Genomic DNA, 123,338 nt, shown 5'->3' on the forward strand with positions numbered 1-123,338 from the left:
ATATTAATCCCTCTGATATATTTATAAAGAGCAAGCATATCCCCCCTCAACCTTCTTTTGGGTAGGCTAAACAAGCCAAGCTCTTTGAGTCTCCTTTCATAAGGCAGGTTTTCCATTCCTCGGATCATCCTAGTAGCTCATCTCTGAACCTGTTCCAGTTTGAATTCATCCTTCTTAAACATGAAGTTTAACTCTGGTGGCGTTCCAGTGTCAACGGGGAGCGTGTTTGGGGATCGGTATATCGTGTCTCAGAATAGATTTATTGGGGATATATCAATCCTCGATAAATCGATCGCTACCCGCTGACACGGCGGGTAGTCTGGATGTACCCTAAATAGCTCTGAAGCTGCTAATAAAATCCCTATGTCAAGATAGAACAACTATCGAGAAAAATCGCAGCAATCATCCAAAGAGGGCACTTAAAACATTCTTCACGTATGTATTTCTGGTGCTCATGTGTTAGGTGCATTAAAAACATTTAGGCAACTGGAGGGTTCAAAATTTGCTAATATGTTCTTCCATGTATGCACTGCATCTCTGATATGTGATGCCATAGTAGGCCCCTGTAATTAACAGGAAATAACCACTGGATCTCTGCTATCATGGTATGGCAATTGTTGCTACATGCTGAAATTTAAAATGGCAACTGTTGTGTAGGAACACGTGAAATGTGATGGTTCTTCTGTATCCATATTCCATGCCTCTTATGGGGCACACGCTTGTGCAGGGTTTGTGTTTTTACAAGCAGCTGCTGATATAGACTCGCAGAGGATGGGGAATCTGGCAGGTGACTATAAGGGACACATAGCATATATGAGGGTGTGTGCATTGTTGGCTTTGAATATAAAGCCACTAAAGGAAAATAAATCACTTTAACAAGAATTTAAGGGCAATGTGCACTATGGGGGTGTGATTTCTAAAACACACTAATATATTGCTCATTAATTTGTCTCTGTAGACCTGCTGGTATGCACTAAATGTTCTCTAGTGTGTGTTAACATAGTGCTTTTTGAAACAGTGCTATGCTGAAGTGCATTAGGGAATATTTAGTAAGCATCAGCAGGATCTACATGGACCAACTAAGGGCAGATCTACCCTACTGCTTAAATCAATCTAACTTGTGTCACTCAGGGGTGTGAAAAGAGATTCCACTGAGTGACACAAGTTACTGTGACCTAAGCGCTGTCCGCACCGGCACTATGTCAGTGAAAGACGTTCTCCCACTGACATAGCTTCCACCTCTCATGGAGGTGGAGTAATTATGTCAACAGGAGAGCGCTCTCCTGTCGACATAGAGTGTCTTCACCAGATGCACTACAGCACTGGTGCAGCTATGCAGATTTAGTGCTTAGACCTGGCCTAATGTGCAGCACATTAGTATGCTTTGAAAATCACATAGTGAGCATTATCACACAGTGGAGACATACCTTCAGGGAAGAGAGAATGTTCCCTGAATATCCAAAGCACTTCTCCCTCAAACCTTCTCAACTCACTTAACACATCCAGCAATTGCACCCAGGTGCCATAATGATGGGTGAATTAGATAAGATAGAATAGAAGAAATGAAATACTCTAGCACTAGATGCATCAGAATACTCCTCTTGGTCCATTGGTTCTGGCAGCATCTGAAAGCTGCTGGCTTTCTTAATTATGGGTGGAACACAGTTCAAAATGTATACAAGAGGGATATATTTATAGAGCATGTCTAAATGGACGTGGATAAATTAAATCAGTTATAGAGGTGTTCAGTGTCTTATCCTCTCACAAAAATAAACAACTCCCTTCACTTCCATGAACAGATCAGCACCCAATCAACAGAGTTTTTGGAGCCAGACAATTGAAGTTCTTATTAGCCGTAGCAAACCATTAGGGAATCATATTTCAGCATGCAGCACATGTCAAAATCTACCCAGTGCTGTTCAAAATGAGCAATTAATTACACATAGTGTGCTGTACCTGAAAGACTTTCACCATCTCTAGAGGGATAAAGGAATCCCATCGAAAGGTGAGAATATATCCTTTGGCTTCCCAGTTCACTGCTCATTTTTTGAAAACTGATAGAAAAATATGTTGTTATTGTTATTTATGAATAATAAATCTGACATTGCAGTTACATACGGTAGCTTTTATCTGAGGAGATCGGCGATTTACAAACATCTAATGCCCACAACAATCCTGCATAAAGTGTCTTGTGGGTTGATGGTTTCTGTTTTAATCAGGAAAGAGAGAGGAGGAGTAAGAAGAAAAGATGGAGACTCTGAACCCTAACCTTTCCTTCTCCACTCCCCTCACTTCATGTTTCCCTCATCTATTCCCTTCTTTCTTTTCCAGTGCTCTCACAGAGTGTAGCAGTGGCTCTGCCTGGATGGCGAGTGAGAAGGATACATCTAGTTTGGTTCACGAGATGGTGGAGGGCGCACAGTAAGTATCACATGCACTTTAGCACTGAGGTTAAATTGCTCAATAAGCCAGTCTGAGAGCATTCAATGAACCCCTTGCAGCTAAGGGCCACCACAAATCCCACCATGTTTTGGTGCAAGTGTAAAGTAATCGCCTTTGACCTTGCCTTTCCTAACATAAATAGCAACATGGATGTTAGACAACCAACTCCCCCAAAACTCACCTTACTCAAACATGATACTCCCCTGCGCTCACACATCTGGCGCTGAGAGAACAAACACAGGACAGAGGTTAGTCATGTTGCTTAATGAACTATGGGAATTCACTCAGATACTACAGTGACGAATGTGGTGTAACAACTTGCGCAGAGTAGAACAGAATAGCTGAGGTCTTTCCGTCTCCTGCATCATCACCATCCATGCAGGTCCTGAAGGGGAATCTGTGCTTGTTGTTCTAACTGTGCAGCCCCATTGCCTGTGTGAAGTCGGTTACCATGGTGATGTATGTAGCATGAAAGCCTAGCTCGAGAGGAAGGGCGGCCTTGCGGTTAAGGCGCAGGGCTGGAGAGCTGGGTTCATTTCCTGGTTTTGCCACAGATTGCTGTGTGACCTTGGGTAAACTGCTTAGTCTCTCTCTGCCTCAGTCCTCCATCTGCAAAAGGGGGAGTAATGGCATTTATTTCACACACCCCAAGACATACACACCATTCCCTTTGTCTGTGTTGTGTATTTAGTTTATAAGCTCTTTCATGCATGGACTGTCTCTTACTATGTATTTGTACAGTGGAGCCCTGCCCTCGGCTGGGGACTCTAGGTGCTACTTTAATACAAGTAAATCATCATCATAAAATTCAAATGGGTTAGAGCAGTGGTAACTAATAGCAACCTAGTGGGCAATGCTTCTGGTGATGTAGGTGGAGGGCTAGAACGCAGTTTAGTCTTCCTCAGCTATGTTGGATCTATGGGGCTAATAGGAGTAAAAAGAAGAGACTATTTTAGTCACTTAAGGGCTTGATCCTGCCTCCATGGAAGTAAATGACAAAACTCTCATGGGGTTCAGTGGTATAGGACTGTGCCTTTAGGGCCTGATTCAAAGCCCAGTGAAGTCCATGATTGGTTACACTTGGCTTTGAATTGGGGACTAAATAAACACAGGGAACAGCTGTGTGGAGAAAGGAGGTGCCACTTTCACCTAAAGTGTATCCAGATTATAACCTCGCTTGAGCAGTGTACAACATTGCAAGGTGCCCAGACTAAACAGTACTGTAAATGCACGCTGTAGCTTGTAACTGATGTTTCAAACTTGTTTCCATCATTCATGTTTCACTTGCGATCCTTTGTCTGTTTGTTGCAGATCCTCAACGCTGAAGTTTGGGACTTGTCCGTATTTCAGCTCCTATGGACTATTTACTACCAGAGCTGTGGAGTGTGACAATGGTGTTTGTGTCCAATCTATCAAACGCCATTATCACACTAAATAGCTACTGTTAGATAAGCCATCAGGTCACAGAAGGAAGAGAGCTTTAAGCAATAAATTTTCTGGCTGTGATGAGGAATAAAGCAGGTTTGTTCTTGTATGTCACGATGACTGTGATCTTTTATGAGCAATGCTAAAATAATTTACAATAAACAAATACTCTGCTGTACGGCTTCCAGTTGTAAAACTCCTTTTTAAAGTACACATTGTAATGAACTTAATGCTGTCCATTTGCTCTTACCGAGTCATGTTTATATTCATGGATTTTAATGTTTTTATTCAGCAATGCAAGTGGCTGTGAATTCTTCCCTTATTTAGATTTCTGTTTAGTTATAGCTGGCAACCTGCCACCCCTATTTAAGCAGTGTTGTCAGTATTTAATGCATTTAATTAACATGTTTTGGTCTGGAACATATTCTTCAATGATCTCATTGAATTATCTCACAAAGACCATTGTGGCAATGAAATAAATTTGTTTGGAGGTCAGTTGTACAAATACAACACAGTGGAATCATGATGAAAGAAAATGAATCAGGAGTATTGCTGCCAAATCATCAAACTAACATGATGTTGTCAGAAAAGAAACCCAAGGCCCAGTCCTGCAACCCTTATGCAAATAGTGTTTGGGCATGTGGAAGTCATGGAAGTCAATGAAAGCTCTGGGTGCTCATATCTTTAAACATGTAGGGTCAGATTATGAGCCCCTTACTCGTGAATAGTCCCTACAAATAGTCCTGTTGAAGCTAACTTGGGAAAGACTGTGCTAACTCGCATGACTAATGGTGTCACAATCTGGCCCTTATTTAAGTGCCTATTTGTAAGTACCCGAGTTTGAAACATTTGGCTTAGATGCCCAACTTAGCACTTTACGCACCTAGGTTTGACTTTTTGGCCCTAAGTAAAATGAATGCAGGAAAGAGCAGATAATGATAATCACTGCTTCTGTATTGTAGTATTAGGTTAGCAAGTGGTGACCTAAGTAGAGCAATTGCCTTTCATTCATAGCATCTATATAGTTCTCCTTATTAAGGCATGGAAAAATTGTATTTAACACTTGACTTACCTTTTATATAAACACAACATAAATCTGCCACTGCAGCTGCACTACACATCCTTGGACAGAGACAGCTTTGTTCCTGTGTTGGACAAGTAAGAAAAATAAATCGCGATGATGCTAGTTTATCTCTTGGTGGATGTTTCCCCCTTTTTAAAGAAAACACCAGCAAGAAAAATTAGGTTGGGCTCATCAGATAACACAGAATGCCAGTAGTGTTCCATCCCAGATATGATTGCATGTTGGTGTTTACAGGCTAGATCAGTTGTGCATGGTCTGTAAAGATCCTTGCAAGAAAAGCATCCTGCAAGGTCATGAGTGAATATGAATGCAGCATCAGGCTTCCCACAAATAGAGGAAAGGAAACTTTACTCACAGCCCTATACTATCAGTGTGTCATTTCTTCTTGCAGACTTCCCAGCCATTGCTTTTTAGCTGTTTTTGCAGTTGTTCGTTCACCCTACTACCAATGCCAAATGACTTCTGATAGCTCAGAGGAGCATGCTGGAACTGTAACACAAAGCAGAAATGGGTCTAGAATGGAAATATTTATTGTTCATGGATACACAATCTGACTGATTAATTGAAAGTGACAAGAACCCAGAAGAGCTTGCAAACAAATATAGCCTGTGTTTTATTTCACACATCTTCAAAAGGCTGAACCTGTGTTAAGGAAGTTTGTCCATTAGGTTACCCATAAACAAATGACAGTAGCCCACAAATGGTCCATCTAATCTATGGTGCAAAAATTGTGTTGGATAAACATGCTTAGTGTATTCGAAAAGAAAGAAAGGTAAAAATGGTTTTACTTCCTCAAGTTTCTCTCTGATCTCAGTACACCCCTTCTACCTACATATCTATCTGTTCCTGTTCCAGTCCGATTGGCTGACGGTCAGGGTCTGCAAAATCCCCTCTTTCCCTTGTCTTGGTGAGAGAGAACATTACACAGATATATAAAGCTAAAAAAAAAGTCAGTGCTGAGGCATGTTGAGCCTGCAGCCATAGCATTTGGTGGAGTCTGAATTCTCCCCTTCTTCATTACGGTAACTATAGAGTTGTCTGTTGAGAACTACTGGGCTAGGTTAAGAATTAAGTGTTGGGATTTTGAAAGGTACCTGAGGGAGTTAGGGACACAAATCTCATTGGGTCCAATTTTGAAAAACTCTTAAGTGACTTAGGAGCTGAAGTCCCATTGAAAGTCATTGGAACTTTGGCTCCTAAGTCACTCAGGGTATGTCTACACTGCAATTAAACACCAGTGGCTGGCCTGAGTCAGCTGACTTGGGCTCATGGGGCTTGGGCTGCAGGCTGCAAAAGAGCAGTGTAAATGTTTGGGCTTGGGCTGGCACCTAATCTCTGGGACTCCACGAGGGGGATGGATCTGAGAAACTGGGCCCCACCCTGAGCCCAAACATCTACACAGCAACTTTACAGCCCCACAGCCTGAGCCCTACAAGGGTATTATTTGCAGTCTAGACATACGCCTAGGCACTTTTGACAATTTTGCTCATTAACTTGCAATGAGAATTGGGCACCTAATTTCCCTGATGCTCTTTTAAAAATTCCTCCCTACAATGATTTTTAAGATCAAGTGATCACACATTTGTACTGGTAAAAAGAGTGCTTCATGCAGTTGTCTTTCACACTGAAGTGTAGCATTATCTCTGGAAGAAATTATAGATCAACATTTGTGATTTATCATATAGAAATTACATTGTATTTGCATCTGCAACCATTTCTATTGTTCATCCTCTCTGAACAGAGCATTTTTTACGAGCGCCTGAAAATTTTGCATTGAAAATTTTTGCATTAAAAATGCAGTCGTCGTCCCCGGGATGTATTCCCATAAAAATTATTAATGACAATATATTGGATTGGTTTGCGATGTAAAGAGAGATATACAACCTCATATTAACATTCAGTTTTAGGGTATATCTACACTCCGAAGTTGTTGACAAAACTTTTGTCTTTCGCAGGTACTTAAAAAATACTCCCTTGTGAAAGACAAAAGTTTTGCTGATGCAAGTGCGCTCTCCTACCAACAAAGCTAATGCTGCTCGCGGGGCTGGAAGTATTTAGTTGGCAAAGTGCCAACAAAGTACCGAGAAAGAGCATTTACACATGCTGACTTTTAGTGACAAGGCTGTGTTGACGCAGCCCTGTTGCTAAAAACTGCGTGGTATAGACAAGCCCTTAGTTTAGGCCAGGGGTAGGCAATATATGGTACGCGTGCCAAACGTGGCACACGAACTGGTTTTCAGTGGCACTCACACTGCCCGGGTCCTGGCCACTAGTCCGGTGGGCTCTGCATTTTAATATAATTTTAAATGAAGCTTCTTAAACATTTTAAAAACCTTATTTACCTTACATACAACAATAGTTTAGTTATATATTATAGAAAGAGACCATCTAAAAATGTTAAAATGTATTATTGGCATGCAAAACCTTACATTAGAATGAATAAATGAAGACTCGGCACCCAACTTCTGAAAGGTTGTTGACCCCTGGTTTAGGCACTTGGTAAAAAGAATTTTCCAGACTTCAAACTAGCTGATAATCCTTAATAGTCCCACCACAGGTTGCTCCCCAAGGGACCCTTTAATATCAGCACTACCCACAGATTTATGCTTTTCCTCATCAGAACTGCCTGTTCAAAAGCCTTTCCACTTATTGATTTCTTTTGCATTCTGGAAACTTTCAGAGCCACCTGGTGCAGACTGTATTAGAGGCAGCAGTTAGAAGTTGATGAGTCTGATCAACAGTGATCCAGCTTCTACCTCAAATTGGGAACAGCTCTTGCAGAGAAGTGGGGAGAAAGCTGTGGGATAAGTACAGTCAGTAAAGGTGGCGAAGTGAGCAATTTGAAGCGAGGCAAATGTTCTTGAATCACAGAATCATGGGAGTTACAAATGGAAAGGACCTACAACCTTGTTCCCTAGAGTACATTCTCGAAGTGCTTTTTCCAGGCCGCTTTTAAATGGTTTAAAAATTAATGGCGATTTGTATTTTGGAAAAAAAGTGCTATCCAGGCACCTATTTTAAGCTTTCCTTCTAGTTTAAATTAGTTACAATGTCTTAGATGCAGTCGATGATGGCTTCAAGTTTATGGATGTGTGAGGCAGTATAAATGCCTAGCTAGATGCAAATTGTGACCTGAAGAACTCTGTGTAAGCTCGAAAGCTTGTCTCTCACCAACAGACGTTGGTCCAATAACATACATTACCTCACCCACCTTGTCTAGCTAGTTGCAAAGTCTATATAGCATCTATTGCTGTGGAACTTCATACAAAAATGAAAAACCTGAATTGATAAACGATCCCAGAGTTAGTAGCGTTACCCCATTTGACCTGAGCAGTTAGCTAAATTTGGGGTGTGGGAGTTGTTCCAGTTACGAGGAGAAATCTATGACCGAGCCAGCTATTTCCTTTGATGCAGCCGTGTTTATTTACAAGTGTTATAAGATTATCCTGTTTCTCTGACACAGGAAGACTCAAATGGCCTGAGACAGTTTTTGTTCGCTGTCCCAAAACTGCCTTTCCAGCCAGCACTCTGTGCCCAAAACACCTTCTTTCTTTGCTTTCTCTCAAGACCACATTATAAGACTGCTGTTACTGTCTGACTGCTTGGTTCTCTGGTTGCCTCTGCCTCTGTGTGACCCTCTCCTTGTTCTGTGTCTCTCACACAGGTAAGAAGAATCTGGGTCAGAGCCTCTGGTTTTGAAATCCCTTGGGCCACATGGTTCAGTGTCTATTCCCGTTTTTCATGTGCTGGTGTTTGGGTGCTACTGCTGTTTCAGCCACTTCTTTACAATGGCTTCTTTACATTTCTCTTGAATGAAAGGCATTGGTGATTTCTGGCTCACTATACTAAGGTATAACATAAACTGACCCATAACCCTCGTATTATCAAAAAAACCAATCCCCTCCCCACAACCCTGCTATTGGTAAAACCACCTCAGGCTGTGAGTGATTTGCTAGAGCAGTAACCAGAGATCATGTCTCTTGGAGGTGTTAAACTGGCATTGTCAGCCCTAGCTTAGGTCTGGCATAACCAAGCCACAGGTGGGGCCAGCGCTAGATCCCTCCTGCTGAGGCAGTGCAGGATGGCTCAAGGTGGTTAGGGAATGCACATCACGCCTGGAGCTAGCAGACCACACCTCCTCTGGGGCCTGGCATATGGTGCAGGCAGGGGCACCCCAGGACTTTTTCACATGGTATGTACAACTGAACCACACTCACTTTAGGGGGTCACAGCGTCATTCAAGTTTGGCCTAATGACCCCCTCTGTTGTAATGGAGAGGTCACCAGGTCACATTTCAGTGAGTGCATTGTGACCTGGTATGTGAGGTTGCAGGGCCAGTCAGGTCTGGGGTCCCTTCTTCCCATGGGTGGCGCTGCTCCTGCCAATGGTATGCAATAGGTATAAGGTACGTATGCCTGTGAGTGCCACTGGATACAGGGCAGAATTGCTCTGGGCTGCTGGGGAACATCTGGTAGGTGTGCGTTGTGACTCCCTATCCCCTGCATAACAAGACCAGGGGGCCAGGTGACAGTCAGGGCCTCAACTTACTATTCTTTAGAATGCAGTGTTGCAATCCTGGCTGGCCCTGTGGACGAAGGGAAGATGTGGGGGACGGGGGGGTTCTCTCTGGCTTCAGTCACATAGCCATGCAGTAGAAGGGGCAGGGTTTTGTCATTATCTTTTAGGTTAGCATGCACAGCAACAGGATCAGGCCTGACTTTTCTGACTAACCGGTAAATTCCCTCTGCATTGTCTCTATTTCTTCATTATGGAAAACAACTGTCTTATTGCAGCTGTCCTTTGGATCATAGACAAAAGGCCTGACTGAGTCTCCTGCTTTCAGAGTCGTCAAAGATTTTTCAGTGTGCAGCTTCCTCCCACAGTTCTCTGTTTTTTTCATTCCATTCTCTGAATCACTCTCAGTAGCATCCAGTTCTTGAAATCTATAAATATCTTTGATTCCGCAGCGCTTTTGCTACCTGTCCTCTCAGGGCCGTCCTTAGGATTTATGGTGCCCTAGGTGGGATTATTAAACTGGTGCCCCTGTGCCTGTCTTGCTTTTGGCAACACAAACATAAGCTTACAGTATTGGAAAACTTGCCACGTGCATGTTATTAAAACCAGTTTAACGTAGTTAAGCACACTGTAATGCTGATAGACTAGCACTAAAGAAGCAGCACTGTAGAAAAAATTCTGATTTGACAGAATGATGCAAATAATACAATTTTTTAAATTTGTCAACATTTTATTGGAAATTTCTATGAAGAGGTATTGAAACAAGGATTTGTTTTTAATTAAAAGCAATTTTGCTGGCTTTTTTGGCTGCAAAATCATTAATAATGTTCATCGTTCATGACAAAGATAAAAGTTGATGTCTTGTTCGATTGCAGAACTCAGCAAGACCAGATCAGTGTTTCCGATCCCTTGTAGAGCGGAGATATTTTTTTTAGAGAGTTTAGTTTTGAGAAACTCCGTTTCCCTGATGCTCTGATTACAGGAATGTCAGTAGATCCGAGTCAGGCATGTAACATTGGATATAAATGTCAACAAGTTTGCTGGTGAATGAGGTAATACTGTACAAATGTCCATTTATCGATTTTGCATGTGGCCAAATCACATTGACAGTATGGCGAATTCTTACTATACGTTTCAAGGTCCACTTTTAAATCAAACAATTGGCTGTGCTTTCGAAGGCAGGCTTCATAGAGTACCAGGGGTTCCCATACGCAGTGCCCGTGGGTGCCATGGCGCCCACAGGGGCTCTCAGTGCACTGTTGTACTGGGCCGACAGACATAGCATTGCCCTGAATATTCCGTGAAATTCAGCGAGGCGATTTCGGCGGCAATATGCCTCTGGATTGACGCTCGCTTGTTGCTTGATCAGCCAGCAGTCATCTCAGATGTGTCGCAGCTGAAAATGTCCGCCTCGAAATTTTTGCAGCATTTTTGGCGGATGCCCATCCACTGGTCACGGTTCCTTTGTCTGTTGGGCGCCAGACGAAAGAAGGTCTGGGACCACTGCTCTAGGTTCTTGCCCTTGTCATTAGTTGCCTCTTGTTTTCTATTTCGTTTGATATTTTAGTTCTGCTCAGCCAGCCTACAGCTGAGTCGAATGGAACCCGGCCCAATAGCAGGTAAGTGGCTCAAGCCGGGGTCTCAGCCATGGCCTGCCAGACCCGTTGCCAGCCTGGGGTTCCTTGGGGGTCCCAGGCAGCAGTGTTAGTGCTGAATGGGGCCATATAGGTGGCCGACCTCCGGTGGCAATTGGGCGCTACCGGAACCCCAGAGCAGTAGTGGTTCAGCTTGCTGCTGCCGCTGCCATTCAAAGCATCATTGCTCGCGTGCCACTTTGAGCCACATGTGCCGTAGGTGCCAACCCCTATCTTCAGTATACATTTATAGGCAGATTGAGCATATTACAATATGTTGGAGGGCTCTATTTAGCAGCTTACAGGGCTATAGGAAAGTGCAGTCGAAGCATTTTGTTTCTCTGATGCAAACTGCCCACTCCCTTCCCCATATCAAACTCGTCACAAATTAATTGTCAACAGACTTATTTTCTGTTTTTGGCTAAGATATTGAGGGGTTTTTTTAAAAAATATATTGTCCCAATTGGAATTTCAGGATTGCTTAGTCAGCATTTTTGGGGACCAAAATTTGTTAATGACATTAAATGGAAACACAGAGTACTCTTTCATGCTTGGACTCACCCCCTAGCCTAGCTGGTCTAAACAGCTGCGTAGAGGAGGAAAAAAAAAAGAGATAGGCTGGAAAAATTGCAAGGACCCCAAATCACCTCTGGGATGCAGTAGTGCACAGCATGCAGCAAACCCTCAGGTTCCTCATACATGCGCAATGGGCCACGCCGCCAGCCGCAACTGACCAAGATGAGTTAGCACGCATGACTCCAGGGAGGAGGCCACCATGAGCCACAGCAGCTCATCCTGCCCTGTGCAGCTCCCCTCAGATGAGATGGATCACTGCCAGCCCGGGGGAGAGATGCGCTCCCCAGCTAGAGTGACCAGATCCAGATGTCCTGATTTTATAGGGCCAGTCCCGATATTTGGGGCTTTGTCTTATATTGGTACCAATTACCCCACCTAGGATGACCAGACAGCAAGTATGAAAAACCGGGACGGGGTTGGGGGGAATAGGAGCCTATATAAGAAAAAGACCCAAAAATCAGGACTGTCCCTATAAAAGCGGGACATCTGGTCACCCTACAGGTGAGTTCCTTCCCCCACTCCTTCCCAGAGACCCCAGCAGCCAAACCCCTCTCTGACTGTGCTGCATTCATCTCTCTCTAGGACCCAGCAGCCCTGCTCTTACTTGCTCCACTGCTTCCCGTCTGTCCAGGTTCCCAGCAGAGCGGTGCCCCCAGACCTAGTGGTGCCCTAGGCGGCTGCCTGTTCTGCCTATGGCTAAGGACGGCCCTGCATCCTCTCTCGCTGCTGGACGCTTCTCGAAACTTGGCCATCCACTGCCCTCCAGTTCCCCTCTTGAGCTATGCAGCCAGCACACATTACCTTCACCTCCTCCTATCTCCTGCAGTCTTTGCACCCTGACTTCGATGGACATTTTGCCTGAGCAAGGGCTATGGAATAAGTTTCCTGATTGACCATCAAGTGCCACAGACAGTGATGGATGGATAGATGCTCTGCTGTGATTCCTCCTCTGTCCCTGAGAGCATTTCCTCTGTGCTTGAGAACAGCTACCCTTGTTTCTAACTCGGTGATAGAAACATTTAGCAACACCACTAATCCACAAGGGACCTGATTCTGTTACATAACAGCAACCTCAGCTCACTTGAAGATAAATTGCTTGCATGCAGCAGCCACCACTGCAGAGCACAAAGATTCTCCTGTCTCCTAAGACTCACTAATCACAATAATTTCACACCCACAATATTGTACAGCAAAACCTCGAAGCTGAATCATAGTAGCTGCTACTAATTATGGTTTATTTTTCAAAAAGCCTTTTATGAGAGCAAACTGGTGATGGGGAGGGAAAGATTTCTAGAGGCTAGTCTGGGGACAATCCTGCTCTCTCTCCTTGCCCCTGCTCTGAGTGAGTGTAGTGGTGCCTTCCCTTCTGCAAAGCCCTGAGGGTGATGCCTTCAGCAGCAGCTGCTTGGCTTCTCCCCCTTTAAGAAGAGAGTAGAAAAGAGCATCCCAACCTCCATTCCTGCAGTGCTGTCTAGGGAGTTAATGGCAATGTTGCTTGCCCTCGCCTCATTATAGATAAGATGATTTTTCTTTGTGCAAAGAACATTTTATGCTATTTTTCTCCTTCTGCTCCCAGATCCCAGTGTGATGTCTGCCAGAACATGATAGCCCTACGATAACAACAGTACTAGCAGGATAGCCCTACGATAACAACAGTACCAGCAGGAAACTAAAAGCCTGTCATCCTGGAATAGTCCTCGTAGTCACAACATGTCCTTGCCCACTCCAGTACGGTGGGGTGCAAATAGGGGGCACCAATGCCTGAGTTTTGGGGATGCAAGGGCTGTATTGGCTTCCCCCTGCAGCCTTAATAAAGGAAAAGCATCACACACACACACACACACACACACACACACGGTTCTCCACCCCTGTGGTGCTTCATGGCAGAATGATAGCTGTGTAGATTAAATTTTCAGTTTTGTTACTTTAGCGCACTGAGAACTCCAGATGAAAAGTCATTTATTGAGGCTTTTATTGTAGAGCTGCGTGACCTTTGCAACACCCACACAACTGTTACATATGCTGAAGTTTCTTGAAGAGTGAAAAAGAATTGAGGAGGACTGGGGCAGGGGGAGGAATAATAGATCTCAGAGCCTAGCAGATCATTCTTAAGTCATGGGAGGCTGAGCAGTGGGAGCTCTCTTAAGAAGTCTCCCAATATCAAATAAATACAAAAAAGAACGTAATCAAAAGCGCATTTTCTTTGGTTAAGTGGTACATGAGGAATGTTCTAGAAAACATGCTGTCTATTTCTTAATGGCATTACTTCTCTTGCAGCCTCTCTAAAAGAATGGAAAAGAAACAGAACAGTGGCATTCCAAGCAGAGCAGCTGAGGTTTTTTGGGGCCACCACTTTACCTTCCTGAGCTTCCATCCATATTTCTACAGAATGATTGAGTGACTTGCAAAGTAGGTTAGCAGGATTGTAGGGAATAGGACCTGGTATCTGGCACTCAACTAGCCTAGTGCTAGAGATCAACTTGGCCCTGGAAACCTGAAACTCCTATTTCCCCTCCTTGAAATCTGAATTTGAATGGTAGTATCTGAATGTTTCAATTACAGCCTATCCCTGTAATGAGCAAAGTCCTTTTTTCAAATGCCCACTCAGGCACCTACGTCCAGGGGTGGCTCTAGCTTTTTTGCTGCCCCAAGCATGGCAGGCAGGCTGCCTTCAGTGGCATGCCTGTGGGAGGTCCGCCGGTCCCGTGGCTTTGGCGTACCCGCCGCCGAATTGCCACCAAATCCGCAGGACTGGTGGACCTCCTGCAGGCAAGCCGCCAAAAGCTGCCTGACTGCTGCCCTCGCAGGAAGTGGCAGGGCACCCCCCGTGGCTTGCTGCCCCAGGCACGCGCTTGGAGCGCTGGTGCCTGGAACCGCCACTGCCTATGCCCCATTGGCTTTCAAGTAGTTTAGACCTTGAAAGCCCAAATCCTCAAAAGTAGATAGGTGCCTAACTCCCAGTGAAACCAGTGGGAGTTAAGTATCTAACTATCTTCACGGATCTGGGCCTACGTGTCTGGGTCTTAAGGAGCTTTTGAAAACTAACTAAAACATTGCAAACTTTGGCTCCTTTTAATCATGTCCACTCTATTCTTAAAAACTATGTAGGAAGTGGACTGGAAAAAACATAGGTTAAGAATAGGTATCTGCTTAGAAGATACATATATATCCCTAAATTCAATACTGTATCCTGGCCATGTGATTGATTACTTTTTGAATAAAAAAAGGAAACATCTAGTAGTGGCCTTATTGATCATCCATGCCTAAATGTTTTATCATTCTTAATATCTGTAATAAGAATGTAAATCATGAAACAATAGTGCCTCAACCTAAATTACAGCTACGATCATGGTGGATTCTCCATCATGGACCATTTTAAAATCAAGAGTGGATGTTTTTCTAGAAGTTACATGCTAAGAATTATTTTGGGGAAGTTCTACGGCCTCTATTATGCAGGAGGTCAAACTAGTTGATCACAATGGTCGCTTCTGGCCTTGGAATCTATGAAGAGGCAAATAAGCATAACGTTACAAAACCAGTCACAGAGTACAGTGTGCTCATTGTGCCCGAGTCTGAGGATGTTGATGAGTGTAACAATGGGTGCCTGCTGTTAGCACAGGGATTCTCAAACTGGAGGTCGGGACCCCTCAATGTGTCATGAGGTTATTACCTGGGTGGTGGCGAGCTGTCAGCATCCACCCCAAACCCTACTTTGCTGCCAGCATTTATAATGGTGTTAAATTAAAAACACTTTTTTATATATTTATGGGGGTCACACTGACAGGCTTGCTATGTGAAAGGGGTCACCAGTACAAAAGTTTGAGAACCACTGTGTTAGCAGATACAAAAGTGCTTCTTTTGACTGCTTTGCAGATCTAAGGAGTTAATCTTGGGAGTGGTCACTGATGAGATTTTACCTGACTTTAACACCATTCGGAAAGAGCATTCTTTTGCATGGGATGTATTTGCTGGGATTAGAAAACCGATATCTATGTGCGCATCAAATATATTTGCATTTTGCTTCTGTGATATGAAAGCTGGGGGTGCAACCAAGCAGCCAGTATGTGTTGGCATTCCACGGTGGGACTTTTCTGGTGACCCTTTCGGTTTCTGCAGAATTTAAATTCATATTTAAAAATGACAATGTAAGCAAAATGTTCATTCTGAAGCCTACTAGGAGACCTACAATATCAGCATTGTTAATGGTTTTACTGCTGATTATTTTAGCATTTGCAGTACCCTGGGATTGTGGGGAGATGTTAAGTAGAGTGTTACCGCTTCTTTCCCCTAATGTGACCCTGTGGTGAAAATTATTAGCCCATGCACAGTGTGTTTAGTTGATATTCAATGAATGAAAATTTTAATATAAATAAAAACTTTACTAACCTTTATAGTCATGGGAACCAATGCACAGTCTTCTGGAGCATTCAGAAACTGACTAAAGAAAGGTATGTACTATTCCCATTCATCTCAATAAGGTGTTAACGCTGAAGCCTAACGATGATACATTCTTTGACAACTGTGTTCACTATTTCACTGATGATCATGAAACCTCCAACTGTGATACACTGGGAGGGACTATGAGTGGATTTGGAGCAAAGCTGGCTATCGTAGGCAGGGCCGGCTCCAGGCACCAGCAAAGGAAGCAGGTGCCTGGGGCAGCCAATAGAAAGGGGTGGCACTCTGTATGTTACTGAGGCGGCACACCCCAGTCTGCGGTGGCAATTCGGCGGCGGGTCCTTCGGTCCCTCTCTTCCTCTTTGGTGGCACTTCGGCTGCAACTCAATAGCTCCACTTCTAGTCCTTGGTAGCAGGTCGATTGCTCCGCTTTTGGCGGCAGCTCAATCGACTTTTTCTCTTTTTTTCCTCTTTTTTTTTTTTTCCCACCACTTGGAGTGGCAAAAAAGCTGGAGCCAACCCTGATTGTGGGTGCAATCCTGGCTCCACTGGATTAATAGCTAAACTCCCATTGACTTCAGTGGGACCAAATTTCACCCCATAGCTGTACTTTCCCCCTCACTCCAGACTGACTCCTTCCAGTCTCACTCCTCAGCCCAGGCCAGTAAACTAAACTGAGATAAAATGCACTCTTTCCTCAGCTTTTCACGTATGCTGGGTTATGTTTACTGGTCCAGACTGGCAAACCATATAGTGCAGAGTAATCACTTGTCAGCCTATGAAGGAAAGGACTTTAGATCTGCAGGAGATCAGAACAGGATCCTTAGTGATTATTTGAAATAGTCTCTTTGCCCATTTTCTCTCTCTCTCGTGTGTGTAACCAATGCATTCTCTTGGTCATTCACTCACACTGAACGTCTTTGGTACTCCGTTGGTGCAGGTCATAGGTTCACGATTTTTAATGTTGCTATTTGTATTATGCTAATGCCTAGGAACCTCAATCAAAGAATGGGGTCCCATTGTGCTAGACATTGTACAGACAAACTAATAACAGAAAAGACCGTGAGTGCGAAATGCCTCAGAGTAGCTCATAATCTGCATAACAGTAAATAGGTGGATGAAACAGACAAGCAGGTTTGGGGTGGGGCAGAAGGCTCAGATCGTAAGAGCATAGAGTTTAGTAGAAAAGCAGAAGTCTCTGCTCACCAGATGGTAGTGATGGGAATGATTTGTAGGCATCGTGGCAGAGATACTTTTAAACTAATCAGAATGGTTTTCAGCTAAGATAAAGTTAAGAAAACTGTTTTTTTCTCTGTGGCAAACTGTCAAGGTGTAATTATTTCAGTGCAGTTGCACTTCAAAGTGGATCCAAATGCCACAGAGATTTAAAAAAATCTTTTAGGAAACAGTCGTTGATTTTAACTTTTTAGTTCTGTTGCAGGCAGATCATTGTATAAAACTAGTTTTCCTGTCCTAAGCCGGAAAAAAAGAACTAATGGGCACACTACAAATACATTTAAGATTTGCTACGGGTGTTACATTGTGAATGTATTAGTGGTGCATTGTATCTTTAATGTGCTTATTGATCGGGAAGAATGGTAAAAATCAATGAAATCTTGGGCAGTGGAAAAGCAAAACCTTTTAATAGTGTGAAGGAAGTCCACATTCACTTAACCTTCATATGGATAGCTGTTGTTACACAGTGCTTCACAGGCACTTCTGTTCTGAAAAATCAACAAGAAGAAAATCACACTTAGCCTTTGAGTAGTGATGATAGTACTTGGGCCTGATATTTTTCAGTTGCCTGTTCATCCATCAAAATACCCCTACCCAGCCAGAACATGCCCTGACTCTATAGAGTCACTGATTAACCATCCATCAATGGACTTTGATAATGGCAAACCCCCATAGGAGCGAATATTTCATAAGACTCCCTTCTGATCATTTCTGGTGAGGAAAATGTGCTTTTCTTCTTTGGAAAAAAGCATCTTTCCCAAAGAGCCTTTCAAAGTGTTGTGTTCCATAAGCACATCTCAATCAAACCAATCCCTAAGCCGGATTTGTGGTTCCAGCCCGTTCCACTTATTGATCAATAGGTTTGAATAGAGTTTTTGATTAATGAATAAGGAAAACAATATTATTATTGGTTTGTATTATTGTAACACCTATGAGCCCGAGTCATCGGCCAGGACCTCACTGTGGAAGGTGCTGCACAAACACAGAACACAAAGACAAAGATAATCCCTGCCCCAAAGAGCTTAGGGCAAATCCTGCAAGCAATGCCACAGGGATGGAACCATGGAGCCCATCCATATGGCATCATTTGCAGGATCCGTTCCCTCTATGTTCTCTCATCAGTAGTGAACTCACCAGATAAGTACAATGGGGAAGTGAAAGTCTTCAGGAGGGTACCAAGTGTCAATAAAACTAAGTATTTTTTTTTCTTTCCCAATTCTATACCTCCTTGAGATGTGAGGTGACAGAGAGTGGGCAGCCTATTACTAACAAGGGAAAACGAGAGGGATGCAAATATCCTGCTGAAACATACAAGATATAAAGGGACAAATTCTAGTCACCTAGAGAAATACCTGGCAGTTGTTGGCTGTTCAAAATCTTCCTGGTCCAGAAAGACCAAATAAATCACTCTGCCGCTCCTACACAAAGGGGTATAAGAGGGCATGACCTTTGCAGAAGTGAGTGTGTCCTGCATGTATATGCACCTAAACATACTCAACATCTGGATCAAGCAATATTCCCTGAGCAAGGCTTCCTCACTTAGCAGGACTGAGGGAGAATCCAGACACAGTGATCATAGCAAGCCTTACAAGACAACACTTAAGAACATAAGAACGGCCATACTGGATCAGACCTATGGTCCACCTAGCCCAATATCCTGTTTTCCAAAAGTGTCCGGTGCCAGGTGCTTCAAAGGGAATGAATGTAATAAGGCAATTTTTGAGTGATTCATCCAGTCCCAGTTTCTGGCAGTCAGAGGTTTATGGACATGTAGAGCATGGAGTTGCATTCTTGAACATCTTGGCTAATAGTCATTGATAGACCTATCCTTTGTGAACTTACTGAATTCTTTTTTAACCCATTTATACTTTTGGCCTTCACATCATCCTCTGGCAATGAGTTCCACAGGTTGATGTGCATTCTGAGAAGAAGTACCTCCTTATGTTGGTTTTAAACCAGCTGCCTAATAATTTCATTGTGTGACTCCTGGTTCTTGTGGTATGTGAAGGGTAAAACACCACTTCCTTGTTCCCTTTCTTTACACATTCATGATATTATACACCTCCATCATATCCCACCATAGTCATCTCTTTTCTGAACTGAACAGTTCTAGTCTCTTTAATCTCTTCTTGAATGGAAGCTCTTCCATACCCCTAATCATTTTAGTTGCCCTTCTCTGTACCTTTTCCAATTCTAATATAACTTTTTTGAGATGAAACAATCAGAACTGCCTGCAGTATTTAAGGTGTGTACATACCATAGGTTTATATAGTGGCATTATGATATTTTCTGTCTTATCCCTTTTCTAATGGTTCCTAACTTGTTATTTTTATGTCTGCTGCTGCACATTAAGTGGATGTTTTCAGAGAATTATCCACAATGACTCCAAGATCTTTCTTGAGTGGTAACAGCTAATTTAGACCATTTTGGATGTATAGTTGGGATTATTTTTTTCTGATATGCATTACTCAGTGTTGAATTTCATCTGCCCAGTCACCCAGCTCTGTGAATTCCCTTTGTAACTCTTCACCGTCAGCTTTGGATTTAACTGTCTAGAGTTATTTTATATCATCACCAGCCAGGCCAAGTGGTCGGTAACATATTCCTACTGCTATGGTCTTACTATTCAAGCATGGAATTGCTATCCATAGAGATTCCATGGCACTGTTTGGCTCATGTAAGATTTTTACTATATTCGATTCTATGCTTTCTTTCACATATAGTGCCACTCCCCCACCAGCATAATCTATTCTGTCATTCCTACATATTTTCTTACCCTGGTATTACCATATCCCATTGATTATCAATGTTCCACCAAGTTTCTGTGACACCTATTATATCAACATCCTTATTTAATACCAGGAACACAAATCCATCCATCTGCTCCTCTGCACCTGTCAGCTTTCCCTCAGCCCTTAGTTTAAAAAATGCTCTGTGATCTTTTTAAATTTACATGGCAGCAATCTGGCCTATAATCTTCCCCTTCTGTTCTGTTCAGGTTCTTACCCTGCTCCAATCACTGTGGTATCTTAGCACCTGAGAAAGTGGTATTTGATATACAGAGCCAGATTCTCCAGCCCGTTTAGACCACTTCGCATCATATCAGTAGCCTGAAAACAACTGGAGGTAGCTGGTGGAGAATTCCCCTTGGATAGGGGCACTTTTTTCTGGTGGAAAATGGGCAGAAACTCACTTCTAGCTCTTCCTCTCCCCGCATAAAGAGAGGAAGGGGGCATGTCGGGGCAGTCTGCAGGTAGGTGTGGATACAAGGATGTATGGTGAAGCATAGCTCCACTATGCCTGGTCTTCCACCAATAAGATATGGCCCTTATGCCAGTGGCAGAAGTTGGAGCAGGCCCCATGGGTGGTTGAAATTCAGGGAACCACACCTGGATCCCTGTGGTGGCCAATCTCCACAATATGCTGCACCGCTTATACATAGTGGAGAATCGAGGTCACCACAATAATTTCCTGTTCTAAGTATGTCAGTTACTGTTGTCTGGGAACTCTGGGTCAATGTGGACTGTCATGATGACTCCCCGTTGTATTAGGCACACTTGACTCTAAGCTATTCCTTCAGAAACTCAGACAGTCCCTGTGAAGACAAAAATTATTGTACCTTTGTTGTCATGGGTGCCAAATTATTGTACTCACCACATGTGGTGCCTCCTCCTGGTGGCTCTAGGGATTAGCTTTTGCTAGGCATTGCCCTCCTCTGGCGTTGTCTCTGCCCATCATCTCTTTCACCCTATGGCCCTGCTTACTCCAGGAGTTGTAGCTTCCTGTTGATGACTTGGCCCTCCAGCCAGGTCACTAAAGTTCTCCCCTTCTGGGGAATTCAAAGTCCTTCTGGACCAACTGTCTGTCTGCATCTCCAACATCCTGCACCACTTCCCAGTGACTGGTAGGGGAACCCAGGCCCACCCACTCTACTGGGTTCCAGCTTCCAGCCCAGGGATCCTCTAACAAGCAGCCAAGGTCTCTACAGTTCTGCTCCTTGCTTCTGTCTTCCTATCTGTTTGGCTCTGCACCACGGGTTTGCCAGGCCTAGCTCCCTCCTCCCAGGGAGTGACTGCAGACTACTTCCTTGCAGCCTCTTGCTGCTCACTGCTCCTGGGCTTTATACAGGCCCCTCCTCTTCCTGCCCAGCTGAACCCATTTCCTGCTCCCTGCCACCTTCAGGTGCAGCCTGGGCAGTTAATTGGCCAGCCTAGCTCTTTAACCCCTCCAGGCCTTGTGTGGGGTCTGCACTGCATCACACGTTGTCAATTAGGTCTCAGTCCTGCAAGGGGCTGAATATCCTTAACTCCCAATGACTTCAGTATGAGTTGTGTTCAACACACTGCAACTTGGGCCCTCGGGCCCCAGTCCTGCAGCAGGATCTGGGTGGGAGCAAGATGGGTCCAACTGCAGGATCAGAGCCTCAGGGAGAAAACAAATTCTGTGAATAAGAAAGTCTCAGGTGTTGCCCAGTTTTAGGATTTTTCCAACTGGGTGTCCGAACTTTACGAGGAAAGCTACATAGGTGGCAGCTAAATCTTGAGCTTGTTCAGAGAACAGGTGTGTATAATGATCCAAATACCCACATGGCTTATGCTTGTTTTAAAAGGAATTTAATTGGCAAAAGTACAAGGAATATGAGTACAGTAAGGATTAAAATTGTGCAAAGAATTAGGAAATAAAGCAATTATTTTCATACATCCTTGACCCCAGTGCCAGTATCGAGCTCTACTCCAAAACCTTTACTAAGTGGTGGCTTAAGTAGTTTTATTTTTACATAGCTGCTGAATTCCACAGTGTCGCTGGTGTAGAGATCTGGGAGCTGCCAAATGGAGGACAGAAATGCTCCAGTCACCCCTCTCCTGCACAAAGACCAAGACACAGAGTGTGCAAATACACAAATATACGCTGACGTGACGTATGTAAAAATACTTGAAAGTTAATTGAGGCAGATAGCTTTGTTTGGCTTTGAAAACTTTTCATCGCTTTTGAATTGTAGCCTGCTAGGCCACAGACGCAGCTGGTTTCCTGGTTGCTGTTATCAAAGAACAGCTTCAAAATGGGGGTATAATGCAGAAGGCTCAGTCTAACTCCGCCGTCATGTCCTTCGGTACCTGTGCATTTCTGGAGAGGAGTTTGTGCGAAGTGGTGCAGTGTTACTGGATGCTTTGAAGACAGGACGTTTATGTTGTCTTGGTTGCCTGTGTGCTGGCCACTTTCTTCTGTACATTCAGTGACTTTGGAGGGACTTTGCTTTTTGTGGCTGTTGGTTTCCTCTGTTTTTGATGACTGCCTGGGAGGGATTTCAACCCTAACATCTCACAGTACTTATTGCACTGGTGGAGGGCTTTAAACTGATCAATGAAGGAAATGGCACAGTTGCCTTTAAACCCTTTGTATCTGCAGCAGTGAAGAAAAACAAAAAAGGGATTTCAACATTTGTTTTTCAAGGCACGTCTATGGTGTGACTTTGGATTCATAAGTAACACTACGACATTTAATAAGCCTCTTTGAAGGAGAGAAGTATTATTCCAATTTTATAGATGGTAAAATGAGGCACCAAAAGATTAAATGACTCACCCAAGGCCAATCAGTGAGTCAGCTGCAGAGCAGAAAACAGGGCTCAGGAGGCTGGCTGTCAGCCCTGTGTTCCAACTATTCCTCTTCCATCTATAATTTCAATTTGTGGCTAATACAATTGTCAGTTAACAAACTTCTGAGTTAGATAAATTTATAAACAAAGAAAAATTCCACAGTATAATCTTTATAAAGTGCTTGGGGCATCTCAGATAGAAGAAGGCTACAGAAGTGGTAAGTGTGATCTTATTACTCTGAAGGAGTGTCCCTGATGCTCACACACAGAGCTAGTGTGCAGGGGACACAGGCTGTCAAGCTGCCCAGCGTTTTCTCGTTCCCTTGTGCTCTCTCCATCTCTTTGTATCCATCTGTTGTTGCTTGGCTTAGATTATAAGCTCCGGGGGGCAGGGACTGTCGTTTTGTTTTGTTTGTAATCAGAGCAGGAGTGTGAGCTATGTCCTGTTGGGATCTGTGCGTGAACAAGTTTATCTGGTAGCATCAAAATGAAAATATCTGAGCTGCAATCTAATATACAGTCCTAATACATTCTGAGCATTTCATTTCTCTCCCAGGCAGCCTGCCTAGTGCTAATAAAGATGTTGTCGGCTCCAAGAAGGAAAGCCCAATCTCCATATGATGGATGGGCCTGTCAGTTCTAACATGCTTTGTAGAATAAAATTCACCAAAGGAGATAAGCAGGTGGCACAGACACCAAAAACTATCTTTTAAGGCAGCATGACAGTATCTTTCTCGGCTTACCTCTAACAGCTTCATTTTGCATCTCTATTGTTCCTTTAAGGTGACAGAATAGGGAGGTTGAAATGTCATGCTATCTGCTTTTCTAGCATCAGTAATCTCACATGAAATGAAAAGGCCACCTGGGAACTCCCATGTGTCAGATCATGATGGATCACACAGTTCCACAGTAAGGTGGAAAAAACTTTGATGGATCACACAAATCCTACGGTTTCTCAAACATACCCCAAAAGTAAGTCATGCTTTTCTGCATACCCGCACTTCATATTTCAGGCTCCATTGCTTCCTTACACACACAGACTTTGTTGCTTTGTTTAAACACATGCACACACACAATCTTGTCTTAAATGATTTTAAACAAATCATTGTAGCCTTGAACGTATGTGGAAAGAAGATAACAAACCCTTATTATCTTGTAATGGAAATTATTGGTGTCCTTTATGGAGATCGGCTTCAATAGGAGAGGGAAGTTCTGAATTCAGCCTTTTAATTTTTGATATTTTTGGCCATTTTTGTCTTATTGTGGTGACCTTACAATCTCATCCCCTTCCTCAAAGTTGGAGCTGGTTGAAATTAAAAAAAAAAAAAAAAAAACTTTTTGCGGGAATTTTAGTGAATAAAAACATTACACTGAGGTTGCTATTGTGTGTGTGTGGTGTGAATATACGCATGCCAGACAGCCAGGGGAGGATTTATCTACCTGACAAGTGAATCTGGTGGACCTGCCCTGCTCTAGCGATGATACCCAGCTTGTCTGGTAGAAGTAGAGAAATCTCCCACTTGACTCATTTAGGGCCAAGAGTAAGAGTTTATTCCTATCCCTGAGTAGGCACTGGCATATAGCTGTGCTGCTCCAGGAGGAGCTCCCTAAAGGAAATGCAACTCAGACTCGCTCTCGAGTTACAATTGCTCCACGATGCCTGTTTGCATACTAAGGAGTATGTTGCATTTGCCCATGAACTGATCCAGCATATATAATCCACTGGTCTGTATGTATCTGCACCCAATCCAAAGAGGACGTGACTCTATTTCAGTTCTTAGCTGCAGCTTCAGCTCATGCTGTAGACTCATGATTCTAGGTTTGGAGGCCTCTAGTTCAATCCAGATCAAGGTGATGAACATCATGTGTACTTCACCCCACCCTCACCACTGCCAGCCAGTCCTGGCTTTCCTTGTCCCTTTGCCGGCTCCCAGCATGATTATCAGGCACAGAGTCTGTGCTCTCCCCCTACACCCTGACTCAGGTTTATAGAAGCTTGCACCTGGTGTCCCCACTCCTTCACACTCCCTGGCTCTGCAGGTTGCACTCACAGTCTAGCCCTATGGGAGATTATAAACAGAAAGGCAAAGTAGCTTGGGGCTCTGTGAGGGAATGATGAAATGTTCTCCCACTCCTGGGGGGCGGGAAGAGAGCCAGGAGACTCCTAGACCAAGCCCTGCTCTAGAAGCATGAAGACCCTGATGCAGTCACATCAGAGGATGGTTCTTTTCACAAGCAAGCCTACCTGACATTGACAAGAGCTGCTCCTTTGGATCAAGTTGAGGATAGCCCTGGGCTTGATTGTGGAAATTGGCCAGGGCAGAGCAGCGCCTCATCAGAGGCAATGTTTTATTTCCCCTTTTGTTGTGTTTGTGTCTGAAGGCCAGCCTTAATCCCCATTCCAACAGGGGTTTAATCATGAATATTCAACCTAGCACTGGCCATTTGTGGAAATAAAGGCCAAATTCACAGGGCCTATTAGTCAACAACAAATAATTCAAGGAGTTTGAGTTAAAATCCCTTCGCACTACAGTGGTTTTGAATTACTCTCCTGCATGCTGCAGCGCTGTACATGTCAGAGATTCAGGTGTCAGTGTCTGAGAGGATAAAGAGCCTCTGTGATGGAGAGAGCCTTTTGGAGAGCATCTGCTTGTTTTAATATTTAAAATATCTTGTTTCCGCTGCAGGACTGAAAGAGAGGCCACATTTCTCTTCTATTGAGCAGGACTGGCTTCTCCGGTGGTGATTTAAAGGGCCCAGGGCTCCAGCCGCTGCGGGGAGCCCCAGGCCCTTTAAATCACTGCCAGAGCTCTGGCAGCCGGGCTTGGGAGGGGATTTAAAGGGCCTGGTACTCCTGCAACTACAGGGAGCCCCAGGCCCTTTAAATCACCACCTAAGCCCTGCTGCCCTGGGGTAGCAGTGGCAGGGCTCCCGCAGTGATTTAAAAAGCTTAGAGCTCCGCAGCGGCCAGTTTCCCGGGTCCTTTAATTTGCCCTGGAGCTTCCAGCCACCTCTGCAGCTAGTAGCTCTGGGGTGATTTAAAGGCCCTGGGGCTCACAGCCACAGCCAGAGCCCCAGGGCCTTTAAATTTTGAACGGCCCTGCCTTGTTCAGTTGAGGCCATGCCCCTGCTCAGGACTCCAACATACTGGTAAATCCTTTAAGTTACTTACACCCCTGCAGTTGGGCATCCAGAAACTCAGGGACTGCAGATGAGTGTCCAGTTTTGTGAAGGTTGGCTATAGTTAATTAGTTTCTGGCTAATAGGAGAATGAGTTCAAAAGAAAATCCAGTTTAATGAATTCGGACTATTTTCCTATTCATATTTTGTTTCTGTGACTCACTATGCTCCTTTTAAAGAGCAGATCATCCAATCAGGGACCAAAAACAATAGAATATGATCAATTTCATGCCACGAATAGCAGATGATTGAAGTGAACAATTTGTGAAAACTTCACAAACAAGCCACAGTCTCAGAGTTCTTCAGCTGAAATAGTCAGCACATACTGAATACATTCACAGCAAACGGGACTAGGCCTTTAATGGCTCAGGAATGAAAAACGAGGCCAGCATTTTGTAGAGTTTAAAAAGGTGATTAATACTATTCTACCAGCTTTATTCAAAAATCAAATAACACCCATTTCCCTTCTTTTATCACAATTGGCTTTTGTTTGCTCTTGTAACTAGAGACGGGACAAAATCAACCCTGCTCCTCTGATCCAAACACCACCACATTTTGGAGGTTGAGAGGCTTCAAAATCTTGGGCTGGATCTGAATTTTGTAAATGGCTCCTATCTTTACAATGGGTTATTGAGAGCTACCTATTTATCCCTTTATACCGCACCCATCACTGCAGCACGTGAGAATTAAATCCTTGCATCTACACCCCCAGCCTTTGGGGTATTCAAAAATCCAGATCCAAGTTTTGTGGTTCATAACTCAGTGCTTCTATAGAGCCCTCCATCACTTACACATCTAGAATGTATCATTTGTTCTGCAAAGTCTTAATGACTGTAGTCTAGCTGCAGCTTGGCAGGACTAGTGACGCTAATTCAAACATTCTGCTGCTATTATAGCTTGTGGGTACATGTAATGGGGGAGGAGGTCTGTGTCAGCGAATGGCTTCTAAATTGGAAATGTCCTTATGTTGCTTTCATATGAATTGCGTTCGAGAGCACTGAATGACCTTTCCAAGCTCCTGAAAGAATGTTTAATCTGTTGTTTGTCATGCCAGGTGTTATTAATTAACTAGCTAGATCAGTGATGAATGCAGTTTATGACAAAATCCCCTCATGTTTAGGGAGAAGCCCAAACCAAAACTCCTGAAATCTAGAGGAGTTAGCATTTGGATCCAGATTCAAACTTTGTGGTGCTTTCTCTCTCCACAGTAGGCTACTCCAAAGGTCTCCATGCTCAAAAACATGGAGGAATTTTTAGATTCTACATTTGGCAGCTGAAGCCTTTTAAATCATAATGGCTATGGGTGTACAAAAGCAGATCTCATTTCCTTTGTGTTTTTTATAAACTATGGCTATTCCTAAATTGGTACTTTAACATCTAATCTAAAATGTTGGTTAGTAGTCACGAAGCTGCTAGAAATCAGATCATTGTATTTTACTTTCTCTGTTTAAACCTAAGAAAGAATTAAGCCAATATCATATTTACAAGAGTTAAGTTGCTGACTTTGGTGCTCCCCAATTGTTAAATGATAAATGTTTTCATGTTTGCTTTTTTTATTTCCAGGAAAACTTTGCCCTCTAGTGGTAAAAAAAAAAAAAAAAATTATCACAGCCATTTCTATTACACTTCAAATAATACATTTGTGCTTTTGTGCCTTTTTACTCCGCTGATGAAACAGACATGAGAGGTACGCAAAGCAATTACTAATCAGAAATGTGTTTAAATGTTGCAAGCATCTAGTCTCTTCATAACCACTACCAAAGCCGGGGAGATAGAGAGGAGAGCAGACAAATAAATAAATTCTGGACAGTGCAATTCATTGTGGTTCAGACTCTAACTGCTTGGAATTTCCGGTTTATAAAAAGATTAATGGCACTGGGCAATGCTAGAAATGTTATGCAGAATATTAATCTGGGATGTCTCTTGCTAGATGTATTGTATGCTTATTTTAAAAGTAATACTAGGGGAAATTAAATTAACATAAATAATTCCCAGTGTTTGCCCTATCAGCTTTTCTAAATTCATCAGTAACCATTTACAGTATGACATGATAGTATTTTTCAACTTAATTATGTAAGAAATACAGTGTAGGTTTTATTTTTTTGCTAATCATAGTCATAGTGGTGTCAGAGTGAATTTGGGTTTTTATTTACTTGCTGAATTGAACAGAAACTCCATGAATAGTCTCCACTCAGCCATGATTCTGGTAAAATTTCCCAAAGTTCAATATAGGTTCAAAGGAATTAAATATGACACTTATTCAATCAATGAGTGCATCTCCCCTGCAAAGGCAGGTTAGAGCCTATAACAGAATTTGCGTCATTGTCAGAATTATAACCTAGTATGACTGTGTATGCTCTCACAGACATATTGGATTTACTATCTGACTTGTTTGTTTACATTGTATTGCCATTAGCACTAAGCTGTGATGTGGATGAATTCTACCTATTTGTTTTCCCCTGTACATCCCAACATGTTTTAAAATCACTCTGGCAAAAATTAACTGAGAGGCATCCTTCTGGGTAAATGTTGAACAATGTGGAGAAAATACAGCAAAAAATCTGTTGCCTTGTAGAAATAACATGAGTCAAACAAAAGGACACTAGAAATTTAAATTGCTTAAGACAATAAGTGTCTGTTTGGGGTGATCCTTAGTTCAGATTTCACTGTACATTCTTTGTCTGACTTCATCTTCCTGTCTCTTTGTCTCAGATGGGTTTTCATCAGCATAATTTCCCATAATATGTTGTATAATAACATTCATTAAAGTCTTCCTATAAATCATCACGTTCCAGAGCACAGCATAACGTAATTAAAACTTTTATTTCTTCATTTTCTAGATGGATGATGAGAGACTAATTCAAATGATTTCACTCTGGAGCCAATGGAAAAAAAAATCAATTTAAATTCTGAAAAAGCGCCAGGCTAGAAGTGTGAAGGGTTTTCCTAGAATATGCTAGGATAGTAGAAAGGAGGGTGGGTGGAAAGCATTGTTTTTTTCTGTGTCTCTGGCATATAGAGAACCACATAGCCAATAAAGAGATTTCTCTTTGTACCTATTGCTGTGATAAGTTCTATATTTTGTACAGATTACTTAAGGAAGAATATAATGTAAAGTGGACGTCACAACCATCTACCCAAGGAAAATGCAAGGGAACAGAACTGTGACAACACATACAACAAAGTTAGAGAAAAGAATAGTATGCATTAGTTGAGGAAACAAAGGGCTTGTTAAAATAATGTTGGAAAGAGTGTTGTTCTCTGTCTTTCTGGTGCAAAATTTCACAGCAGTTATTGTTGGTCAGCAGATGAATGACATTTAAAAACTGATAAAAGGAAATTTGTGATTTCCCCATGTATAGTTAATCTGTAGAACTCTCTGCAAGATATTTGCTTTCAGGTCTTAGCAGATTTTAAACGGCCTAGCAGGGCTTAAATAAAGGTTAGACATTTATGTGAATAATAATAATAATATCACTCAGTCATATTTGCTGGTGTAAATGTGTATGAGGGATAACGGCACCCAGGCTTCCGGAGGAGAGTCAGCAACTAACTGTCTGGGATAGTTCCCTATGTTGTCCATTATGTGGCTTTTACACTTTCTTGTGAAGCATCTGGTCTCTGCCAATGTCTGAGATAGGATACTGGATTCGATGGACCATGGGTCTAACCTGGTACGACTGCTTCTGTTAGGGTGACTAGACAGAAAATGTGAAAAAAAAACAGGACAGGGGTTGGGGGGGAATAGGAGCCTATATAAGCAAAAGACCCCAAAATCAGGACTGTCCCTATAAAATAGGGACATCTGGTAACCCTAGTTTCAGTGCTCCATGATATAATCTAGAGAGGACAGAAGGCAAAGTCCTGCAACACTGGAATGCTCCTAAACTACTGTCACAAGCTGGCTGCCCTTTAAGGCAACCCAGGCTTGGCCTTGCCTGTGACCAGACAGCTATCTCCAGCTGAGGCTGATGGAGACTTAATTATATAATGATTCACCTCAGATGCCAGGAGCAGAGAGAGGATTACTTAAACAGAGCTGTGAACTTAGTCTGGGGAGGAGTCCCAGGAGAGAGGAGGAGCATGGGAAGGTCTGAGGAAGTGAGGCTGGAAGAGACCCACAGGCAGCAGGTTAGGATCTTGTGGAGAGGCTGTGAGGTAGGGCCTCTTGTCATAAACAGATAGCTAAGGGTTAATGTTTCTTTCACCTGTAAAGGGTTAACAAAGAGAACCAAACACCTGACAAGAGGACCAATCAGTAAACCAGTTTTTTCAAAGCTTAAGGGAGGGAATTTGTGGGTTTTTCTTGGTCTTGGGTCTTTGTTCTGTTCTGTGCTCTCTCAGCTATGAGAGGGTCTATTTCCAGTCCTTCTAATCTTCTGTTTCCCAGTTGTAAGTACAAAGTTAGCAAACGTATAGTCTTTTAAATTGTTTTGCTGTATTTGCATCTGTGTATCTGGCTGGTGGAGTCTTTAATGTGTATTTGGCTATAAATACTTTAATTGTATTGTTTTTGGAAGGCTGTTATCCCTTTTCTATTGTTTATTCATTTTCTATAAGTTTGAAACCCCTGTATCATACCATCTAAGTTACAGAGAACTGTTATTCTAATTCCTTTCTTTCTTTTTTTATTAAAAGTTTTGCTTTTTAAGACCTGTTGGTTTTTTGTTTCTAGTAGACCACCAGGAAATTGGTGGGAGAAAGGAAAGACAGGGGGAGGGAAAAGCTGCTTTCGTGTTTAAGTCTCCTAGTGTCCCAGGGCGGGAAGAAGCTAAGGGGAAGAGAGAGAGAATCTTTCGTTTTCCTTGTCTTTTGGGGTTGTCTCTTTGGTGGAAGAGAGGAGACATGCTTCTTGGTATTGTGATGTAAAGAGGATGCATCAGTAACTTCAGGTTAGCTCAGAGAGGAAATTCTGGGTGGGAGAAGGTGGGGGGAATGGTTTATTTCCCTTGTTGTGAGACTCAGAGCCTCTGAGTCTTGGGGTCCCGCAGGGAAGGTTTTGGGGAGACCAGAGGGAGCCAAAACCCTGGAATTTTTGGCTGGTGGCAGCGAGATCAGATCTAAGCTGATAATTAAGCTTAGAGGGGTTCATGCTAGCTTCTCACGTTATGAACGCTAAGGTTCAGTTCTGAGTAGGAAAGCTATGATACCTCTAATGACCAGGGAGATCTCTGAGGGAAGCTGTGAGAGTCCCTGGGGAGGGGACAACAATGGGGGAAAACCTGCTGGGAGGAAACAGCAACAGAGAAGCTCTGCAGGGCCCAGGGATAGTAGCTAAGAAGTGGAGAATGTCAGTGTAGCCTGAGGGGGCAGAGGAATTATTCAACTGGATTTATTGAGATTCACAGTTGGGACTGAATTCAAAAGACTTTGAAAGAGACAGGTCATTGTGGGGTAATGAAGTGGGCACTAGAGGTGAAGTCCTCTGCAACATCATGACTTCGCACGAAGGGGTACTAGGGTGGTAAGAGCGACTAGTCCCAAGGGAGCAAACTTGCTTCATGCCTTCTAGAAGACTTAATAAAAACTCAGCGGGTGAAATCCTGGTCTTATTGAAATGAATGACAAAACTCCCACTGTATTCAGTGGGGCCAAGATTTCACCCAGAGTTCCCACTCCCTGACATGGGTTATCCTCACAGAGGGATTAAAGGGGCCTGTGTTTTTAGCTGTTACTTTATAGCATACTTAATGAATGACTGACTCTACAGATTAAAAAATCAGTAGTACTTTGGGAGAAGTGGAAAATAATTATAACATAAATGGGCCAAGCTTTTTATTTCTGCTGTGAGATTCTATATATTTGTCTCTTAAGAAGGTCTAAAAGAATTGCAGAGCCACTTGGAGGCAGGTTGTTTTTAAATGCCTTGTACAGTGTTTGCCATCTCCGAGAGGTTTTTGTCTTTGAGAAAGCGGGAGAATGGGGGAAGAGAGAGGAGGGGCTGCTTTGCAATCAGATGAGTATCAGCAAATCCTTAAATGAGTTTCCTTGTGTATCAAATTACTAGCCTAGATATAGCTGCATTGGACACTCTCTCTCCTTTACCTGCCTTGCGTGGCTCACAAGAGCACACAGTCGAGCCTGAGAAAACAGGAGGCATCTGAATGTGTCATGGGAGGAATAACTAACACACAGAGTCTGAAATGTGAGAGAGGGTTATTTATATATAAAACAAGGTGCCACCATTTTCCAGAAGTGGGAGGGATGTTTAGTTTTAGTATCACATAACTAGTAATGACAGTATCTGAAGGCTCCTGACCTTTCTGCCCAGACCAGGACTCTCTGCCATGCTCAAATCTCTTTCAGCAAACCATTTTATTCTTCAACATGAAACTCAGGAAAAATGTCAAAACAGAAGGAAGTTCTTCTGCCCCCCACAGGATACAGCTCCCAGAGGCTCCCCCTCGACCCCTTTCAGAGCTGAAAGGAGAACATGCCCTTTCCTTCATTCCTACTGCATCAGGGTCTACTGCAGGATCCTATCTCTCACCTGCAGCTCCTCTCAGCTGAGCCATTGCTCCCTTCCCAGCTGGGTCTGATCACTGAACAGGGCGGGCTGGCCCCAGGCCCTGGCACTTAAAGGGGCAGACCACCTTGTTGCAGTATTCATCAATCTGTGGTCTCTGCCAGCAAGTGCGAGTTGTGGCGTGGGTGCATCCCATTCCAGGGACATTGCATGTTTCATAACTGTTATTCAGTCGCCATCGGATAGTAATGGTCACTTATGGGCTGGGCTGGACTTGCCTTGAAGAAGCAACATAGGCTGGGGCTGCCAAACATTTCAAAAAGAACAAGTGATTTTTGGACGCCTCATTTTTTTGGTGCTCAGATTGAGGTGCCTTAAGGGGCCTGATCTTCAGAAGGTGATTGTTCAGCACTTCTGAAAATCAAGCCCTTATAAAATATTTCAAGATGGGTACACAAAATCACTTTTGAAAATGTAGGCCTGTATCTCACTACTCATCCTCTGAATCATCACATCTCCCTGATTTTTCAAATAATTTTGCACTGTGGATAAGATAGGAACTGAAGTATTAAATATCGACCATTCTATTGATTTGTATTGCATTGGAGATAAAAAACAAATAGAAAAGAAAATCTTGATTATTTTTTGTTATTTTACGAGGAATGCCAATGACATCTTATTTGTTCCGAGATAAAGTGTTTATGAAGAAATTCTGTCAAGCAAAACCTCCAGTATGTTCTCTTTCCTTCAAAGAGAAAAACAAATATGTTTTCTTGATAGGAAGGTTCCCATTAATATTTTATGAACACGAGGAGGTTAACAGAAATCGCATTGGGATTGTTTCCCCCCCAAAAGTTATGGTGAGAAATAAACATCCAATGCATCAGCCCCCATCAGGTTTACACTGTGAGGAGTTTGAAGCACAATGCAAATATATTCCATTGAGAACTATGTCTTTCACTCACCCTTTGGCCAATGTTGCTATGCCAACGTCGGTTAACTTCATTCCTACACCTACAAAAAAACAAAACAGGGAGCTTGCATTATACCAGGCTTTCTAGGAGTGTCTTCAGATTTATAGCCTTATAGATGCAGGTAGGTATTCTTTATTGATTATAGTTTGTTTGTTATCTCTGTGTAGCGACAATATTTTAACATTCTCCCCACAAACATAGGGTTTTTGGTCTCTGCAGTTAACAACACTAGTAGCAGTCAGTAGCATTCCAGTGATTCACAAACAGGGTGATAAATTACACTAATTGAATCTATTTCCCTATGTTAAGTTCTCCTCACACCTTCTATGGGTCATCTTAATTATCACTTCAAAAGTTTTTTTTTTCTCCTGCTGATGATGCTCATCTCAATTGATTAGATTCTTCGTGTTGGGATGCATACTTCCACCTTTTCATGTTCTCTGTATGAATAAATATCTCCTGTCTGTGTGTTCCATTCTATGCATCTGAAGAAGTGAGCTACAGCTCACGAAAGCTCATGCTGAAATAAATTTGTTAGTCTCTAAGGTGCCACAAGTACTCCTGTTCTTTTTGCTGATACAGGCTAACACGGCTGCTACTCTGAAAAAGGTGATAAATGGAGCTCTAAGGCTCTGGAATGTTTCCTATGCTGGATGGTAACTGAGAGCCTCACTTTAACTGTGGCATCTTAAAGGACATCTAAATCCAGCATCAGAACATGTACATCTGCAAAGAGACGCATACAGGTCCTTTATTGTTCCTAAGTTTTGGGATTTGGATGTTTGCAAGTGGGGTGGGGTGGGCTACAGTGTTTTCCACTGGGGAAACCACTTTGCATATCAACATCCTGGCCCAACAATCTTTGCTCTGTTTAGTTTTTTGAGTGACCAATAGGTACTAAATTAAACTCTTCACTCAGTGTTTGCAAAAAGGGCTTACCACTTTTACCCCCACTTTTGTTTTACTAGCCATTGTGGGGAAAGCCTTGCCCTGTGTCGTGCACTTGTGCTGTGGAAAGATGATGATGCAGGGAGTCTCCTTCTTCCTCAGAGCTGGTGTAGGGTAGAATACTGATCTAGCACTTCCTCGAGTGCACTGCAGGAAACCAAGCTAATGTGTCTTGCACCATTCACAGCCACGCCATTCCAAGGGGATGTGGTCAGCAGGTTTGGAGCATGGACAGGGTCCCAGTGGTCCGCCTTTGTGAGGATGCTGTTGTTAGCAGCACATACGCCGTGCTCTGTTTTTGGAGCAGCAGGTAAGAATCAATACAGCATATAGCTCCCAGGCTCACATGCTAACTCACTGCTCTGCTTCCTGACTCTACCGTGCCTCATACTCATAAGGCCAGGAGAAGTTTGCCCTATAGGCTTTTCCCTGTTAATTCATTTGCATTTGGTTTTGGGGGTTTTTCAGCCTTTTAATTTGAAAGGGTAGTGGGTGGAGAGATTCCACCTTTCCTTGCAGAACCCCAGCCAGGACTGTTGCTCTATTTATTCCCTCAACAACTTAGTGAACACACAGACTATTTCTTTTAAGGCCAAATATTTGCACGTGGGTGAACGAGGTGCATAATGGTGTCATGGCAGCATTCTCTAGATATAAGGAGGTCATTCCTTCAGACGTGATCAAGAGCCTGAATTTTTCCATTGGTTTTAAAGACAGATGTTAGATGTTTAAATGCAAGGCAAAGTGCTGGCATGGGGTGCTGTTTTGAGAGTCTTTTAATTCACAAAGCAGTTCATAAATCCCAGAGTGGTGTAGTGAAAAACAGGCATTAGTCAGCCTTGTATTGAATGTTCTGATTTACTAAGGGGCATTTGTAGTCAAATTAAATCTTAGTAAGAGTGTGAGACTTTTTTTTTTTTTTCTCTCCAAGCTGGTTATTTACAGAGAGACAAGCCATGTGAAAACCTCCCCTACCCCAGTTTGGATGCCAATGAACCTTTTTAAATAAATTTGTTAGTCTCTAAGGTGCCACAAGTACTCCTATTCTTTTTAAAGCACTTGCCACAGCAAGCAGCTAATTCATTTCTTTCCTGTGAGTATGGATCACGCACAGAAAGCCAACACAGCACCAGAGCTCACAGGGCCTGCGTTAGAGAGTAGAAAAGAGAATATCAGAAACCTCCCTGTGCAGCTTTTATTCTCGCCCATGTGAGATGCCATATCAAAAGGCCATGTTTTATTTTAATTGTTCTAACTCCATATTTGTATTGTTCTCCAGTCACTTTGCCAAAGGCACTTGTAATTAGTGTTGATGTTTTTTTAATTACCAGGTGGGTCTCAGTGCTTCAATTAGACTAGAAAAGAATATACTTTAGAAAACCCAATGTCCCTATTTAATAATTTGACTGCGGTTCCTCTGGCATAATGCTAGTTCAAATTGTTATTTCAGGCAAAAAAGCCTGTTACAATAAGTTTTTGATAACGGTAATTTACAGATATTTTTATACTGACAGGGTATCATCTAATTAGCTAATTCCCGTGAATGATGATGTTCTTTATTTGTACTTCAGTAGAGCGTAGGAGTCATGAACCAGGGCCCCATTGTGCGAGGCACTGTACAAACAAATTCATTGGAAGCTGGAGCCATGTGATTTCCTGGTTTGCATAAGAGGTTCAGGTGTGATTCCTGATTCCAGCCTCTCACTACCAAGGCCAGAAAGGACCAGGAGCACTGCAAGGGCAGCATGCTTAGCACAGTAGCGGGAGCAAATCCAGAATGACACAGTTAGACTCAGATGACAGTACCATAAGTCCATAATGGGCTAGAGAGAGTATAACACAAGCCAAACAATTGGTGGAGTGAGGAGAAGAGCTGCCTAGAGTTCCAGAGAACCAGGGCCAGCTCCAGGCACCAGCAAAGGAAGCAGGTGTTTGGGACGGCCAATGGAAAGGGGCGGCACTTCTATCCCTATATTAATGTTTAAGTGGTGCAATAGGCTTCATGCTATTTCAACCCATGGTTACTAATTCCATCATTAATATCTGTATGGGACAGATTGCCCCTTTTGTCCTCCTGCTGTTAGATTATGTACAGCCAACTGAATGGATGGGTTCTGTGTGCTCAAAGGGTTTCTCATGCCCTAAATTCCTTCTCTTGCAACCATTACAAAGCTCCTTTTGACTTCAGTGGGCATGGGTCAGGCTCTGAGGTCATGCCCAGACTACCAGCAAAACTTCGGTCACTCAAGGGTATGAAAAGAATACCCTTCTGAAAGACATAAGTTTCTCTGGCATAAGTACTCCTGTGCACAACATTATGTTGGCAGGAGAGGTTTTCCCGTCAGCATAGCTACCACCACTCGTTGAAGTGATTTTATTATGTCAATGGGAGAGCTCTCTCCCATCAGCATAGAGTGGCTGCACGAACGATCTTACAGCGGTGCAGCTGCATCAGTATGGCTGTGCTGCTGTAAGCTCGCTTGTGTAGACATGACCTAAGGCAGCTAAAGCCTTTGAGCTGTTAGTGACATGCCACACGTGATGCTCTGTGGAATTGTGACACACTTTATATTATTATTAATGCCAATATTATAAAATTGCAATGAATCGTGCTAGATATGCCGTGTAAGGCATCTGTGAAAACATTATGATTTGCCAAGTATGATAATCGTATTTATCTGTTTGTATCACCTTTCTATTGTGAGTTATAGATATGTAGGGTATATCTGTATTTCCAAAGTTGTGCTGTACATCTGGGTGACACCCCCAGAAAGACTGCCATCAGCACTGCCCATCAAGGGTCATCAACTGTACAATGAACCCATTGAAAGGAACCAGAGAATACACCTGATGAGTCCACACAGCATGTAGGGGCATGCCTATAGACAGAACTCTAAGGCTTTTCCATACCATGTGCCGTAAAGCTTGTGTTTGGTACAAAGGAAGTACAAGCTGCGTGGCAAAAGAATATAAAAGGCAGCTGCATCATCTCCATTTGTCTTCATTCCTGCTTCTTACCTCTGGAGTAACTTTTCTACAAACTGAAGCTCTGAACAGAGGACTGAATGACTCATCCATGCTGTGGATGTGTTCCAGAGGAACTTTCAAGCCAGCAAACTCACCAGTACTGCAAGAACCTGGTCTATGGAGGCTGAGGTCTTTGTATTTATCTGGGTGCGTTATCATTTAACAACTCTCTTCTTGTTCTTTCTTCCTTTTAGAATAAATCTTTAGTTCTAGATGCTAAAGGATTGGCTGGCAGTGTGGTATTTTGGGTAAGATCCAAACTAATATTGACCTGGTAATGTGGTTGGTCTTTTGGGGTCAGAAGAACATTTTGTATAGTGAGCAAAGTTTTTAATAACTTCTCACTGTCCTGGGCCTAGGTGCTGATTGAGAGCCAGAGAACTGGAATGTAGTAAAGGGGGCTGTGTGATTTCTTTTTTCAGCTTCTTGATAACCAGTGTGGGGGATCAGAAGCACAGTTTGTGACTGGTTGGTGAGTTTAACTTCAGTGTAACTCCCAAAACTGGTGGTTATCTGCTCTCCCTTTTGCAGCCTGCCCTGATGTTGGCATTTTAAGTGAGGGCTGCCCCAGGTACACAGGTACTTACATTGTGTTTCTGAAATAAAGGTTCAAGATAAAATGTTCCAACTTTGGTGCCTGAAGACTGGCATTTAAATCCATATTTAGACACCTAAACACATGGCATGGTATTCAGAGGTATGGAGCACCTACAACTCCTAGTCTGGGTTATAATGCCCAGTAATAATACTGTCCTTTACAGGGGACTATACTTGATGCCATGGGGTGGCTTCTATGTTCCAATGACCCTGGGAACTGTGATGGTGGGAGTTTTAACTCCTGTTAGGACTACCCAACAGACAGGTCAAAGGGTAAGGACCAGACAAAAAGCAGTCCACTGGCTGAGCAACAGGCCAACAACCTATCCTTGTAAAAGAGCTGAATTATAGAAACACAACAGGAGAACCATTCTGTCAAACAGCATGATAGACAGGGATGGCAGAGCCTTGTAGGTACCGCTGGTGATGTCTGATGGTGTGGGAAGGATTCAGATTCTGAGTGTGGGGATAAAAGGTCAAGAAGTAAATATTAGAGCCACAAAAGGAATTTAAAAGGTACTCAAGAGAGAGACAGTAAGTGTGCTAGCAGGTGTGCAGCCAGGGCACTGGACATGATCTGTTCAACAGGAATCTCTCTGGTTCTCATCCAAGGGAAGTAGTTTTATGTGATAAGGTTAGCAAGTGAGAGTAACCCATGCCTGCTTGGCGTGGCCCTCTGTCCCTTTCTAGTGGCAGCTACACCAGCTAGGGATTGACGAGCCTGCTACAGCCTTGCCTAAGAGACTTATATCTTTTAGCTCATGCAGTAGAGGATCATGTGTTAAGTGCAAGAGCTCCCAGGCTTGATCCTGGCTGCTGACGACTAGGGTCAGTCAGCGTTACATGATCATGCTCAGCAAGTTCAGTATGTTGAAAACAACAAAGAATAGAATTGTGCTGGAATGAGGCCCTGAGGGCATATCTACATAGCCTGTGGCCTTGAGATTCCCAGTCTGGGGCGATGGACATGGGTTGGCGAGACTTGTGCTAGCACTCTAAAAATAGCTGTGTAGGCAGCGCTTTCAAGTGTACTACCCTCAGCCCTAGGCTTCAGAGTTTGAGCTGCTGCCCAAATTCTAAATTCAGTACAGATTTTTTAGCTAGCACAAAGCCCCACCCCAAATCTGTCAGCCCAGGCAGGGAGGTGCATCGCCACTGACTCTATGGACGTACTATGAAAGTCCGTCCAGTCACTGGGATACTGAGTGATTGGGTGTCAGGGTGATAGCATGGCAGAACTGTTGCATACTGTCACAAGGATCAGAATTCTCACCTTGAAAATCTGTAACGAGCAAATTTCCATTGGTTTTCTCATACAGCCAGTGCTGAAAGGTGCAACACTTCTGACCAGCTTCTGAGTCTTTTCTCGTGAAATTTATTTCCTTGCCATCCCGGACAGAATATTTCACAAATTCTCCAATCAGTTCCTCTTCTACGGTTGCATAAGGGATATTATTCTTAGGACGATGAACAAGGAAAACAGGAATGATCCTGAAATCGAACCCAATAAGCCTTAATGATCTCAGTCAGGGAAAGTGTAAGAGAGAGACTTTTTGTCCAGGAACATGCAGTTTCAGACAGTCAGTAGAAAAGATACTAGGGCTGAGTCAAGTTTGATACTAGGAAACATTTTGATAGGAATTAGATCCTTCTATTGTGCAGTGATCTACAAATTAGGTAAGTTCTTTTTCATTTGTTGGGTCAAATCTAAACCCTTCTGCATTAAGTTTTCAAAGCATAATTGCTAATGCTGTCCTTGTACATTCTGGAAATGAAGGCATACATTTTAAAAAGTGTTCACTAATTTTTGGGTGCGTTATTTTTGTGGTGCCTTTTTGACAATGGAAGGCCTGATTTTTAAAGGTGCTGAGCCCTTTTATCTTCCAGTGGCTTCCATGGCAATGTTATCTGTGATCAGTGTTGATGCACTTCAGGGCTTGGGTTTCTCAATTTGTACACCTAAAGCCAGAGGCATCCAAAGTTAGTTAGCACATTTGAAAATTCAGATCAAAAAAACTCATTTGTCAGACAACAAGAGGAGGAAATATAAGAACTTCTTTTTAGAGGGATCATTAGATTCTTAGTACAGATTAGCTCAAGCCAAAGCCTTGGAGCTGAAAATCCCTGAACTTTGGCGAATTTTGTGTTTAGTTCAGAACTCCTCAGCTGACTTCAGGTGAAATTTCACCTGGAAAATCAAAACCAGGCAAAACTCACTTAGTTTTCCAAACTCAAAACTTGGGCTATTTTTGCCAAAAGGTTTGAAAAGCCTTCCATGAACGTGAGCTGGGTTTGTCAGACCCTAGGTTATTTATGATTAGGGATGGAATAGATATAAAACTGGTTGCAGTCCAAATCCAGACAAACTGTGGCAGTTTTGCTTTGAGTTATGGGATCTTCTCAAAGACACATTGAACATAAAGTGAAACTGATGAGCTTAGCATGTCTAGCACATATCTGAATCTGTTGAGGATTCTAGAAAGTACTTGTCTCTCTGCCAACATGAACCTCTTGGTTACCAGAATTCATTACTGCTGCATCTCGCCTTCTGAGAAGTGCATTGAAACCTCACAATGAGCCTGATTCTGTTTACACTGGAGTGACACAGGAGTGCTCCAGAGGAGTGCCCTGCTACTACAATGAAGGGTGGCAGGAGAAACCCTAAGAGTAACTCCACTGATGTCAGTGGTGAATGACACTGATGCAAGTCTCAGGCAGTAGGTCCCTTTACACTCATTTGAGAACCCCTTTCTTTGCTGTGATTTCTCCCCTAAAACTCAGTGTTGCAGCATTGCTTGCTTTTATCTCAGAGCTATAGAGAAAATAAAAACCAGTCGTGCTGAGCACGCATACTGCATACAGAGTAACCAAATGGAAGCAGTCCAGCCTTCCTCTTTCCTTCTGGTGCTGTATGAAATGGCTGCCACTGTGAATGGTATGTATATAAATTATTCTAATTAGCAAAGGTGGAAAGAGGTGGTGTGGATACCAAAACCACCTGCTGTTTTGGACAAAGCCAGGGCTTAGCTTAATGTTCAGCTCACTTTGGGTAGGCATATAGATGTTTTATTTCACTGTTTTCTGAATTGGGATCCAAATGGAATCATCTTTTACTATATATAGAGAGACTACTGGGAAAAAGTTAACTCATCTACTCTAATCTTTTTCAGTGATTCAGATGCAGCTGAAGCAGATATCTTATGTCACCTACAAGGAGATGAAGACTTAGGCTGCTCACAGGCTTGTGAGGTTTATCCTTGAGGTGAGTCATGGACTGGTGGAATTTCAACCATCTTTAGGGCATCTGACTATATATGGTGGCCATACACAGGAACAGCAAATCCTTTGAAAAAGATCTGAGATATCTGTTGCAAAATTCATGAGGTGTCACTTCCCAACCTGAGGTAAAGCGATGGGTCTGTACTAAAACTACTCACCTGATTTCCATACATAGACAAACCCGCTCTCTACACTGGGACAATCCTTCAATATGAACATCCCAAACATGAGAAGAGTCCAGAACCAGGGCTAAACTTTGTGGCTTAAGCACAGATGGGCTCAAGTGACTTGCCTAAACAGAAGAGACTTAATACCAGCTTTCAGAAATTCTATGAGTTTTTTGCTAGGTTTTATTTTTAATTGAAAGCTTTGGGGTCTGACTCTCATCTACTACTGAGTTTACACTGGTGTACTTGCACTGACATATATGGATTAGTCTTTACATCAGTATAAGTGAGATTGGAATTAGGCCCTTTGCTTCTGAATCTCTGCTACTCACTGGAGTTTACTCTTTTTCTTTATAATTGGAAGAAAGAATCATTCTTACCATTTCTTCGTTACCAAGTATGATCTAAGATATGACTGCAGTGGTACCTCATATTTTCTCAGCATGCCTGTTTTCTTCTTCCCCAGCAATATTTTCCAGGAGGCAGATGGCCAGTGTAGCTCAGAATAATATACATACTCACTCTGGCACGTGTCCAAAGCCTTTCAAAGATTCTGCTTCTGCTGCGTATATCTTGGCGTACGCTCTTGCGGTATTTTGAACATAGCATTCCTGTATTATAATGCCAATGCAGCGTTACTGAAAACATTTAACACAGCCAGCTGTTTGAACATTTCAAAGCTAGCTATTCCCACAATGTTTGTTTACAGAGGAAAATGGAGTTTACCTGCATTGCCAGTTTGTAGTTCTTCTGAACAAGTTCATCTTTGGTTTTGGTCCCGTATGAAATAGCAGTGTGCACTTTAAGAACACAGGGATGACCGGGGCTGAATATAGGCGCTAGGCCTTGCATCACTTTACTTCGAAATGCTCTCCGGTGCACCCCTTCGCCAAAGTGTAACTCTTCCGTTGCAATTCTTCCATGTAGGTTGCCACCAAAATAGCTATCGCTGATGAAGTCTTCTCTGAACATGAGCTGAATGAATTCAATCTCTTCCAAACCTAAATCACAATGAAACTGTGTTCTGTACAGCATCTTTCCATATACACAGTAAATTGCAAAGAAAGAGACTGTTAAGAGTGAAAAGAAAATAAATAGGGGAGAGAGGTGGAAAGAAGGCTGTTCAGCTGGGGAAAGACTGCAGAAGAGAATGCCGAGACACTATGGAGGGACAGAGAGTCTCACTGAGGGAGCAGAGAGGGAAAGAGAGAGATACAAGGTCCATGAGGTAGGCTGCAGCAAATCCACAATGGATTTTAAAAACAAGAAGGGCAATTTTGAACTGGATCCTCAAATGTACGTGAAGCCACTACAGCTGCTTGAGAACCTGAAGTCGGTGGTGGGGGTGATTTGCTTCAATTTTTTTGTTCCTGTGAGAAGGCAGGAAAGTTGGGCCATTGAGCCTACAAAATACACACACAGCTAGGGTGTGCTCTATTTGCATGCGTGATTGCACACCTAAGCTCCCTGGAAATCAGGCCTAATCTTTTTAGAAAAGCCTGAAGACGTGAGAGTGTTGTCAATTCTGCTTTAGCTTATTTTACAATTTGAAAAACAATGTTTAAAAATTAACTTTAGCTTTCAGATTTCTTCAGTGCAGAAACCATGTTTACCTGTGTGCTTGTACAGCACCTGGTTCAAGGAGGTCTCAATCTGGACCAGATACTACCATAGTATACATAATAATTATAGCATCAATAACATTTTTCAGATCAGTCCCAGAGCTGCAGAATTACATGCTAAATCATGTATCTTGAATAGTTATGTTTTAAAGCAGTAAGCACTAGGTTAAAGATTGATTAGAAAGGAGAGAAGATAATAGGAAGACTAGGAGGGATGGTCTAGGTAATACTTAGTCATTTCTCAGTGCAGAGACTAGACTTGGGCCTGGTCTACACTATGCGTTTAAATCGATTTTAAACAGCATTAAATCGATTTAACGCTGTACCCGTCCACACTACAACGCTCTTTATATTGATATAAAGAGCACTTTATATCGATTTCTGTACTCCTCCCAGACGAGAGGAGTAGCGCTGAAATCGATTATAAACATATCGATTAGGGTAGTGTGGAGGAAATCGACGTTATTGCCTCATGGGCGTATCCCACAATGCACCACTGACCCTCTGGATCAGCAATCTGAACTCAGATGCAGCGGAGCAGGTAAACAGGAATAAGCCACCGCGAACTTTTGAATTACATTTATCCTTTGCCCCAGCAGGACTCTGATCAGTCATGGGGGCAGAATGCAAGTCCCAAATCCAAAAATAAAAGCTCCAGCAAGGACGCGTACGGGAGATACTGGATCTGATCGCTGTAATGGGAGACAAATCTGTTCTAAATCAAAGCTCAAGTTTAAGAATAGAAATGCAAAGCTTGAAAAAATCTCCAGCTACACAGTGCTGGCGTGACAACGTAACGGGAAAGCCCAAGACTCAATGGATCGCTTTAGGAGGGAGGGGGTACTGAAGGACTCCAGCTTATCCCACAAGTCCACAGCAAGTCTCGAAAAGTATTTGCATTCTTGGCTGGAGCTCCAAAGTCTGTAGGTTCATAATAAAGTGTCTGGTGGGTTCTGAATAGCTCCTCAGTTCCTTCCCTCCCCCAGCCACGTGACAAGAAAAGGGAAACGAAAATAATGTCTTGACTTCATTCAATGTCACCACTATGATGTGTACTGAATGCTGCTGGTAGAGCGAGGCTGCAGCATGAATGAGCAAGTAACCGCTCTTCCCCTCCTCGGTGCAGACGTGCTAAGGACTGGGTAAACTGTCCTCATGAACCCCTGAGTGCTCCAATGCTTTTTAACTGAATATGGGGCGCCCTGGTAAAACAGGCATGATCCTGAGGTACTCCCAGTAGAATAGGACAGAACGGCTAGTAACATCATTCATCAATACAACTGGGACTGAGCTTCAATCACCCCCTCCATTTCCCTGTGTAAAGAAAAAATTCGAATACTGCCGTGGACTGTCATAGGCAGCAAGCCAGCTGGACTCCTCTCCCCGCACCGCTATTGTCCTGGCCTGGAAGGTCATAGCCCCGGGGAGCTGCCTCCCCCCTCATTTTATCTCACTAACAAGTCTCTGTTTATCCTGCCATCCTTATAACTTCATTGACACAAAGGGGTGGGGGACACTGCCACGGTAGCCCAGGAGAGTTGGGGAAGGAGGGAAAACGGGTGCGGATTGTTGCAGGGGCACCCCCGGTGATACTGGACAATGGACGCAGCGTGACTCTGATACATTGGTCCTCTAAAAGCAGCAGAGAATCCTGGGCAACCATATAGACTAAACAGACTTTTGGGAAGCGAGCTTTCGTGGGTGAATCCACGTCTTCAGAAACGCAGAAGAACACTTCGCTGAAAAATGGGTAGTCACCCACGAAAGCTCACGCTTCAAAAACGTCTGTTAGTCTATAAGGTGCCACAAGGATCTCTGCTGCCTTTTAAAACAGAACCAGACTCAACACGGCACCCTGCTGATAAATTGGTCTCTAGTAACTTGCCCTTATTCCTAGGAGGAATGACTCTATTTTTAGAAACCATAAAGGAAGATTGATCGGGGAGCATTACCCAATTTGTTTTTGCGCCCAGCCTGATCTCAAAGCCAGGGCACTCATGATAGCAGTGGAAGTACAGAGGGGAGAGAGAACCGTCATCTCATTGCCAGTTGACTCCAGCAGTAAGAACGGTAAACAGAACGACTGGTACCGTCTCCTGCTATCAATAGCAAAAGCAAAATGAAATGCTGCTGGTAGCGCTGGATACTGCTCTGTCCGCGGCAGGATCCAGTACACATACAGTGCCAGGAAAAAAAAAAAAAAGCTGAACAGGCTCGCATGGTTTGCGTCTATGTGTCGCCAGGAGTGTACAATCAAGAGGAAAAACGGGCGACATTAATGGATTGTACCAGCTTTGGCCACAAGTCATGCGAATGAATGTGACGACATTTAACCCAAAGAACCACCCGCTGACAAATGATCAAACCCAGAATCCAAGGGCGCGGGGGATGACTGCGGAACTATGAGATAGCTACCAGAATAGCTACCCATATGCAACGCTTAAAAATCGGAAACGACTTAGCCTTCGAAACCATGGACGACACAACGACTCCGCAATACTGTGCCTATGGTGGCTGCGTGAAATCGTAATTATAATAATAATCAAGTTTTAGAAACGATTTTAGCAATTCGCATATATCCCGTAATGTAGACGTGGCCTTTATGACCTATCGAGTCCTTTCCAGTCCTCCATTTCCATGATTCTGTGACTTTTTTATTCCACAGGTGGTTTTGTGTAGACTCAGGTTCTCCATAAAATATTGTGTGACATTCATCTGTGGAGTAACTGCTTTGATTTCAGTGGGGGTGACACTAGGCATAAATTTGAACCATGATTTCTCAAACTGTCACCTGTGGATTTTATACATTGCACTGAGATGATGAACATCTGCTTAAGTTTGTTAAAACTGAATAAAACTGCGGAATTACTGACTTCAATTTCTAAATGTGTGGAATAATGTTACCACGAAAATACAGACAAAATATCGGAGGAAGAAGAAGCAGGGAAATACAAAAAGAGTAAAATTAAAAACTGAAGTGGGGAAAAGGGCAAGTTTGTACAGGAAAATGAACTAAAAATTCTACCTGTATTTCAGATCGGCAGAGTAGGGTGACCAGATGTCCCGATATTAGGGGTTTTGTCTTATATAGGCAACTATACTCCCTGCCCCTTGGGGAGGGGGGGAGTATCCCAATTTTCCACACTTGCTATCTGGTCACCCTACTGCAGAGTTACGTAGAGTGAGGACTACTTTCATCTCTCTATGTACATACAACTTCTCCTGTGTTAATGAAAAGCGAGAGAGGAAAACCTAAAGCCCTAAGCGTGCAGTCCAAAGTCCTTCTGCTTGCAAAAGTGACTATATCCGATTTAGACATGTATATCTTTGACTCCCTTTGAAGCAAAGAATGAACGGTGTATGTATATATACAATGCTATAATAAAAGGGCTCCTTATCTCCACTTATAGTTCTTTTATCAAGTTATACCGCATTGCTAGATGAAAAGCCCTCCATTTGTTTTAAAGAGGAAGTGAACGATTAATTCTATTCCACAAAGAGAAACAAGAAAAAAATCAACCATCTCAATGAAGTAGTTGACTAGTACAGTATGTTCAGAAATGATAAACCAATTTGCAAAGCGTTGTCTATCTTTAGCACATGCATAGCAAGATGTGCCGGTCTGATTAAATAAAAGATAACACACAGGGAAAATATTCCAGATCTTCATCCTTGCCCTCCTCCTTGGGTAAAGTTACACAGCAGACAACTTGCAAATACCATGTGTTCAAATAGCACTGGAAGATTTTATGGCAGAATATTTTATTGTGCCTCTTTTTTTCTCCGCCTTTATTACTGTGACATGTTGCGGTGGAATTTCACTAGTTACTGTGTGTGAAGTGACAGTGCACCAAATGGATCAAAAGTATCTATCCATTTAACTCAACCTGTTTTATATGACAGGAATTCCATAAAAGGCACAATTCTTCAAACTCCCATTAGCTTTAAGGGGAATTTTGCTGTTATTAGGACAGCAAGGGGCAATGCATCATGGGAAAGAACTGTCCAAGAAATATTGCACTGATGACTGATCTATAAGGTCTGAAGGCATTTCTGGTGCAAGAGGAAAAGATGATTTATCATGTATTAATGGTATAATGAAAGAGGATTCAGGGTCAAAGCTAATTTAATCTCTGATGAGTGTTGTGTCTTGGACTGCACCTTGGAAACACTATCATATCATAGGACTGGAAGGGACCTTGAGAGATCATCTAGTCCAGTAACCTGCACTCATGGCAGGACTAAGTATTATCTTCTAGATCATCCCTGACAACTATTTGTTTAACCTGCTCTTAAAAATCTCCAATGATGGAGATTCCACAACCTCTCTATGCAATTTATTCCAGTGCTTAACCACCCTGACAGTTAGAAAGCTTTTCCTAATGTCCAATCCAAACCACCCTGTCTGCAATTTAAGCCCATTGCTTCTTGCCCAATCCTCAGAGGTTAAGGAGAACAATCAGACCTACAGACACACAACCATTAGTACCCCTGCCACAACTCTGGAGCTGAACACCTCTGAAGTTTGGAAAGAATTAAAATCCCAAACCAGATCTGACTGTTGTAACTGGCCCTAGCTATAAAATGGGTCAAATGGGCTAAATCCTCTGCTCAGATGCTCCCGAATATCGGAGTGTTTAAACTCCAGACCTGAATTTTAGTGATAAGTGCATTCACCAAGATATGTGATGCATTGTGCATGTTGGATTAGAATATGCACTTATGTGATCAAAACCCCCCACCACTGTTAATCAGAGTTTTTGAAAATTAAGCTACATGACTTTGTCGATCTGTATTGGAATATATATTATGATGATTTTGTTGTATGGTTAGGTAATCAGCCAGAATTACTGCCTTAAGGTTAGTGGGCTAGTGGATAGGGAGAAGCTGTTGACATGATATATCATGATTTTAGTAAGATTTTTGACACAGTCCCACATGACACTCATAAGCACACTAGGGAAACACAGGACTGACAGATATTTTCTGGCCAAACTTGTTTTGGCCAAGAATATTTGGGGTCACCATGATGAAGTAAAAGGGGACTTTTGTTTGTTATAAAATACAGGTTAGCTTTATATAGATTTGAAATAGCTACAAGGTGTCTCCCAAAACATTTGATAGGAAAAAAGTTTTACAGAATTGGGTGCAGTGATTTGTATGTAACACCTTGTGGTGATGGAGCAGAAAAAATATGAGGGCGCTATAAAGAAAAGAAAGATGACCTCTTTACAAATAGTAAGGTGGAAGATATTTCAAGCATATTTAGTTATAGTAAGGGAGACTGGAAAGGGACAATAACAGGGAGAAGAATCTGGTTGAAAAACTGTACTAAAAGAGTAGAGTTCAATGGTTCACTGTCAGACAGGGAGGACATATCTAAAGGAGTCCTGCGGGGGTCTGTCCTGGGTTTGATACTATTCAATATTTTCATTAGTGACTTGGATAATGGAGTGGGGAATAAGCTTATAATAATTGCAGATGACACCAAGTGGGGAGCACTTTGGAGGACAGAATTAGAATTCAAAATGACCTTGACAAATCGGACAATTTGGACTGAATCAAGATGATATTAAATATAGACAAGTGCAAAGGATTTCACTTAGGAAGAAAAAATCAAATGCAGAAATAGAAGTACAAAATGGGAAACAACTGACTAGGTGGTAGTACTGCTGATACGGATCTGGGGCTTATAGCAGATCATAAATTTAACGAGTCAACAGTGTGATGCAGTTGTGAAAAAGGCTAATAATGTTCTGAGATGTATTAACAGGAGTGTCATATGTGGGAGGTAATTGTCTCATTCTACTTCGAACTGGTGAGGCCTCAGCTGAGTATTGTGTTCAGTTTTGGGTGCCACACTTTAGGAAAGATATGGACAAATTGGAGGGAATCCAGAGAAAAGCAATAAAAATGATCAAAGCTTTAGAAAGCCTGACCAATGAAGAAAGGTTAAAAAATGGGCATGTTTAGTCTTGGGAAAAGAAGTCTGAGGGCAGAGGTGAAAGTAAGCCTGTACGGTCCAGTATGATGTACCAGTAAGGAAGTGGCTGCTGGTATATAGTTGACCATACCGATAGGGCCGCTGATGGGGAGGGGCGGGGGAAAGGGGCAGCTTCTGCAGTAGTGGCTGAGACCCGGGTCCTTTAAATCGCTACCGGAGCCTGGGTTGGTGCAGGCCAGGCAGTTCTGAAGGGCTGGCTGGGGGAGTCTGGCCACAGACCCACTCCTTCTGGGGGCCCAGAGCTCCCCCACACACCTTGCCCAGGACCCAGCTGCCCTGCATACCAGTAAATCCATTAAGTTACTTTCACCCCTGTCTGAAGGGATGACCTGATAACAGTTAATGGGTGGTTAAATTCTGGAACAGACTTCCAAGGGAGGCATAGGTGCTGACTTCTGCTCCTGCCGGTGGGTGCTTGACGCCCCTTCTGTCACCGTCCCTGCCCCGACCTGCCTCTTCCATGATGTCCCACCCCTCCCACTCCTTCCCCACCCCCATTCCAACCCCTTCTGCAAAGTCCCCACCCCAATTCCACCCCCTCCCTTCCCCTGTTCCAACTCCTTCCCCAAATCCCCACCCCGGCCCCACCTCTTCCACTGAGTGCACCATGTTCTCGCTCCTGCCCCTCCCTCCCATAGCTTGCTGCTGTTTGTTGGCAGCTGGGCGGGAAGTGCTGGGAGGTAGATGGAGGAGCGGTGACAGGGCATGCTCAGGGGGAAGAGCGAGGTGGGGGTGAGGGGAGCTTGGCTGCCGCTGGGTGCAGAGCACCTACTGTTTTTTCCCCGTGGGTGCTCTAGCCCCAGAGCACCCATGGAGTCGGTGGCTATGAAAGGAGGTTGAGCAAAACCTATCAGTGGAGGTTTTAAGAACAGGTTAGACAATGGTCTAGGTTTATTTGGTCCTGGCTCAGTGCAGGGAGCTGTACTTGGTAACTACTCGAGGTCCCTTCCAGCCCAACATTTCTATAATTCTATAGAAATTGTAAATCTGAGTGTTAGTATCCCAAACAAGGTTTGTATTTTTTAAAAAATGTTGGGTTTTTCCTACTATGTATCTTTTGACTTGTGTGTGTAAATGGAGTTGTTCTGGCATGCAAAAGATGAGTGCAAGCTTTTGTGGATGCACTAATTTCCCCTGAGACAATTTAAGACATAACTTCCTCACTGAAAAGATGTGTTGCGAAGAATGATTCTGTTCCTAATTCTAGAACAGCCAGCGTCGCACACAACAGTTCATTCCTCTGATCAAGGGAGGGTGAACTGTAAGAATCATGACTGCATGTGCAAACTGGGTGATCTGACCTGAACATAGCTGTTCAGGCACCTAATTTACCATTTGCAAGTGCAATTTGATTTACATATGAAACCACTGCAATTGTACACGTAAATATGTATATTTTTTGTTCATGTTTTTGTTTGGATCTTGTTTGAAAATTCTTTCCATAAGTTCATCTTTGGGACCATCTTTAAAGTGGCAACTTTGCTCATCATTTATTTTCACATTAAGAGAAATGAAATATGTTGGGTCAGATTCACTGAAACAATTAGCCCACTTTGATGAGGCAAAGCAGCTGTATAATGATAATCAGATAGTTAAACCAAGCTGACAGCTGCTTTGCATCACCAGAGAAATGCAAAGCACTAACAAACCTGGTCCTTTACCTTCAGGAGCCTAATAACATCTATACTTACAAATTTATTGTTGATTTTTATTTATATTTTATTGACAAAAGTGTGGCAATTAGTAAGGGCAGGTATTTGAAACAAACAATGATTGTATTTACCCTCAGTATCCTGATAACTTGAAAGATGTTTCAATACTGCAAGGGAACAAAAGGAAAGAGACACTGTAGTGACACAGAATTCAAATGGCGTCTGTCATTGTTCTTATCATTTAAAAGCCAGCATGCTGGGATTTACCTTCAGAGTTCAGGTTAAATTCAGCAGTCACCTTTCCATAAACATTCTTCAAGCAGCAACAATATAATCCCTGGTCTTTTATGCTAGTTTGAAGTATTGGCAAAGACACTGGCGAATCATCCCCTGCACTGGAACAGAAGTTGTTAACGTTTGCAGTTTAGTATTTTAAAACATTTTTTCTAACCAACTTACTCGGAACCACCCAATTTTTTGGACTTAATGAAGCTGCAAAGAGCGTGATTCACAGAGGATGTGAATAGATTTGATATGTTTTTTCAAACCCCACTTGGAAGTATTAAGCCTGTTTTGTATTTCCCAGTAGATTTTTTTCATCATATCCTGAGAGAAAATAATACTTCTACCAAACCTACATAGAACCTGATTATATTACAATATTAGAAACTCTTATCAGTTTCTAATATTCATATTGGTTTCACAGGTAAACTTGCTACGGCAGGCAGGGCTTGTGTATTGAGGAACATGACACTAGCAGTCATAAGATAGAATGTTTTCTGTAGTCTCTTAACATAGCATGTAAAGTATATTTTCCCGTAGACTAAGAAACAGATACTGTTGATTGGATATTCAGAACAGCTCTGCATGGAAATAGAGTGCGTCCTTCCAAAGAAACATGTATAGTTATTGGATATTGGTACGGACCACGTTTTGACATGAATGAGAACAAAGGTTGCTAACATCAGGGCTGAATTTGACTCTGTGTGTGAAACTAAGGCTGGTATATTGGCACCTTATATTTTATCTTTGAGCCTATGCTCAACTTTAAGCATGTGCTGAAGGCCAACCTCTTCATCCATATTATATATTTGCCACTCCACAGCATCATTTGGAGGAGCTAAGAATGGCACATCTAATGTGATCTGGTGAGTGTTGGGGACCTGCTCAGTTACTCTACTAGTAGATGCCCTCAGCTATGCTAACCCCCACTTTTATGCCACTCTTGGATCGTTGTTGCTTAGTGCTGTAATGCTATTTAGGGAAGGGCTGCTTTCTAAGAACAGTGACGTTCAAAATGGCAAAACCCACAGGCTCAAATACCTCTCTCTTAACCTTTATTGTTTACTATTTGTATTACACTAGTGCCCAGAGATGCCCTATCAACATCGGGGCTCCATTGTATTGGGTATTGTATTAATGTACAGTCTATGACAAGCCGTAAACTGAAAAGCATACTGTCTATATGGTGACTATGGGTACTAGGTCTAGGTTTATTTGGTCCTGCCTCATTGCAGGGGGCTGGGCTAGATGATCTCTCAAGGTCTTTTGCAGTCCTACATTTCTGTGATTTTATGCATACATCTACACTGCAATAAAAAAAACCCAGGGGCGCCAAGTCTCAGAGGCTGGGTCAGCTGACTCGTGCTCGCTGGACTTGGGCTGCGGGGCTATCAGATTTTAGCTTAGCTGTTTGGGCTCAGGCTGGAGCCTGGGCCCTGAGACCTGGTGAGTGTTTACACTGCAATTTTTATAGCTTCATAGACTGTGCCATGCAAGCCTCAGTCAGCTGTCCTGCAGTGTAAATGTACCCTGACAGACTGGAGAGGTAGATTGAAAGGGCACAATGAAAGGGCTGAAGAGATGGGAAGAGGGAGTAAAAATTCCAAAAGTGCCCATGTGACTTAGGCTCCGAAGTTCCATTTTCAAAAGTCACGTTAGTACTAAGAAGCCCTAAGTATCATTGAAAGTCACTGGGGACTAAGGTCCATATTTGTAAAGGTATTTAGGTGCCTACATATGCTTAGTGGGATTCTAAAAAGAGGCTAGGTGCCTAACTCTCCCGAATAGATAAAACTTTCATTTTCCACTTTTCTCAGTGCACTGCTGCTCAGTCATCCTGATATAATTTAATTAGCTGGGTTAAGGAGTCAGATAATTTTCACTCATACCCAACCCTTGTCAGTTTAAAGGGCCATTTAAAACAGAACTTAAAGTTCAAAGGATGTAACCTCTCCTGTTCCTTGAAGAAGCTGCTTTTGTTAGGCCTTGGAGATGGATATCTCCCAGTTTCTCATATCTTAGCCAGACTTGTTTATATCGTTTGGTCCAGCTGCTGGAATTTCACCTTAGCATGATCTGTACAGTAGTTGACAGTCTGGGAACAGATATGAAACAGCTAAAGCAAGCAGACAGGAACTACCTTGAAGGAGGAAAACAATGTCTGATGTTAATACACTCTGCAAACTCTGGCTACTTTTTTTTAGCCAGTATATTGTCCCAGTCATTGGACTACAGTTTTCTCACCAAGAGTTTATCATTAGACCCTTTAATTTTCCCCCACAAAAGATAATCTCAAAATATTTCAGGAAGTGCCAGTTAGGATCCCTCCTTACCTTCTACTCACTTGAGCTAGTAACTTTGAATCTTTAATCCATGTAACAATGGAGTCTTCATGAATTTCCCCAAACTGGCAGCATAATTTAATATTTCCAGAACAATCAGGGAACAGCTCAGCATGGATTTTCTTCAGTAACTTGGGGGCTTGAAATGAAATATCCACAGTTAAGAATCAGAAAATACTACTGCTACTTTGCCATTTTTAGAGGGACCTCAAAATGTCAGCTACAGAAATTTAAACGGGTAAAAGACTGTAAAATATTTAGGAATAAATATTAAGGCAAATTACCCTCCAATGTGGAATAAAATAATAAAAGACTTGGAGGAATGGAACAAGTATGAAATTTCTTGGCTAGGTAGGGTAGCCTTGGTAAAGATGAATGTCCTCCCAAAGTTATTATTTTTGTTTCAATGCATCCCTGTTGGTATCCCTGAAATGACATTAAACACGTCAGGATGCACTATTAATATTCCTATGGAAACAAATGACAAAGGGTGAGTTCTAACATTCTGTATAAGCCTACAAAGAGGTATGGACTAGCTTTCCCTAATTTGGCTTATTATTATGCATCACAATAAGAAATGTAATCTGTTGGGTTAATAACTGAACATGCAAACACTGGCTAAAATGAGAACAAGACTGGAGATATTTAAAATGATTGGGTTAAAATGAAATGTAGGTCACCAAAAACAAAATATCACTCATTCATTCAGACTACCTTAGTGGCTTTGGACATATTTTCTAAATTTCTACTGTCAAGGCCCTCCCCTTAGCTATTTTCATTAATAATGAGGAAAATATCCCTAGGAAATATCAAAGTGACTGTTCATTGTTGGTAAGAGCTGTGATTACTCAATTCAGACAGCTGTTCTTGGGTCCTGATGTGAAATCATACCAAGAGATCTAGTAATGTAAATAATATAAAGATCCTGTATTTTCAATATTGAAAAGTCAAAGATTTTGCTGGATATTAGGTGGCCCTATTTAGGCCTTTAATCACATTTGAGGAGTTGACGCAGGAGCAAGCAAGAACAAAAGATTTAATTTCTAAAATATATACAATTTTGACAGAAAAGGACATTGATAAGAAAACAACCCAGATGAAAAGATGGGAGATGGATCTGGACAAAGAAATTGTTCTGGATGAGTTTGTCTCTATGTGGGAAAGGGGATATACATCTACAATTTGTGTGGCTCCTAAAGAAATTTTTTTTATAAATTATTGTCTAGATAGCATTTGACTCCAGTTAAATAAGTTCCAACATACTTTTGCTACTAGGGAGGTACTTTGTTGGCAGGCTTTGTTGTGCACATGTGGTAGTTGTGTCCAGGAATTAGATAGTTTGGGGAGGAAATTATTAAAGAGATTCCTCTTATGACAAAATGCCAGCTTCCTAGAGATCCCCTGATCTGCTTACTTAATACATTTTAAACAGAAGGACAAATTAGTTTCTTTTGTATTGTTAGCAGCTAGAATTTTTATTGTACATGATTGAAAATGCATAATCCCTCTTGTGGAATTGTGGTATAGTAAAATATGCAATAGAAAAGCTTTCCCATCAAGTATGTACACTAGAGAAATGCCAACAAGAAGACAGGTATTTAGACATTTGGTCACTCTTTCTAGCATACTCAGAAGGAGGATTCCCCAGCCAGCAAGCTGGAATCTTTAGCCAGGTTCTCTGAATATTGTCCTGATCCTGAATAAGTTATAAGTAATGTACAATGTAGTATGTTAAAATTTTATTTTAACTTTGCCTTAATACATTTTTTTTTAAAAGCTATAATGTAAACATAGCATGTTCTTATTCAACACACCTTCTCCCTGATTAGAGGGCCAGTCAGTTAAACTATAATAAAGCTGCACAGGTATCACTGAGGTGTAATAATGTGAACATAATGTGGTTAGCCAAGTAGCACTGATATTTCCTAAACTCCTTTATCACCTAGGGTGACCAGATAGAAAGTGTGAAAAATTGGGATGGGGCAGATAGGTGCTTATATAAGAAAAAGCCTTAAATATCGGGACTGTCCCTATAAAATCGGGACATCTGGTCACCCTAGTTAGTGAGCAGACTCCTTATTGCTATTGATGATGTGAGAGAGGAAAGATAGCAGATTGACTCTCCGATTCCAAGTGGAGTTTGCTGCTGTTAAAAACAAAAACAACCACCCTCACCAAACAAAGCCCCCATCTTTTTACTCATAAGTTGAGAGCATTTCTAACTCCCAACCTTAACCACAAGCCATTCCTCTATTGAAAAGAAGAGAATTACTACACCAGAACTGATTCACCCGATCATCAATACTATACTAAATGTTCACGTTAGTTCCATGCAGTAACCATAGATTACAAACATATAGTTTAAATCAAAGTGGATCAGATACAGGTATATAAGACTTGCCCAGTCTGCTGTATGCCTGGACATTTGCAGAACAATCTTTGAAGGATATTTCCTTTAAATATTATTCTGAAATATACAGAACCTAAACAGATGTTTTTAGTACCTACACTCTACAGGGACTACATTATTTGAGGATTGGACACATTCTTCCCTCTTTCTTAATGCACTAGGTCCTCTTATAACTACTCTGAAACTAGGTCCTCTTGTAACTTCTGGTTTGCCTACATTGTCAATTACAAACATTTACAGGACTGCAGTTATACAACAGACCTCTCTGCACAAAGTTCCCAACCAGAACTAGTCATTTATTGTGCCTGCTACAGCACATCTCCCTTAATCCCCTTTTAAGGTCATTGTTAGTGCAAAAATTGTTATGCAAAGAAGACATCTTTTCTATCACCTATAAACACAGGAATGCATTCAATTGAATAAGTGATTGGTGAAAGCAGAGATCCAGCTCTACTGCTACATCACTGCAGCTGTGCCACTGTAGCAGTGCTGTGTAGTTGCTGCCTATATCAACGGAAGGGGTTTTCCCATCAATGCAAGTAATCCACCCCTCTGAGAGGCAGTAGCTAGGTTGACATGAGAATTCCTCCATTGAACTAGCTGCATCTACAGTGAGGGGTAGGTCAGCATAGCTATGTTGCACAGGCACATCCCTGAGTGATGTAGCCCGGTGCCCATGCGGGCAATGGAGCATAGTGCAGGGGGGGTCAGTCCCTGGAACGAACGGCTGGCCAGGGGCCTGGCATGGCAGGGGAAGCCCTGCTCCACCCAGTCCAGTGTGAAGGCACTATTTACAAACCAGCAGTTGCTGGACGCACAGTGGCCCGCCCAGACCTGTGCTGCCAGAGTGCCTCTTCCCCTTAGGGGTGGGCCCATGCCATAGCACAGAGCCCCCACACCCAACACTGGAACAGCCCTCCAATTTCCTGTGCCCAGCGCCCCCTGGACCCTGCCACAAATGCACAGTGCCCTGCACAGCACCACCCCTGCCCAGGGCCCCCACTCCCTAGAGCCCCAGCACACACATCTTCCCCACCCCGTCACAGCCCAGCACCCCACCCCTGGCCCTCCAGACAGCCCCTCCCCACGCCCTGCTTCCTGGCCACACTCACCAGCCCTACTGGGAGGTGACTGTCTGCCGGGCTGAGCCGCCAGTGCTGGTCCTAGGGCAGGAAATTGCTCTGGCCCCTCAGGAGTGGTGTGATCAGCCAGCCCAGGGTCTGCCCCAGCCAGCCTCCCTCAGGACCCACTTGCCTGGAGGGGCCTAGCTAAGCCCCCTCACACTGTACCTCCCCCCCAACTGGCTGAGACTGGCCAGGCTTCTGCAGCAGTCCTAAGTGGCTCAGCTCCTGGAAACAAGTGGGGCCCCACATATGGTGGGAAGCAGAGACTGCCCAGAGCTGGAGGTGCACTGGGGTCTATCTAGGGTCAGAGAGAAGCCAGTGGGTGGGGTCAGGGGGTGAAGAGGAGCTCTCGGCGGGCAGACCAAGAGGAACAAGTGATGGGTGGGGTGGGGGGAGCCAGTGGGCTGGCAGGGTCTCAGGACACAATGCGAGCAAAGCAGGCTGGGGCCCCTTCTGAGCATGCGTCCAGCTTCATGGTCCCATTGTAAACCTGGCACTGGATGTAGCTAGGTCAACCTATATCTTAGTTATAGAGCCTTCAAACAGATTACTAGCTTGCTTAGAGTCTTTGAACAGCTTGTCAGCCTCCTTCCAGTCACGCTCCACCCCTGCTCTGATGCGTGGCCTCTTAATGATTTAAACGTAGTTTGTGTTACAACATGAATGTGAAATGTAATTTTAAAAAAATGAAAAGAAAAGCTCGGACCCAGCAAAATCTTATATCAACCATAAATTCTTAATTGTGTTACTTTTACACTACTGCCATTTTGTGTTTTTTCTGTCCAGACTGTAAGCTCTTTGGGACAGAAACTGGGGGCCTGGTTTTCATTTTATTTATGCTGGTTTAATGCCAGTTTAACTTCATTGACTCAGCAAAGTCACTCAGGATTTATATTGGTGTAAGCAAACGCAGAACTGGGCCTTTTGTCATCTTACATTGCTGCAAAGTATTATGCATATCCAGAGCACTATATAAATAATAGTAATAGGTTACCAGCAGTATAAACACTTTTGGTCCCCAACACAGTGTAATTATATTGGGGAGCCACAAGGTGGTGGCACAATTGTGAAACCAACCCATTTCAGGAGTAGAACAACATGATACTACTGTGTTTGCTGTTATAGTGCATGGATTCTGTTGGAATAATCCTAATGTACTTTATGTTCCTGAGCCTTGACTTGAACAGGGGAAACTACATTATAAAAGGCATAAAAATTAATAAAATATGATACATTTATCAACTATGGGGAGCCAGGGACTGAACAGATTTGCAGCATGGTATAGCAGTGGTTATTACTTCAGAGAATGGACATTTTCATACATTAATGCATGACATCAATAGCTGATTTAGTTTAGCTGAAGGAGTCTTGTGGTGTGTTGGAAATGTCTTTGAATTTATACTGTAGTCCAAGGGATGTGATAGAAAAAAAATCAACAATAGAGAGACAGCTCCCTCCTACCTTTGCTGTTTTTTTTAGCAGATATTTTTCTTTGCTCTTCCCTCTCTTTCCTCTGAATGATGCCTGCATTAGCTTTCAGGGCCTTTTTAATGCAACTGGTGTTCTTGCTGAGGTTTTCCTTTGCTCCTAGCCGGGGTTTCTTAGACAGCACCTGTGACAACATTTTCTTCTTACCCCCATCAGCCGAATGTCCACTGATTGCTGTTTCTTGTTGACACTTAATGTCCTCAGGCCCAACAAGTAAGTCCTCGCAAAGTTTTGACCCCTCTTGAGTTTTTGTCCTCTCTTCTCTTAGTGTGAATGGATCAGCTGTGGTCAATGCTAAAGAGCACTGCTGAGATTTGCTCTGTGACAGCTCTTCCTGAAAACGGCTGTTCTCTGAGGCATATGTTGGGAGGCTAACTAAAACCCCTGTTACATGGTCTGATGAAATCATGTTTTGACTCCTGCCTGCCATGAGTTGTCCAGTTGTAGGATATTCAGTAGAGTTAGTTGTATTTCCACTCCTGTATGTATTACAGGGTGTTCCAGTTTGCTGAGCGAAAGGAGTCCGGGATGGATCAGACTGTCCAGTACAATAACTTATAATATGTTCCTCTTCCTCTGGAGTAATCAAAGCTCGCATATAAGGCTCCACTTCACCTTCACCTAGACTATATTCAGTGGCTTCTTGGATTTCTTCTGTTTTCTTTTCACACAAGATTGTTTCATCCTTGTTTTTTTCAGCTGTTTTATGGCATTGACACTGCAATGGTTCAGGTGTAGTTTTCAACTTGTTCATATTTTCATTCCCCTTAAGTACCATTTGTGTGGATTCAGACTGCACTAGGCTTTCTACACTGGAGTATCCTTTTACCAGTGTGTTGATAGTGGATCCTTCTGTTTGGCTCATAGGTTCTGCAGAGACAGATGAAGTTTCTTGTAAGTTCGTATGTTGGGTGGAAAGGATGGAACTATCCGCCTTGTCACCAACATCTTTACAGTCTTGACTTGCAATACTATTATTTTCATTCCCGACATGTGTCATAGGCTGAAAGAAGCTAACTGGTGTCACCAGCCCAGAATCATAAGTGGAACCTGCTGAAGAGTCCATTCTTAACTTTCTTCCACTCTTGCAGCCGCGGTCAAAGATAACTGCATTTCCTTCTGATGCTCCATGCTGAGAATCTAAAGGCTGAATTTCTGAAATGCTGTCCAGTCCTGGGACACCTAAAGTTGCAATATTTTGTACCTCATCTATTCCAAGATCTCTCTTTTCTCTACCCATTTTGTTTTCTTCATTTCTTGGTTTTTCTAATAAAATTTCAGTTAAAAATTGCTCCTCAGACAATGCCTTGAACACCACCTGCTGTACACTTGTCTCTGTCTTACTGTTTTCTTGATCTGGATTTTTCAGTCTGTCCTGATATGTTACAGTTTCAGGACTCCTAATTAAATTATGTAGCTGTATAATGTAACTGCAGTCCTGTGAATCAGAAACACTTTGGAAATCTTTACTGTCATTATGTCTTGAAAGATGGTAAGTGCCACAGTTACTGTCATTTTGTGCATTCAGGTCTGACTCATTTCCTTTTTCCTGAAAATTCTCTTCAGAACTTTTATTGACTTCTTTAACAGAAGATTTCTTTTCACCTGTAAATTGATTGATATTTTCACAGGAGGAATTATTGGATAAATCTTCTTTTTGTACAAGATCAGGGAGATAAACACAATCTTTTATTTCTGGGTAGCTCTGTATAACTGGAGAGTCTTTAGTAGATAGTTCATCTATACATTTAATTATCTGATTATTTGTTAAATGTATATTCTGTTCTGTATAAGGTAATTGACCAATGTAACTATCTGCTATGTAAGTTAGGTGTTCTTGGTCTTGTTTTAAATGATTACCTTGAGCCTTTATTAATCTGGGAGGAGATTCTGCATCATGAGATTGTAAAGAATTATTAGAAGCAAGCTTTCCTTCCTGGGCAGCAGTCATTCGAATAGATCTGTCATCCTCAGTTAATGTTTTGTTTGGCTTCTGCTCCAACCAGTCCTCGACATTTAAGATATCATTTGTTAAAACGTGAGTAGATGGTTCTTCTATTTTATTTCCAGTGCTTGAACACAGGTCCATACCATCTGTTTCTACAGTTTGTCTGAGAGAAGTGTTTCTTATGGAGGTACCTTTACACTCTTCATCTGTTTTTAGTAGGCTAACAGAATCATGGCAACCCTCCATTGCTGTTCTTAGTCCATTTGCCAGTGCTGTGACATGTTCATTGTCTTCTGTTGTATTTACTGCAACAGGATGTTCAGTACTGGCCTCTCTGATAAAGTTCACTGCTGTGGCTTTGACAACTGCAGGACTGATTTCTAAGCTCTCAAGCTTCCTGTTTTCACATCTGAGGTGACAGTCTGAATCTTCTTCATAAAGAGGTTTCAATTGCTTGTCATGTGCTGAAGATGAATCAGAGTCTCTATACTGAGGTTCCACAGATCCCAGAATTGCACAGCAATTTGCTTTGGGCAGATACTCATTACATGGTTCATCACAGAAGGTATCTGTATCAAGAGCACCACATGTTTTTCCTCTGTCCCCTTGGCCATCATGTAGTTCTGTAGGAGTCAGAACAGCACATAAAAGGCCTTGCTTATTAGTAATAGCATCAGTAATCCTGTAGAAAACAAACTAATACATCATAGAGTTTAAGACCAGACCAGACTAGATCATCTAGTCTGACCTTCGTTCTGCATATCACAGGCCACTACCACCACCCAGCACCCGCACACTAAACCCAACAGCCAAAATAAGACCAAAGTATTATAGCCCACAGGAGATTAGATTTATGTGCCGCAGGTAGAGAATAGGAAGGACTGAGGTGAACCAATGCTTGAGGCCCCCACAATGGCAGGAAAATGATTACATGAGATATATGCAGATAATCCTGCCAAGTGACCTGCACTCACAAGCAGCAGAGAGAGGTGACCCCTCTCTCTCATCTCCTCAAAGCTTACTGCCAGTCTGACCTGGGGAAATATTCCTTCCTGACCCACATATGATGATCAGTTAGACCTTGAACATGTGAGCAAGAACCAGTCAGATAAGCACCTGAGAGAGAGAGAGAGAGAGTGTGCTCGGTGCCACCTCAGAGCCCTGCCCCTCCCTGTCCAATGTCCCATCTCCAGCTGTGGCCATCCCTAATGCTTCAGAAAGACATTAAAAAATGTTGTTACTTGTAATATTAACTCTTTGTTCCCCACATGGTTGTTGCTGATCGTGATCTCTCTGATCATGGGGCACATTGTGAGCAACACAGCTTTGTAAAGTCACATATCCTGTTTGTAATCCATTTTCACTGCTGATCATATTCAATGCTGGAAGGCTGGTTGTTGCGATGTCCTTTATTGGAGAAGTAGTGAAAGTGAAACTCTCGTCTATTTTAGGGTCCATGCACTCTTTCTTAGATCTTTGCATAAAACTTTCTGTGTTTGTTTCTTGTTCCTGTACCTAGGAAAAACAGGGGAAAGAGAAATACAAAATATTAAGATAACTGCTAGAGAGACCTGAACCAGAATCCTGGATCCAACTGCCCCTGATCTTTGGCAAAATTTTGATCAACATCTCAACTTCCTGGCTTGTATCTTTTTCTATCCTGGGCAGAATAAAAACTCTCCATCTAAACAACCCTGAATTCAGGTGAAGTTCGGATCTGGATTCAAACTTTGTAGAATATCAGAACTGTGATGCTGGATGAGATCAATGATCAATCTAATCCTGCACCTTAAAGACAAACAAGCAAACCCCAATCCCTTTACCTGTCATACCAACAAACAAATCAATCACACACAATATAACTTTATCCCAAGCAGAGCTTTTATAGCCCCAAAAGGGGAAGAGTCAGAGACTCCATGAAATCCACTAGTGTCTTCGTTGTTGTGAATCTGCTTTATATTTAAAGTGTTCAGATGCTACAGTAATGTGTGGCAGTATAAAACAGATACATGAATAGAACACATACGTTTCAGAAGAAGGTACAAGAAACCCTGTAACAATTATGGGTAACCTGTGGCTCTGACACATCTCAAGCAATTTCTAAACTTAACAAACAGGTAGTAGAGTATCATTAGTATGTAAACTAATAAATACAACACTTTCTCAAGCCCCCACCAAGCACTGAGCCAGTCCAGGCAGCCTTCTGTGGGGCCCTGCTTCTTTTTCTTTTCTATTGTGTGTCTTGCATCTTATTCTCACATAAATAACATGTTTCCTCCACAGTTGTGAAATGTTTCAGAGGAAGAACTAACATCCCACATAAATGCCCTGGTGGGTGCACTTACAACAACACTCCAAGCAGTAAATACACAAATCTGGCCCAATAGTCAGCCACCTTGGCAACTAGAGATGATGTCCTGAGCTTTAGTCCTTCTATTCTAAGGCTGGGCACTGTGGAGGCAGCATGCTCAGCCTTGCAGGAGAGGAAGTACCTTCTGTCCCTCACAAGCTCTCTTCCTATTCTTTAAAGCGGCACTGAATGGCTCTGTAGAGTCGGGCATGTCCAGCCCTTTGCCAAGGAGATCACTGAAACCTTGAGGACATCACTGGTGGACATACAGACAGAAAATCACATTCCCAGGAAATCCTGCTCTCCTCCCACTCAACCAAAATATCCCACATTGTTTCCTTCTATACACCTAAGAATAAAAAAATTAATATGATTTTGAATTAAACTAAGCTAAGTTCAGTTTAATGTATATAGTAGGCACAGACCTGATTAAGGAGTCAGCCAATGTTTTGGCCTACAGGGAACTTACAAAATTACAGACATCTGTCTTGAAATTAGAATTAAACTAGTGAGCCGTTCCCCCTCAGAACTAGATTTTCACTCCTAAATCATTGTTTGAGTCCCTGCCATGGAATTGTTTGCTAGTATTTTTCCTGATTCTATTAATCATTAAATCAGTTCCACACAGACTGCGAGCATGTCTCACTCATGGTAAATGGAGAGCTATATAATTTTTTACCAGATGGAAATAAAGTGTTTTTTTTAATGATTTTTTTTTAAGGTTTCAATTACCTTTGATTTGCCAGAACAATACTGTAAATCCTAATCTGAGAAATTGGAAAAAACTGCAATTTAGCGTTTCCTTCTGAGAAATATTTACTTCCAAATAGTTTATCAGCAGGATAAGCAACAGGTAGTGTGTTCTTGTTGAAATGCACTAATTTAGTGCATTTGACCATGTCTCCCTCTAGTGGCAGGCCTCAACAATTACTACTATGCCCAGCTGTTTTATTCGTCTATTATGGTTGTTGTTATTTAGCTCAAGTGGAAGGATCATGTGGTTTTGCGGGTGGTGATCACGCGTTTGATCCTGCTCGTGACTACTGTGTGTGTGTTTGTCTGCACTCATGGTTTGTTACACTAGCTAGCTGTTTTTAAACCATAAATTAGCAATCACGTTTTTCCTGTGCCAAAGAATAACTATAATCTGGTTAAAATTAAGGAGCATTTTTGAAGTTTGTAAACTAGAGCTAACCTGATTATTCTGTTCCTTTGTTTAAGTAATGCAAACTACCTGGCATGTTATCACTTACTAGATTTCCCAGGAACATGAGGTATGTCTTATACTCCTCCATCCCTAGTACCGCCTTAAACAAGAGCGAGATCATCATTCTCTTTATCCCACCATGCTTCTGCAAAACTCAGCCCCCTTGAGAGTTTATTGATCTGAGGTATTTTTCTGGTTATCATGGTAGATGGACTAGAGGTGCAACATTCAGACATTAAGTTCACCCAAGATTCTGAGGGTTTGAATCGGGGATTTTTCAACTTTTCTCCACCCATGAACTCAAAATAAGACACTGTTTCCTCTCATGAACTTAATCCATCCTATAGTTCTTTGCAACAGGTTATTTCTAAATTTGTGATACATGTGCAGGTGCTGGGTGGATAGAGCTGGGAGCTGTGGAAGCATAGTGGGTTGGGGTCTCTGGGTTAGGGCTGATAAGAGAGTGGGTGCTGATAAATAAGTGGGTGGTGCAGGGTAAGGCTTTCTGAAAGCAGATCAGTGTTGTCTGTTTAGCAGGGAGCAGGTAGGTTCAGACTGGTCCTGGATGAGTTGCTGGGTGTTCTGGCAGAGGTGGGGCTGCTGGGACATCAGGCTAGGAGTTTCTGGGTGTTGGAGATGGGCGGGATGCTGGATATGGGAGAAAGATTGCTCCCTTCTGCTCTTGCCATGCTGCTTCCACTGCAGCAGCTTCTTCCCTCCCATTTTTCCACTCAACTACAGAGAAGCTTTGCTTAAGTAGGATGGGGAGCTGACCAGGTGCTGTGAGAAGTAGGGGAGGGAAGGATTTTCTCCTTTGCCTACTTCCCAGAAGTCTGAATAATTTTAATGAGGGAGGGGGGAAAAGGAGGAAGGGAAGGTTTTTGTCCAAGACTTCATGGCCTTGACCCTCATCCCCCTCCAGCAGCACCCAGCAAACTTCAAACATCTCATCTTCAAAGCTCCTCGCCCAGTGACCCCGCACTCTACAGAGCCTGGAACCCTCTGAACCACAGCTCCCACACCCATAGCCAGCACTGCTCACTCTCCCTCGTGGTAGTCTCTTATGCCCTCTACAGAGAGCAGTGCCAGTCTCACACTTTGGCCAGGTCTACACTGCGACTTTAAATCGGTTTAATGGCCGATATACCGATTTAACGCTGTACCCGTTCACANGAATCTGTGCCCAGTGAGTAACTAAAGTCTGTCCGAATCCGTCATATGACTGAGCAGACATCTCTGACACCTAAAGGCGCAGTGCCCCGCCAGAGAAGACCATCGGGATCTCTCGGGCAATGTGCAACGCTGAGCGAGTGCGCACCGTCGGAGGCCGAGTCAGCAGCATATGAGAATCGCCGATGCACCCCGCCCACGCCCGGAAATGTGCGGAGCAGACTTCGCTCTAGTCGTAGGGAGGAATTCTTACACCACCATGCACAATAGGGCCTTGAGCACGCAAATAGTACCAGACGGTATTTGCCGCTCACAGCGAAACCCTCGCGCGCTCCTCACACAAGAGCGTCGAAATATCCACTGCACCGCTCCTGGTGGGGCCAGGGTGCCGTTGCAGGGCTGGACGTGTCGGGGTCCTGCAGCCGTCTCCTGGGGTGGGGCGGTGACCAGTATTTGTCCACAGCAGGACCGGGAGCTGGCGCCGGGAAAAGGGACATCACGCCCAAGATGCGGTCAAATTTCCTGACTGTTAGCCTGAGGTTCACTCGCCGCCCCAGCACGTGCCGACCCGCGCGCATTCTTGTGAGCAAGGGGACCGACGCCGCGACAGAAGGTTATCATTCCTCACGGGGAATCCCTCACGCGCACGAGACGGCACGCGGGGCAACACGCAGGGATCTCACAGACCTGAAGGCCCGACACCGAGTCTATAATCGTACATGTAATGGGGGGAAATGGGGCAAGAGAAAGCGTCCTGTCCCCTTTCCGCGACATGCGATCGACCCTTGGCCCCCTAGAGACCGCTGAATCCTCGAACAAACGACCTCATCATAGGGGACAAACAAGGCTGCGCCCTAATGGCGGGGATGTCTTGTGCTGCAGCGTTCATGCTATGTGACGTCACAGCGGGGAGCGGCTATAAACTGGCCTGTAACGTAGATTGGGCACGCAACACCAGTCCGCCTGGCTGAAATATACGAGGATGCACATTGGGCAGCAGCACTGGGACTTTCGTCGAGAGGAGAGGGCGATCCCTGGCTTGTGCTGTCAGGGACTGGCAGGTCTGACGTGGCTGCCTCTGAACATCTAAACACCAAGTCGATTACTGTGTTCGAAGCCCTAACAAAGATCGAGTGGGTCCTGGCCCGCCAACAGGTATGAGAGCCACTGCAAGGACCCAGCACTGAGCTATCCGTTTCTAAGTGCCCGGCCCGGCTGGTTCCCACGACTGAGCCCCAGCCGCTGGAGCATAGTAACTGATTGTCCATTCCTGCTGCATAGCGGATGGAAATTCTTCGAGTTCTTTCCTCAGACGTTCTAAGTGAGACATTAGGGACCTCCAACCAGCGCGTCGTGGAGGCGTTACCGCTCGACAAATGCTCGAGTAGGTCCAGCTCTGGAAGGTCGTGACGCCTAAGCTCTGCACTTCCTGACGTGTGTGCCACGATAGCATCACTGTTCCTGAGAAGCAGGCCGGGGACGGGGGTCAGTGGCTCTGTCGCGAGGCGTGGACGTGTACATCAGTGGAGCGCCGACGATAGCTGCAACTCTCCAGACTACTCGGGTATCACATCCCGGGACAACGCTAGTTTCGCTCGGGCATATGGTCGGGTATGGGGAGAAGCTAATCAGTGTCGCACACACAGATGAAGACGAATGACGCAGCAGCCAGGAATGCAAGGGAGGGGGACAGACGAGAGAGGACAACCGCGAGGGTTCTCGCGAGTCATGATCCTCGCGCGGGCAATCGGACGGCAGCAGCGTCCTCGAAAACGACACGAGCGAGACGAAACGATATTAACATAAAGCAGACAGCCCCGCGAGCGCCAAAGAGGGACCACAAGCACAGGAAAGGAAGCGAGCCGGTGCTGTCGCGACGTCGGAGACCAAGGACAGTTGAGGCATGAGGTCACGCTCGCCGACGCCAGTGTCCCTTACGGCAAGGACGGGTGCGACAAACAACTTGGGAGGCGATCAGACAAGCCCCAGATATGGCAGCTAGGCGCAGGCATGGGCCTCCAGCTTCCACACTGGTGCAGGGCATGAGGAAAGAAAGAATACCCATGAGGAGCAGTCGCAGGGATGGTGGCTTCCCTGGAATCAAGCAGTGAAGTCCGAACCTCTCCTGCCACCACGGGTGCCGGGGGCGGCGGAGGGGAAAGAAAAAGATGAGTAATATGCTGAGAAAGGAAGAGAACACCTCCTCTCGACTACGATGACCGATCACGTCTTCTACGGCAGCCACTAGCTGAAGTAGGATCTAGGAAGAGCTAAGGGCAAGCGACTAAAGAACAGAAGGCCGTGAAACGGCCTATTACTACGGGCTGACGGCAATATTATCCAATCGTAATAAAACAGCGGGACCATGGAATGGTAAGTGAGCCCAGTGCAAAGGCAATTGCTATTAGGTTGTATGAACTTTACCACACAGGAGCTAGCTGGAGACCTCAATACCCCGACCCTACACCATCCACAGCGTGGGCACCCAGCTAAAGGCCCACGCTCGGGTGTGCCACCCTATTGGCTTGCATTGGCCACACGCTGCTAGGGATCGCTCACCTTCCCGGCCACACAGTGGCAGGGCCCATGCCAGAGATTCTGCCCTCGGTGACTGGCTGAACCGCTAGGGGGGGGTGGCGTTGGTCAGCAGGTGCACCTCTCGCTCATGTTCTGGGCTGCCCGACGGCCCCAGCCTGTCTCAGGGAGGAAGCGCTGGATACTCAGCGCAGAGACCATCTCTTTCTGCGCGACCAAATTGGAGATCCGATGTATCCGACAAGAGCAGTCTCAGTGGCTTCCTCTGAACTTCATCTTGAGAGGCCTAGACTTGCGCTAAGAGCACACTCCAGAAGGTGGGTGGTGGCTGCAGGGGAGCAAGATGAGGGAGGTGATCCGCGCGAGGAGAATCCGACGCGAATGAAGAAGGATTGGGACCCCCCGTGCTAGCCTCACATGCAGCCAGGCCCGCAGTACTGGCATTAATGCCTGTGGGAAATGAGACTCTCCATTGAAGAACGTCGACGGGCAAAACCGCGCGGAGTTGCACTGCCGCGGCACCACTTTATTCTTCGCTGGAGATGGAGCATTCCCCGTGACCCCCCTCGTCCCACAGACCCTGATCTCGCATCGGGAGAGACAGCCACTGCGCGCCTGACGCAGTGACCCGCTCATGCTGCAGCTGGGAGAGAACTTTCCTGAGCCGGGGGAAACGCCCCAAGGGGGGAGGAAACGTCTTGAGGGGGAGGAAACGGGGGCATGTTGTGCTTAGGGGCAGGGTGATACAGATGGCAACACTGCAGGGGAGCTGCTTGATCTGTCTCCGGTTGGCCACTCCTTGGCCAGGTTTCTAGATACACAGAGAACGTCACCGAGACCGCCTTCTGGAGCTCCTGCCCAACAGATCCAAGGCTGCGGAAAGCACATGTTGCTATGACCCCAGGCCTCTACGGCGCAATGAATGTCATCCGCGGGCAGAATGGGCGCGCGCCTCGGCCCAGTTCGATTCGGCACGTTTGGCAAGGAGAAGAATGCACAGGCATGCACTGTGCGATATGACCGTAGCGCTGACCGACGCGAGACCTGCTCCGTGCCCACCAGGAAAACCATGTGCCAAGGGGCCGGGTCCTCCCAACGCCTGCAGGGATGTGGCCACGCATGAAGAAGTGCCCGAGTGGGATGTGGCTGGCACCAGATATTAACAGTCCTGGGGCTCTGCTCGCCAGCGGGTGCGTATCGTCTTGGCAGGGGGTGCCGCCTGGGCTCGAAATTCCGTCTGCTTGTGCAGTGGGGCCCGCAACACTGCCAAGGCGAGTACGCTGAGTAGAGAAGAGGCTGGGTGAGGCTGGGGCACTCCTGGGCACTGAGTCCATTCTCATGCCCCCAGCGGACCCCAGTGTTGACAGCCGAGCAAGGTTGCTAGCAGGGCTTTGGGGGGTTTAAGGCCCATGGAAGGCGGGCCTCTCAGAGCAGGCTGGATGCAGGTCGGCCAGGACACCGGCGTGGCTGACAAAGCAAGCGTGGATTCGTATAGGACTCTTTGATCTCCAGGCGTCCCAGTGTCCTGCGGCAGCATGCCTCCGTTGTCATCTGCCGGTCACATACCTAGAACTGAGCCTGGCCCGCCTGCGAGGCACACAGGGCAACCGGATTAAACAAGAAATGAATGCAGCGTTCATGTGTTTGTTGTTGTATTGATTTGGTACACCGACATCACATTGGTGACCTGAGGACAGGCGGCAGCCGAACCTACAAATAGAGTCACTCAACATGTGTGGCCGCTGATTGGCTGGGTGCATCGTGCCCAAGACAAAGGGACGCATTTAGCCCGAGCGGAATCTAGTGCAGGCCATGCTGAGTCGCCACGCCAGGCATGTAGTGGCCTCTAAGTCCGATGCGACTTCCTGCACCAGAAGTACAGAGGAAACAGAGCACACTTGCTGCTTGCTCACTTGATGGACTCAGGTAGACACGCGCAGCAGCTGGTCAATGGGTGGCCGGGGATCCGGTCAGCAGGTTAGGACATACACAGGATCCTATGCGGAGCTTACGGTGACCCCACAGCGTGGCAGTACATTCAGACATATTGTTCTCCCGCCTGCATCTCAAGAGATAAAAGGTCAGACTGGTCTGCTGATGTCTCACAGCGGAGGCGAGGTGAGCGAATCACAACCTTCTTAGTGCCTCACAACTACACGCCCCGTGATCCAGACATAGAACATAGAGAACACTCACCTTCTGGGACCAATGCCACATGCATTCATACGCGTTCCCTACAAGCAAATGTCAGCCTCATAAGGGGGACTGAGTGATACTGACTAGACTGGGTCTGTTTCCGAAAATCAGTGAAGAATGCAGGGGAATCCCAACAGCGCCATGAGCAACCGGGGCGCGCCAACAGCACGAAGGAGCTCAGTCTGGCATTACCGCTTGAGAGACAGATGAGGTGATTTGGTCACAGTACTTGTAAGCATTGACCCATGCCTGAACCAGAGCTTGAGGAACGAGTATATCCAGCAAGCCGCTCATTCAAAGTAGAAATATGGTGCAGACTGTATTGAGAAGCGAAGCAAGATCCGCAGCACCCAATCCCGGTGGAAGGATCCAACACTCATAAGGACTACTTAAATCAGGCATGCTTTTCACAGGCTCGTCTACTAGCAGACAACTAGGAAGTGCCGGAGGCGACGGCTAAGGTATTTGTCGGCACCATTCACGCGCTAGGAATGCAGACTATCTATCTAGGTCTGGAATCAATGCGAAGAATAGCGGGCTAGCCTCCCTGCCCGCTGCACAGGGAAAGTTGGCGTAGGATCACGCTTCGAGGCGAGATAGCAAGCACAGCAGTATGATCTGGAAATGACTTCTCTCCCTTACAGCTAGTGCCAGGTGCAATGCAAGGCCGCCGAGCAGGGCTCAGCCTCTTCTGCGACCGGGTTATAGTATGTACAGACCCCCCCTCTTCTCGTTGCAGCAAGCACAGAAATGAGGCAATGCGTATAAAGTGACCTCGCACCCTTAGTTTGTGAAGACAAATCAGAATGTAAATAGGAACAGCCCTTGGGAGCTGCATAGCAGCGCTTGATTACACGGCCAAGACCGTCACTTCAACAGGAGCCGTTGGGTCTGCTTGCACTGCACAGGAGGTGGTTGCTATCTTATATTCATCGGCATTCAGACCTGGGCTGTGGACTTGAGCGCCATTCCAGACCCTGACCGCAGCCAGAGATTGAGTTTCCTTATGAGCGCTGGGATGCTCATTAGGGGACAGACTGGGAAAGCAATCCATTCTGGAATGTACAGACCCCTCCCAGGGCGGTCACCGAGTAGCGCAGCGAGGTGTGTGGTCCCCTTGATCCACCCACTGAAGCAGGCCCATGACGCTAAACATTCGTAAACGATAGGTTCGTACCTCTGAGGCCCCACGCAGCAGGGTATAGACAACTTTTGGACTGGGTGGCGTTCCAGAGGGCCAATTCTGACAGCGGGAGGATAGGGAGAACAGATGGATAGGAGGGGAGTGATCTAGTGAGCATAGCTGTTAATAGCCGCTCACGCACCTTACCACAAGCAAAGCCGCCTGCAACCTCGCTCCCCGCCTATCCCTTATTCACGCCCACCTTCCCTTGTACTGTCCTAGTCTACTATCCGGCTGCTGGCCGTTCACCATACGCGAGAGCGGCTCAGTCAAGCTGCAGTTGGGCGGAGGCTCCTGGCGGCGGGTAGAGGGGGAATAAAGACCAAAGAAACGTGAAGCCGGAAGAGCGCATGGGCAAATCAAGGACGCCTTTTCAAACTGCAGGAGGCTGGAGCAAGGAGAGGGCAGTGAACTGGCACGCCAGGGTGGCCTCAATCAGCGGTTCCAGCCATGACGGGTAATGCAAGACTCAGGATGAGCCCACAAGGGAAACGAGAGACCATCGTCGGATTAGGAGATTTAGGCTGTGGCAGGTGCTTGTCTATCACTCATATCATCAGCGCTGAAGGAGAATGTTGGACTACAAATAAACCGAGTGAAGTTTGATTTAGACACTCCAAGGGAAAACCAGCAGCTACTGTAGCAGTTCGGAAATCAGTAAGGGGGCTAGCTTTGTGAGGTGGGCTGGCTTGGGGGGGAGCAGGCGGTCCCACTCTTATAATAAGGAGACAAGGCAATCTATAGGACCACTCGTGTATATGGAACGGCCGGACGAAGTCAAACTTTAAAAGCCTTACTTTACGGCATCAGCTCCCCCGCGTGGACGTTAGGCGTGGCCATACACCTGGCGCCTCTGCTCTGTGGTGCTCCAACAGACAACACCTGCCACGTCACCACGCAGAGGCGACCACCAGACACTTGAGGACAAACCAAACGTCAATAACTATTATATATTAACCTCACGATAAACAAATGCGAACTCACTCCGCACTCTACCCTCTTCCACACGGTCCAGACCTCGGATCATTCCCCGGGATCCTCCCCAACTTCTCCTCCCCACCAGTCCATTCTCCTCCCAGCTGGCCGTTTGTATAGAGATTCTGTAATCAGATCTCTCTACACTGTGCTCTCTGGTAGCGGTGGATAGTGTTTCTTGTTGTCGGCGAGTAGCTTCACCCTTGACATTGTTCGGTTTCTCAGGTTAAAAGTATCCTCATCTCTTTTCCACCACATTTACTTAGGATTCGACACACTCCCAAGTCGCCCCTAGGTTTGCAACCTCTCACCCCCATGACTGGCTGCAAAACATTTCTGTCAGTCCCTTGCGACCATCACGTATAGGCGGTCTCTGATACGGCGGAGGAAGCAGAAGACTGCGAGATGAAATGTCGGCAGAACTTATTGAAGTAACATCGCAAGAGAGGAGATAAACAGATTGATTGAAGGATGTGGTTACAACCTGATACAGGAAAGGACGCCAGTCTCCCGAACCACGGATCTGAGGAGGGCTAGGCGAGGAAGCATCCCCAGGCGTGGCCGAGATGCAAAGAACGGCGTGGATGTCCTGTGCGTGGCGCGTGCGGCTCAAACATGTGATCCTCCAACGCATGGTGGAATCTTCAGGAGGCAGTCAGCAGTAGCAAGAGTGCCGCTGGCTGGCAGGCCCCTGTATAAACCTCCTGCAAGCCACGTCCCATATCTTCCTCCTCTCACTGCGCATCAACCGTGTAAGAACGCGTGGGGAAGCTTTCTGGCAGCCGCCGCTCTACTCCTCCCACCCCCCGAGCCGTGGAGAGTTCAAGTACAAGGCTGTAAGTTTTACGGCTACAAGACATGTGACTGTTAATTGGCCTTTTTCTCCCTTCCCCCACTCTTCCAAAGTCAACAGCAGCCCAGGGATAAACCATATCCCTAATTCTCTCTGTGTTTTTTTTATTAGTCTCCTTGTAATAAAGAATATAACATAGAAAAGGGGGAGCGGTGGGTTGCTTACAGGGAAGAAGTAGTAGGAAAAAACATGATTTTTAACTTGATGCATAATTAACTTTTTAATGAATACTAATGAATTTTTAAAAACGAGACTAGAATTTTATTTTCTGTCGCCCAGACTGTAATCTAAAAGGGGGAGGGTTGGGGTTTTCCTTACACAACTGAATCAGGCCATAAAAGTGCTGGAGGGTTTCATCATCAAGGGGAAAAGGCAAACCAAGAGTCAGCCTCGTACCTGGGCCGTGATGAAACTCCGTTGTCCAACCAAGGCTTAAATCTGATGCGCGAGCGCCTCCAGCACAGGTGTGCTCTTGCTATACCCTGGTCCCCATTGGCTGCTCGCACTCCCGAGAAAGGCCTCGGACCGGGGGCTCTGTGTCAGTCCGCGCAACCCAGGTGATTCTTAGAGGTTTGGCGGCTCTCCAGCTTCCCCAGGCCAGAACCATAAATGTCTCCCCTAAGTTCCTCAAGACAAAGAATGTGGAGGCACACAGCACGCAGCAGCAATAGCAAGCGGGAGCCAATGGTTTGGGCTGAGGTCTGAGCGAGTACGTAGTAATGATTCGCAGTCAGCTAGACCCTGTTAAAAATGGCAAATGCCGCATTTCCTATACCTACCATGACCGGCACTTGCTTCAGCCTGTAGTTGAACACTTCCTACGCACTGTCGCAGGGCCTGGCGGCAGTGTTATGGGCTTCATCGCGCCACTGGACATAAGGGGTAGGTCTGGGTCACCGCAAGGATAACGAACATGGCAATTTCCAAACATCCCCACGGTTATTTTTTCTTTGGTCTGGGAAAGTAAGTATTCTCATTTTGCTGCCAACAAAGGCAGACTGCAGGGGGCCGTTTAAAGCAGACTGTGCTTGCCTGACAGACGCGAGCGTCATGAACCCCTTCCTGGCCATGAGAATTCCCGCCTCAGCAGTGATGTGGGTGAAAACGTCCCCTTGTCGGGCCAACCAGTGCGTCTGCAGGCAGATCCCATTGAAAGTACCTTGCGGTATCTGATGCTACTGGGCCCTGGCCGCTCTGCGGCACCAATATAGGATATGGGTTCCATCTACTGGCCCCAACCACATGTTCGGGAAAAGCCCATTGTGCCAGCAAGCTCGCTCCACCAATATACTTCTGCACGTTTCCCAGAGTGCACAACACTTTCGTAGCAGCCAGCTTAAACGATTGCTTTTGCTACTTGCATCACTGCAAGCCCCCACAGTAAGATTTGCCACGTCGCATAATTTGCCCACTCCCAAATTGCGCGACTAGGACTAGAGCTGTCTGGCGTTGCAAAGCTTCCAGAGGGCTATTTGCCTGACTCGCTTCATTTCTTCATCGTGTGGGCTTGGCTCTCATCGTTGTTTATTGTGGCGTTCAGGGCAGGGGATCAGAGTCATGTCACAAGTTCTAAGAAAGTTGCTCTTATCATGCTGATGAGTTTCGCAGCCACTTGCGAAATCGTCCCACACGTTAAAACCAATGCGTCCCACCAGTCGGTGCTTACCCTGTGCCCGAATCGGCGTTCAATGGGTAGAAGATGCCCCGTTAATAGCAGTAGCACTGCGCAAAATTCGCTGGGCCAGGCGGTTTATGGAAGAATTCTGCCTCCATCTCGTCATCGCGGTCGCTCCCGCCGCTCAGCAATGAGCTGTTGTCGCAGCTCCTCTCCTCTGCCTTTGCGTTTCATTGTTCAGTATACGTTTCCGTCTCTCCAAAGCTACCAGATGTACGCGAAGGTGTTGTCCAAGCGGTCAGTGTAAGTTATTGCGCGTGTTTGTGATCTTCAGGTTGCTTTGATTGCTGGGCTTGGGTTTGCTCAATGCACTCCAGGAACAAGGCGCCGAAGGGTTGTCTGCTGCTCAACCAAGGAGGGGTGAGGCTGTATCCCCCCAGCACCACCGGCGGGGCAATGTTTTCTGCCCCAATCAGAGCCACTGTGCTTCATCCCATGAAAGTGGGAACTATGGATACGGCGTGAGCGAACAGCTGACCTCACATGCACGCCCAGCTCCTGAAATCGTAAGTAGCTTTGGACCCTATGGACGCAAACAAGTCGATTTCGTATCCACTGGGATGTTGCGCTAGATAACCGATTTTATTAGATCTGTCTTGTAATATGCAGCTTAAGCTAATTCGGAAATATCGTGCATGTGTAGACGTACCTTTTGTCTCGGTCAGAAATTCCCAGGACTTTCCCCCAACACCATCAATCAACATTCAGGAGATTTCAAACTAGAGTTTGGGCCTTTGGCCCACCTCTTAGTAATGGGTTTCACGTTCAACCCTCCTATTAATTCTCAGCCAGTCCTGAGACGCTCTGTCCATTCTACAGTTTTATTCGTTATCACGCACCACTTTTCTCATGCGCCCCTGCAGCTTTAAGGTTGCTGCATTTCCTTATTGCTTAGTGGCTACCCCACTGCGGTCTAAATTCAGACTAACCTTCTCACTAATATGCGGTGAATGCCTTGCTAAGTAAGTCTGAGCATCATATGAGTCAGTCCGTCCATACTGCCTGCACTGTGTGAAAGCTTGAAAATAAACAGTGTTTCCTCTGGCCACTCGAAGCTACTAGAGCAAACTACAGGTTATGTAGAGAACTTCCTTTCTGCTTATCTAGTCCATGTGTTTTGTTGTAGGTTCTGTCGTTTGAGCATTTATAGGCTGTGCCATTGTTGTGCATCTAGGAAGCAAGACATCTCTTGGATTGCCGTAAGTAATATAATATATACTAATAATAATAATTAATAATTAATAAAAGCTTGTCAACTTAAGGCCTCAGGTACCAGATACCTCGAAAGTGGATGAATTGTTTTTTCAGTCTTTGTGGGACAACATTGCGGACTATTATTGATTGAGTACATGAATGTTGATGGTCCCAGCTGTGTATGACTAAGAACCCTGTGTTTTTTACACTGGTAGAGTACTTAATCCAGGCCTCCTTTGTAACCCAATTTACGAGCGCTTCAGTGTTGTCATTTTTGCATATTTTCTATAACATGTTCATTTCAGCTAGCACAGTCTCGGAACTGTGAATCTTGAGTGATTTTTTTCCTCTTCTGAGGAGAAGATTTCTATGCTTTACAGGGCCTTCGGCGTACATTTTAACAATTGCTTCATTACTGATCTGTCTGCTTGAATCTAGAAGATGAAAAAAAAGCACTAAAAAACTGCACATTGGTTAATTGATGTTCAAATTCCTGCAGCACAGTTACTTTTAATTTTTGTGTCCTAATGTCGAGTGCCTGGTATGAGATGGTTCGATAGAAGGTATATCAGACAATTCTGTGGTTCCGACTCCTGACTCCCATCAGAAATACAGTCTTTGTGGTTTAATTATAAAAGCATGGTTATTGACAGCAAAGGAGTGATAAAAATCCTGGCAAATAGACAAGTCAATGAGATAATAATTACACAAAGGGAGATGGATTCAACCACTCACAAAGCAGCCTAGGTGTCTCCCCTAGACCTAGCTCAGACTAAGTAATTTCAAGATCAGAGGCATGTGAACAGGCATCTAGCTTTGCCATAATAGGGACAAAACCCTATCTGGACCAAAGACCAGACAGAAACAGTTAAACTTAAATGAAAGTAGGGAGAAAGTGTGTACATGTTCTGTCTGTTCTGCTTACTTTCAAATTAGAGAAGGTAGGGGCAGGGCTGGATGTAGGCATGGGTTAGCAGAGTAGTTATTTGCAGGGGGTGCTGTACCGCTGGTAGTGGTTTGTTTTTCTCTGTTGTGATTGGCCAGCCATTTTTGCTCTGCAGTGATTGGCTGGCTGCAAGTTCTTTTTCTTGCTGGGTCATTGTTGGGGGCATTGAAAATATTTTCTGCCTTGACCAGCAAAATGGCTAGGACTGCTCCTGGATAGAGGAGTAAGATGAAGAGAAACAAAGAAAAAAATCCTCTATTCCTTGAGCACTCCCGGAGACAAGGAGCATTTCAAGCTTGTCAGTTCCTGTGGGATTTAGACAGCATGAAAGCTACCAAACTGACAGCCCTTCATAGATTCATAGATTCTAGGACTGTAAGGGACCTCGAGAGGTCATTGAGTCCAGTCCCCTGCCTTCATGGCAGGACCAAATACTGTCCAGACCATTTCTCACAACATAAACAGCATGGGAAGATTTCCCCAGGCTGTCCTATCAATGTGTCTTAGCTGCAGGGGAGGCCCTAGACTAGCTGCCAGCAACTGGTGCCCTAGGCGAGCCATGCAATCGGCACCATGCAGTTGTCTCCTTCAGCGGTACAAAACCCAGAAAATGTTCCTTTATGAGCACTTCAACATTATCTTCATCTGCAAACTTTTCCATATCCAAAAATGAATAATCATCATTTGTTCAACATGACTCACATCTGGTGTACAGTCCAGTATTATTTAAAAGTATTTTGCAGAATAGGCAGCATCAACAATTTTCTTTTTAGCAGCATTTGATAGGATTTGAATCAGTTCATTCTGCATATTTTTCCTATGTAATGAACCTGTGTTTCATGAGCAGTTATTTTACATAGATGCTCCTTCATGACTGAATTGAGAGACTTCAAAAGAGAATTGAAGATATGTTTTCCAGTCCTTCGAACCATTTTCAGTAAATGATGTACCGGTTGCTTGATTTCTACACAACTTTCAGCAAAGGCAAAGCACAGAGTCCTTTGACACTGACTATTGTATCCAGTTTTGATGAATTTCTTCCCCATTGATGAGTGTCCTCTTGTAATGCTGAGCAGAGATTTTTCTTTTATTTCCATCCTTAGGGCAGGGAAATTCATTAACTTGTTCAGGTCCATATTCTATACTCAGCTCGTGAGGGTTTTCTTTTCCTCTTTCTGTCATGGGGCATTTGAATATTTGTTATGTACTGTGCTCCCGACTGCAAGCATTATAGGATTAAGGATGGCTGACATACCCACCACATGGTTGGTGATTTAAACCACATTGCAGCCATCCCAACACATCTTTTCACTGCTTAAAGGTTCAGTGATTAGTAATATATACTCACTTACCTATTAAAATGGTTAGTTACAGCATTTACAAGAAAACAAGATGACCTTTTTTGACATTATAACCCGACACCGGTTGTTTGGAAAATAATCCCATTCCTCACGGTTGCCCACTTGGAGGGTGAAGTCACCATGTTCATAGTCTATTAAGTGTTAATGCTGTTACTTTTAATTTATGGGCCTTACTTATTACATCTGAACCAGTTATAACAAAGAAAAGTTCATAATTATACAGCCCAATGATAACGCTAAGTTTAACAACACTTAAAGATACTAATATTTTGGATTTATAATGCTGAAAGACGTTATTCTTTATTCTTTGGCACCAAGAAACACAATTTTCCACAGTATTCACTCGATTCTTAACCATTTACCTGTGACGTGTGTTAAAATGGCCATTTGACATATATCAACTTGTGATATCTCCGCTCTCCATGAATTTCCAGCTATGCTACCTTGATATATATTTGAGTTAGGTGTCACTAGCATTGCAGCTCTTGCCACTGGTGGATGTGTTTCATTATAGCTGAATTATTTCTTATCAAAATTGCGGAGTGGGTCATCTTGACCCTACTTCACAAATTTAAAAAAAATTCACTAAAATATTATTTACTTTTACAGTAAATAAAAGATTTGACATTGATAAATTCTCAAAAATGTAGAGAAATGAATTATAATTCATATTCCCTCCATATATGCCTGGGAATTGAAATAATGACATCTTCATTATTTTTTTTGTATTTTTTTCCATCTTTTTTCATTTTTTTTTAATTTGATTTTTTTCCTCGAATTTGGCGCCTCATTTAACTTGGCACCCTAGGTGACCACCTAGTTTGCCTATATGGACGGGCCGCCCCTGCTCAGCTGTGACATAAGGGCACCATTGATAAGGATGAAGGGACAGGTCAATATCCATGGCCCATTAAATCGTTGGCTTGTTGGAGGAATCTGCCAAACAGGTGCCAATCAGTGTCAAATGTGATGGTGATTATTTTTTAACCTTGTCTATATCTGCATTAATACCATGCCCATCTACAGGGTATCTGAGCATTGGCACATTGGGAACTGACCTGAGACCCTCAAACTCATTTCACATAGGCCACCAAACGGCCAGCAGATGGTAATAACATTCAGTCCCTACTAACCAGGTTGGATGCTTACCTTAGTACTAGAAGTGAAAGGATAAATATGCCATTCCACAGGCATCCAGTTTTGCACTAGTTCAAGCTTTAAAAAGTAGTATCTATTTAACTTTTGTATTGTTGAAGCAAAGCTCTGATAACTGATTAGTACCATGGGCTATGCAGCAGGATGGAATGGATCCTCTTTTTCCACTTATCCTTTATTGTCAAGGAGAAAGGTCGTGGAGGGAAGACTGCTTGTTTTATTTCCTGTTTCAATGTCTATGCGTGCTCAATAGTGCCAGGAAGAGGTGCTGTTGTTTGAAGACACCAATTCCCTTCTTCACACTATGACAAAGTTCTGTCCTTGACTCCGTGGAGTCCTGTGTTTTCTGAGTTGGATTTGCTAGCCTCAGAGGCTCACACTTGTGACCCTCCACATAGCCCTTCTTTCTCTAGAGGTAAGGGTCAAGCTTACTGAGCCATTTTCATCTAAAGCCAACAACAGAGGTGAGGGAAGCAATCCTCCCTTGCACAGTCTCTGTTGTCTCCCAGTCTCAGTGATTAATCAGGGAGGGGAGGCAGGAGCCCGGGCCTGGACCCACCCTCTACTCCAGGCTCCAGCTCAGGGACCCTAAAATTAGCAGCTATGGTAGCTGACTTTTTGGAAATAGGACATGTACAATTCCCTGGGCCACTTCCCCACAGCAGCCCCCACTCAATATCTCCTTCACCGTTATCTGAGGGTCTCCTTCCTTATACCTGATATGGCTTTGTTCCTCCAACAGCACAACTCCCTCCTATAGCTCCTGGCACCTGCACCTCATTGACTAACTGGGAGGCTTTTAACTAGTTCCAGCCAGCCCTTGATTGGCTTCAGGTGTCCCAGTCAATCTAGCTATCTCCATTGCCTTCTAGAAGGATCTTAATTGGCCCCAGGTGTCTTGATTAACCTGGAGCAACTGCCCTTTGGTTACCATGGTACCAGGGATTTGTTTAGCCTGGGGATAACATACCTGTTTCTTACTACTTTACTGTAGCCACCTGGCCTTGCCCTATCACAGCACACACATAAGCAGTAAGAAGAGGCATGATAGGTTTCCTCCACATTCTTCCATTGGTTGGGGTATTCTTCCCACAGGAGAAGAAGATGGTACTGTAGGTCTATGTTAAAACATGAATTAAGATTTATATTTCACCTCTATATCCTAAATATATCTGATATCTTTTATCCTTGGCTACTGTGCTTCCCTTGGTCCCTACAACAATTGAGCTAGAATATGATCTGCTCACTGTGATAGAGTAAGTCATTTATACTGGATGGAATTCTTACACCATATTAATAATTTAAAGAATATCTCAAAGAACACTGGCATCAGCACTAGTAGTGGGCAAAAGGTTTTAGGGGTTCAGTTGGAAAAATATCTTATAGGCTGGGATGGATACTTATTCCAGATGGCGTCTGAATTTATGGGTGCTCCTGTATGTCATTTCTAAGGGGTGTCTCTCTTGAACCAGCATGTCCATCCATTCCCCAGTGACGTCCTTTGCTGGTTGTACCCTCTGCCCTGTTGAACATTTAAACCTCTCATGCCATAATTGTGAAAGATCTGTTGCATGGTGGCTATGTGTTTCTCAACTACACATACCACTACCATGTCAATCTTACATGCTCTGGCTCTAGATACACCTCACCCTATGTTGCATCCCAGAACACCTGAGAACTGGCTACGGCAGGACTCAACAAAGGGTTAAAAAGAGGAATGGGACTTGTCTAAGTGTACTTCTCTGCCACCCTTCTAAACATGACAATGCTTCCCCATCTCATACAGTATTCCTGTTTCCTTTGAGTTTTCCAAATACAGTAGAACCTCAGAGTTACGAATGGAGGTTGTTCATAACTCTGAAATGTTCATAACTCTGAACAAAACATTGCTGCTGTTCTTTCAAAAGTTTACAACTGAACCTTGACTTAATACAGCTTTGAAACTTTACTATGCAGAAGAAAAATGCTGCTTTTAACCGTTTTAATTTAAGTGAAACAATCACAGAAACAGCTGCCTTACCTTGTCAAATATATTTTAAAAAACTTTCCCTTTATTTTTGTAGGAGTTTAGGTTTAACGTAGTACTCTACTGTATTCGCTTTTGTTGTTGTTGTTGGTTCTGCTGCCTGATTGTGTGCTTCTGGTTCTGAATGAGGTGCGTGGTTGACCAGTCAGTCTGTAACTCTGGTGTTTGTAACTCTGATATTCTACTGCAGTCATTTGAATCATGGCCATGTTTATTCATTCCCTTTCCAAAAGCAACTGCACTCATTGTTTTGTCTCAGTGATAATTTGTGAAATTACAATAGGGCACGGGTGCTTTGTTATTGTAGGCATAGAGCCAAATCTATCCAAAAGAAAATGAATGGTAACATACTGAATAGCAGGAGTTTTACTAACCGCTGAACTCAAGTGTTCATAAAAAGAAGTTTTTAAATGTATCCAAAACAGTCTGCCTGTCTGTGCACCACAGACACAGGCACTAACTGAGATCAAACAAAATCCTGGATAGGGCAGAGTGAGAATACTAACAGTCTCCTGTTTTCAAAGGCAGCTGGTGCATGTTTGTCTTCTTCTAACTACATCTTAGAGCAGGGGCGGGCAAACTACAGCTTGCCCGCCGCATCCGGACCATGGGACCATCCTTTCCGGCCCCTGAGCTCCTGGTCCAGGATGCTACCTCCCGACCGCTTCCCTGCTGTCCCTCCTCCCCCGCAGCCTCAGCTCGCTCGCTCCACCGCTGGTACAATGCTCTGGGTGGCGGGGCTGTGAGCTCTTGGGGCAGCGCAGCTGCAGAGCCTGGCCTGACCCTGTCTCTGTGCTATGTGGTGATGGCGGCAGCAGCTTGGTCCGGCTCCAGTCAGGCAGTGTGGCTGTAGCAATACCAGTCACCCATGCTCCAGGCAGTGCGGTAAGGGGGCAGGGAGCAAGGGGAGTTGGATAGAGGGCAGGGGAGTTTGGAGTGGTGGTCAGGGGGTGGGGGTGTAGATGGTGGCTGGGGGGGAATGGGGCAGGGACCCTGGGGGGGAAGTGAGAAGGAGGTGGGGTTGGATGGGGCGGCAGGAGGCAGTCAGGGGGCAGTCAGGACAGGGAGAAGGGGTGGTTGGATGGGGCAGGGGGCCCAGGGGGGCCGTTGGGAATGAGAGGAGGGGTTGGATGGGGTGGCAGGAATCTAGTGGCAGTCAGGGGACAAGAAGCAGGTGTGTGTGGATGGGGCAGGGGTCCCAGAGGGGCTGTCAGGGAACAAGGGGAGTTGGATGGGGCAGGAGTCCCGGGGGGAGGGGGGGGCAAATAGGAGGTGGGGGCTGGGCCACGACCCCCTCCCCTAACCAGCTCTCCATACAATTTACAAAACCCAATTTGGCCCCCAGGCCAAAAAGTTTGCCTGCCCCTGTCTTAGGCAATGTGGAGGCTGACACAGCAGACATATTATGGAGCCAGCTCAGTATGCAGCACTCAATGAGCTCCATTGCCATGCAGGGCACCAAAGTCCAGCAAAGAACTCAAGATGCCTGAGAACTCTAATCAGAAATGACTTAGTGCACTACGGAAGAAATGTGAGTGTTCCCTCCCTCAGGGCAAGTCAGGAGGAGAGGGAAGGATATGGACCATACACTTGTTCATGCCCAGCAGCTGAACGAAGCAGCACAATATGCCTGAGGGCCAATGGTCATCAACTTTTGAGGGTTGCACTCCCCCCTTTCCCCTGTCCATGCCTCCCCAGAGTGGGGGCCGAGAACGGGGCCGCAGCTCCAGGGAGAGAGGGAAACAGACCGGGATAAGGGGGCCGAGGCTGGGGCTGCAGCTAGGGGTGGGTCTGGGGTCAGGAGTGGGGCCGTGGCCAGGGGCTGGGGCAGGAGTAGAGCTGCAGACAGGCTGTGGTGGAGGTCAGTAGCTGGGCCTGAGGCCAGGTGTGGCTTTGCTTTCGGTCCCACCCCCAGTCTTGGCCCCCAGCTGGGAATGGAGCTGTGGCCAGCAGCCAAGGCTGAGGACTGACGCAGGGCCTGGAACGGAGCTGCTCTGAGGCTGAGGATGTGGCCAGGCGTGAGGTGGAGAGCCAGGGATGTGGCTGGGGGCAGGGAGGGGCTGGGTGGCACTCCCTCCCCACCCCCCATTAAGGTGACCACATGTCCCAATGTTATAGGGACAGTCCCGATATTTGGGTCTTTTTCTTATACAAGCACCTATTAACCCCCACCCCTGTCCTGATTTTTCACACTTGCTGTCCAGTCACCCTACCCCCCGTGGAGGTTGGCCTGGGCCCCGCTGTGCCCATCCTCCACACCCCCTTAGGGGGACACGGTCCACAGTTTGGGGACCTCTGCCATAGGCCCTGCTCCATGCAAAGTGAAAAAGAAAGGATACACTGTATCAGAGGTACGAGATAAAATTCACAAACAAAATCTTTGTTTTGAAAAGAACAAAGAATGAAAGCACAATTCACTGGAGTCCAGCTAGCATCCTCTCCCCGCAACCCAAACTACTCTTTCTTTGCAAAAGTCTTACACCTTTTAAAATGCCAAAGATTTACTGTTTGTAGTATTGTTGTAGCCATGGTGGTCCCAGGATATGAGAGAGACAAAGTGGGCAAAGTAATGAGATTAAGGACTTGGTAAGGAATGTAGCCAGTTTCAGTCTAATATAATCCTTCCTCACTCACTGTTACCCGACAGTGAAAATTAAATATTTGTAGACACAGGCCACCATAATCTAGGTATGTACCTGAGGGCATGTAACCCACTGATAAGTGTATGTTTTAGGTCCTCGTCTGTGCCTGTTTTCCAGCAGATATGAGTTTGTTACTGTAGTGAGATGGCCTGGCTCCCAGCCACCCCAGAGAGGGACGAGCCCCTATGGATGCCAAAGTGGGCGGGGTCACTGGAGCCTGCACCCGCCCCCCAGAGGTCGAGGCACAGGGCAGGAAGTATAAAAGCCCAACCCCAGGGCTCAGAAGCTGATGCCCTAGTTCCCGCTGGGGAGACTCCTGCTGCCTGTGACCAATCCGAGGACTGGCCATATCCGCGGAGGCTGGATGCAGACCAGATGCCAGAAGAGCCAGTAAGCTGACTGGTATAAAGGGACCCAGAGGAGCTGCCCAGCTTACCGCTCGCTGAGTATCCTGAGGAGCCCATGGTGCTAGACACTGTGGAAGACGCCACTGAGATGCAGGTATTGGTAGAAGGTTGGAAGTAGCCCGGGGGCAGCTGACCCTAGTCTGGCTACAGCACACCCAGAGCCAATATCAGTGTGTTGCAGCCAGGTTCCCCACTGACACAGCAGCAGGCTGCCTGCTGCTGTTGGGGCCCCAGACTGGGACGCAGAGGAGTGGGCGGGCCTGCGTTCCCCCTGCCACCTCACTCACGGGTGGCAGTCTCCCCCTCGCCCCGACACTCCGGACCAGGAGCCTGGGCTTGTTCAGGGCTCAGCCCCTGCCTGAGGGTCTGAGCCCTGAACTGTTGTTTGCTGCCCCGCCCTGACCCAGGGACGGGCCAATCACTGAAGTATTTTGCTTAGCCCCTGCCAGAGTACCTGAGCCCCTGACTGTTTCCTGCCCCAACAGGCTAATTCGTCCACTCACCAGACTCGTGTAGTGAGGCAGCTGGGCTCCCAGATGCCCCAGAGAGGGGTGACCCCAACAGCGGACGCCTACAGTTACAGCCCCAGCAAGAGACACTTGGTTCTTCAGCTCAAGCAACTGATGGCTTTAGCCAGGGGCGGCTCTAGGCTTTTTGTCGCCCCAAGCATGGCAGGCGGTTTGCCTGCGGAAGGTCTGCTGGTCCAGCGGCACGCCTGCGGGAGGTCTGCCGAAGCTGCGGGACCGGCGGACCCTCAGCAGGCAAGCCGCCGAAGGCAGCCTGCCTGCCACCCTCACGGCGCTGGCAGAGCGCCCGCTGCTTGCGCCCAAGCATGCGCTTGACGTGCTGGGGCCTGGAGCCGCCCCTTGTTTTAGCTCTGGAGCTCCATGCTTCAGTCCACATTGTGTCAGCCAAGATGGCAACCATCACAGGGGAACATTCTATTCTGGTTCTTTTACTCTATCATATGGTGGTATCTGAGTGCTGTCTCTGCTCTCACTGGCTTTATAAGCCAGGATTAGACCAGGAAAAGAGCTTTCTTGATCAAAATTGTTGATTATGGCTATGGGGTTCCTCACTGTCTTATGGCAAGATACAAATCCCATTTATGTTGGTAGGTGGTTTTTGGACCCCTCCTTTGTTTCTGATATTTGCATTTGCTACCCCCTTTTTATCCTTGCCTTTTTTTTGTATTAATGAGGAATGGATTCCTTTATTTTGATAAGTCACTTGCCTCAGTCTATGGAATTTGCTTTTGTGTCAGAACTTGTAGTTCTGTTTAGATTGGGTCTTCAGCTTGATTACTTTGTTGTGTGCTGATTCTTTTAAACAGGGCAATGCCATCTTTTTACTAACTGGTGTTAAATGATAATAAATATACATGCAATTGCAAATACACATGTATTCCATTTCTTGGTATGGAAACAGAAAATAACCAGAAAACATATTTGTGGACATTAATGTTCCTAGCACAGGAAAACCTGTGTAGATTGGCTGTGCTGTGGCAGGTATTAGTGTGTATGTCTATATGGAATGAATACAACATCAAAAGCAGAGGTGATTAATAGCGCATGAAGAATGATGCTGACGTGTATGCTGGTTCCAAACTTGTGCATACATTAGAATTGCCCAAAAGGAGACTTCAATTACATGTTTTATAAAAGTAAATGTCACTCGGTTGCAGCACGAAGAGTGTTTTTCTTTTAAATAGCGAATTTTAGTACTTGTGAAAGATGTTGGATTAACATCTTTGAGCTCTGAAGTCCTCTATTCACAAATCAGGGGAAGCAGCAATTTTGAGGGATTATGTCTATGGGGCTGGAGGGTAGTTTAGTTAATTACCCATGTCCATCAATGTATAGTCTCTCTAACGAGAATCCACATGAGGATGCACAAAGGAGCTCAGGCGCTGTGGTAATAAGGGCAGGATAAGAACCTATACAGAATAGAATAGAATAGAATTAGTGCCAAATCTCATGGTTTTATGATGTGGATACCTGACCATTAAGAGTTTTCTTCAATATATCAAGTAGGGGGAGGTGACAAGTAGGCTGCTGCAAGGTTCTGGTCTTATTTAACTTCATCACTGATTTCGAAAAAGTAGGCAGCACATTTATGAAAATGGCAATGGATACTATATTGGGAACCTCTTTGACACCACAGAAATAATACAAGAGGAATCAAAGAGACTAGAAATATGAGCAGGAAATAAAATGAGACTCAACTTGGAAAATACAAGCTAATACAACTGGGGAAAAAGTAATCCTGAGTACACATAAGCAAGAAAGGAAGGTACTTGGAAAGCCACAATATTAAAAAAGAACTACAGATACTAGTGGAAAGCACATTAAACATGAGTATGCAAGACAGGCCAATACAATTTGGGGGTATCCTGCCATGGGGCAGGGAGGTAATATTGTCTCTCTATATAACTGTGGTGTCACAATAAATTATATGAAGTGGCTGGTGACATTGATTTATTAAGAATGATCAAATAAGCTAAATATATTATTCTGGACAATAACTATGTTAACACAGAGTGAAGATTGAAAGTACATATAAGAAATTCGAGTGGGGGGGTGGAATTAGGGAGGTTTTAATTACCCCCACATCAGTATTATAAACCCAGGAAATTCAGAGCTCAGGTGAAACTTATAAGAAATCCTGAAATGTTAATTTATGGGATTGCACAGTTAAGGCACCCAAACCTTAACTCAACCCTGACCACATACAAATAACCGTGCAGTTATGAATGATGCATTTTTAATTTTTGTAGTATAAAGTTATTTCCCCCTCCCTTCTTTACCTTCCAACCCTGTTGGTACCAGTATAGGGCAGTTAAGGTTGCTTGGGTGCCCTACCTGTACATTTCCTTCTTTACATAGCATCATACTCAGTTGTTGTTTATTCCTTGCTGTAGGCCTCAAGGGTCTTTTTTATAGTAACTTTTTGGTGCAGTTCTTTTCTCCATGGGACAGAACAAATGTCAGCATAGGGCACCAGGTGGTAATTTTACAATATAGAAGAGAAGGCTTTATTGTTTATAAAATTGCTGTTATTTTTAAAATGTGGCAAATATTGCCTATGACACAACTGTGTTTCATATTTTAATCAGATTGAGCACAAAGTTTTTATTTGGATCCAAACTTCCCCAAACTCTACTCCAGTTAGGAACTGATCTATTGGTTTGACTTAGGTGTTAGCAGATAAGTTTGTATCTGGAGCTGGATGTCAACAAAGTTTGGAAGTGTTCAGGCCCATTTGCAATGTCAGTGTTGCAAAGAGTGTAAAACAGCTATAGATTCATATTACTGTAGAGTGTATATCAAAGGGAGCAGATTATAAATAAAATTAGAGGGGAAGATATCTCCTGCCATTGTTGCTGTCAATGGGAGTTTTGCTATTGTCTCCACTGGGGCCAAGATCTTACCTGATATGTTTATCTCAAATCACAAAAGATAGGCCCAAATGTTCAAATTTGGGTTCCTAATGTTGGGCATCTAAAGCCACACTTAGGCACCTAAATTCTGGACACTTACTTGAGAGATGATGAGCGTTCACAACTCCAGGTGAAGTCACTGGGGAGTTGCTGGTGCTCAGCCGCTATGAAGATCAGTCTAATTTCATTTATAGGCCTAAATATGGATTTAAATGCCTGGCTTTTGAAAAGGTTGGCCATAGTGTTTAAAATGGACACTTTGTTGTGCAATACAGTCTTTCCGCTTGACAATGTTGTCTCTAGATAGCTCATCCCAAATCTCTTATTATGCTGAACTGATCAGACAGAGCTGAGCAGAAGTAAGCCACATGTCTAGGTCTTTAGAACCTTGAGGAAAAACAGTCTATCTTGTTACAACTTTTTCCACTCTTGCAACTTGCCCTTTGACCTAAAATATTTGTAGTGTGACTTTTTACGTCCTTTAGACCAAGCTGTTGAGAACATTTAGATCAATCCCTAAGATTAACTATGAAAAAGGCTGAAGCACTTGCTCCTTCTAGCCCGTTATAGTAAGGGAGTAAAGTGAGAGACCTGTAGACACCAATAACTAGAGCTGCTTCAAAGAACATGTAGCTTTGTCAGTCATCCATGGAAGGTTTATCCTACAGATTGGATGTATTCTCACATGGCTTTATATAGTCTAATACATTATAAAAGGCATTTGCAATTTTCTGGGCTTGTGTGAGTGGTCCAGTGGTTGGTGTAGATGACTTGGAGCCAGGACTCATGGTTTCCAATGGCTACTCTCACATTCACTTACAATGTGAATTTGAGCAAGTAACTTAACTTTTCCATGCCTCATTTTCCCTCTCTGTAAAATGGGTGTAATAGTACTTACGTATCTATCTCATAGGAATGTTGGAAGGACTAATTACTGTTGGCAAAGTGCTCTGACAATCTCAGATGAAATGTGCTGTATTAATGTAAAGTTTATCAAATTGGAACGTTCTATCACAAAGATATTCCTATTTCACCTCTGTATCATGAGTGGTGCTACCTAGTTTGGTGCTTTCAAACAAATGAAGGGGAAAAAATGCATCCTTCTCCCTTCCCTCCCCAAACTATGATTCCCTTAGTTAGCTTTGTGGCGTTTGTCCAAAGCTGCCATACCTACTGTGTGAAAACACATTTTAGATCAGGTGTTTTGCCAGTGGAAAGTTCAGTGGCATGGGTTGCAAACAGCTTGCAGTGCCCATGAGTAATACTGAAGAGAACAGCTCTTGCCCACTCCTGCCCCCTGCTTCCTCCCACAGCTCCAATTTTGCTACAGTGGAAGAGCTTCTGAGGGTTCTTGTGGATGGGACAAAGATGTTGCTCAGATGAGTTTCTTACTTTCCCCCCCAAATGTACTGGGCTTTCTCTGAGGAGGAGTGGTGCAGCTCTCAGAGCAAGGGCATCCCTACAGAGATGAGCGGGGAATAGCCAGTGGGATGGGAGGCAGATATAGCAATTGCAGTTGACTGGGCATCTCCTGGCTGAGGATCCATGGAGCAGAAGCTGGCTGGGGGATTGGGCATGGGAGGGAGTACAGTGGCTAGGGGAACCTTTCTCGGGAGGGAGAAATGGAAGGATGACAGCAGAGAGGGAGTCTCAGCTGTTAACTAAGGGCATTCATTAGCTGGAGGAACTGTTAGCTTCAACAGCTGTCAAGGTTGGCAACTGTCAGAGTTAACAGTCCATTGATTGTGCCAGCATCTTGCATCCACCCAGGCACACCATGGCTTGAGCATTCTCTAGTAAAGGCAATGCAGGTTCTTATCCATGTAAAATTCTGAGTTACGTTACGCTGATGGCTGCCTCCCCCAAAACTGAATGAACCAGTTTTGTGTGTAAACACAAAGTGCTGTTCAATGGATTGCACAGGGAACAATCAATGTAACTTCTCTATTAGTCTCAATAAGGACTCAGATTATTAGCTCTTTAGGACACAGACTGTATCATCCTGTTTGTGTGGACAGAGCCTAGCACATTGTGGCTGTTAGCAGAATGCAAATAATAAATACAATAACACTTAGATCTGCATTCGGATCACACCCTCCTCAAAGCTTAGGTGTGCTTGGATCGGAGTTTTGGTCTATGCCTTTCTCTAGCAACAGATATTCTGCATAAAGAGAAAATATTCATTGCCAGAGTTTGGTGACCCTTCCTCCCTCCCAACTTTGTTCAGTGTCACCCAGGAGCACCCCCAAAAATTTCTGACACACTGTCAGTCATTAACGATCCATCTCTGCTGCTGCCTCCAGCGTCTTGCCTGCTGAGTCCATGCTATGGTCAGCCCCTTCTTTCCAGTCCGTCCTGCCTAGGTACAGAGTCATTCCTCATCCCTGAGAGAGGACATGGGTTGCTGGAAGTGGTACTAGGCCCAGCTGGTCCCTAGGCAAGAGCCCTGGTAGAGGAATTGGCTCCATATCAGCAGCAAGGAGGAGCACTACTGCCCGCTACAATGCCCATCAGTTTTGGCCCCCCCAGACCCTCCATCATGAGTTCTTCAAGAGACAAATAATTGAACTAATCATACCAGCTGGAGATCAGGCCCATAGTTTTCTGCTGAAACTAGATGAGATTTGCAGTTTCATCTGGTTTCAAAGTGACATTCAGCGTTTTAAACTGAGTTTCACTCTGAATTGTTTGATGTTCTAACCTCAAAGCAAAAATTCTGGGTGGGAAAAGAGGTGATAACAATCTCCATGGTTTGAAACCAAAGAAAATAGTTACACGAGCCCCATTACCTCAGACCTCCTGAGTGTGCACAACTCTAGATAAGAGAATATCAATTCTAATTCGTTATTTTATCTCACTCAAAACATCATCTCAATTTCCACTTTGTGTTGATATTTCTGAGGCTTCGTCTCTGAATATTTTTTTTAAGAAAGATTCATCCAAAGAGCCAATTTTGAGTGAAACAAGTTGAGAGGGGAGGGAGTGGGAAATATATGCCCCATTTAAAAAAATAATAGGAAGGTTTTCTTATGCTTGGATAACTCAAAAATTCACACCCACCAATGATTATTTGATCGGGTGAAGATAAAAGGGATAGGCATGTTTTAAGAAAATTTGAATAAAAAATAAAATAATTATAAAGTGACTGAAAATGGCATAGTGGCTATGCATAGTAATTCTCCCTCATTACTGTTTTTGAACTTCACTCATTTTATCTTCAAAAACAATAATTAAACTTGTTTCCATCTGACAGCTGTTTGTTGGCCTATGTGAAATCATCTGCTGTTCTCGATCTTATTGGGAATGGACAGGTGTCCCATCTTGACTGGCATTAAATGGTCTCTCTTACTCTCCTTTCCTATATCACTCAACCTCTTCTTCCTCCACCCTTTCCCACACCTTTCTTCTTCCAGTTTCTTCCCTTCATATTTTTTCTGAGTTTCTTTGCCTGATGTTAGAGCACTGCCTATGCTGATTGTGATATGCTGGTAGAGCTGGTTAGATTAAACACCGTTTCGTCAAAAAATGTTGATTTGTCAAAACTGAAATTCCTTGTAAAAGCGAGTCAGGTTTGACAAACTTTCCCCAAATCAATTTCACTTAGCAGCTCTCTGTCCTAGAGAGCAAATCTCAGTTTGGTGTTTCTGAATTTTATTTTATTTTTAAAATTTTTGATTTGCAAGAAATTTTGAAATACTTGGTTTCATTGCAATTTGGAACAAAACTAAATTTAAAAATACCAACATTTTCCATAAACTGAAAATCCTGAGTTTCAGCCAGCTCTAGTGCTGAATCCATTCTACTGCCTTTGATCAATACACTTCTGTATTTGCCACAGAGCATGGTGTAGATCACTGATCCAAAGATGCAGAGCAACTCTGACAATGTGGCAGCACCGTGGGAATCTAGGCTGCAGTCACATACAGGCTACCCTGCAAAACCTTGGTGGCTGAGAGGCAGGGGTTAGAGAGGTGCTACTCAAAATAATTTTTTTCAATCAGCTATCCCAATTATTTTATTTGTTTCTGTCCCAAGTTTCATTTTGTTGTGACAAGTAGAAATGGTGTACATCCAAGTGAAGGAGGTCAATGCAAGTATCACTGAAGGTGCACAATTGGCCACAGGTGTATTTTTCCCTCCACACCTCACTCTGAAATGTCAGCAATTGGCCACAGCAGGAGATAGGACATCTGTGGACTGGTGCTGTAAGGTGGTACACAGAATCCTCTTTCTAGATATCTGGTTGGTAAGTCTTGTTCATGTGCTGAGAATTATATTGATCACCAGATTTGGGATTGGGAAGGAACCTTCCCCAGGTCAGATTGGCTGGGATGTTGGGGATTTTTCACCTTCCTCTGCAGCCTGCTGGGATCATCTGGGCATATCACACTTAATTCCTGGCCATTGCACAGGCTTAGCATCATAGAAGTGTAGGACTGGAAGGGACCTCGAGAGGTCATCTAGTCCAGTCCCATGCATGCAGGGCAGAACTAAATATTATCTAGACCATCCTTGACAGGTGATTATCTAACCTGCTCTTAAAAAACACCAGTGACGGAGATTCCTCTCTAGGCAATTTATTCCAGTGCTTAACCACCCTGACAGTTAGGAAGTTTTTCCTAATATCCAACTTAACTCTCTCATGCTGTAATTGTAATTGTTTCTTGTCCTATCTTCAGAGGTTAATGTGAATAATTTTTCTCCCTCCTCCTTGTAACAACCTTTTATATACTTGAAAACTGTTGTTTCCCCTTAATCTTCTCTTCTGTAGACTAAAAAAAAATTTTTTTAATCTTTCCTCATAGGTCATGTTATCTAGACCTTTAATTATTTGTGTTGCTCTTCTCTGGACATTCTTCAGTTTGTCCACATCTTTCCTGAAATGGGGGCCCCAGAACAGGACATTGTACTTCAGCTGAGGCCATATTAGCACAGAGTAGAGTGGAAGAATTACTTCTCATGTTTTGCTTACAACACTCCTGCTAATAAATCCAAGAATGATGTTTGCTTTTTTTGAAGCAGTGTTACACTGTTCATTCATATTTAGCTTATGATCCATTATGACCTCCAGATCCCTTTCCGCAGTACTCCTTCTTTGGCAGTCATTTCCCATTTTGTATGTGTGCAATTGATTATTCCTTCCTAAGTGGAGTAATTGCATTTGTCCTTATTGAATTTCACCCTATTTACTTCAGACCATTCCTCCAGTTTGTCCAGATGATTTTGAATTTTTATCTTATCCTCCAAAGCACTTGCAACCCCTCTCAGCTAAGTATCAGCCGCAAATTTTATAAGTGTACTCTCTATGCCATTAGCTAAATAACTGACAAAGATATTGAACAGAACTGGACCCAGAACTGATTCCTGCAGGACCCCACTTGATATACCCCTCCAGCTTGACTGTGAACTGCTGATAACTACTCTCTGGGAACGGTTTCCAACCCGTTATGTGCCCACCTTATAATAGCTCCATCTAGGTTGTATTTTCCTAATTTGTTTCTGAGAGGATCATGTGAGACAGTATCAAAGGTTTTACTAAAGTCAAGGTATATCACATCTACCGCTTCCCCTGTATCCACAAGGCTTGTTTCCCTATTAGGTTGGTTTGATACAAGTTATTCTTGACAAATCCATGCTGACTGTTCCTTATCACTTTATTTTCTTCTAGGTGTTTGCAAATTGATTGCTCGATTATTTGCTCCATTATCTTTCTGGCTACTGAAGTTAAGATGACTGGTCTTTAATTCCCTGGCTTGTACTTAGTCTCCTTTTTATAGATTGGCACTATACTTGCCCTTTTCCAGTCCTCTGGAATCTCTCCCATCTTCCATTACTTTTAGAAGATAATCGCTAATGACTCAGATATCGCCTCAGTCAGCTCCTCGAGTATTCTAGGATGTATTTCATCAGGCCTTGGTAACCTGAAGACATCTAACTTGTCTAAGTAATTTTTAACTTGTCCTTTCCCTATTGTAGCCTCCGATCCTAACCTATTTTCACTGGTGATCACTATGTTAGATGTCCAATCACTACCAACCTTCCACATTTTCTGTTATTGTTCCCCCCCTCCCATTGAGTAACAGGTCTACCCTGTCCTTGGTCTTCTCTTGCTTTTAATGTATTTCTAGAACAGGGGTAGGCAACCTATGGCACAGGTGCCAAAGGCAGCACGCGAGCTGATTTTCAGTGGCATTCACACTGCCCAGGTCCTGGCCACTGGTCCGGAAGGCTCTGCATTTTTAATTAGTTTTAAATGAAGCTTCTTAAACATTTTAAAAACCTTATTTGCTTCACATACAACAATAGTTTAGTTATATATTATAGACTTATAGAAAGAGACCTTGTAAAAACGTTAAAATGTATTACGGGCACATGAAACCTTAAATTAGAGTGAATAAATAAAGATTCAGCACACCACTTCTGAAAGGTTGCCGACCCCTGTTCTAGAATGTTGTCTTGTTACCCTTTATGTCTCTAGCAGGTTTAATCTCCTTTTGTGACTTGGCCTTTCTAATTATACACCTATGTGCTTGTGTTTGTTTGTTTATATTCAACCTTTGTAATTTGACCTAGTTTCCACATCATGCATTGGTGGCATCTTGACAGGCGCATAACTGTTTGATGGTGGGAGGTGGCACAATTTAAAGTTTCTGGTGTGAGCCCTGGCAGCTGAAGCAACTCGTGGGGGAGCATGCCACACGGCCTCGTGGCCTGCAACACGGCCTCACAGTCAGTCACTGCACTTTCTTCAGTGCAATGCAGAGCAGCTTCCTAGCACCTCCCAGGTCAGATCCAGCTCCTGGCCTCCCAGCTAGCCCCACCTTTGGCCACAGGCTCCTGGTCCCATCCAGCCTTTGGCTGCAGGATCCCAGCCCCCAACCCCACAAGGCTCTATTCTTGACTCTGTCATGGACTCTGTAAGCTGGACAAAGCAGTTGGGCCCAGTTCTCAGGGCTTCAGGTGCAGCCCCTGAGCACACACGTGGCCACACAGCTGCATGAGGTTAAATGCAAGACCTTCCCCCTTCTATAATTGGAAAATCCCACCTCATTCCCAACGGTGCACTGCGGCTTGTAAAGCATTTTGAGACCCTCGAAGAGACGCTGCTGGAGCAGAGCAAGCTGATTGCTGCTCTAGGGAGACATGCCCTGTGAGTCAGCCTCGGAGACCATCCCCACTGCACCCAAATTTCTGCCAAGCAGAGGTGACACATACTGTTGATGTGAGGAGGGCACAATTTAAAGGCTCTAGTTTGAACCTAGAAGAAATCGGGGGGGGGGGGGCACATGACTCTGTGTGATCCCCCATACATCTCCTCTGCACCTTGGTCTCTCCTGTTCTTTCACTGTGGCACACAGTTTTATTTCCTGAGGACTAAAATGCATTAGTCTAACTAAAGTCTTTGGGCTTGATATAGGAGTATCTGGGTGAAAATTCATGACCTGTGATTATACAAGAGATCAGACTAGATGATCTAATGGTCCCTTCTGTCCTTAACCTCTGTGGAACTATGAAAAGGTAAATGTTGTAGTGTTTATGCCCCCAAAACCCTGTGAACTTGCCAATTGCAACAGCACTTCACTGACTCTGCTGACATTTGGCAGGCTCCAGAGACAGGTGCTATAATTTAGGGCTAATGCCAATGTTTCTCCAACTGATGATTTTGACTGGGCACACAACAGCTGCTTCCTCTTGAATGCAAGTATATCGTGAAGTTGAAGTGCTTCAATTTTCAGTTCTGTATGCAATGTCATACTGCTGGCCTAGCTGGCTTTGTTTATCTGTTATTAATCAATGTGCATTAAATAAATACATTTCATGTAGGGCGAGGTTGTGAGGCCATGAGGCTTTGTGGGAGGGAATAAGGAGCCTCTTTCCTGGCGTGGCTCATGAAAGCAAGATCCATGCAGAATACCAGCACCTGCATGGAGGCTACTACTGAGGTACTCCACGAAGGGGACTGGAAGAGACAGAGGATAGGTGGAGCCATGGTTATTCTGCCACTATGATCCAGCCAGCAGAGCTGACCTACACTGCACAGTGAGGAATAACTGCACCCTTTGGAAGGGGATAGCAAATTGCTTTCTCACCAGCTGAACTGGGAAGTGCCTCATGGTGCTCTGTTTTTCTCTGCCCTAAATGCAGAACTCATGTTAATATCACAGTGTAGCCCTAAGTAGACTAGGCTGTCTATACAGGGCTAGCCTTATGGGTGGCAGCATGGGGGACCACCAAGGGCACTGTGATCAGGGGAGGCGCCATGGTCAAAAGGCTACACAAGGGCTGTGCCTACCCTTGGGGAGGCAGAGGGAGGGGATAAACGGGGCTGGGGACAGGAGCCAGGTGCTCTTACGCATCCCCTCTCCATCCTCCTGGCTGCATGACACCTACAGCGCCACTGCTGCTCTGCCTGCTGAGCGGCTACCCACTGCTTGGGGACCAGTACTTAAAGGGCACCAAAGAAAGTTCGCCCAAGGTGCCATTTTCCCTAAGGCCGGCCCTGTGTGTATAGGGTACAAAGTTGATTCTTACTCTCCTTTCTTATGTTACACTGAGATAGTATGGGAAGGTTTATGGCTTATTATGTACTTTGTAGAGATGGGTCCCAGGGCAAAGCTCCAATCCAAACTTCCCTGAAGTTGCAGTTGGTAGTGTTCAGGTCTGAGGCTTTGACTTGGCCCATTACTAAAATGGCAGTCTGCTGTAATTTTGTATCCAAATCCAGCCTTTACCCCTCATTTCTAATATCTGTCTGTATGTTTTTGTTTCATTTTTTCTTTATTTATGTGGTATGAAATGCAATAAAGCCCACCCACCACAGAAGTGCAGGTAGCCAGAATATAACTAGCCAATTTGGAATCTGGCCATGACATTTGGATTAACAACCTGCTTTGGAGAGAAGTGTCATGGGATATTAATGACCAGAGACCGTCAGGACTTGGGTTTAATGTCTCAGCCAACCATGACTGTGCCTAATGCCATTAGATTTTTAGTAGGTTTTTACTTAATGGGGGTGTTTTACATCACAAGAGTGTGATTCACTGTTAAAATGTTACTGCACCTTTTATATACAATGTGTAACAAAGAAAAACCAGGAATACAGATGGCAAGGTGGGCAGCTATCGCGCCCACCTTGCCATCTGTATTCCTGGTTTTTCTTTGTTACACATGACTGAACTCAAAGTTAACTATCACTTTGAAATGCGGGCCTTTTTTTTGCTAGAAAGAAATAGGAGAAGAAAAGTATGTTCAGCTAAAAAATGCTCCATGCATAAGTGTGTGTTTTTGGGGGAGTGCATGCATGCCAAATGTAATGGAAAATGAGTAGATTTAAATCAAATGCTATGGAGGCATCTGAGTGACATGCCAGAGGGTTGTGCCTGGTGAAAGCAAAGGAAGATGTCTCATGGCAATTATAGCAGGTAGTTATAGGGGAGGAGAAGAGAGAGAGGAGAGGGAAAGTTTAGGCAGTTAGGAGTTGTATTCTGAAGTCCAAATACATGAACAATGGGACACTTGAATGCTATCCACATCTGAATGATGTTTGGCTAGTACTACTTGTCCCCTCATGCTCAATCTCACCCGAAAGGTCAGGGTGAAGAATAATCCATCTAAAGAGAGTTTTCCATTTTTCTACCTTTGAGATGCAGAATGTTGCATCACGTCAAGAAATTACTCCTTGCTTTATGTTGCATTAGATTTTGAGGTAAACACTGAAGTCAATAGGAGGCACAATTATGTATCCACAAGTACGGTATGTTATCAATTAAAAATATGCATTTCTCATAAATAAGATTTCCTGTGAATATTGCCACCCATTTTAAAATCCTTTCCCCTAAGCAAATGATAAAGGAACAAAATCTGCCCAATCTGTTACGTTTTAATGTTTCCTTAGGTCTTTACTACATGAAATAAAAAGTATGGGCCAAATCCTCTGCTAGTGAAAATTGGTGTACCGCTATGTAAATCAATGGGTCTATGCTGATTTACACCAACTGAATATTTGGCTCATTTAATATGGCAGCATTAAGAGAACACTTCGTGTTACATGCTTTTCACAAAGAGAAATAAGCCACTTTTCCCTAGAATATTTAAATCCTTCATTCTTTTATTAAGAAAACAATCAAAACTGTCCCTCTTTCTAACATGAACCCTTTGGATCAAATTGTCATCTAAGTAACACCAGGGTAAATACAGTTTAATTCTCAAATGACTTCTGTGGAGCTAATTTAGATTTACATCAGTGTAGCTGAGATGAGAACTCGATACTTTCTTTTCAAATTATGCTCATATATTAAGGTATATTCTCCACTTGCAACACTCAGTTGAGAAGCTTTCTAAGCAGAGAGAGACATTGCCTGGATAAGACACATGCAATAGATTAAATATCAGATTTCCCTATCCAGCTGTCCATTAATGCCTTTTGCTATTATCTCTCTCTCTCTATAATTAGCACAGCTTCTGGTTTATCTGGGCTTTTTTCAAAACCAGATTTCCTTCCCAGCAGTAGCTGTCATTCACAAGGATTTGAACGGCACCTTTTAAAGTAATTTACATTTTGCATTATTTTGCAACAAATAGGAATAAAGTACATTCAAGATGCTAGAAAAGCTCTTTATGTTAAATTATAAAATGCTTTACTTACCCTGGGTGAGACACTTTCATTTGGCAGCTGATTTTTGTCAGACAGGCCACTAGTCCATTTCCTTCCCCAGTGACTGGTTTTATCTGTCTCTTGTCTATGACATAAGCCAGCCTGGATTAGAAAGCTTTCTGTCACCTGGTGCTTTTGTTTTGAAATGGCACCTCCTGGATTATGAAACAGTGCACTAGTATCCGTAACATTTGTTCCAGTTAGAACAGATTCTCCTGTGTGTCTTAATGGTTTGCTAAGTTCTTTGGGGTCTAATAGATTTAAAAGGTCTCTTCTCAGCCTCTCTGTCAAATTGACTACAGCATTCTTAGATTTTTCTTCTGCCAGTTTTCTCCTTATCCCATTTAATTGCTGTGAACTCTTATTTGACAGGTCTCTGTCCATACTATTTGCTATCATTGTCTCCGAGGCTTGATTTGTCAGAGAACTATCTAAGCCACAAGAGGAGGACTCCACCTCTGCAAGTACGACATCCATATTCTGTGATTTGTCAATAGAGAAATCTTCCGCTGAGTGGTTATATGTATTGTTTTCTTCAATTCTAGGATAATCATTTTCAATCGCTGGAGAAGTGACGGGCAATTTGTACTTTTCCTTGTCTTTCATTGTGGTAGTTTTATCTTGGTGGTGCCCAACAGTAAGAGTCATCCCTGTTTGCAAGGTTGACTGACTGTACGTGGAGAGATCTCTTCTTACAGATATTTCTTTGGATTTTGAGTGATGACCACAGAAGCCAATGGTGGTATCATTGGCACAGTGTTATCTGACACTTGAAACCGGCAAGACATTTCACTGAGGAAATAATCACACCCATCACAAACCTTATTCAGCTTTATATCCTCCTCCTTCTCATCATCACTTTCTAATAAAAATTGTAATTTCTTTTCCCATATTTCATTTGCAAGATCTGTCATCACATCAGAACATTCCAGATACTCAAGGTCATCATCAGAAAACTCATCAGCTGTGATTAGAGTTTTACCTGGATAAAGTTTAAAGTTAGTGTCACAGATTTGAGAGGCATCCTCTACAAAGTTATGCTGATTTCCTGTGTGAATATTTGCTTAGTAATTGGACAGTGTATTCTCAGTCAGGAGTTTATTGAGGCTACTATGTTCAGATGCCTGGGCATCTTCAGTGGTCTGACTAGAAACTAAGATTTCAGCAGTAAGGCAACAGTTGTCTGTATGATTACTGATTAGACTTGTTGATTTGGTATACACTCGTCTGCTGTAGCATTTGGCTGCTTTTCCAGCAGTATCACTAGCTAAAGTGTTTGAGTATACAAAATCATTTGCATTTTCTGATACATACTTTGTGCAGCAGTTATTTTTTCGGAGTTTAAATATGTTTTTATCATTCATATTGTCTTCCAAGCTAGGTATGTTTCTGTACTGATTCTCCAATGAAGATGACATCTGTGTTTCTATTGGCTGCTCTACTGACAAACCATTGATTTTTGTAGAGGCCAACTCAGGTGAAACTAAAGTAGATACTCACAGGAGCAAGTCCTTTTCTCCGCTAAAGGTTTCTCAATCTGCCAAGCTTGATCTGAACCTTCCCACTGAATGCATTGGCTTCATTCTTTCTACTGGCTCCTTCATCATCGTTTTGGTTTGACAATAAGTTTTGGTAAATTTTGTGTCTGATTTCACTTCAACAAAATCTGAAGACTGGATCATTCGAAAGCAATTTCTAGCCATGATCTGACAAAGTATAGCATCTTGCTCTGTGAATAACAAAAATAGCTGGAGTTTAAAACTAAATTTTAAAAGAATACTCATTTTATTTATTTCATAAATGCCACAAGTTTGCTTGTCTGTACTATTTTTTCTTAGATTTTTATGTTTTGTACTTTGAGTTGCAAGAATTTTCAAAGGAACAAATCAGGGTTTTAAAAAGACAGCAATTGCTAACTGCAACAACTAAAAACCACTCTTCTATGCTTAGATGCTTAGTGAGAGCGTATTAGGAGCAACCACGGTGATTTGTGCTAGCAAAATAAACCAAGCCAAACAACAGCCATCACACACATTTCAGCCTCCCTCCCAACTCCAATATATTCTTGTTTCCACATGTATTTAGCTGCACCAAATGTGTGTTCCTGCATCTAATCTGGATATATCCATGTGTAAATGGGAATCTGCAGGTATATTTGTGAGTTTTGCATATGTACACATTTTTGCTATTTTGACAGTTATTCTGAGGAAATAATTTTTTTTAAACTGCAATGTCTGAATAAAAGTTCCATAAACATGTTACTAGTAACACTTTGGAATAATCAATTTGAATGGATTTTAAATGTTGTTTTTATTTTTACTATTTTGATTTCTTGTTTGCCTGATGCATCTGGAGCACTGAAATCAGACTGCTCAGTTTAAATTTCCTGTTTATATTACATCTCACTTTTTGGCTGTCATGCACGAACAGTATAATTGTGTAGGTTCACAAGGTGATTTTAAAAAATAACTAAAAGAAAAACAAACAAAAGACCTCAAAGTTCTAATCATTTAAAACTGAAAAAAATATAAAATTTGTTTATTCTTTTTAGGCTTTTTAAAAACACCTCTAAATTTTACACTTATTTGCTGGACAATCTCTGTCTAAAACAATACAGTTTGCTTTGCATTACCCATTTCCTGCAGCAAAAACCCTCATGGGCATATTACAAACACAAAACAAAATAAAATAAACCAAGCTCAACTCCAATCTTTTGGTTTTGTTCTGTAAAAATAATAGGCACTCTGAGCAGTACTATATTCCTGATTAGCCCCTCTGACTTCAGTGGAACTATTATGGGAGTAAGGTACTTACTACTCAAAGTGAGAAACCGTTGCATATTCGAGCACAGAGGGAATTCAGTGCTCAAGAAAGGAGAAAAATTAACAATCCTGGAAAATAAAGTACTATATTTATTCACAGAACAGGTGTGGTTTGCACAGCTGAAATGAAATCTTGCTCACGCTATTTTCCTAATGCATCTGAACTCTGATCTGATGAACCACTTTGAGGATGAACCCCCAGTGAGTCCTTTTCAGTTAAAATATCTCCCTTCACTCTCCTAACTCCATACTGTAGATTCCCAAACCTTCTGATATGTTTCTTTCCTGGCATGCAAACTTCCCCACTGCCCTTCCAAGCTCTTTCAATTGCATTTCAGTTGCTGCAATGGGGGCTTAGGTAAAGCAGTCAGCGGTGCTGTCAGCTGCTGTCTGTACCATGTTCCACTAGGAACTGATTCAAAGTCACTCAGCATGAAGACACATGGTGAACTAGATTAATGCCTAGTAGTGGATCAATAGCAATGGGCATGTATGGGTTTGCCTGGAGTTGAACTCTCTGTAGTAAACAGATCACTGCAACTTAGTCAGTTTTCCTTTCTTAGGGGGCAAATCCTCTTCCACGGAGATGCCCTGATGCAGTGGAACCAGTCCAGCTCTGATGCACTGCTTATGGAAATGCTTTGTAGAATTTAAGAATGTGATGATTTTTCTATAGGTTCTTTGATAATTTAATAGAGAATTACATCTCTGCTATAGATTTCTGTAGGATTGTTCAAAAAACCTATAGAAAGAAGCTCATTCTCTATTAAATTATATAGGATGTTACAGCAACATATATAAAACTCTATTTCTATAGAATCCTATTAGTTTAATCTATATTGCGTTGAATAGGAGTTTTCCAGGAAGGGGTGATGCAAGGTTAATTGGGGAGGCTTGCAGAGGCCCAGCACTAGTTTTGAAGGGCAAAAAATCCCCAGAACACAATAGAAGCTCTCGATTCATCTGCTTTTGCTGTCTAATCAGGATGTGGGAGAGGGGAGGAAAGACTGAATCACACATTCATATCACTAGTCATATCACTGAAAGCACTACTAGAAGTGCTCAGATACCAGGGTGATGAATCTGAACAGAAGTGCCTTAACTGATATTTTGCTCCTTCCCATCGAGGGTACCACTATACTGGCCCAAATCATGAGAATCGTGAAGCCTCTCTCTGTCATAGTGTAATAGCAGAAAGCTCAAGTACTCAATTCACATGTCCTTGTAGCACTGTCGCTCAGGCCATGTGTTTTTTTTTATTATTTATTATTTGTATTATCATAGCACCTACGAGCCTTAGGCATGGACCAGGACTCCATTGTGCTGGGTGCAGTACAAAAAAGAGCTGACAATAAGATTAGGTGACAACAGATGGATAGACAGTCAGATGGGGGAGTACAAGTTAAAAATGAGACAGTATTGTTCAGCCTGATAGGCAGTGGTCTCAGAATACCAGCTGCCTACCCATTGTCATGTGTTTTGTAGGCATCATAGCAAAGGGGAATTTTAAGGAGGGATTTGAAGGAGGATAATGAGCTTTGAAGAGGTCAACAGGTAGCTCCTCCCAAGTGTGAGGGGTATCATTGGAGAAAGCGCAAAGGTGCTTATTTGAAAAATTAACAAGTGGGCAATGGAGGCTGGCCTAATGGGCTGATTAGAGGTGGAAGTCAACATCTCGAAAGTAAATGAGAGATAAGTAAGATGGGGATCAGTCGTGAAGGTCCTTGAAAGTGAAGATAAGCAGCTAATGTCTGATGCAATAGAGAAGGGAGAGCCAGGTGAGTGGATGCAGAGAGACGGTGACCTGGTCAAAGTGACGGGCTAGGAAATTGATCTTTGCAGCAGCATTCTGAATCAATCTGAACAGGGTAAGCTTGCATTTGACAAGACTAGAGAGAATCATAGAAATATAGGGATAGAGGGAGTATTGAGAACTCATCAAGTCCAGCCCCCTGTGCAGTGGCAGGACCAAGTAAACCTAGACCATCCAAGACAGGTGTGTGTTGCATGATGGGGACTCCACGATTTCCATCGGAAGCCCGTTACAGAGCTTAACCACCCTTATAGTTAGAAAGATTTTCCTTACATCTAACCTAAATCTCCCTTGCTTCAGATTAAGCTCATTACTTCTTTTCCTACCTTCAGTGGACATGGAGAACAATTGATCACCATCCTTTTTATAAGTCCTGAACATATTGGAAGATATTGTAATGTCCCCATTCAGTCTTTTCTAAAGACTAAATATGCCCAGTTTTTTTAATCTTTCCTCTTAGGTTAGGTTTTTCTAAACCTTTTATCATTTTTGTTGCTCTCCTCTGGACTTTTTCCAATTTGTCCATATTTTTCCTAAATTGTGATGCTTTAGAATTGGACACAGTACTCCAGCTGGGGTCTCACCAGTGTTGAGTAGTGCGGGACAATTACCTCCTGTGTCTTACATGCAACGCTTCTTTAAATACACTCCAGAATCATAGTAGCCTTTTTTGCTGCATTACATTAATGACTCCGTTTACAGTCCACTATAACCTCCAGATCCTTTTCAGCCGTACTACCACCTAGCCAGTTACTTCCCATTTTGTAGCTGTGCATTTGATTTTTCCTTTGTAAGTGAAGTACTTTGCACTTGTCTTTATAGAATTTCATCTTTTGAATTCAGACCAATTCTTCAGTTTCTCAAGGTCATTTTGAATTGTAAATCTGTCTTCCAAAAGTGTTTGCACCTCCTCCCAGCTGGTGTCATCTGCAAATTTTATAAGCATACTCTACTGCATTATCTAAGTCATTAATGAAAATACAGACTAGCACCAGGCCCAGGACAGACCCCCACGGGACTCCATTAGATACACCCTCCATTTCACAGCAAACCACTGATAACTACTCTTTCAGTATAAATGGTCTTTCAACCAGTTCTGCATGCACATTATAGGAATTTCATCTACACCACATTTCCCTAGTTTGTTTGTGAGAATGTGGTCAAAAGCCTTACTAAAATCAACATATATTATGTTACTGCTTCCCTGCCCCCATCCACTGTCAGTAATCCTATCAAAGAAGGAAATTAAGTTGGTTTGGCATGATTTGTTATTAACAAATCCATGCTGACTATTAACCCTATTATTCTCCAGGTGCTTACAAACTGATTGTTTAATAATTTTCTTTGGTATCTTTCCAGATATAGAAGTTAGGATGACTGATCTATAATGCCTCGGGTCCTCCTTGTTCCCCTTTTTAAAAATAGATACTATGTTTGCTCTTCTCTACTCTTCTCGGACCTCTCCCATCCTCCAGGAGTTCTCAAAAACAATTGCTAATGGCTCCGAGATTGCTTATGCCCTGCTGACTTGAATACATCTAACTTATCGAAATATTCTTTAACCTGTTCTTTCCCTATTTTGGCTTGCATTCCTTCCCCAGGGCCATGGTTGTTAATATTAATTGTGAGCAATTAATATCTGGTCATTAACCTTTCTAGTGAAGACTGAAGCAAAATAATCAGTAAGCACCTTAGCTTTATTGATGGCATCAGTTATTAGCTCTCCTTCCCTGCTAAGCAGAGGACGTACTGTCCTTCATCTTTCTCTTGATCCCAATGAATTTAAAGAATTTCTTTTTTTATTGCCTTTTATGTCCCTTGTCAGGTGTAACTCATTTTACCTTTCTGATTTTGGCCCTACATACTTGTGCTGTTCTTTTGTACTCTTCTTTATCAATTTGAACGTTTCCACTTTTTGTAGGATTCTTTTTTTTTATGTTCAGGTCATTAAAGAGCTCCTGATAGAGCCATATTGTCCTCTTACAATTTTTCTGATCTTTCCTTTGCATCAGAATAGTTTGCAGTTGTGCCTTTAAGATTTTCTTCTCATGAGATCTTACCTATCAGTTCTACAATTTATTAAAATCTGCTTTTTGTGAAATCCATTATCTTTATTCTGCATGGGCTGAGGGACATACTGGCTGCTGCTTCCAGCAGCTCCCATTGGCCTGGAACAGCGAACCGTGGCCAGTGGGAGCCGTGATGAGCTGGACCCGCGGACACGGCAAGTAAGCAAACCAGCCTGGCTCGCCATGGGCTTTCCCTACACAAGCAGTGTCCCGAGTTTGGGAAACACTGACCTAGAGGAAAAATACTTCATATCCTTACCCTGAGCCATATTGCCCCAGGGCTGCATTTTTCTTTCAATTTCATCTTTGGAAAGACTAAAAAACCCAGCAGGTTAAAAATGTTATGGGACAGTTGAATCCTTTCTTCACAGATTGATATCAGTATTCTAGCAATATAGATATCCTGCCCCCTACACACCACATGCACACATTCACCCACCTGTATGCTGTGCTGATTCCTCTAAAACTCCCTGCAAAATTATCTTGAATCTCTTTTAATTTGCTTTTTAGAAGATCAGCTGCATTATCTCTTGTTGGGTGGATTTAAGTTTTAATACCTAGTAATTTTCCCAGTTGAACAGAGCTGCAGTAACTACTTTTGATGCAGAATAAACTCATGAATATTTTTTTACCAAAAGCAGTTTTACCATACAGTTATCATTATCTTAGTTCAGCTGCATCTCACCATCTGGGAGGAATGCTGTCAGAGTTCTTGATGTGAAAATAAGATTGGATTGCTGCACATTTTGTCAGATACTACAATGGAATTTTTTATTACAAGAAAAATACTTATGTACCACTCAGAAAACTGCTATAAATTCAGATATCAAGGTACAGTTTTTCCCCCCTCCTTTTGGGGAGTAAAATGGAATATATTAGAGATTATCAAAATTTCATTTATTAAATATAAAGCTATATTGGGGGAAAAAAGCTTTTAGGCAAAAATGTCTGCATTCTAAAAGAAAGGTGTGCCTATGTGAAGTAAAGTGGGTAACAGTACAAGGATCTCAGCCACTGAAGAAAGATTAATCATGGTCATTTACCAGCCACTGACAAATAATGAAACATTTACTAACCTCCAACACTGGCTTCATAGCAAGCTTAGTATCCTTGTGCTGAGAAATATTAATTTGCTTTAGACTGGGAAGGGGGAGAAAAATACTAACTCCATTATAATGTATAAAAGGTTTTGTCATTTGGGGTGTTTGGCCTCTGTTGTCTTCAATTCTGGTCTGGAAATCAATGTGGCTACTTATGAGTAAAGTACTACCCATTGTAATTGTGGTAGATCTGACCCTCTGTTTCCAGTGGCCCTAACCAGGAGGAATAAACAACACTTGCAATTTGCGAAAGAAAAATATGTATCCTTTTTTGGTCCTTTGATGCATAAAAAAAATTCTGCTAGCTAAACTATATTTTCTCATCAGGCTCCTTTTAAAGCAATGGCTATTCCCTGATACGCTCCTTAATCTAAGCAGACCCTGATCACTAATAACAGATTTTGTGTCCCAGCCTACAAACAGCTTTGCTTTTCAGCACAAAAGATTAAACAAGAAAAAATAATGAGAGACAATCTTCAAAAACAAAATATATAAGGGGTCAAGGAAGAAGGTGTGTGGTTGTTGATTGCTTTGCATATATAGCTCTAATGCTTTACCTTCACTGCCAGGGGAGCTGGAACAATGTTTATAGTGGGGGTGTTGATGATGGAAATCATGTATTTGATGTTTGTTATTACTACTTCAAGCCAGGGGGTGCCACAGCACCCCTAGTTCCAGCAACTCTGCTCACTGCCAACTTTGTGCCTGCAGTGTTTCTCTTTGTCAGTATCATACTGTTGGCATTGGGAGCTAAAGCTTAATTCCATGGAACTGAAGATATGAGTGTGAAAACGACAAGCTGAGCACAATCATTAGAAATAATTTGGGATGGATATGTAGCACTGCAGTGGTGGGCAGAGACTTGAACCCATCAAATGAGCCAGGCCCCAATGAACTAGTTAGGAATTTTCTGACAAAACATTTTTTTGTTGGAAAATGTTGATTCATCAAAACTGAAACTGTTTGCAGCAAAGGGTTGGTTTCAACAAATTTCTCAATTAAAAAATTCTTTGAAAAAAGTTTTGAAATTGTCTAAATGTCCCATTTTGACATTTTCAAAATGAAAATTTAGTTTTCAAGTTTAAAATGACTTACATTAAAAATTTTTAGGTAATTTATAATTATAGATAAATAAAGGTTAATTTTTTGTAAGTTGAAAATGAGACAAAATGTTTTCAAAATCCCATTGATTGACCCAATCAGAAAATTGTTTTGGATTTTCGGTTTGCAAAAATGTTTGAGATTCTGACTTTTTGTCTCATTTTGGGATAGGAAGAGATTTCAAGATCTCAAAAATTCTCATGGGATGGGAAAACCATTTCCTGTCCAGCTCTATCAAAGAGCAACTGAGCAACAGACATTAGTATGTTATGAAAATGCCACATTTACTCTTCAGGCAAGGGAAGAAAGGTTGTTTTTGCATTACAGGTCATTAAATAGTTATCCTTCTTTGAAATTTTGGCATTGTCTGTTGCTATTTGTTGCCTTCCATCTCAAAAATAGTTTATTACTACTCTTTTAAAAATTCCCATATACCTAATTCTTTTTAAACTCTCACACTGGCTATTTGAGCTTGTCAATTTTTTTTTCCACTGGAAAATATCCTGTGGGAAAATGTCAATTTCAGCACACAAAAAAAATTGATCAGAAAAATTGAAATGAAAAATTTAGTTTAAAATTGACATTTTGTAACAGTGAAAAGAATCTAGTTTTTTAAAATGTTGATTAAAACGGAAAATACTGGTTTTAATTTTTTTTTAAATGAAAAATGTTATTTTGACATGTCAAACGTTTTGATTGAAAATGTCAGTGTTTTCCATGTTAAGATTTCCAATTTGAAAATGGTTGGAGTTTTCCCACTTTGTGAAAGTTTTCAATATTTTGACTTTTTTCATTCCAATTCAGATTCAGGAAAATAATTCTGAAATATCAAATTTTCCCATAGAAGGGAAAATTCTGATTTTTGAACTGTTTTCCTTTACTTGGAGAGATAGAGGGGAAAGGACTGTAATTGTGGATAGTTTTGAACCCAATCCTGCTTCCATTGATTTCAGTGGGAATTATGGGGCCTAATGCTGCCTCAACTGATGTTGGTGGGAATTTTTTGCCATTGGCCAAAATTTGAAAACCTGGGTAAACCTAAGTATCTCAAATTATATTTTTCTCTCCCTCCCTCTTTGTTCAACATTCATAGCACTCATTGGTTTTCACTTCTCTACTGTGTTTGGTTAGGACCAGGGTGTAAAACTTCCCTCTTTGTAAACTGTCTTACATTTACATGAGTTGTTTTTCTGAGAGCTTAAAGTCTTCATATACACAGGGGGAGATTTACTAAGGGAGACTTTCAATGGGAATTGGGCACCTAATTGCCCTCTGGACCTTTGAAAATCTGCCCCTTAACCTTTTCCTTTGACATTTTTCTCCAAAGTTTGTTCTCTTGTTTTCTACCTAGACTTCATGTCATTTGTCTGTACTGTTCATATTTCTACCCATCCATGCTTCTGTACAATGTTATTTATATATAGTGTATATACTCCCATATCTATATACCTCCCCCATTATCAATCTGTATTTACCTGTTGTCTTATGTCTTATACTTAGATTGTAAACTCTATGGGTTGTGGATTGTCTTTTTGGTCTGTGTTTATACAGTGCCTAGCATGATAGGGTCCTGGTCCATGACTGGGGCTCCTAGGTGCTAGGGTGGTACCAAAAGCAATAGACTACCAAAAAGCATATGACAGCATCCCACATTCGCGGATCATTAAGACACTGAAAACACACAAGTTTCATCCAAAGATCATTTCCTTTCTGCAGCAATCTGTGGATAAGTGGAATGCTCAGCTCTACCTGCAAGGGAGTTTTGCTGATGGAGTTCAAATTAAAAGGGGAAATTTTCAAGAGAAATCTTTATCACCAAAGCTGTTTGTGGTAGCGATGTTGCTGCTGTCATGGATGGTCCATGAGACAAACTGTGCTTATCATATGAACAAAGAGCAACAACCAGTTAGCCGTTTGCTATACATGGATGATCTGAAACTATGTGGACAGTCACAAAAAGAGATACAGAGATTAATGACATGTAGAAAAGTTTGGGGAAGACACAAAGCTACGGTTGCGTTGGCTAAATGTTTGGTGATGTCTGTAAAGAGGAGCAAACTGGTATAATCAGATGCCACACAAGTTAACAAAGGTACTATCCAAGATATCTCTCAGCATGGCTCCTACAAATACCTTGGAATCAGGGAACTATCAGAATTACAATATAAAGAAGCAAAGGAAGAATATTGCACACAAAATAATAATTACTCTAAAGGACAAAACTCAACTCAAAGAATTTGATCCGAACCATTAATGTGTGGGAGATACCAGTAATATGATACACTGCTGGAGTGATAAAGTAGAATCAAAAGGAGAAGAAAAAATGTGATATCCAAACAAGAAAGCTCCTGGAGAGGCATAGAGCAATGAATATTAGTCAAGAGGGACACAGCGTGTACATCTGATCGTGTGATGTAGTAAAAGGTATGTCATCTGTGGAGAAAGCAATTGACAAAGAATATAACATGAACACATACGAGGAGTCAGCCAGAGCAAAAGATCATCAGTTCATGATAACAAGCGATGGCCAAGCATGCATCCCAGCCCAAGAAGAGCATAAAAGAAAGGAGAATGCATCAAAGACTCAAAAGATTTATACATAGATCAGTGCTTGGACAGTGGTGAAAAGAGCTCAAACCCATTAGTGATTGAAGATTAACAGAGTCATGGCTTATGGAAGGATAGCTCAAAAGAGAGACAGAGAGCCTTACTGTGAGTACACAAGAGCAGTGCTTAAGGCTTAATTACATTCAAAACAAAATTGACTGGCAGAATTTTTCACTGAACTGCAGAATGTTTTCCAAAATGGAAGAGACAATGGAGTATGTGTTGAGCACCTATGTGAGCCTGCCTGGAAGACAGTATCTGAACAGACACACAATGAGGTCACCAAGTGTCTGCATTGTAGCCTCTATGGCAAATATGGATTTAAATGAACTATTTGGTATTAAACCACAAAAATAAAATTGTTTTACAGAATGAAGAGGCTAAGATTTTAAGATTTAAGATTTGTGTGGCAATTGTCACAGACCGAATGGTGCAGGCAAACAGACTAGACATACTTGTAGAAAATAAGACAAACAAGACATTGTTAATTGATATTGCCATACCAGCAGACAGCAACATAAAAGAGAAACAAGAAGAGAAGATGACAAAGTATGAAGAGCTCTGCTGTGAAGTGGAATGATTATGGAAAATTAGAACAAAGATGATCCCAGTGATTATTGATGATCCCTAAGGGTATGAATCAGCAGCTTAAGTACATGTTAGGTGCACAAGATCTCATCATCAGTGACTTCCAGAAGCCATCTCTCTTAGGGTACGTTTAGACTACCCGCCGTATCGGCGGGTAGCGATCGATACCTGAACGTGCTCCCGTTGATACCGGAACTCCACCAACGCAAAGGGCGGTAGCGGAGTTGACAGGGGAATCCGCAGATGTCGATCCCGCACCATGAGGAAGAGAGGTAAATCGATCTAAGATACTTCGACTTCAGCTACGCTATTCACGTAGCTGAAGTTGTGTATCTTAGATCGATTTCCCCCCACCCAGTGTAGACCCGCCCTTAGGCACTGTGAGAATATTAAGGACATTCAAACGAGAACCAATGCGTCTGAGCACTTAAATGCAGGAATTCTGTGGAGGGTTTAATAAAACTGCTGATTACTTAAACTTACAGCATCAGTTTGTGGTCAAGATTTATTGGTGACTTCTGGGCATAAATTTTAGACAGTAGCATTCCCTTTTTTGTGCTTAAAGATCTTATATGCTATGAAAGCTATTTGATAAAAAAAAGATATAATAATGAAGGATAATAATAATATATTTTAATATGCTTTGATAGCCAAAGGATTGTCAGGCTATATTGTAAACTTCCATACAGCAACACAAATGCCTTTCTTTTGTTGTCCTATAACCACAGAAAGAAATTCACGAAATTAAGTTAACATAAGAATGGCCATACTGGGTCAGACTAAAGGTCCATCTAGCCCAGTTTCCTGTCTTCTGACAGTGACTAATGCCTTCCAGAGGGAAGGAACAGAATGGGTAATCATGAAGTGATCCATTCCCGGTCACTCATCCCCAACTTCAGGCACACAGAGTTCTAAAGAAGAAGAAGCTGCATTGTGCCACACAGTGAGTTCTTACTTAAACAAATGTAAAAGGTGTGAAACTGGTTATCCTCCAGTACTTCATATTTAGAAAAATCCTTCAGCCTTCTAACATCCTTATAACAAGTTACCTCTGATTTGGGATTGTCTGGAAGTGTGGATACAAAAAAGTGAATAAAAATGTAGATAATAATTGAGTGGTTTGTAATCCTGACAGGAGCTGGACAATGAAAACTGTAAAAGCAGCAAAGAATCCTGTGGTACCTTATAGACTAACAGACGTTTTGGGACATGAGCTTTCGTGAGTGAATACCCACTTCGTCAGATGCATCCCACCCACGAAAGCTCATGCTCCAAAATGTCTGTTAGTCTATAAGGTGCCACAGGATTCTTTGCTGCTTTTACAGATCCAGACTAACATGGCTACCCTTCTGATACAATGCAAACTGTGTCATCAGTAAATCTATCTGCTGCTATCTACATTTATGAGTATGTGTGAAGCATGTCAAATGAGGGCTTGGCTCCCTTAGCTAAGGATTATATTTTATTATACTTTTACCTACAAACATGCAAATACATACAACACTCAAACAGCCACATCAGCAATGTAGAAACATCTTTTATTGCCCATTTTCTTGTCAACCACGCAAAACTGGTGATTAGATCTTTGTGTTCCATACTGATTTCTCTGTCAGGGAATTTATAAACAGTAGTTGGTTCCATACTACTCTTGTCATTTTATTGCAAGTTTTATGATATTTGTTTTTGGAAGGGGTTTAAATTCCTAGCTTCTGGACTCATGTTCTTACCTGAAAAAAATCAGCTTTTATTAAAAAAAAGATGCACACATTTCTAGTCTTCATGACGGTGGAGGAAGCTTGAAAATGTGAATCCCAAAGCTGCAAAAATCAGAAAAAAAAATACCCCTTCCCCCAAATTATTTTAAAAATTCTCCTGATTTTTAAGCCAATTTTATGGTTTTTGAGTCCTGAAACATGATTTTTGAATGTTTTTGGATGGCAGCACTACTACTAGCTGGCAGGTGGAGGAGCAATTGGTCCAAGCAGTGCATTTAGAGCAACCCAGAATTTGTGTTATTTTGTATTCCTACAGGGCTCTATACTGTGCAAGTCATTGTAGGTGAAGTGCTGCTAGGCTCACCAGCAGATTACTGGCTGGCAACTTGTTCTCCTCTTGTTTTTTCTTGGACATATCGCTTTTTCCTAAAGCGTTAAGAGTCTGTACAAACTGTCTGAGCAGAGATGCACTGCTGAATGCAGGGGGATGATGAGACATGAATGCCTGGTGAGAAGTTTGATCTGTTTTGACTCATGTTAGCCAACACCGTGTCACACTGTCCAGTGAATAGGATGATTAGATGATCATCTCTCTATCTTGCACATGCAGGACCTGATAATCTACTGCCTTGCAGTCATTTACACTTGTGCAAAATTAGTGTAACGTTGCCAGATCACGATGATAGTCACTGAGTCCCCTATTATAGGGCTGGAAGTTGAAGCCAGGAGCGCCGCCAGCTTTTTTGGCGCCCTAGGCGGTGGAAGGTCCCACCCCCAAAATAGCACCCCTGACAGAGGCGGCGGAAGGTCCTGCCCCTGAAATACCGCCGATGACCGAGGTGGCTGAAGATCCGGCTGTTGTGGTCGCCGCCCCCCAAATGTTAGTGCCCTAGGCAATCACCTAGGTTGCCTAATGGATTGCACTGGCCTTGGTTGAAGCTAGACAATTTCAGACTGGAAACAAAGTGCAAATTTTTAATCAGTCAGGGTAAGTAACCATTGGAACAATTTACCAAGGGTTGTGGTGGATTTTCCATCACCGGTAATCTTTAAATCCTGCCTGGATGTTTTTCTAAAAGATAGGCTCTTGTCCTGGAGGGCAGGTGAATCCCCCCTTGGGGAGGCTAGCCCCCCACCTTCCCCCTTCTGCCCAAGGACCGACCCCTACCCTATCCCTTCCATCTTCCCTTGACCACTGGAGCCCCAAGCCCTTCTCCTCACACTGTGGCTGGAGGAGCCCAGGCCAAACTGTTCTGACCCTTGGGCCACTGGCTAGCCAGAGCCCCTGCCCAACCCCTGGGCCAGCCTGACCCCCAGCCTGGGCCACTGGCCAGCCCAAGCTCCAAGCTCCAGGCCTCTGGCTGAAGCTGAAGCCCTGCTGGCTTCCGGGGAGAGGGGAGTGAGGAGGGATGTGGTGAGCTGTGGGTGAGAGGGTCTCACAAGGGAGGAGCTTGTAGGTGAGGAGAGGTGAGTGACCTCATGGAGGAGAGGATGTACACAGTGAGCAGCAGGGACCTCCAGAGAGGGTGTAGTAGAGGAGAGGAGGGACTCACCAGGTAGCAGGGAGGGCCCCAGGGAAGGGATGGAGCAGGGAAGAGAATAGGCAGACCCACGGCCCAGGCGTCCGGTGGGGCAGCAACTGCGCCAGGGGACGTTAAGCGGGCCTATTATACCCACCACCCATGGCTCTTGGTCAAATAAGAATTAATCCTGTGGCATCTTGTTATACAGAAGGTCAGACTGGATTATCACAGTGGTCCCTTCTGGCCTTGGAATCTCTGACAGTAGTGACCATGAGTCCAATTTAGGCAGTGTTTTTGCACCAAGGGTTTTAATCACTTTTCCAGCCCAGATTGCTGAATTAGTGGCTGCAGACAGTTTGTCCCACACCCTGCCTGTAAATTACAGGGAACAGAATCTTTCTAACCTCTACACATTCTCTACTTTACAAACCCTATTAGCTCGGGTATTGTGAGGAATGAAATTCACCCAAAGAGAACAGATCACTAAACGGCTCCATTCATTTCACAGAATCATAGAAATGTAGGGCTGGAAGGGACCTCAAGAGATTATCGAGTCCATCCCTCCACACTGAGACAGGATCAAGTATATCTAGACTATTAGTATTTGTTTAACCGGTTTTTAAAAGCCTCCAATGACACGAATTCCACAAGCTCCTTAGGTAACTTGTTCCAGTGCTTAATTATCCTTATAGTTAGAAAGTTTTCCTTACTATCTAACCTAAATCTCCCTTGCCACAAGTTAAACTGATTACTTCTTGTCCTACCCTCGGGAGCACAATTATCCAGCATCCTCTTTATAACAACTTTTTACATTTTTCAAACTTTTAAATTTTCAAACTTTCCTCATAGGACGTATTTTCTAAACCTCTTATGTTTGTTGCTCACCTCTAGACTCTCTAATTTTTTAACATCTTTCTTACAGTATGATGCTCAAAACTGCACACAGGACTCCAGCTGAGGCCTCACCAGTTCCAAGTAGAGTGGCACAATGACCTCCAGTTTCCTACATATGCCACTTCTGTTAATACATCACAGACTGGCATTTGCCTTTTTTTGTAATTGTGTCACATTGTTGACTCATATTCAATCTGTTTTCCACTATAACCCCCAGATTCTTTTGTGCAGTGCTGATGCCTAAACAGTTATTCCCATTTTGTATTTGTGGATTTGATTTTTCCTTTCTAACTGCAGTACTTTGCACTTGTCTTTTTATTGAATTTCATCTTATGGGGTTCAGACCAATTCCCTAGTTTATCAAGATCATTTTGAATTCTAATCCTGTCCTTCAAAGTGCTTTCAACTCCTCCTAGCTTGGAGTAATGTGTGCATACTCTCCATTCCATCACCCAAGTTGTTCATGAAAATTTTGAATAGTGCTGGTCTCAGGACAGAGCCTACAGGACCTAAGTTCCCATTAACCTGAGATCCTTCCAATTGTTAATATTAATTGTGTTAAGCACCTGGTCACAGTTAACCTTCTTAGGGTATGTCTTCACTACCTGCTGGATTTGCAGGCAGTGATCTATCCAGCTGGGATTGATTTATCTAGAAATGATAAATCGACCCCTGAGCGCTCTCCCATCGACTCCTGTACTCCAGCACCATAAGAGGTGCAAGCAGAGTTGACGGGAGCATCAGCAGTCGACTCACCATGGTGAAGACACCATGGTAAATCAATCTAAGTACGTCAACTTCAGCTATGTTATTCACGTAGCTCAAGTTGCATAACTTAACTCGATCCCCCCTCCCCAGTGTAGACCGGGACTTAGTGAAGACTGAAGCAAAATAGCCATTAAACACTTCAGCCTTCTCTTTGTCATCTGTTATTTGCTCTCCTTCTTCATTAAATAATGGACAAAGACTTTTCTTTGTCTTGTTTTTACTTCCAATCGAATGTATTTACAGAATATCTTTTTGCTGCCTTTTATCTCCTGTGCTAGTTGTAACATATTTCATGCCAAAGGGCTGGTCTACACTGTGGTGTGTATCGATCTAAGATATGCAACTTCAGCTACGTAAATAGTGTAGGTGAAGTTGAAGAATCTTAGATCAATTTACCTCGGGTATTCACGGCACGGGATCGATGTCTGTGGCTCCCCGTGTTGACTCCGCTACCGCCGCTCGCTCTGGTGGAGTTCTGGAGTCGATGGGAGCGTGTTCGGGGATCGATATATCGCGTCTAGATGAGACGCTATATATCGACCCCTGAAAAATCGATTGCTACCCGCCGATACGGCGGGTAGTTTGGGCATACCCTTAGCCTTTCTGATATTGTCCATGATTTTCCCACATACAACTGAATAGTGATATCTTTCTAAATCATACATGTCTTTTTTATCTACATAAAATGATAAAGGCTTTTTTTAAAAAAATGTTATACTAACATCCCTTGGGTGGATTGTCAGCAGCAGGAATCAAACCGAGGGCCTTTGGAACTTAGTACATCAGGCACTGTTGCTTGAGCTAAACGACACCTCTCACTTAATCAGTGCTATAGTAGGCTTGTCAAGTTCTAGCTGGCCTATCCACCACTAGCAGGCGACAGAGTGCCATGCTTACCATGCATGAGTTACACGTATCATATTAGATCTGAGATATATTTATTAGATTAGTAGACATTGAAGATTATCAGATATTTCATAGATAAGTCAGACATTGCCATTCTCTGATACAGCTTGGGAAGTCAAAGTGAATAGAAAATAAGGTGAGCTCTTCAAAAACGACTGAGTCCATCATAATTTTGTGACACATGAATCTGAATGTAAAAAACCTGAAACTTCTTTGTCTCCTTTACTGTCCACTTTCCCTGTAAACCTTTTTACTTTCTCCATAATTCCCTGAAATGATAGACATTTAAAAGTGACAATGACAAGTAATTTAGCCTAACATTTAGTTGCTTTGTTCCATCCATGCCTTTCTGCAGATCAACAGTAATGGCTTACTGAAACAGAGAATTTATACAGCAAATAGAGCTATGTATTTCCAGCCGTGATGAATAACTTGAAATTATTACCTTAAGTGTAGTTCTTGAAAAGAAATATTTATGGTACCAACTTTTCTCAAAATTCATTCATCTACTAATTGTTGTAGCTATACAATGTTTTTAAAGGTACACTTTTATTATCAGTTGTATTACAGTAGAGCATAGAAGCCCTAACTGAGATCAAGGCCTCAGTGTATAAACATATAGTGCAGTGTTTCTCAACCTGCGCCCATGGGCCGCATGCAGCCCAATTAGCACACAACTGCAGCCCAGCTGTGTGGTAAAGGACGGTGGGGAAAAGGGCTAGGGCTGCCACGCAGTTGGGTCCGGGGTCAGGTCTGCCGCCTGTCCCCACACAGCAAGGTCCAAAGTCGGGGCTATTGCTTGGCCCTGCACAGCAGGGGTCAGAGGCGGGGTTGTGTTGGGTCTGCTGCCTGGCCCCACACAGCAAGGTCTGGGGTTGGGGCTGCCACGCGGCCCCACACAGCAGGGATCAGGTTAGTGGTAGGGTCGGGTTGGGGTTGCCTCCTGGCCCTGCACAACAGGGTCCGGGGTCCCTGCGGCCCAGCCCCACCGCTGGGACTCTGCTACTGGCCCCACTTTGTTGAGGGGTCTCTGGTTGGGGAGCTCTGGACATAGTGGTATGGGGGTGTGTGCTGTGGTTCTCAACGCATATACGGCCCACAATGATTGATAGGCTAAGAATCACTGATATAGTAAGAGACAATCTCTGCCCTGAAGAGCTTACAAGCTAAATATACAAGTATGAGAGAATGGAAGTATTATTATCCCCATTTTACAGATGGGAACTGAGGCACAGAACTATTAAGTGATTTGGTAACTTTAAACTACATGTCCCCTTTATTATATTACTACAGGTGTTTAAAACTAAGCAGTCTTCGCAAGGTGGGGAACAAGAGATGTAAAGTAAACTTAATTCCAAAGATGAATGTACTCTTGAGATATAAGGTGTCAAAATGGAAGAGACAAGTCAAAACCAACTTTTAAACATAAATATCAATAATAAGTGCCAGCAGAATGGTTATTGGAACACAAGCATTGCTCCACTCTCCTCCTAAGGTGCAGCTTTCAACAGCAGAACTGCATGAGAAATTGATTTTTCATTTTGTGGGAAATGCCACAATTTTGAAATTTGTTCTCATTTCTGAAATGGAGAAAAAGCAAAATGCTTTGAAATTTCCCACAAAACAAAATTCTGAAAAAACATTAGTTTGGGATCAACCAAAATATTTTTTTCCGATAAACTCAAAAAGTTTCATTCTGATTATAACTTTTTATATAACATAATGTAATAAAATATACATAATTGAAATGCAAAGTCATTTTGAAACTGAACATTAAAAAGTTCCATTGAAAAAAGGTTGGAACAGAATGTTTTCACATTATCAAAATGCTTTCTGCTGATCAGTATTTTCCAACAGAAAAATGTTCCATTGGAAAATTTCCTACCAGCTGTACTCATCAGTACAGGAAGATTTTACCCCCAGAATGCAGTAAGATTCCTGCATTCCTCAGAGCTATCACCTTTTAAATGGTAAATAAGATCTCTCAGGCAACAAAAACTAGACTCTTGTTGGATCTGTCAGGATTGAGCACCTTCAGCTGAACCTGAGAACTAGCCAAGTCAGTCACCAGGCTGATTAATGAGCTCATCTGGGTTGGCTGAAGGGAGCCAGCAGGCCTGCTTTTAAGATCAGCGTAAGCAGTGGGTTGCTAGCTCCTTGATTCTTCTGTCTGCAACTGCAGTAATCCTCTACTCCCAACCCCATCCCCTGCCCGAGTCTTATTTGGTTCTTTACTCTGGCTCCAACCCTTTGCTTGGTTCCCAGCTCCTACCCGCCCTCAGTCTGGTTCTAAACCACTAAGCCAGACTGCTGGCACCCAGACTCCTGTCATGATGCACTTAACCTTTGTTCTGAATGCTGAATTCAGATAAACAACATGAAAAATACTTCTATTAAACCAAAGATTACATGGCATTTTTCAGACTCTGATCTTAGATGGGTTAAATTAAAAGTTTAGATGGTTCCTGCCCCTAGGAGTTTACACTCTTATGGTTTTATGTGCCTACACTGATTAGCACAATGGGTCCTGGTCTACAATTGGGGTCCCTAGGCACTACTGTGATACAAATAATAAATCACAATATTATCTTAATGGGATTGTGATCAAACTAAGAATCCAAAGTAGTGTATTTTTTGAATGCTTAATACTCACTATACTAACATTTTATTAAGTCAATGAAATGTGATCCAGACAGCTGTTTTTAAATCACTAACATTTGCACCAAAATGTTCTTCTCCATAATCATGTTAATTTTATATATGCATAGCACTTTGCTTCCCAATAGACAATTATTCCTGTATGGTAATTAGTAACGCTTGTGGCATAGAAATCATTTTCCTGCAAACCCCTCCTGCAGTGTCTATATTCAACACAATGCCTAGTACAAAGGAATCACCAGAACTAGGATTAATTACTTAGTCGTGACAGGAATAAATGATTGTCTATGCTTTAATTAAAGAAGACTAATGTAAAGTAAGAAATCACAGCAGCAGCCCTTAATGCTGATCCTGTCTTAATCTATTTTTAAATGTTTATCAAGTAACACTCTCAACACATGCAATTTTTTGAGTCTAGTTTTATAGATATATGCTAACAAAATTATTATATTTTCTCAGAGTTTTCACGTAGTGAGTAGGAATAATGCAATAGGCAAAGAATGCAATATTTTCTTAGAAAAGAAGTATTGAATATCTCTGCCCATCTAGTATAGATAAGCTTTTCAGGGCACGAACCTTGTCTTTTTATGCATTTTGGAAAGCTCCTTTGTCCCTCTGAAATTAAAGGGAATTTTACTTGGGTCAGGACTTCAGGAGTTGGCCGAAAATATTGGGAAAAATAAAAAGTGCTAGCAAAATTTAGCAAGCTAAACAGAAATGACTAAACATTAGCACAAGCAAACAACAGTTCCTGTATTTAAGCAATATAAACTACAGTACAAATGGATTCCACAAAGAATAAATATGCTTCTCTTTTCTGTTTTGTTTTTTTTATGACCACATGCTCTATTTTAGCAACCTCAACAATCTAATGTCTGAAACTGTAAATGCATGTACTTACACTTGGGGTTGTACTACAGGGCCAGGCTGGTGGCTTGATCCTATGGTATAAGAAAATTTTACAAATAGAGTATCTGTTTGATCCACAGTGCTTCAGGTAGTTGAAAATTTCAGTGTTAGTTGCCTGGGTCTGATCATAATACAGTGTGTTTTTTTGAGAGAGTCTATTTCATCACACCACAGCAGGTGCCTCTTCCCTGGGTAATTTTGGAAGGAGAGTAGTGGCAAGGCAAGGAATTTCCCCAGGCACTTCAGTGAGAGCAGGACTTGATCTTAAGTTTTCATACTGGGTTGCTTTTAGAGTCTCTTAAGCATGTCCTTAAGTGCTTTGCTAAGTATGGATGCTTAAAAGTTAAGCACATATGTAGAGGCTTTGCTGAACCACAAAAGCGTCCCTAGTCTGTGATGAATCCACAGAGGTTTTTATGTGATGTAGGTGGCATTGATGTCAATGAGCTCACTTGGAAACTGTGGTAGGTTAAATTGGAGGAGTTAGTAAATTGAGAAAACTCCAGGGACTTGCTGTTTCAAGTTACAAAGGACAAAACACCTGCTGCAAGCGTTCACATTCATATAAAACTGAACATCTATACATTTACCCATAACAAGTGGGCTGAAGAAAGCAGAGGGGGTCTGGTGAATTTTAACAGTCATAAAAAATTCAGACCCTTCAAATGAAATGGTTAACTGATACATTATTTTGTGAATCTGGCTCCAATCCTGCGATGAGTGCCACAAAGGAGACCCTGTCCCTAGGAGGAGCCCAGTGGAATTTGATGAGGCTCCACATTGCCTTTGGGCTTTGCACAGAGTTGAGAGGCTTGTTTCTGTGCCCATTTTATTCTTGACTATTCTGCTGAGACTACTGCTGTGACTCTGACTACAGAGTGCTCTCTAAAGCTTTGTCTACACTACAGAGTTTTGTCAACAAAAGGCAGCTTTTGTCGACAAAACAGGGAATGTGTACACACTGCCATTTTGCCAACAAAATATAAAAGACACAAGATTTTCTGTGCAAAATTGTTGTTGACAAAGTGCTAGTGTAGACACCATGCTTGATTTTTATCACTCTAACTCGCCTCCAGGAGGTGTCCCACAATGCCCAATCTGACCGCTCTGGTCAGCAGTTTGAACTCCATTTCCCTGCAGCTAGGTAAATAACCATCCACCCCTCCCCCTTAGAAGGCCTGGGAATTTTTGAAATTCCATTTCCTGTTGCTTCAGCATGGAGAGGTCTCATTGCATCTTTCCAGGTGACAATGGCAGGTTATTGCAGCAAACACTGTCCCGCTTGGACCACTGTGGAGTTGCTGAATCTGATGAGTATATGGAGAGAGGAGGCTGTGCAGTCTCAGCTGTGCTTGAGCCATAGGAATTTTGATACCTACAGGCAGATCTCTCGAGGCTTGTGCAAAAGGGCTATGATCAGCAAATGCTGCAGTGCAGAATGAATTTAAAGGAGCTAAGACCGGCATACCATAAGGTGAGGAAGGCAAGCCGTCACTCTGGTGCTACAGCTAAGACCTGCTGGTTCTATAAGGAGCTGGATGCTATCCTCTGTGGCTGTCCCACCTCCACTGCCAAGAGCCCAGTGGATACTTAGGCAGGCCTGGAGGTGGCAGAAAGAGGACCTTACCCAGAGGACGAAGTCATTGATGAAGAGGTGGAGTTAGACAACAATGTGGAGCTCCCAGTGGGGTTGCCTGGTGGGGCAGGCAGCCAGGAACTGTTCAGCACTCTGGAGGTGTCTAGCCAGTCTCAGCAGTTGCTCTCTGCCAAGCAAGAAGCAGGAGACATGTCTGGTAAATAGCTGTGGTTTGTGTAGTTCAGAAGTGGGTTCAGGGTATAGAAATGTACAAGGCTGGCTGTGTTTCTGTGTGCTAGACAGTTGTCCATGCAGCTAATCATTACGGTGGAACAGGGTGTTGATGCATACCAAGATCTCACGGGAATCCTCTTGAGAGATCTCAAGGAAAGTTTCCTGGAAGTACGCAGCAATCCTCTGCCAAAAATTCCTTGGCAGAGCTGCTTTGTTCCCTCCCCCAGTGTAGGAAACTTTCCCACGACATTCGGCAATCACTTGTGCAGGGACCAAAGCAGCACACATGTGAGCAGCATAGGGACCAGAGTGGAAGCCACAAGCATGTAGTAGATGTACCCTTGCTTCCCTGCTTACCTTCAGCTTATCCCCGCTTGTGGGGTCATTATAACAGTGCAGGAGAATTTTAGAAATTTTTCCCTGGTTGGTTGCACCACAACCCTTGCAGAGTGCTCTTTTCCCCATGTAGAGCACCCACCTCCCATCCAACACTCACCATACTCTGGGTGTTGGCTGAGAGGTGTGCTTGCCAAGGGTCCATGAGAAAGTGATTGATTGTTATGTTACCAGAGGTGTATTTTACTGAAATGTTTCAATCATGTTTCTGTGCATTATTCCTTGTGCTTCAGCAGATGTAGCCTCCAGGAACACCCTACACACACTGGCTGAGTGTTGCCGCCAGATAAGAAAATGCCCTAGATGAAGCAAAGAAGACATGTTCTGGGAGGTACTGCACTTCTCCAATGCAGAGAAAAGGGAACTCAAGGAGTGGAGGGAAGCAGAAAGACAGGAAAAGAAAATCAGGAGTTTGTAAATGACACTACTGAGCAGATGATTAAAGTCATGGAGGAGCAAACGCAGATGCTGAAGTCCTTAATAATGCTACAGACTGAGCAGATGCATGCCTGCCCTCCCCTGCAGTACATTCAGAACTCTTTTACATGCCCCTGCAAATTCCACCCACACAGTCCTTTCTGCTTTCCTGGACTTCTTGGTTTTCCCTTCAGACCACCCCCTTGGACAACTTTCAAAATGACAGCTGGACCTACACACAACTCTGAAAGTCTGCCCTTCCCTGGTACGTCATTTCCCACCAAGCACTTTTGTGTGTGTGTGTGTTTATTTAATAAAAGCAAAGTTTTTGAACAGTAATTCATCTTCATTTGTTTCCTACATATTGAGATAGCAGGCACTACCAATACATACACAGCATAATCATTAGCTTACTAGAATGTAAGACCCCAAATGTCACCATTGTTTCTTAGGCAAACTACATGTAATTTAACATTGCAACACCAATCAGAGATATACATTACTAGTTCTCATTTTCAAAGCGTTGCCTCAAAGCCTCCCTAATTTGAATTGCCCCCCTCTGGGCCCCTCTGATATCCCTGGTATCTGGCTACTCAAAATCAGCAGCCAAGTGGTCTGCCTCAACATTCCACCTCTGAGCAAACCTTTCACTCTTAGCTTCACAAAGGCCTGGTCTACACTACGCTGTTAAACCGATTTAACGCTGTACCCGTCCACACTACAGTGCTCTTTATATCGATTTAAAGGGCTCTTTAAATCGATTTCTGTACTCCTCCCCAATGAGAGGAGTAACTCTAAATTCTAAATATTAACATATCGGATTAGGGTTAGTGTGGATGCAAATCGACGTTATTGGCCTCC

General features: G+C 43.4%; 1 protein-coding gene across 1 annotated transcript; it reads right to left on the bottom strand.

The window, feature by feature from the left end:
• Nucleotides 1–22,020: 22,020 nt before the first annotated feature.
• Nucleotides 22,021–99,799, bottom strand: ALPK2 (alpha kinase 2). The gene is given in 12 exon segments (XM_032776758.2): nucleotides 22,021–22,710; nucleotides 33,515–33,563; nucleotides 39,369–39,586; nucleotides 42,064–42,152; nucleotides 42,268–42,542; nucleotides 50,951–50,986; nucleotides 51,087–51,214; nucleotides 53,435–53,582; nucleotides 58,439–61,036; nucleotides 61,655–61,928; nucleotides 98,373–99,130; nucleotides 99,133–99,799. Coding segments are annotated over 12 exon segments (5,457 nt in total). The 3' UTR covers nucleotides 22,021–22,493.
• Between the last annotated feature and the right edge of the window lie 23,539 nt (nucleotides 99,800–123,338).

The sequence above is a fragment of the Chelonoidis abingdonii genome, chromosome 6 (assembly GCF_003597395.2).
Source record: "Chelonoidis abingdonii isolate Lonesome George chromosome 6, CheloAbing_2.0, whole genome shotgun sequence".
NCBI lineage: Eukaryota > Metazoa > Chordata > Testudines > Testudinidae > Chelonoidis > Chelonoidis abingdonii.